The following is a 144,179-nucleotide window of genomic DNA, read 5'->3' on the forward strand; positions in this document are numbered from 1 at the left end:
AGCACTCAGATGATGGGGTGATCCTTAATTTACCGTAGCACGAATCTACCTGTTGTGTGACCTCTAAGGTATCTCTCAGAACTCAGAGCAAGTATGCAGAAGGTAGACAGATTTATCACCATGGGGTTTTTTTAGGGAAATGAATTTAAGATGTTGTAAAGAAGTTTAATTATGATAATGGACCACAGAACCTTAGGTGGTGAGGGAGAAAGTCAAAACATGAGAAGTAAGCTAAACCAGACATGAAATTATAGCTCCAAAATATAATGTAAATGCCATTTGTTGTGGGCTGAATTGTGTATCCCCCAAATTCATATACTGAAGTCTTAACTGCTGTCTTCCAAAACGTAACTGTTTTAGAAGGCAGGGGTCTTTAAAGAAGTAATTAAGTTAAATTCATTAGGGTGGGCCCCAACCCAGTATATCTGGTGTGCTTACCAGAAGAGGAAATGTGGACATAGACATTTACAGAGAAAAGACCATGTGAAAACATATGGAGAAGATGGCGTCTACAAGCCAAGGAGAGAGGCCTCAGAAGAAACCAAGCGTGGCACACACCTTGATCTTGGACTTCCAGTCTTCGAAATTATAAGAAAATAAAGTGCTGGGGCGTCTGTGAGGCTCAGTGGGTTAAAGCCTCTGCCTTCAGCTCAGGTCATGATCCCAGAGTCCTGGGATTGAGCCCCGCATCAGGCTCTCTGTTTGGCTGGGAGCCTGCTTCCCGCAACACCCCCGCCCCGCCTGCCTCTCTGCCTACTTGTGATCTCTGTCTGTCAAATAAATAAATAAAATGTTTAAAAAAGAAAAACAGAAAAGAAAGTGCTGTTTTTTAAGCTATCCAGTCTGGGATACTTTGCCATGGTATCCCTAGGAAACTAATACACTGTATATCTTAATATTATAGAAATAATGAAGTAGTTTCATAACTCATTAGCTTCCTTCCTTTCCCATGAACCCCAGAAAAATTCTAGAATTAAGAAAAATGCATGGATCTGAGAAATGAACAATCACACTACAACAAAAGGAGAAATTCCTTGGGAGTCTGAAGGTAGTTTTGAAATGGTGTGGGAGGCACAGGTGTTTATTTGGGGGGGGGGTCATACTGGGGTAGCGGGCAACAGGGAGCAGCCATGGAAGGCTCAGACGACACCAGCAGGAACATCCTAAACCTGCCCATGTCTTACATCAGGCTAGAAGCATTAGGGCACCTGGCAGGGAAATAGACTTGATGAAAATAAGACACGCAGTCCAGCTCACTTGAGACATTGACTTCTTCACCCTTCTCTTGCACCCCAAGTCCCAGAGTTGATGGATTATGAACTGGGGAGTTGGTCTCTCAAAGATATTTCTTCCCAACAGAGTAAAGGTAAAACTTTCAAAGAGTAGTTGCCCAGTGGAGTGGCAATAAATGAAAGTGATTAGCACTAATTTTGTGGTGATTAGAGCTCAGTGACTTTCTTCTTAAATTCACCTGGAGGGTCACACATGCCTCTTCCCCAATTTCACATTACCGGAAGTTCCCATGGGCACATGAGCTCACAAGCCCAAATAATTTGAAAAAGTTATTTTGGAGGAGCAAAGAGACCATAAAATGAAGATAAAAAACTGAATCATAATTATTAGAACAGATGAACCAAAATTTAAAATATGCATGATGAGTATACTTAAGGAGATAAAGGAAGATATTAGCAATATGAACAAGATATCATTTGAAAGTGGAAATATAAGTTATGAAAAAAGAGAAATTCTGAAGAGGGAGATAGTACAGTTCTGGCCTCGACAAGGTGGGGGTGCTGCCACAAAGACACTGGCAGGCATGACAGATGGCTTGGTATACAGGCTCCTGACTAAAATTTTCAAGGTTTTCTAAAAATCCACAAGCCACTAAAATTGTTCTTTTTGATTCTTCTACTGTTTTATTCAAGCTGCTGGCTAACCATATACCCCAAACATGTGTACCAATCACTCCTTCCAGAATGTCTCTGGCCTTGTCCCTCTCTCTAGTCTTTTAAGTTCAGTTTTTGTTGTTGTTTCTTAATAATAGTCTAATGACTGCCTTCCTCATATAACTAAATTCCTGAAGCAAATTAACTGAAGGTCCCCCCCGCCACATTAATCTTTGACTAAATAGAATAATAGGAGGGAAAAAACAAAAATAAGAAAAATAGCAGGGTGGATGCAGATGGAAAATAAGTTAGAGATTTGTAAAATCAGATTGAGGAGCTTGCTGAGAAGGCAGAGCACAAATATACACATGGAAAGTATAAAAAGAAAGATAACAGATATGGAGGCATGGTAGGTAGAAGCAGAATGCCAATATCCGGATATATTATGAGTCCCAGATAGGAGGGAGGAAATGGATAAGAAGATACATTTTCAGAAATAATGGAGGCTAGTTTTCCTAAATTAAGGAAAAATGAAAGTCTTCTGGTTGAAAGAAATCACAGAAAACAAAATAGACAAAAAAAAAAAAAGAAAGAAAGAAAGAAAATTCTTACCTAGATTCACTGTGGAGAATTTTTTTTTTTAAAGTGCTCCAGTGAGTGGTGGGTGGCAGAGGAGCAGAGGAAGCTGGAGAGAGACTCCTAAGTGGGCTCTACACCCCGCATGGAGGCCAATTGGCGGGGGTGGGGAGGCTGGATCTCAGGAACTAAGCCAAAATCAAGAGTTGGAAGCATAACTGAATGAGCCACCCAAGTGCCCTCATTGTGGAGAAATTTAAGAACATCAATGGCAGGGAGCACCTGGGTGACGCAGTGGGTTAAGCCTCTGCCTTCAGCTCAGGTCATGATCTCAGGGTCCTGGGATCGAGCCCCACATCGGGCTCTCTGCTCAGCAGGGAGCCTGCTTTCCCCTCTCTCTCTGCCTCCTGCTCTGCCAACTTGTGACTTCTCTGTCAAATAAATAAATAAAATCTTAAAAAAAAAAAGAACATCAATGACAAAAATAAAATATGTGTCATTTCCAGCGAAAGAACAGGTCGTTTAAAAAAGAGCAAGAATCATGTTGATATTCAAGGCAACATTAGATGTAAGAAGAAAATAAAGTAGTATACTTAAAATATTGAAGGAAAAGACCTTGGAACCTGCAGAAAATATTAAACTTAATAGAGAAGATTTATTTATATGCAATTCCCATGAGATCAGCACTAGTGCCATTACTGTTAACAAATTATCAAGTCTCTGGCCAATGCCATAAGAAAGAAAAAGATAAAAGCGGTCCAAGTGTAGGACAAGTAAAGAAAGCTAAAACATTTTTTGCAGAAATAGTCATCTAGGGGTGCCTGGGTGGCTCAGTGGGTTAAGTCTCTGCCTTTGGCTCAGGTCATGATTTCTGGGTCCTGGGATCGAGCCCCGCATCAGGCTCTCTGCTCAGTGGGGAGCCTGCTTCCCCCTCACTCTCTGCCTACTTGTGATCTCTTTCTCTCTCTTTCTGTCAAATGAATAAATAAAATCTTAAAAAAAAAAGAAATAGTCATCCAACATAGAAAAAAACAATAGAATTTTGAAAAATTATCAAAATTCATAATAAAGTTTAGGAATTATAAAAAATTAGTAGTATTTTTTCACCACAAATAGCCAACCTAAAGTAAAAAAAAATTACACCATTCATAATACCAACAAAAATCATAATGTATCCAGGAATTAATTTAACCAAGAAATAAAGACTTTTAAGGACAAAATAAAAACACTATAAAGACTTATAAAGTTACTTGAATAAATAGTTATCCTTTCGAATAGGATGACTTAATATGTCAGTTCTCCTCAAATTAATCTAGTGAATTCAATTTTAATAAAAAATTTTGCTGAATTTTTGAGGAGCAATAAACTTGTCCTAAGATGTATGTAAAACATCAAAAATCCATAAATAGCTAAGACAATCTTGAAAAAAAAGAGTAATTTCTTTTAGAAGATATTAAGACATAACAGACCCAAGCCATAAAAACAGCAGGGAAGGTATAAGAAAGCACAGGGAAAGGTATAAAAACAGATACCACCGATAGAACAGAGAAGGGTGCTCAAATACAAACCTAAACATAGAACAAAAAACACAACTTGTGGCACCAGGCAGCAAGGAACAAATGACTTAGAAACAATGAATTCTGCAAAGTTCATGTATTTAGTTCAGCCTAGGACAATTTACAAACTCCACTATCTAACAATATCTATACACAGATCTGTCACTGACAGTGGGTAATCCAGGAGCAGGTACTTTTTTTTTTTTTTTTTGGCTCGGCTTAATAAGAGAATAGCCAACTCTAAAACCTCTCTTTTAGCTTCTGCAATACCTCGAACATTCAGGGAGGCTTTCTTCCGTAGCTATCCAACTACAGCACATATCTTCTTAGGCTGAAAGCACTAGGATCACTGATGTTTCTACTTCAGTGTTATGTGGAAAGTAACACAAAGTCAACATTTAAAAACATCTGTGTCTCCTACATGCAGATATCATATAATCAAAGAAAAGTATGGGACACTGTAGTATTTCTTGAACATTCCAGGCACATACTCAGCTCAGGGCCTTTTTACTTGTTACTTGCTCTGCCTGAAATTCTCTTAGTCAATATCCTCACAGTTCACTCCTTCATTCCTCACCTCCTTCACATCATCAGGGAAACCTCCCATAACCACTCTATTTAAAATTGCAACCACTAAAAATAAATAAATAAATAAAATAAAATTGCAACCACCTCCTGCCCTCCACCCCAAGGACAACCTCTTATTCCCCTTACCTGCTTAATTTTTCTCCATAGTATAAACACTGTGCTCATTTCTTTTGTTCATTGTCTAAATCCAGTTCTTGAATGTAAACTCCAGTAGCACATATATATATATTTTATTTTGTTCAATGCTCACTCCTGGCACATACAATGTGCTTAATAAATTATTTGTTGAATAATTGAATGGTTATTGTATCTTATTCCCATACATACAGACAACTATACTAAGGTATAAGCACCTCATTTGCAATGTAGATAAATATTACTCCTTGATGGTGAAACTTCTTAACAGCTGACATACATATACCAAAAAGTTCAAGTGGAACAGTTTTAACTAGTGCTTATTAATGTTAATATAATGTGGATCCTGACTGTTTACTGGGTTTTCTCCTCCTTTGAGAGAAAAAGCATTTTCTAGGTGACAGAGAGATTAGTAAATTTCATCAATTTCTGCAGTTGTGTGTCAAAACTCAGTCATAATCTAAAGAGAAAATGAACAAATCTGGCAAAAGAGTATTGGTTTAGTTGTATCTTAGAAATCTTTATAATTTCTGAGTCTCTAACTTTAGCTTGTAAACACAAAGGTAGATCTGTAGTTATGAGGAAAAACATGCAGTCCACGAAGGAGGAAGCTGGTGATAGCAGAAATAAAACATTTGTAGTAGACTTCCAATAGTGTCCCTTTTTCTGTTAGGGAATTTTGTCTTCACCAAGGCCAAGTAACTTGAATTGATGCTGTACTTCAACTATTTCTATAAGAATGCTGAATAACAAACCACCCCAGTGGCTTACAAAAAGCATTTATTTTTCTTCCTCACAGGTCTGCAAGTCGGCTGAGAGGACTCTTATTTCAGGATGTGGCTTTCCTAGGCTTGTTGGAAAAAATCTTTGTTTCACCCTCCCGAATGTAGGATTCCAAGCTGACAGTTGGCTTTGTTTTTGCAATTTAAAGTTACCATTCATTACTTTTGGTTTTAGAGTTTCTAATGAGAAGTCTATAAAAATTCTTATTGTGCTATATACCTTTTTTTCTCTAGCTACTTCTAAGATTTTTCTTTTTATTACTGTTTTTACCAGTATGATTATGATGTGGCCTGCTGTAGTCTTTGTATTTATCAGCACCTGGCTCTGGGGGTGGGAGAGGGTCCAAAACAGATCAGGTTAGGCCACACACCACTGACAAAATCCAAAGGCAGAGAAACTAGACGTAGTAAAAGAAGGAAATTTATTTCAGTGAGGCCAACAGGAAATCTTCCCAGAGTCTTGATGCCAGTGGACTAGCATCTCAAAGATGTCTTCCAAATGCTGAAAATACTTCTAGGTTTATAAGGAAAATGTGGGACAAAGGTGGGAAGTGAAGGTCAAGTCAACACTGTCTTGAAGTCAATCATGGGTGGGGTCTTGCTGGCTCCAGGCAGTCCTGCTTGAGGGGGTACTTTAAGTTCCCACCAGAGAATACTTTGCCCTCAGGGTTTTCTGCCTGAGTTAGGAGGTAAGCTGGCAAGAAGTTACTTAGAAAGTTTGAGGACAAAAGGGAGGCAGTTGAAGTCCTCTTTCAAAAATTATTATTTTTTTTAATATTGTCCCATAGGTCACAGAGGCTCTGTTAATTTTTTTCCATTTTATTTTCTCTGTGTGTCATTTTGGATTGCTTCTCCTGCTAGGTCTTCATTACTTCTTCTTCTTCTTTTTTTTTTTTCACAGTGCTAAATGTGCTACCCACCCTCTCTAGAGATTTTTTAAAAATTTCAGACATTATCATTTTCATCTCCAGAAATTCTATTTGCTTTAAAAACAACAACAACAACAACAACAACAACAACAATTCTTTCTTCTCCCATCATTTCCCCCTTTAAATCTTTGAGCATATTGGGTACATTTATAATAGATGGTTAAAGTCTTTGTCAGTGCCACCATTTGTGTCATTTCTGGGTATGTTTCTATTGTCTGATTTATTTCGATTTATCTTCCTCCTTATTTGGGATGTCTATTAACTTTTAACTGGTGGATGCCTGATATTTTCAACGTAATGTTGTTGAGTCCTGAGTTTTGTTGTAGTCTCTCAGAATTAGCCTCTGCTCTGGTAGGCAGTCAGGTGAGTTACTGAGCAGTTTGATCCTTTGGGGGCTTGAAGGGTCTACAACAGCTTTTCCTCCAGACCCCAGAGTCTAAGGCTAGTTTACCTCACAACGAAGGCACGACACTTCTGGGGTCTCTACACACGTTTTCAACAGTTTCTTCACTCTGGCTGCGGGGCACTCAAACGAGTCCTAGTGCTGGGTGAGCTTTGAGAATTGCTGGGCTGACTGCTCCTCCTAACTGCGCTTTCTGGGCCTTGTGGAGTGGCACATGACCTACCCGCGAATTCTTATTCAGCTGAAGATTCCAGGGTATTCCTCGCTAGATTCTGAAGCTCTTTCTCCATGAGCTCTGCCTCATACACTCCAACCAGCTTGGCCTCCCCCAATTCCCTCAACTCCGGTCCTTGTCTTTTCAACTCAGTTAAGGCTTCTGTCTGTCTTCCTAGGGAAATCCAAGGTTTTTTCGGAGTTCCCCTTCCGGGCACCTAACTGGGAACTGCCTTTGGGCAGAAAGCCATATATTCATCTTGTTTGCTTTTCTCTCAGGTCCAGCAGTCCAGAACTTCCTATAGCCCAATGTCTGAGAACAGCTGTTTTAATATATTTTGCTCAAATATATGTTTTTTTTTTTTTTTTTTTTTTTTTACTAAGTCCAGTCCCATCTTCTTTTGCCAGGTGCGGACCTCTTAAACTCCTCACGGAAAAATGTAAAATTGTTGTAGAGATGTTTTTTTGCCACGGTTAAAGTTCACCTCTCTCCACAGCACGCCTCGTTTTTCTCCTTAGGAAATACGGCGATGAGATCGTGTACTCCGGCGGGATCTTCCAGTGACTAGTCTAGGCTCTTGCGAAATGGCCAAAGACACCCGCAGGCTCGCCTCGCCGCGCCGCGACACCAACACCCATACTGTCCCGCGCGCGCCTCCCTCACTTTCTTCCTCCCTCCCGCGTCGGCCGACGCGCGAGCGTTCCCCGCGCGCCTGCTCACTGCGCCTGCGCGGCGTGTGGACGCCACACGCTCCCGGAAGTGGGAGGTGTCCGCTCGAGTTTGTGTGGCCGCCGCCGCGGGAACGCGAGCCCGGTAATTTTTCAACGGAGAAAGGCGAGGCTTTCGGGCTTGGCCGAGTGAGAGTGAGTGAGCGAGTGTCGGGCTCCAGCCCCTCTCTTTTTACGTGACAGCCGGCATGGAGCATGAGCGGAGCAAACAGCCTAGCAGCGAGGCCGTGGCTCCCGCGCGGCTGGAGTCGCCCCGGTCGGAGTGTGGGGAGGAGCCGCAGCATCCGAATCCCGAGGTGAGTCCGCCCGCGCCCGGCAGTCGGTGTCCGGCCCTTCCATATGCCCGCGTCCCTGTCTTCGAGGGTGTCCCGCAGCAGCCTCAGCCTGCGTGCCCTTCCACCCCAGCCCCGGCAGCTTTCCCTGTCCCCACCTCCGGTACCATGGTTGTCACTGAGCCCCCTCTCGCCGGAATTACCCTCGGGATGTGAGAAAATAGTCAAGAAGAGAAGTGTGTGAACTGGGTTTTTTTTTTTTTTTTTTATAAGTTCTGCTGGGAATTCTGCTCTGATATTCTGTGCGCGCTGTCGCTGTGGTCATTCTCTCCAGCCCTTAGAGATAATTGATAGGTTATGTTTTTAAAAAGCGCACCCTGTGCTCTAGGTATGTCATTTCTTAAGACCTGAAGCCCTTGGCCTCCCAGACTTCACGGAAGGTGGTTGTCCCTGTTAGTTGGAGATTTTGCCCATTTGCTACAATTTCATATCGACCTATCGGGTGACTTATTTTCCATAATGATTTTGACAGATCATTGGTAGATCTTAGTTACAGAGCAAAATTGTGAAGACGGCCTTCAAACTTATTTATTCGTCCTATTGGACAGAGATAATAAATTATTGTTTGACCAGCGCTGCAGATTGTAAATAATACTAAAATTGGTTATTTCATTTCAGGAATGTATTTTGAGCACTTCCTAGAATGGGTACTTGCAGGAGGCGTCCTTGTTCTCGCTCTTGGATCTGGTCAAGGTCTTCATATAGCGGCTAGAATGATCTTAATAACATAAATCTGACTGGGTTTCTTCCCTTCCTAAGTTTTCAGTTTGCTGTCCTGCAAGACCTGGCTGCGGCCGCCAGTGCTGAATTCATCTCACACAGTTCTTCCCTTTTGCTCTCAGAGCTCTTGGCTTCATTGTTTGTTTGTTTGTTTTATGGTGGATGGTCTTTTTCATTAAGGATCTTTGTATTTTCCCATTGCCCTGCATGCTCTTCTTTGGGATCTTTGCATAGTTACTGCATTCTCTTTAAGATACTACTTTCAAAGAGACCTTCCAGGCCCCTTCTCTCTAAAGAAACACTTTTCCACCCACCTCCCTCTTCAATCTGAGATCTTCATCATGTAAGTTGCTTTAGAAATATTGACTGTACTTCATTATATTTGAAAGTCTTAAAACTTTGAGATAAAGCGACTTAAAACTTAGATCTATCTTCCAAATTGGTTTTAGTGACTCCTATTTGTTAAAAACCCATTGTTGGATACCATTAATAAATGGTGATACAGTTTTTTTTTCAATCTCAGAGCATTTTGTTGGAACTCAGCTAAGTACATTTTCATTATCCCTAATATCCATTGTTTTTGTAAACTAATAGTGGTTGCATTTTTTATATTTTTAAGCAAGTAGGTTCCAATTTAATCAGAACTCTTCTTTTGGAAGAATTTTAATCAAGTTAAATTATACTTCTAAGGTCTTTTTTTGTGTGTGTAGTTGCAGAAGTTTTTTTGTTTGTTTTGTGGGTAATGCATTTTTGGGCAATAAAATAATGAAAACATTCCCCAAATAACTATTTTAAAAATGTTCTTGCCACAGAGAAAAGTTTCTTTTTATCTTGTTATTAAAACATATTTTATTTCATGTTGAAATAACAAGTTGTGTTTGTTAAAAGGAATCTTCTGAATTTCAAACTATTAATCCCTTTCTCATCACAGAAAATGACAGCAATTTTGGAATACCTGCCTTTAAATGAAAATATGTCACTTGAAGTCGAAAAACATTTTTAAGTACTTAAGACAAGATAGTAAGCCTCTTTTTGGTATAAAAGATTTTTATAATCATTTTCCATAATGTAAATATCTTCTTATTTGGGATAATATAAATTATACAGCCATTTACTTGAATACAGGAAAATTGCAGAATGCCACAACACCGAAAGTGAATATTCCTCCCCATACTATGGAATCTGTCCACCCTTTCCTCATTGTATGTCCAGGACTTTATGTGAAGTATTTCAGGTGGACATAGACATTGGGGAGTATCAATCTATATATTATTTAGTATCAATCTATGTATTATCAATCTATGTATTACTTAGTATATCAATCCATGCATTATTTAGTATCAGTCTATTATTTAGTAAACTAATTATGCATTTTAGTAGCTTAATAATAGAGATGAGATTTTTAATATTTTCTTTCTGCTCCTTAGTGGATTGACTTCAGCACCTTTGGAAACCATTAGTGTAGAGCTTAAATTTGGGAGAAGGCACTGATCACTGAGAACTGGACCCCGATGCCCTGAGCTTCACTGAAAGAGCCAGAGTTGGTGAAAGAGCCAGAGTTGGATCTGGGAGAGGAAGCAGATCTTCTGTTATGGAAACCATGATTTATAGCAAATTTATAAGAGGTCTTAGTGTTCTTTGTAGGTAATTTTTGTAGCTACACTCTTAGATAAGAATTAAGCAGGCGAATCAGAGAGAGAGGACTTAGCCAAAGAGTAAATTTGCTTAAATTGACTGAGCCTTCTGTTTTGGTAGACAAACTGTTAACTCACTGTTGACCTAAATTTTAACCTGACTGAAGATGAAGTTTAAAATTTAATGTAAATTTAAAGACACAAGATAAATTATCTTGATTAGATTCTAGTGATAAAATAGCTAGGTATTATAAATTTAACATATTATCAAAAGCTAGTTATTTCCTCAGCTTTAGTCAAAGATCAGTGTAATAAAGCTTTTTAAAGAATTTGTCAACAAGGAACTTCAATATAGTTACTCTTATTTATGGACAATTCGGATATTGGGATTGCTGATATCTTCCTCTGACGAGATAGGAGTAATTCTTGAGTATCTAGCATAATACCAAGCATTGCATTTCTAGTAAATGTGTGTTATACTAAATTGAGAACTTTGAGTGGGAAGTAGTTCCTGACCATTAGGATTAGTGCTAAGTCAGGATCTTTGGCCTGACCATGGCTATCCCTTCTTAATCTGTCATTAAAGTTCATGTGGGGACAATGTGGTAAATTATAACTAAGTTAACAAATTTTAAAATACATTAATGGTAAGTTCCAAAGTCTTTTTGAAATTCTGAAACATACCTAATATTTGTGACATTGCATTTGGAAAATAATTAACTTATAAATGGAACTCTGTTACTTAACATATTAATAATTTGGTACTACCTGTGGAGTGATTATAGTTATGTTTTTTTATACAAAGATTTTGATTTAAGGAAAGAGGGAGGATTTATGATGCAGTAACTGTAGTTCTTCTGAATAATTGGTACAATGTGAGTTTTAGAAATTGTGTGTTTTGAAACTAAATATATTTCCTCCTTTGCTTTGGGTTCTAGGAAGTTTTGAGCTAGATTTCTATCTAGCCCATTTTGTTTTTATATTGGGCAATTTCTGTTAAGTTAGTGAAATGAAGTCAGGTTAAAAATTTCTGTGGGGGCACCTGTGTGGTTCAGTCTCTTCAGTGTCAGACTCTTGATTTTGGCTCAGGTCATGATCTTAGGGTTGTGGACTCAAGCCCTGCATCAAGCTCTGTGCTCAGTGGAGGACTTTGCTTGATATTCTCTCTCCCTCTGCCCCTACCCTTCTCACACATGCTCATTCATGCTCCCTCTCTCTCAAATAAAATCTTTTTAAAAAATTCTCAGGAAGTCACTGACTTACACATGCATAATGCTGTAAAAGGTCATTTAAAAATTTGTTTGTAAATTGTAGATTGTCATTTGTGAAAAGGTCTGTTCTATAGTCTATGATACGGTAATAAAATTTCCATTAATTGCACAGTGGGTATGGTGTTGGGAGCTGATATACATAATCTCATTTAATCCTTATAATAACCTTGTTTATTTTAAAACAGTTTTTAAAGATTTTATTTCTTTATTAGAGAGCTTACGGGGGGGAGGGGCAGAGGAAGAGGGACAAGCAGACTCCCTGCTGAGCAGGACACAGGGGAGCTGAAGTCAGATGCTTAGCCGACTGAGCTACCCAGGTACCCCTATAATAACCTTGTTTAAATGCTGTTTACCATTACCAAATGCCAAGTGTCACTTGGAATAGTATTATTATTATTATTCTTTATTTTATGGATAAGGAAACTGAAGATCAGAGGCTAATAAGTAACTATCCAAGGTCTTGCTGCTAGTAAATGGTCAGCTAGGGCTCTGTTTTGAAGTGCTCCCAATACCAGTGCTATTTTTACTTAGCTTCATTTCCTTTAAGATATCTCATGACTTAGAACAGCAGGGTAAATTGTATTGGAAACACGTCTTTCTTCTTTCTGTGTACTTTTCATTGCACATGTAGCATGAGTAGGCCTAAGGAGTTTGAATCTTTAAGTTGTTTGTATTAATTATGTGCTGTACCTTTTTTTTTTTTTTTTGGTAGAAAAAGCAACGATGTAGATTCGATGGCCAAGAAACAAAAGAGTCTATGTTCATTACCTCCAGTGCAAGTGATTTCAGTGACCCAGTTTACAAAGAGATTGCTATTACAAATGGATGCATTAATAGAATGAGTAAGGAAGAACTCAGAGCTAAACTTTCAGAATTCAAGCTTGAAACCAGGTAATTAAAAATAACTTTTTAAAAATTTAAAAGTAGTACATGTTCACTGTAGAAAATCTTGAGAACACTGAAAAACTAACAGTCATCTATAATCCTACCATAAAGAGATCATTATTAACAATTCAGATAACAGCTGTAATTTATATTCTTAAAGTATATTTATGTGCAACTCTGATTACTTCTGACAGTCTCTTAGGTGATAGACTAAGATTGCTGAGTTGAAGTCTGAATATTTTGACAATCTACCAATAATGTGTAGGAGTAGCTATCTTATTACTACATATATTTTAAATCTTTTTAGTTACTCATTTGATTGATGGTTAATTACATCTCATTAATGCGATTGGAGGTGTGTGTGTGTGTGTGTGTATTATGTTGTGTTATTTTTATAAAGAGGGTTTCTTTGAAACTAGGTAATTTAAAAAAATCACTTACCAGGAAATATTTTTTTCTGTTTTAGTTTCTGAAAGTATGCAGAATGATAGTATATCTATGTTTAACTGTATATTAAAAGAGAAAATAATGTAGCTTAGCAAATTCTGTGTGTGGGGGGGGGTTCAGTGAGATGTATACATACTCAGTTTTTTTTTTTTTTAAGATTTATTTATTTGACAGAGAGAGAGATATCACAAGTAGGCAGAAAGGCAGAGAGAGAGAGGGGGAAGCAGGCTCCCTGCTGACCAGAGAGCCCAATGTGGGGCTCGATCCCAGGACCCTGAGAACTGACCTGAGCTGAGGCAGAGACTTAACCCACTGAGCCACCCAGATGCCCCCTATACTCAGCTTTTAGTAATTTTTTGCAAATTGAATCACTTTATTTCAACTTGGGGCATGAGGTAAGAATGAACTTTGGAATCCAGAAAAGCATGCTTATTTTTGATGGACAATTCAGTTGTCAGGCATTGATAAAAAAAATTGACTGCATGCAGTAAATGTTATTTTTTATTGCATGCAATAAAAGTTCTTGTTTCTGGGTCCCCCTGTATCCTTTTTCTCTTTTAGGCAAGATTCCTCTTCTTTGCTTTGAAATAGAGCTTCACTACTTTTCAAAAGAGCACACATGTACTTTTTTCCCTTTTAGATTGTCTATATATAACTTGTGAAGAAAGATTTTACTTCATTTCCCCCGACTCTATGATGAAGATATAGTTTGTGAAAATTTTCTGAGCAAAATTTTTGTCATTTCCAGAAGTGAAGATCACTTGCTTACTTGTGACTTTGCATGGCAGTTAGAGATCTAATTATATGTTTGTACATTTATTCAACTAGCATTTGCTGATTTCTAAGCACTGCACTGGGCATTAAAGTTATAAAAGTAAAATGGATATGTACATTCCCCACTTTGGAAAGCAGACAGTCTTTGGGGAACACGCACAGACAATCACAGGACAGTGTGACCAGTGCTGTGTTGGAGGTCTGGCCGAGCACAGCATGCAAATAAAGAAGAGAGTCTGTCTTAGGAATTCAGGAGTGATGATTGAATTGATAGGCCATACAGAAAAGGAATGGAGGGTAGTTGAGGCAGAAGGAATTCAAAACTAATTTCTGTAGGTATGTTTTCTGCTAAATAATCTTGCTTTTTCATCAGCTGTTATATGACCAAAATTACAAAACAAGAAAGTGTATCACATATTAGACAGTGGCTCATGCAGTGTTTTGTCTGCAGTGTTCGATGTACCGTGGGGAGTGGGAGCATCTGAAGATGATACAGAAATGATAGGATGTAGGCAAATTGTGAAGGAACTGTATGCCGAAGTCTGTTTAACGTATAAGCACAAGGGAGCCACTCAGGGTATTATAGCAGGAAAGTGGCATTAGTGGATAGTTCTCAAAGTGGGGTAAAGAATGAAAAGGAGGGTTGTGGCATTAGAAGCATTTGAGAGAGTCTAGGGAAGGGAGCTCATGGGAGCCACACCAGAGACAATTCAGGAGAAGCAGATTCTGAATTCTTTTCTGAGTTAGAATTGGCAAAAGTGGTGATTATTTGGATGTGGATGGCAAAGGAGGTATTAAAGGCGACAAGTCTCTCCCTGGAGCACCTGGTTATTGTTCCTGTTGCCATTAGGTTTGCGGGCACCCCTTAAAGTAAGTGCAGCTTCTCCAAGAAAGAAAGAGAAATTAAGACGAAGGAATCCAGAGCTGCCCCATGACATAGAGGTCACTCACAGTACCTTAATATGAAGGGGCTTAAGGGATTTCCCTCCTAGATTTTGGTAATTTAGAAAATCTCAAGCAAATAAACATATTAAACCATTTTGCCTTAAAGCACTTGGTTGTCGGTGTTCTCATGAATAGGATTCCTTTTCATTGGTAGTTTAGAAAGGAAAATAAAAGCTTAAAATTTTTTTTAATAGTCACTAATCAGTGATGTGACCAAAATTCCCGAGTTGTTGCTATGCACTAATTGCAATTTAGATCTGCTTATTTTTACTGCCATTTTGTATATATGAGCTGTTAATATAAGGACGCTAACAAGTAACACTGAAACAAGTCAGCACCGGTCATGGCTTTTAATTTTTAGTACATATAGTTTGAAGAACATGACCGCAATTACCAACCATTGTTATCTATTTAGAGCAACCCTTTCTCCACCCACCAATTGTGAGACATATATTTTAAAAATACCTATAATTTCCTGAATTAAATTCTACTCATGGTACATGAAGAAACCTACTTCCAGTTAAGAACCTACAAGGTATGACAAAGTTCTTCTAGAAGTGGTTTATACTAGGTTATCTTCTAAATGAGTTTTCCTAGTTAAGTAGCTAATAGACATTCAACTTTACATACTAAGCTCATAGAGCTTTCATATTCATATGAATATCTTAGTTGTTTAACCTATAAAAGCCAAAAGAAAGGTATGAGACAACATAAATGTTCCATATACCTAAATGTTCTTATTCTGAAATATGTGTTTTGGCCCATAGAATAGTTCAACATTAATTTCAGTTTTTGCAATGTGTATATCATCTTGGTGTATAAGGCAATGCAGCTTTGTAGGTGGTGTATGCTAACAAGGCTTATGGTTTGAAATACTAGAATAGGAGAAAGCTCTTATGTACTACAAAAATGAAAAGTTACTTGGGAAGGAAAATACTGATGCTGTATTACTTTTGATTTTAATTCTTTGCTAATTTAGCCTTAAGTCTTGCTTTCTTTACATTTATTTTACCTAATGTTTGCTAAATTGTGCTGCGACTGCCAGTGTTCCACACAGTGCCAGCAGATAAGACTTCAGATTCGTGATTGTAAAATTCACCTGAGAGTTCATTTTCTTCTTCTTTCCTTAGAGGAGTAAAGGATGTGCTAAAGAAAAGGCTGAAAAACTATTACAAGAAGCAGAAGCTCATGTTGAAAGAGGGCAGTTGTGCTGACAGCTACTACGACTACATTTGTATCATTGATTTCGAAGCCACTTGTGAAGAGGGCAACCCACCTGAATTTATACATGAAATAATTGAATTTCCTGTGGTTTTACTGAATACCCATACCTTAGAAATAGTAAGTGAATTGTTGTATTTCAGTTTTATTCTTAGCAGCAACTCTCCTGGGGTTCTCAGTAGAGCAGGCATCCCATTTGCTATTTTAAAGCTAGAATGAGAATTCTAAAGTGGGCTGTTTGCTCTTGTATACTTTGTATCAGCTTGATTGATAGAAAAGCTGTAATGAAGTAATTTCAGAGGCTACTTCTCTCCTTTTCTAATAGCTAAAATTATAGTGGTTTTTTTTTCCCGTTTGCTTGGAACACATTCTTGGCTGGCCGTCAGAATCTCCTAGGGAGTGAGGGGAAATGCCTGGCCCTCATCCCAGAGGTTCTGATTTAGTTGTCCTGTGGTGGAACCCCTCATATCAGCATGTTTTTAAACTTCTTAGTTGACATGCAGTCTGGGTTGAGAACCGGTGCTATAGATGACTGTATGCTGTGATCTCTAAAAATGGCAAATTACGGAAATCACCTTTCAACTTAGAACTGGCCATCTTTCTAGTGAGAAGTCTAGGGTGCGATGACACTCCTAAACCTTGGCCTCAAGACCTATAATGTATGTGCTTTACGTACTTGCTGTCACTGCAGTGTTAGTTCAGGAAGTCAGCAGGAATTCCCCAGACACTGCTCTTTGCCGTGTAAAATCTGAGCAATGTTGTATTAGCATCCAGAAGTTACTTCTGTGCTGTTCCCCAGTTGGCACCAACACGTTGGGAGCAAGTATAAAAAGGCTTATGTATTAAAATGCATAGATCTTTTTCGTAGTGTTGTTCAGAGCCTCTTAGTTATAATCAGACTATTAATTTAATTTTCTTGTCCAAAGAAGATTAAAGTCAATAAATTAAAAGGAAAAATGACAGCTGTGAAGGTAATAATCTTGTATAACTCAACCAGATTTCACTTTCTCTTTCTTACTCAAGGACATTGCTCTTGCAATTCTTTTCTCTCATTTAGACAGTAATGATTTATTGCTTTCTACTGTATTGTTCCCATCACATACCTGTTACTTTTCACACCATGAAAAGCTTTCACTCTATGCTACTTCCCTGCCAGCTACCCTATTCATTTGTTCTTTGAAAAAGGTACCTACTGCTCTTTCCTCTCATTCTCTCTCAAATCCAGTCTTCAATCCCATCATTCCATTAAAATCACTCATTAGTGTCATCTTGGATCTCTACCTAAGTCCTGGTGTAAGAGACCACTCTTTCCTTGAAACATTTTTTGCAAGTGACTATCAGTACACCTCATTCTCTTGATTTGTCTCCAGTGTTACTCAGTTCAAAACCGAGGAATCATCCTTGACTTCTGTTTCTCTCCCATCATACGTCCAGACCAACAGCAACTCCCGTTTGCTCTGCCTTCAGAATACATACAGACCCCAGCCACTTAACTGCAGTGCTGTGACTGTAGTCTGAGCCCCCATAATTTCTTGTCTGGATTTACTGCATTCACCCTCAAACTGGTCTCGGTTTCCTTGCATGCCTCCTACAGCCAATTCTCAACATAGTGGCTAGAGTGATCCTAAAAAAGTCAAATCATTTCCTCTCTCTGCTTAAAACCTTTAGTGGCTTTCCATTTAACTCAGTAAAAGCCATTTCCCTTAACATGAGCTATCTTCTCCTTACCTCTGATCATGCCATATTGACCTGCTTGCTATTTCTCAGAAATGCCAGGCCTGTTCTATCCCCTCACCTTCCAGGGCTTTAGTTCTAATTCCTTTCCTCCAGAGGTCTTGCTGCTAGTTCCTCCCTCCCTCTCTTCTTTCCAGGCCTTTCTTAGTTCTCACCTTCTGCATAAAGGTGATGACCTATTTAATAGTGTAGCTGAACCCGCCCCCCCATTTTTCTGGTCCCATTTACCTGTTCTACTTTAATGTTTAATAACCCTTATCACCTGTTAATTTACTATGTAATTTACTTAAGTTATTGCTAAATATTTGGTCAACAAGTGCATAGTTCTTCTCTATATCATTCTGATAAAAGGGTTAAATACTGACTAAAGTTTTATTAATAGTGTGTTTAATATTACCTGCCTGTATTGGTAAGGGAAGTTGCAGCATCTTTTTGAAAGGTTTTCATTGAAAATCATAAAAATATTGATACTTAAAAAGATAAAGCTTCCATTTATCTATGAAATTCAATTAAGTAAAATTTTTCCTTCTGCAGCGTGTTTGGTAAATAAAGAGCATCTGACTTTTGAAGTTCAAACATTCTTTGTTCTTTAAATTTGCTCTTTTATAATCATAATCTTTATAAATCATTGGCTTCATACACTTGTGTGAAGAAAGAATTTATTATTGGGAAATAAAACATTTACTTCTCTTAATTTTTTAAATTTTATGTCACAAAAAATATGCTTTGACTTTTTCTCTGCATCTACCTGGTATTAATGATTGCTGCCTTTAGGCTTTGAAATTGTCATTAAGTTTTAACAAGTGACTTAGAATGTTCTAGTTTAGGGAGGCAGTATTAGGTTAGAGGAAAATTCGCACTTTGAGATCTGAGCTTGGTGATAATACTGGCCTACGAGTTCATAGAGTTGTCGTGGTTGTAAGATGGGAAGGCAAGCGTGAAGGCTTCTCGAAGAGGTTACAGTTGCTACAGAAATATAATATTATCATCCTTTAAACTACTCCATCTCATGTTTAATTTTCACTATTCAGTATTCAGTTTATTAGAATCAATATAAAAATAAGGAGTAGTCAAGAGAAAATGAGAGAGTAGTAATCTAGAGCTAATTTTCTATAACCAAAGATTGGCATGTCCTCAAAGAATTTATTATTATTTAAAAAGCTGTAACTTAAAGTTGAGGTTGCATTATTAAGCTTTACGATTTCAAATATTATGAGCAAAATTATCAACATTTTGCTCCTCAAGAAAATATTTAACCTTTGGTTTGAAGACTTGCTTTTAGACACTTGCCTTATCTTAAAATTTTTTTTGAGATATATTTATTTTAGATAGAGAGAGCACCCATGTGCACACACAAGTGGGGGAGGGGCAGGAGGAGAGGATCTCCAGCAGGCTCCATGCTCAGTGTAGAGCCTGATATGGGGCTCAGTCCCACGACCCATGCGACCATGACCTGAGCTGAAATGACAAGTCAGTTGCTTAACAACTGAGCCACCCAGGCACCCCATCTTAATTTTTTTTTATTTTTTGAAGATTTATTCATTTGAGAGAGAGAGAATGTGTGTGCGCATGTGAGTGGGGAGAGGGGCAGAGGGAGAGAATCTCTAGCAAACTCTTCACTGAGAACGGAGCCCCACTTGGGGCTGGATCTCATGACGCGTGAAATCACGAACTGAGGTGAAACCAAGAGTTGGATGCTTAACGACTGAGCCAGCCAGGTGCCACTCTTAAAATTTTTTTAAACTATGAAGTAATTAAAATTAAAGTGCTTTGGGACCAGAGAATTATCCTTAAAATGTTAAAATTCTAGAAAGGGCTATACCATGAGCACCTATGAAATTATAGTCTTCTGTAGCTTAATGTTTCATGTATTTTGTGTCCTGTTTCTGAAGTCATAGAAAATACTTTAACTTGTTCTCCTTGTTCTTCCTTTGTAGGAAGATACATTCCAGCAGTATGTGAGACCAGAGATTAACACACAACTTTCTGATTTCTGCATCAACCTAACTGGAATTACTCAGGTTCTAATTCTATGTTTCTTTTTCTAGAGTTTGAAAGAAGTTCTGAAATTAGGTTTTATTTCATAGTTTAAAAAATCATTATTATTGTAAACAAATTAATATGGTGCTTTCCTTACTTGGTAAAGATTTTTCAGATTATACTGTTAAAAAAGTAGAAAAGCAAATTTTATACCCGGTAAAATCTTTCTCAGCCTTTCCTCTTAAGGACTTGTAGTGATGAAACTAAAGGTTGTATTTATTTAGATCATTAGTAAACCAAGTGTTACCTTGATGGATTTGGAGAGGAAGTTTGGAAATGTATCTCTTTATAACCTGACTGGATACATAGTTTAATGTTTTTTTTTAAGTCTCTGACTTTTTATTGTATTCTAATTGGTCTTTGTTCATTAATTTGGTTCCTTTATTCATTTACTCATTCACTCAACAAGTATTTCAGTGCCTACTACAGTAGTTGCCCGGGTACTGGGGATACAGAGGTGGTCAAGTCAATCTCCTTGGCTCACTCAACAATTTATAATCAGGAGGACAGACACACTAAACCAGTGGTGACAATATGGTTAGGAAGACTGACAAGTCAGTGTTTTATCTGGGTATTATGGGTATCTGATGGCAGAGGAAATAGAGAGCTGGCTAGTGTCAGACTTCTCAAGTTAGTGAACTTGGGCTGAATCATGATAGGTCAGTGGGCAGGAAAGCATAGCGAGGCATTTCGGGTGTACACTACCGATCGCTCTGCTGTGTACGGGCTGGTAAGAAAGTGGTTGAAAATAAAATGGTAGGAAGAGGGAGGCCATACCATGAAGAGTCTATGTGTCTTATCCTGAAAGCCTTGGGGGATGTTTGGAGGATTTTAAGTATGGAAGTGATGGATCAAGTTAGGAAGATCAGTCTGGCAGAGGTGTGTCATCTGCTGCGGAAAGATCTGAGCTTTGAGATAGGGAGACCATGTTAGTGGGCCATGGCTTTTAGCAGGGAGATTTCCCTTTTTTCCACTCTGGAGAAATAGTAAGCCACTGGATTGAGATCTTAAAAAAAAGAAAGAAAGAAAGAAAAGAAACACCGGGGATGACCTCAGATCTTAATTTTGGGAGGATTATGTACTTCAGTTGAAAGTGTCCCTAATGCCTGGCTGGGAACAAGTTTTTATTATTTTAAAAATGAAATGTTAGGTGGACCTCAGCTAAGGAAATCATGTAGTGTTTAAAATATCATAGATAAGACTTTCTCTTCGTTTTCCTTTCAACTTTTCTGTTTGGGTATTTGCAGGACTACATGTAGCTACTCTTATTTTTATAAATTTTACTTTTATATCCTCAGGATCAGGTAGACAGAGCTGATACCTTCCCTCAGGTACTAAAAAAAGTAATTGACTGGATGAAATTGAAGGAATTAGGAACAAAGTATAAATATTGCATATTGACAGATGGGTGAGTATTTAGGAAAATTATCTTTTTTATCTACTTTTTTTTAAAAGATGAAAGATGTTCATAGCCATTTAACTTTTAGAATAACCACAAAAAAAATTTTCTGATAATTCTGGGGTCTCCCACAAGAGACCGTATTTTTCCTTTCACATTCTTATTTCCACTTCAGCTTTGTGTTGTTTTCTTTTTTCTACTTAAGCTTTGCATCCTAAGGATCAAAAAAAAGAGGAGGGAAAGAATGATAATAGTTTAATCCAGAACTAGAGTCCTAGGGAAAAGTAAATATTACTATGTAAAACTAAAATGACTTTACTAAAGTCAGTTTTTATCATGACACTTCCTTGCTCAAAGAAGTCCAAACTCTTCAGTCTGGCTTTCAGCGTTCTCTCAGCTAACCCACCCACCTGGGTAGCCTGATCCACCTGCCATTCTTGTCCACTCTGTGCATGCTGGCCATGAATCACGTGATGTATCCTTTCTCTGTGCACATACTTATGCTCTCCTCTCTACTGGAAGGCTCTCTTCCTTTCCTACTACTGTGTTATTATTCAAAGCCCTTCTTTTGTTTTACTCCACATACTACAACTCACACTAATCATCTTTTTTTTTTTTTTTTGATGTCTTATAGTCTGTATATCTGAGTCATTTGTGCTGCCAACTAAGTATTCTGATATCTAAACTTTATGTAAGACTTGTTTGCAGGGAGATTAAAAATCCTTTCAGAGTAAGAGCTTCTGCTATTTGATTGTCTTCCCTAACGCTTCCTATAGTCTGGACTCAGAACGTGTGCTCAGAAACATTCGTTCGATGGAAAGCTTAGAGGAAAGATCGGGAGGATTGAAACGAGGATTACAGGCACTGTGCCAGGGCAACTCCTATACCAGGATGCTATTAAGATTGGAGAAGGAAGTCCCGATCAGCTTCTCTTTCAAACTGGACAGATTTATACACTAAAACTGAGATGTCACTTAAATCTCTTATATCACTTGCAGTTTAGTGACCCTTACATAGGAAAAAAGCATTGAGTGTAGTCACATTATAATTGTGTTTAAAAATAGAAATCTGGGAACACTGTTGGAGGACCTCTTTGGAAATCTGTTGATTTTAAATGTGAATGAGCAATGTTCCTGGTCAGGTATATAGGTGTTTCTGTCATAACACAGTATGTGTGATTCTATAAATTATGTATGTGTGATTCCTCACATTCTGGGACATAGCTCATACCTTCAGAAATAATTCGGATAGCTCAGAGTTCAGAGAAGTTACCTCAGAGGATATTATAAATGCACAGAAGCAGTAGGATCCTGGGAACAAGCACTCGTTTTTAAATTTTTTAAAAAATATACCTGAAAGTACTCTCAGCACTGTAGCAGCTGAATTGAGAACTTTTTTCTTTCCTGCTAAGGTTATAATTTGTACGGCTGTTGTGTTACCTCCCTTCCCTAGGAAAAAACCATGTATGAACCAAAATGATTTCCATATTATACAATCAGTATTTTCCTACTTAACTATGTAAGTTGATTAGTGTTATAGAAACATAACGCTCTAACAGAGCAAATTGTATTCTCACCATTTAATACCAGCTGCTTTCGTCTTTCAAATATTTTGTTCATTTGTTTTTTGTTTTATTTTGTTTCAAAGCATACCCTCAAAAAACTTCCCAATACAATATATCTAGAATTAAAAGTAAGCTTAGCAGTGTTATTTTAGGATTGTGAAAAAATAATTAACAAGATAGAGGTCCCAAGTAATCAGAACCATGCAAGTGATCATGATTAGCATAGTAAGATTTGTTTATGAAAAAAAGTTTGATATACCTGACTTCTACTTTCCTTTGTTGTTTATTTTTGAATTAGTAATTTGGAAGTAGGTTAATTTTGTAAGCTTGTTGATGTGTGTGAATATCAGAGAGGTGACATGTAAATAAAAAACAATTAGAATGACTTAAAACAGTAGAACAGTAGAGCATTTATTTTATCATTTTTCTATCCCTGTTTTTGATTTTACAAGTTCGTGGGATATGAGTAAGTTCCTGAACATTCAGTGCCGGCTAAGCAGGCTCAAATATCCTCCTTTTGCTAAAAAGTGGATCAATATTCGAAAGTCATATGGAAACTTTTACAAGGTAAAATTTGTCTATATTATTGATTGTACTGCTCTTAATGATAAATTTATTACATTTTGCTTTTAAGTTGTGATTTACTAGGTGCTCTTCACAGGAAAAGGCCATATACTTTAGTTCTAAGTTTTTATAATCCAAACACCAGGATGATTATATGAATTTAGGAAGTTGAGCTATTTTTCTTTTAATCCGTTACCATTATTTGAATAGGTTAACTGTAAGTACATGATCTTTAAGAGAGGCTTGAAATTGTGGAGGTATTCAATATGTGAATTGTTTGTGGAACAAATGCTCCCCACTGAACTTTAATTTTATCAAAGTTAATATATAAGTGTAGTGTAAATTTTTAAAGTAGTACTACAAAGCTTATGAAAAATGGCCTTCATCCACTATGGCCTTCACCAGTACTGGTCCTTATTCTCCTTACCCTCCTGAGGCAAACACTTTGAACTTTTTGTAGCTATTTCTTCCAGTATTTACCTTCATACTTATGTTTATCCTATTTCTTGAATTTTCAGTTTAAGTTATATATGGAGTCCTACAATGGAAGATGATATTTAGCTCTGTATGAAAGCCATCATACCTGCATGTCCTCCCCTCTGCGTGTCTTCTTAATTAGTTACATTATCTTTATAAGCAAATCATTATCAGTGCTTACGTTCTTGTAGCAATGGAGAGTGTTCACCACTTCTCCCAAGATTTTTATAAGCACCTTCAGTTGTTTTCTTGTCCTGTTACTTTCCATTCAATCTGGAAATCATTCTCCGTATTCAAAACACTCAGTGGTCTGTTTCCTTTCTTTGTCCTTTCTTTCTTTTTCTTTTCTTTTTTCCTTCCTTCCTTCCTTTTTTCCTTTTCCTTTTTCCTTGGAGGCTACCTTCCTATAGCTTTTAATTCTGTTCTAATCTGAACTACTTGTTCTTCAGGCTTCTTCTAAAGTCATCCTAAGAGATTCTTTCCTTACTTCTCTGTCATGTTTTAGACTTTGTGTCATCTTCTTTTACACCCTCATCTTGGTGAAGCAAATCCTAAAGTAATTTCATGAGAAAAGGTACTGTCCCTTAAAAACATTTTTTGTAATTTTCCCATTTTTTTAAAGCTGAGAAATATACATTCAGAAAAGTGGAGTTTGATTGTTTTAAAGTGAAATCCCTTGTAAGTTCCACTCTCTTAATTCTTTTCCTTTCTCCCAGAGCCCTCCACCTCCGCCCCCCCCCCCATATAGTTCACACTTCCTGGAAATCATTTTCTTGTTTTTCCTTAAAGCTTTCATATTTATGTGTCTATCTTATACTATGTAGTTTAATTTTGCTTCTTTTTGAACATGGTATAATTAACATTGTATTGGCTATATTGTTCATTTTACTTTTTTTTCTCAAGATTATGTTTGAGATTTGTTGATGTTGTGTATGTAGCTATGCTTAGTTTATTTTATTGCTGTGGAGAATTTCATTGTGTGAATACATAGTAGTTTATTTATCTGTCCTGCTTTGGCCATTTTGGGGACTTTTAGGTACAGTATTGCTATAAACATTCCTGCACATGTCTTCTGGCTCCTTTGTGCACTCATTGCTCCAGGGTATAAACCTACTAGTAGAATTGCTTATTCATAGGATATGTGCATCATTGCCGTTAGGTAATGCAAAAATAGTTTTCTGATTTGTACTCTCCCCAGAAGAGTGGATGAACTTAAAATTGCTCCACATCTTTGCCAGCATCTGGTATTGCCAGACATTTTAAATGTTTATATATCTGGTGAATTAGACCCATCTCATTAAGGGTCTAATTTGCATTTGCCTAACTACTCATGACTTGGAGCCTGAGCTTGTTTTCTTATGGTTCTTAGTCATTCGAATTTATTTTGTGAAGTCCCTGTTTAAGTCTTCCCATTTTAAAAAATTGGGTGGCCTGTCCTTTTGTAATTGTAGATTATAATTTGTGATTGTTTATAGATATTTATCTTGGATAATAGTCTTTTGATTATATTTGGTAAATTTTTTTTCCCTTTTTGTGAATTTATCTTTTCACTTATTTTGTGATCTTTTTTAAAAAAAATCTGTTATGGATAATTACAAATATATGCAAAAGTTGACAGGTGTAATAAGCCCTCATGACCCAGTTTTAACAAGCCAGTTTTAATAGGTATAAGCTCATGGCCAGCCTTGTTTCATCTGCTCTCTACCCACTTTTCCCTTTCCTTACTCTTTTGAAGCCAATCTCAAATGTTACTTCCTTTTTTTTTTTTTAAGATTTTATTTATGTGACAGACAGAGATCACAAGTGGGCAGAGAGGCAGGCGGAAAGAGAGGGGAAAGCAGGCTCCCCACCTAGCAGAGAGTCTGTCCGACTCAGGGCTTGATCATGACCTGAGCCGAAGGCAGAGGCCAACCCACTGAGCCACCCAGGCGCCCCTCAAATGTTATTTCCTTTGATCTGTAAACATTTCATTATGTAGCTCCAAAAAACAAGGAACCGTTTTTAAAAACATAACCATCACTTAGAAAATAATCAACCATAATTCCTTAATATCATCAAGTGGTTATAGCTGCTTTCTTTTTAAATTTAATTTAATTAGTTAATTTTAAAAATTGACGTGTAGTTGACATTTATTAGTTTCAGGCGTACAACATAGTGATTGGACAATTCTGTTACATTATGCCATGCTCACCACAATGTGTTACCGTTTGCTAGCATATATTGTTACAGTTATTATTGACTGTATTGCTGTACTTTTTATTCCCCTGCCTTTTTTTATAACTGGGATTTATACCTCTTAATTCCCTTCACCTCTTTTTTTTTCCTTTTACCTTTTGTGATTTGAATCCGGATCCAAATAAGGTCCACACATTTAAAGTTGGTTGACATGTCTCTTTTAAGTTTTTTAATCTCTAAATTTGTTTTCCACCTCCTTTTTTTCTCTAGCAATTTAATACTATTATTTTTTTAAGAAATGGAGCCATTTTGGGATGCCTGGGTGGCTGGGTCGGTTAGGTGTCTGCCTTTGGTTCAGGTTCTGATCCCAAGGTCCTGTGATCAAGTCCCACAAAGGTGGGGAGGGGGGTCATTGCTCAGCAGGGAGCATGCTTCTTTTTCTGCCTGCCACTCCCCCTGCATGTGTGCTCTCTTTCTCTCTCTGTCTGACAAATAAATAAAATCTTTAAAAGAAAGAAAGAAAGAAATGGAGCCATTTTTTCATTTTCCCAGTCTGGATTTTGCTAATTGTATCCTGTGATATTAATTCAGATGCCTCTACTTTCTTTCTTTCTTTTTTTTAAGATTTTATTTATTTATTTGACAGAGACACAACAAGAGTGGGAACACAAGCAGGGGAGTGGGAGAGGGAGAGGCAGGCTTCCCGCCAAGCAGGAAGCCCAATGTGGGGCTCAGTCCCAGGACCCTGAGATCATGACTTGAGCCAAAGGCAGATGCTTTAAGACTAAGCCATGCAGGTGCCCCAAATCCTCTGTGTTTCATGTAAATTGTAGGGGTTCAGTCATCTTTAGGTTTGCTTTTTTTTTTTTTTTTTTTTACTATACCTCCCAGACAACAATGCATTCTTACATTAGGGTGTCTTTCTCAAACCTTTAACTCTATTTATTTTAAGGATAATTACTAATAATTAATAAAGCCATAAAATAATTTTTAAGTCTGCATAAAAACATCCACAGCTCACAATACATCACAATACATGGAGTGTTCAGAAAGTTGTAGATATATAGTAAGACAATAACATTGTCAAGTGCTCTTTTGAATATAGTATTTTTTTTTGGTGGATCTATTTATGTTGACCAATTTATTAGGCTGCTCTTTTCTTTTTTCTTTTTTAAAGATTATATTTATTTATTTGCCTGAGAGAGAGAGAGAGAGTGAGCAAGAGTGCACAAGCAAAGGGAGTGGCAGGCAGAGGGAGAAGCAGGGTCTCTCTGCTCAGAAGGGATAGGATGCTCTTTCTATATGGTTTTCCTGTATTCATGATGGTTATCAACTTTAATGCCAGTTAGTGGAAGTTGAGGAAATTAACCTTTTTCTTTTTAAAATGTTGCCTTCTTTTGTTTTGTTTTGTTTTCCTGATTTAAGTAGGCCTAAAAGTCTTAACACAATTTTTTTCTGTATAGGATGCTACCAGTGTATAGTCTTCAGTATGTACAAAGTATTCTTTCTCCTTTTTAAAACTATAGAAATGACTTTTTACCCACTCTTTCTTGGGAGTGGAGATAGATCATTAAATTTGAAATTATCTCTATCCTTTTCATAAGTTTAAGAAACTTACAGGGCAAGCATAATACTTTTCTCTTTAATAGCTGGCCTAAACTTACAGTGGGTTTGATTTTTCTGTAAGTAAGCTGAAACAATATGAATAAAAATACAGGTTACAGATGCAATTTTATACCAGATTTTAGGAAATAAACTTACTTATCTATGGCATGATCATACTCAAATGTAGGTTAGGCATTTACAAAATTATACAAACATGTTTATTTCTTTAGTAGTTCTGTATATGCATTAAAATGTCATTTTTGAAGTATAAGTAAAGAATGAAATATGCTTTGGGAAGGTGAAAGCTATGTTTGTTTTTGTTATTTGTTTTTGTCTTTTTATTTTCCTGTATAAATACTCAGTTCTGGGTTGGATTTGAGGTAAGGTCTCAATGGATTTCGTTTTCCACTGAAAACAGACAACTTCTGCCTGTGCTCTTCATCTTGTTAAATAAGAGGCTTATTTACACATACAAAAGGTTGAAAGCTATGGAAAAATGTTCATTGCTTTTCTGTGAGTGACTAGACCCTCTTCTTTTGCAGAAATTGCAGCTATTCTAAAGGCAGATGAGTAAATCTCATCTCTACAGTATGATCAGACTCTACATTACAAAGCTCATTTCAGAGTCAGGTTCTGTGGCCGAGCAGATTTTGAGAAAGTTTATTTATTATTATTTTTTTTAACCTAGCTGTACTCTGTGTTCAATGGGAAGAAAAATACTAATTTTCTACAGTTTTTCCAGATGGCTTTCAGTAGGTCTTGAGACTTGCAAATAACTTTCTCACTGCCAGGCCCAAGCAAAAGTGTGAACATTTCAGATGATGATTATTATTATTATTATTATTATTATTTTTTTGCAATGTGATTTTTCCAAAGACTTAATTTTCTTCAAAATCCAAGAATCTTGTCACTGGAAGTTAAATGTTTTCTACAGGGTCTTCTAGAGATTTCTTCAATTGGTTTATGTAATGAAAATGTCTAGGCTAGTTTTTGTAGCCCTTCTTCAAACCACTCAGCAAATTTTGGCCTACTGTTTTCCTACCATTCACTTTTCAAGTCAGGCATCTTGCCGGGAACTTTTCCTTGCCAGGCCAGAGGAAGTGTGAAGCTTATGTGTTCTTTATCCAGGTTTTCACACAGCTATTAAATTTTAGACATGATTGAGTGAATTGGTCTTTGTTTAACAGAGTTAATCACTTTGCTGGCACTGTCCAGGACTTTTCATGTTAACTCTGATTCATTTTGTGGTAAAATATGCATAACAAATTTACCATTTAACCATTAAGTACACAGTTCAGTGTCAAAAAGGACGTTCATACTGTCATGGAACCATCACCGCCATTCGTTTCCAGGGCTTTTTCATCTTCCAAACCTTTTAAAAAGTGACTCTCTGTTCCCCCTTCCTTTGGCCCCTGGTAACCACCATTCTGCTTTCTGTCTCTGAATTGTACCATTCTAGGTATCTCATGTAACTGGAATCATACAGTATATTGTCCTTTTGTTTCTGGCATATTTCACTTAGCATAGTGTCTTCAAGATTCAGACATGTAGCATGTGTCAGAATTTCCTTCCTTTGTAAAGCTAAATAATAATTCCATTGTTTGAGAAGCTCCTTCCTTTTGAAGGTGGAATAATATTTCATTAGATTTATATCCCATTTTGTTTATCCCTTCATCTTCTGTAGACACGTGGGTTCTTCCACCTTTCGGCTGTTGTAAATAATGTTCCAGTGAATGTGGGTGTGCAAATAACTGAGTCCCTGCTTTCAGTTCTTTGGGTACATACCCAGAAGTGGAATTGGATCATATGGTAGTTCTGTGTTTAATTTTTTGAGGAACTTCCATGTCACAGCTGCAGCACCATTTTACATTCTCACCAGCAATGCACAAGGGTTCCAGTTTCTCTGCATCCTTGCCAACACTTAGTTTCCATTTTCTTGCCCTTTTTTTTTTAAAAAAAAAAAATAATAGCCATTTAATGGGTTTGGAGTGGTATCTCATTGTGGTATAAATTTATACTTCCAGAATGATGAGTAATGTTGAGCAGCTTTTTGTGAACTTATTGGCTAGTTGTACATATCTGGAGATATGTCTGTTCAAGTCCTTTGACCAGTTTGAAATCAAGTAGTTTTTTTGTTTTTTTTTTTAAACTATTATCGTTGAGTTTTAGGAATCCTTTTTTTTAAAGATTTTATTTGAGAGAGCAAGCATGAGCACTGGCAGTGTAGAGGGAGAGGGAGAAAAAGACTGCCCACCAAGCACTGAACCTAAGGCCAGGACTCAATCCCAGGACCCTTGGCGTCATGACCTGAGCTGAAGGCAGATGCTTAACCAACTGAGCTATTCAGGCACCCAGGAATTCTTTATATATTCTGGATATTAATCCTTTTTCAGATCTATGACTTCCAAATATTTTCTTCCATTCTGTTGGCTGCTTTTCTCTGTTGATAGTGTGCCCTTTGGGACGCCTGGGTGGCTCAGTTGGTTGGGCGGCTGCCTTCGGCTCAGGTCATGATCCCAGCATCCTGGGATCGAATCCCATATCGGGCTCCTTGCTCCACAGGGAGCCTGCTTCTCCGTCTGACTCTGCCTTCCACTCTGTCTGCCTGTGCTCACTCTCGCTCGCTCTCTCTGACAAATAAATAAAATCTTAAAAAAAAAAAATGATAGTGTGCCCTTTGAGATACAAAAGTTTTAAATTTTCATGAATTCCAGTTTATCTGGTTTTTCTTTTGTTGCCTCTGCTTTTGGTGTTATATCCAAGAAACCATTGCCAAATCCAGTGTCATGAAACTTCTCCTGTAGGTTTTCTTCTAAGACTTTTATAGTTTGGACTTAGGTTTAGGTTTTGATCCATTTTGAGTTAATGTTTTATTTTTGAATTTGTAGATTATGTTAGATTGATAGCTGAACAATATTAAATCTTTCTATTTATGAACACAGATGTCTTCCCATTTATTTATACTGTCTTTAATTTCTTTCAGCAACATTTTTTAGTTTTTGATGTACAAGTCTTTCACATCTTTGGTTAAATTTTTTTTTTTGGGGGGGGGTTACTGAAATGGAATTGTTTTCTTAATTTCCTTTTTGGATTCTACATTGTTAGTTTATAGAAATGCACCTGATTTTTCTGTGTTGATTTTGTATCCTGTGACTTTGCTGTCTTTGCTTATTAGTTCTGACAATTTTTTGGTGGAATCTTCAGGACTTTCTGCATATGAGATCATGATAGCTGCCAACAAAGATCACTTTACTTCTTCCTTTCCGATTCAGATCTTTTATTTTTTTTTCATGCCTACTTGTTCTGGTTAGAATTTCTGATATTATTTTGAATGGAAGTGGTAAAAGTGAGCATCCCTATTTTGTTCCTGATCCTAGAGGAAAAGCTTTCAGCCTTCTTCCCATTGAATATGATGTTCACTCTAAATTTTTTTATATATGGACTTTATTATTTTGAGGTAGTTTTTTTCTATTCCTTGTTTGTTGAGTATCTTATCATGAAAAAATGTTTAATCTTGTCAAATGGCTTTCTGCCTCATTTGAGGTGATCATGTGTTTCTTCCTTCATTCTGTTAATATGGTTTGTTACATTGATTATTCTTTGTATGTCGAACCATCCTTACTTTCCAAGAATAGATCGCACTTGGTTGTGGTGTATAATTCATCTAATATGCTGCTGAATTTGGTTTGCTAGTATTGTTGAGGATTTTTATGCCAATATTTTTAAGGGATAATGGTCTCAAGTTTTCTTGTAGTGTCTTTGACCTCGATATCAGGATAATGCCAAGCTTATCAAATGATTTAGGAAATGTTTCTTCGTCTTCAGTTTTTTGCAAGAGTTTGAGAAGGATTAGTGTTAAGACTTATTTAAATGTTTTTGTAGAATTCACCATCGAAGCCATCAAGTTCTGGGCTTCTATTTGTTGGGAGGTTTTTGATTACCAGTTCAGTCCTCTTTACTTACTGTAGGTCTGTTCAGGTTTTGTTTTCTTCAGCATTCAGTCTTGGTAGGTTGTGTGTGTCTAGGAATAGTCCAATTGACCTAAGTTGTCCAACATGTTGGAAAAGTACATTTTTCTAGGTGATACTTAATGAAAGGACCAGAATGTATTATGGTATTACAGTTTAGGATAATTATTAATTTTTATCATGGTGCTTTTATGTCATTTGCTTTGTGATTCTCCCAATAACCCAGTGAATAGAGAGTATAACTGTTAGTCTTATTTTACAGATGAAGAAACCAAGACCCTAAGGTGTATAGGTGACATATAGCTATACAAACTACAGAATGTAAAACTTAACATGTACAGTTGGTAGAATAGTGGTTCTCGAAAGTGGAGGGGCATATTGGAATTTGGGGAGTGAGGTTTTTACATTTACCAAATTGGAGCCGGTGTTTAAATAGGTTGAAGAACACCACATGATAATTTCTTTCATGCTGGATCTTCATTATCTTTAGTCATAGAAAGGCTGGAGTTTGTTTTTTGGTGTATCTGTCTAAGGAATCTGTCAATACATTATACACCATATGTGTATATGTATTATGTATATGTATATGTATTATACACTGTAATACATTATAGTAAAATACCATGGAAAAGAATGTTTGGATTAAAATGATAGAGCTTTGGGGTGCTTGGGTGGCTCACTTGGCTGAGTGTCTGACTCTTGATCTTGGTTCAGGTCTTGATCTCAGGGTTGTGAGTTCAAGCACCGTGTTAGGCTCCACACTGGGCGGGGAACCTACTTTAAAAAAAAAATGGTAGAGCTTCAACTTAGATGTCCAGAACAGTACATTTCCTTTCATAAATGTGATTTGTCAAATTACAGAACTGCAAACCCTTTAGATGTCTTGAGGATTCTACCGATTTATATGTATTTTCATTTATAACTTGAGAATTTTTTTAAAGTTCTGAAGGTTTAAATTATTTATTTGCTTCATTTGTCCAAGAGTACTTGCCCTTTGCCTAACTTTAGCTGTTACCATTAATTTTTATTTTCTTATTTTTCACAATGGCTTACAGAAAACTAAAGAATTATTTACTAAGTTGTTTATTTTCCAGGTTCCTAGAAGCCAAACCAAATTGACAATAATGCTTGAAAAGCTAGGAATGGATTATGATGGGCGGCCTCACAGTGGTCTTGACGACTCTAAGAACATTGCCCGAATAGCAGTTCGAATGCTTCAAGATGGATGTGAACTCCGAATTAATGAGAAAATGCACGCAGGACAGCTAATGAGTGTGTCTTCTTCGTTACCAATAGAGGGCACTCCAGCTCCACAAATGCCGCATTCTAGAAAATAACAGCATTTTTGCCCTTTGCCCACAGATCATTCACTCTAACTGGAGTTGCTACAAAGAGGTAGCAGGTGAATACTCATTGAATTAGTCCTGTGGTGCAATATTTAAGCACCTTAAACATTTACAATCTTACTACAGTTATATATAAATGTGTGTGAACAGATTCTGTGGGGAGGGCATATTGAATTTTTTGTCACCAGCACTTTTGATATGAGCAGTATTTGTTACACAGTAACAGTTCCTGCTTAGAATTGACTTTTTAAATTTAAGGTGTCCAAGACGTGTTCCTTTTGGTTTTAAAATGCAAAGGCTTACTGGCGCTCTCCTTGAATGTAATATCTTACTGATGTTAAGATATATAATGTATTTCTACATTAACATCATTAGATCAAGTCATTTCTTACAGTGCAGGAAAGATTGGAAAGCCTTATCTAGGCTTTGGGTTTTAAGACTATCACAGTCCTTTTGACTTTTGAATTCTGTATGTAAAGTTCAGCTGTGCATGGTGAATTTCATAAAGTACTTGGTACACATATCTGCCTACATTTCTTTTCAATTTGTAGTTGGAAGACTTGTGGTAGATTATAGGGTCTTGTTAAGAAGTCAGTTACTGATGAGGTTAATGGAAAGTCAGAAGAAAATACCATTTAAAGGAATATAAGGGCTGTAGCTCAGACTTTATCATACATAAACATATCACTGGGCTTCTTTGGACTTTATTTTTTGATTCCCCTCCCTCTTGTGACATACATCTACCCTAATTCTTAAATCTAAGAGACCATGCTTTGATATAGACTAAGAATAGGGTCGCCACTTAATTTTGCATTTGTATTCAACATTATGAGTAAGGTTAATAAAGTCAAATAATGCTTTTAAACACCTAATGTTTTTATTAAAGGTTGATTTTACATAGTGAGTGACCACTAAATCTTGATAGTTAATTCTTAACTAATTTTAAAAACATAAATGGGTTTATGGAGTTGAAAAAGCAAAACTCTTACCTAGATGCTAAAAATATTTTCTGAATTGAATTTCCCCCTATAGCTTTCATGAACAATTTGCCTCTTCTCTTTTCCTTTCTATTAGTAGTTGTGATGCTACTTTATTTTAATGATTTACATATTAACTAAATGACTTTTATAGAGGCTTCCAACCTTGGTGCATAGGAAAAAAGGAGGCATTTTTCTTGGTCTGGGAATTCTCTCCCCAGTGCTGTAAAAAGAATGAATTTTGCTTTTGAGTGGTAGTTGTAGAATAAGAATAAAGACTAACAAGTGGATAACAGAAGGCACAAGGGATGTGATGCCCTTACACAAACTGATATGGATTATAGTAAAACAAGGAAATCTAGATGTTTTATATTTATGCAGTAAACTTTGGGGGTGAAATGGATGTATGCTGAGATTTTTGTGAATCCTAAATAGTACCATAAAATATACTGTAAAGTATTGCTGTTAAGTTTCAAAGAATTTCCTTCAAATCCTTACTGAGTTGCTGGGCTCAGGCAGAGCTGTAGAGAACAGCAAATCACTGTTGAGATGTGGATGCCAGGAAGTCCACTAGCACTCTTTTTAGGCGATTTTTTTCCACGTAGCCACCTTAACCTTAGAAATCAAATTCATGCCCCAGCAAAACCATTAATTATCTGTTGCCAGCTTCTGTAGTTGCTACTTAACAGCTGAAATTGCAGTTGAGAAATCTGAAAATGGCAAGGAAATATTGCTTCTCGTGTAACAACACATAATCAGACTTAAATCAGACTTCTAATTTCTGCACCAATTTGTCCTTTTTATGAAATAACCCAAGTACCAACACCCAAGTACCCAAGTCCTCCTGTATTTCTTTTTAAGATCTTCAGCCTTACAAGCTGTCAACGTCCTTTTGGCTGTCAGGTATTTCACTTGGTGATGTTTTACTGTTCTCATTTTTTAAAAAACTACCGAGGAATAATTGACAAATGTAAGTGTACATATTTAAATTATTTAAAGTGTAAATGTGATGATTTGAAGTATATTGTGGAATGATTATCAAGATCACACCACTTCATATAGTCAACTTTTTTTTTTTTTTGGTGGTGAGAATGCTTAAGGTCTACTCTAGGCAACTTTCAAGTTTATAATACCCTGTTATTAACCAGTCAACACGGCTGTACATTACATCTGCAGAACTTATTCTTCTTATTACTGAAAATTTGTACGCTTTGCAACCACCTGTTTTTGTCCATCAACCTTAGTTCACTTAGCTCTCCAGGTTCATTCACACTTGCAAATGGTAGTATTCCTTTTTCTTGGTGGCTGAGTAATAATCCATTGTATATGTACTATTTGTTTTAAGACATTTTTTGAGTTCTCTTGATTTCTTTTGTGATCCATTGGTTCCTCAGAAGTGTTTTGTTTAATTTCCATATATTTGTGAGCTTTTCCAGCTTTCCTCCTGTCACTGATTTGTAGTTTTATACCATTGTGGTCAGAAAAATAATTGATATAATTTCAGTCTTCTTTAATTTTTTGAGACTTATTTCATGAGCTTATATATGATCTCTCCTGGAGAGTGTTCCATGTGTGCTTGAGAAGAACATGTATTGTGATGCTGTTGGTTGAAATATACTGTATATGTCTGTTAGGTTCGTTTGGTCTAAAGTATCACTCAAATCTGTTATTTCCTTGTTAATTTTCTATCTGGATGATCTGTCCATTGTTAAATGTGGAGTACTGAAATCCTCTACCATTATTGCATTGCTGTCTATTTTTGTCTTCAGATCTGTTAATCATCGTTTAATATATTTAGGTGCTCAATACTGGGTACATAAATGATTGTTATAGCCTCTTGATGAATTGGCCTTCATTATTATATAATCATCTTTTTTACCTCTTGTTTACAGCTTTTGAGTTAAAGTATATTTTGTCCAGTGTAAATATAGCTATTCTGTTCTGTTTTGTTTTCCATTTGCATAGAATATCTTTTTCTATCCCTTTACTTTTAGCTTATGAGTGCCCTGAAAGCTTAAGTAAGTCTCTTAATGGCAGCATATAGTTAGGTCTTGTTTTTATATCCAGTTAGCCACTCTTTCTTTTAATTGAAAAATTTAAACCATTTACCTTTAGTGTAATTATTGATAGATATGGACTCAGTATCTCCATTTTGTTAATTGCTTTCTGATTGTTTTGTAGTTCCTTTTTTCCTTTCTTCCTTTCTGTCTTTGTGCGTTGATGGTTGTTTATAGTGGTGTGCTTTCTTTTTATCATTTGTGTGTCTATTATAAGCTTTTGCTTTGTGATTACCATGAGGCTTTCATAATATACCTCACAGTTACAACAACAGTCTTGTATAAGCAAGCAGCAACTGAACTCAAAAGTTAAACATTTCTTAGCATTTCTTCTAAGGCAGATCTAGTGGTAACACATGCCCCCAGTTTTTGTTAGTCTGGGAAAGTCTGTATCTCTCCTTCATTTCTAAAGTATTCTTGGTTGACAGGTGACAGTTTTTTCTTTGAGTACTTAGAATATATCATCCAACATTCTCCTGGCCTGTAAGGTTTTTGCTAAAAAGTATACTGGTATCAGACTTTTTTCTTTTGCTGCTTTCAAAATTCTCTTTTTATTTGATTTTTGAGATTTTTTTTTTTTTTTAATAGTGTGTCTCAGTAAAAATTTCTTTGGGTTGTATCTCTTTGGGGATCTTTGAGTTTCATGTACCTGGGTGCATGGGTGACCATATCTCCTCAGATTTGGGAGACTTTCAGCATCATTTCTTTAAATCAATATTCTATCTCTTTCTCTTTCCTTCTGGGACTCCCATAAAGCAAGTATTGTTTCAGTTGATATCCCATAGTTCAAGTAAGCATTTTTTACTCCTTTTTTTTAAATGTGTTTATATGAATGATAGTTTTTTAAGGTTTTATTTATGTGAGAGTTGGGGGTGGAACAGAGGGAGAAAGAGAATCTCAAGCAGAGTCCCCACTGAGCGTGGAGCCCAACGCAAGGCTTGATCCTAGGATCCTGGCATCACGACCTGAGCCAAGAATAGTAGGCTGCTTAACTGCCTGAGCCACCCGGGTGCCCCTATAAATGCTATTTTTTAAAAGTGGGGGCACCATTTAAACCTGGTGAGGAAGGCATTAACAGTGGTACTTGCTGAGTTGTGAAGCTAAATTAGTGGCTGAACCAAAGACATTCTACTGTTTGGTAGGAATCAAATCCAGGTCCCCTTTTCCAAGTTTTAGGGCCTATAAGAACAAAAAAGTTCCAGTCCTTCAGTCCTGTGGGCCCAGAGCAGGGGCATCCAGGGGTTGCTGGGTGTGGGTTGCAAAGAGAAGGGCAACCTGCACACTCTTGAGATTGAGGGTGCTCCCGCTTCTCCAAAGTCCTTGGTGCCCAGCTCTAGCAAAGGAGGTGGGGGCGGGACAATGAGACCCAAATAGGAGAATCCCCAGTGCAGCAGCTTCTGCACCTTGTCCCTACCTAGCACGGTATGCACACCAGTCTGCACACCAAAGGGTTCTGCACTCCCACCACATTCTGCTCTGTAGCCCAGACCAGCAGGCCCTTGTCCTGAGCTCAGGGACCTGGAAGGGAGGACATCTGGCCCAAGGTGGTCTGAGGAGGGCAGAGCACTCTGCTCTGGGGTACCCACCTGGGTGCAGGGTCGCTGAGACGGCTGGTCTCCGGTGGGCAGTGCCGGCTCCACTGCAGGAGGAAGTGTAGGTTGCCTAAGCCATGAACTCCAAACATCTTTTCTCTCCCCAGCAGCGCTGGTCCTTGCTGACCTTCCACCCTGTGGGTGAGCCTGCCGTCCAGCCCATAGGCTCTTTCACTCTCTGCTGGGCTGAGTCTGTGCTGTCCTCTCTCCACTCTTTTTCTGCTAATGTTTTTATTCTCTGGATAATATCAAGAGACCTGTCTTCCAGTTTTCATTTTTTTCCTTCTATCTTACTGAGCCTACTGTCGAAGTTCTCTATTGCATTTTTAATTTTATTCATTGTGTAGTAGTCTCCCCTTTGTCCAGAGGGTGTATTCTAAGAGCTCCAGTGAATACCTGAAACCACAGATAGTACTGAACCCTATATATACTGTTTTTTTCTTATGCACACTTACTATGATGAAGTTTAATTTCTAAGTTAGGCACAGTAAGAGATTAGCAACAGTCATTCATAATGAAGTAGAAGGAGTATAACAGAGCACTCTAATAAGTTGTATGAATGTGGTCTCTCTCAAAATACTGTACTCATACTGCTTCTTATGATGATGTGAGGTGATACAATGCCTAAATGATATGAAGCGAGATGAATGACGTAAGCACTGTGACATAGTCATAGCCACTGTTGGCTTTCTGACAGTAGGTCAGAAGGAGGATCATCTGATTTGGGTGATCCTGAATCATTGAGCCATGACAGTGTCAGTGGTTGGATGTCAGGAGCAGACGATGTCCATGGTTGGGGATCCTCCATAGTTCAAGGTTTTTTCTTCTGAGATCTTTTGGAAGAGCATTATAATCAGAAATGGTTGTCTTTGTAACTCATCAGAGTATTGCTCAGAGGTAGTAATCCTTCGGTGATCCTATGGGTGACTTGAATGCTGCATTCCATCTGAGGATTGTATTCCATAATTCTATCCTTTAATGTTTGTGCAGTTCGATATATGTCAGCAAATTTTGGGAATGTCTACATTGCTGGTTCTGCTTCAGTTTCTTCTTCATCTTCCTCTTCTATACATGATTCCAGAAGTTCTTCTAATTCCTCATTTGTTAACCCCCCTTGATGGCCTTCAACATATTCTTCCACTTCATCAGGAGTATTGGCAGTTCCTCTCTCTGTGTGAATGATTCTCTTAACTTCTTCATCAACCCCTGGGAAGCCTTTAAAATGTCCACGACTTCACTTGCTATGTTCTAGGAGGCATATACAGGTTCTGGTTTTAATTCATCCACTGCAGCTTTGATGAATGTTACTACATCAGTAGTAGTGCATGATTTCCAGCCCTGCATCGTGTTCAGATTAGGGTCTGCACCAACTGATGATTGAATGCGATCAAATATGAGGCAGGTGTGTGCAGCTTTCACAAAGCAAATGACGCCCTGGCCATGGGGCCTGAAGCTGTGAGATACTTGGAGGTTACAATTCAACTTCAACATTTTCATTTTCATAGCAAACAGATTCAGGATGGCTGGGTACTGGCACTGTTATTAATAGCACTTTAAATTCCAGCCTTTCCTTTTCCAAGTATTTTTTCTCTTTCAGGATGAAGCACTAGTGGAACCATTCCAGAAAAAAGATGGCTGTTACCCATGCTTTCTGATTATGTTGCCAGAACATGGGCAGATAATTTTTGTTTTTGTTTTTGAGAGTGCATGTGTTCTTTGCTCTGTACCCTCGGCCTGGGTGTATCATATGCCTTGTATAAGTGTACTTGGTGGGTACAGAGTTAACCTGCCCTCCTAAGTTTTATGCCCTGGTACCCCTCTTGCACTTTTAAGAAGGTACGTTCTTTTGGGCATCTTCTTCCAGAAGAGCCCGATTTCACTGCAGTTGAAGACTTTCTTTGGGTGGCTCCTTTTTCTTGTTTTGGTGGGGGGTAGAGGGCAAAGGAGAGAGAGGATCTTAAGCAGGTGCCACGTCCAGTGTGGAGCCTGATGTGGGCCCAATCTCATGATCCTGAGATCATGACCTGAGCCAAAATCAAGAGGTGGATGCTTCACTGACTGAGCCACCCATGAGCCCCAACTATCCTTTCTCTTTAATCAACTACTTCAACTCTGCCAAAAATGTAGCAGCTGCCTCTTCAATGGTAGTCTCAGCGTTTCTAGTAATTTTTATATTTTTTAGTCCAAACCTATTCTTGAATCCGTAATAACCATCTGTTACTTGCAGTAAAAGGCTTGGTGTCACTTGTTTTAAGAGATCACGGATCATTGGAGGGGCCAGGCTCCCGCTGTTCTTTCTACAGAGGTCCTGGGGGGGGGGCAGTGGTGGTGAGGGCTCCTGGGATCCTCAGAGGCAGAGGCTGCTGGGGTCCTCCAGGTCTCCTGAAGCCTTCTACAGGCTTAGTGCTTTCTGGTGCAATATGCCTCCGTCAGCCAAAACCTGCTTTCTGTTCGTGTCCTCCACCCATGAACTTGATGCCTTTTCCATCTTAACTGAGGACTTGTCACACACCGTGGCTGCAACATCTGCAGTTTCAGGTGCAACAGCAAAACTAACACAAATTTCTTGTTCCTTCTTCGCTACTGTACGGATGGAAGATTCACTCGTACCGTAGATCTTAGCAACTTCAGCATATTCTTTTTTCTCAAGTTGAAAACTTTCCCCTTTTCACTTAGGGAAGCACTTTACGGCTTTTCTTTGGCTTCTCTGAATTGCTACTGTCACTAGTTTTGCCCTTTGGGACCTTAATAAGGAAAATAAGCACTACTCAGTGACTAATGGGCAGGTAAGGTGTACCATGTGGCTACGCTGGACAGAGGGATGATTCACACCCCAGACAGGACAGAGCAGGACAGCTCACGATTACATCACACTGTTCAGAACAGGGCACAGTTTAAAACTTGGGAATTTTTTATTTCTGGAATTTTCCATTTCATATTTTTGGACTTTAGGTAACCGCAGATAATTGAAACTGTGGGAGCAAAACCATGGATAATGGGGGACTACTGTATTCTTCAGCTCCAGAATTTGTTTGGTTCTTCTTTATGATTCCCATCTCTTTGTCAAACTGTTGTTCATATGTTGCTTTCGTGAGTACATTGAGTTACCTACTTGTGTTCTCTTGAATCTTGCTGAGCTTCCTTAAAATGATTATTTTGAATTCTTTTTTAGGTAACTCACAGATCTGTATTTTGGGGGGCTCAGGAACAGGAAAGTTTTCGTGTTCCTTTGGTGGTGTCATGTTTTCATGTTTTTTCATGTTTCTGATAGCTTTGCATCGAGGTCTATACATTTTGAGGGAGCATTAACCTCTTCTAGCCTTTGTTTTTTTTTTTGGCCAGTTTTGGTGGGAAAGACTTTTACCTGAAGGTCCTATGAGCACCTGGCTGGCTGGGATGCAGTATCTTTGGTTCCTGGGGAAACACAGTGGCTTACCCTCCATGCAGCCCTGTTAGCTGAAGTTAGTGTTTGTATGGACTTGAGGAGGTCTTCTGTGGCCAAGACTGCAGAAGGTCCCGTGGGTGGCGAGGGTTGTTGGGATCCTCATAGGCAAAGTCTACTGGGGTCTTTCAGTTCTCCTTTTTTGCCTGTGGGAGAAGTTTCTAGCTGAGGGGCTACCTCCTGGCACTTGGCCTGGCATACTGGCCCTCAGAGCAGTAGTGAGGTGGGGTCCCGGGGTCACATGTGTGTGGAACCACCACAGGTGTCTGATGTGTAGATACGGGCTGCTGCATGAAACCAGACTGAATCTCTGTGGCTCCTCTCAGTGACTCAGGTGGGGTGATCGTGGGGAGATAGAGCAGCACAGGCCCGGGGACGACAGGGTGCAGAGGTGGTTTGGGCCCAAGGGATAGCGTGCAGCCACAGCACAGTCTGGGGATGAGCTCTGAGTCCTCCCTCTGGTCCTGGGGAGCAGTCTCAGAAGAGCAGCAGCACAGTCCTGTGGAGGCCCACCAAAGCCACGTGTCAGGACCTGGGGGGAAGGTTGCAGATGAGTGGGAGCTCGGTGGCAACAATAATGTTAGAGCCGTGAGTTGGGACCTGCGGGGCCGGGTCTCAGTAGTGGCAACCTTCCCCCCGGGGATGGCAGCGAGAAGAGTGCCGTGGGACTTTGAGGGAAGGGCTCAGAGCAGCAACAGGTGTCCCAGTAATGGTGGGACAAAGTTGTGACCCTCGAGATGGGCTTTGCTCTGGTCCTATATGTGGCGGGTCACTGTGGCATCCCGATCTCTGAGAATGGGGCGTAGCTGCAGCTGGGGCATCTGGGGACAGGTCTCACTGCAGCCACCACACCAGCCCCGAGGAGGAGATGCAGCCGCTGGAATCCGCATTGGTCAAGACTGTGGGGTCCTCAGTAGCCAAGGCTGCAAGTGTCCACAGCAGTGAGGCTCACTGGGGTTCCCCTCTCCTTCATGTGGGGTGAAGTCTCCGGAATCCCTCCCGGCACCCCGCCATTCTGGAGAGGGAGAGGAGCTGCAGCTGAATGCGTCCGGTGCCTCTCCAGGCGGCTTCCCTTGGTGTTTCAGCTCTGCGGGGGTTTTGCTGCTGTTTGGCGGTCCAGAGTTTTCCCTGTTTCAGGGAAATAGAGCTTCCCTATTTTTGTCATTTTGTAGTTGTTTATCATTTTTGTTGTTTTTTGTGGAGTTGATGAGCCTGGGGCTGCTTCTGGCCCTCCCGGCTTGCAGATACCACCGCTTCCTAACCAGTTGTAATTGCTGTCTGGGCAGTCTCCGCCCTCCTCTCCGGTGTGATACTCCTCCGACCAAACGGACTTTGTGTTTGGATTTTGCTGAGACTAATCCTGCCTGTGCTGATGAGATGATCTTAAACACCAGGAGTACTGCTCTCCACTGTTTGCGTTTTGTTGTGTTCTGTTGTCTTTGAGGTATTCAGTTTTGCTAATTCTTGCAAGGAAAATGTTGAAGAGGTGCGTGCCATTTCGTATTCCCCCAAATCAGCAATATTAGTAGTATTTTATTCTTGTCATTTTATTATTAATAACATTGTTTTAATATATACTGTCATAATATTAATATTTATTAATAATTATTATTTACAAACAACCCTGTGTTTTTTCCTTAATTGTTAGCTATGTTAATTTCTTCACTTTCTGATCTCCACTTGTTAGGACATATTGCCGTACTGGTTTCTGCTATATTATTTCAGATTCACAGTCTTTAGAACCGAGATATATGCCAGAACAACTGTATTTTGTGTTTTATTTGTTTCATGTTCTTTTGGATAAAACACTTCAAACTTATGCTCGAAAAAGTGTTTTTCTGAAGTGTCATTTTTGCCTAACGATAGTCCTGTTTAATCTGCCTCCTGGGGACAAGTTGTACCTGGACTGAAATGAAAAACCATAGGAGCCACTAATGCATTACCTATTAAGAGGCAGATGTATCATTGAAGACTAGGTTAAGCTGTCATTTTTTTATAAAGATAGGACCAGTTGACTTGCCTTTTTTAGCACATCATCATGACTGTTACCCTTAAAGTGGTCATGCAAAACAGTAACTTGGGGGAGAAGGAAAGGGTGGGTGTTGAAATTATTGAGAGGAAGCAGTAGAGACAAACTGCTGTTTGGTGTGGGCCGCAGGAGGGTCACTGAAGAAACTGCTTGCTGGGAGCGCTGATAGGCTGTGTTGTAGTTTGAAGGCAGACTTCCGGTTTGTAAGCTGCTGTGGAGAAGTACAAACTCCTTGAGGGCAGGGACTGGGACGTCTCCATTTTTTTGATTCCAACACAGTGGGATCCCACAACTCTTCTGCATATAGTTGAGTCCAGTGCTAGTCAGTGAATGGCAGCATTCGTTTTGTTTTTTTCTTCTATTATACTTAGAAGTCCCCTCTTTCTTCTGCATCACAAACCTGTATCTCAAAACTCCTCGCCCTCACAAAGCTTCCAAAGCCCATAAACTTCTGAGCCTAGAGCAGGGGTTGGCAAGCTACCATCCATGGGCCAAATTCAGCCTGCTGCCTGTTTCTGTATGGCCTATGAACTGAGTACGGTTTTTACATTTTTAAATAGTTGGGGGAAAAAATCAATATTACTTTGTAATGTGAAAATAATATGAAATTTCAGTTTCTGGAAAGCCTCACTGGAACACAGCTACCATGCTCATTTGTGTCCATATTCTCTCGGGCGATTTTCGTGTTGGCACTAGCAGAATTGTTAAATCGCTGGAATAAAGGCCATCTGGCCAGGAAGGCTGAAAATATTACTGCCCGGACCTTTGAAGAAAAAGTTTGCCAACTCTGCCCCCCTGTTCTATAGAAATGTGTACATTCCATCAGTCCATAAGAAATCAGCTGTGGTAACATGATAAGCCAGAGCTGGATGGTCAGGCACAGTGAGAATTGCACCTATCAGTGACCACTGTAAGATTAAGATTAAGATTAAGCACCTTAATCCATTGTTGATAAGAATCCTGTAGGGTAGTCTCGATCATCTCCATTCTACAGATGGAAAAGTTGAGGTTTAGAGAGCTTACGTTGTTGGCCAAGACCAAGTAGCAGGAATTTCACACTTAGGCATTCCAACTACCCCTCTGTCTTCTGTGCCTCCTCCCCTTAGAGACCTCAGCTCATTTGAGATTCTAAGAACAGAAAGGTTATCCTAGATAGTATGAATGTCCCCTTGCTGCAGTTTAAACTAGACGTTTTCAATATTTCCTGATAAATATTACATGTCAGAAAATAATATGATGTTCCTTTTGAATGGCATGTATGAAATACTGTTAACTTCAAAGGTAACAAGCTTCCAAGGCTTGTTGGGGATGGGAGTCAGTGGGGGGAATTAAAGGTTTTATTTTAAAAATTTTTCAATGTGTTCTCAAGGTGAGGGCTGTAATGAGGCTGGCGAGGGGCTGAGAGGTAGAGGTAATTGCTTTTATGGCTCCTGTATTAGTACTTGAGTAAAAGGCTGATGATTCTGAGACTTAAGTTGAATCTGCTTCCGAACTTCTAAGTGAGTGTTATCAGGGGAAATTTGTCTGGATTTCTTTAGGTGACTATGGAAGAATCATTGTGGAGTCACATAGTATGATCAACAACAAATTTAGAATGAGTCCTTTTTTCTCCTATTGAACAAGATAACAAAATAGGGGAAAAGATATGCTTCTCTCTGTAGCCAGTGACGGCAGAAGAATTGGGGATTGGACCCTCTCCTCCGTGTCTCCATTCCTGCTTGCTGACCCTGCTCCTTCGAACACAAACCTTTTCTTTAGGATTTATTGTTGTCAGTGGGTCCATGATTCTCCCAGTCATGTAGGCTTGAAGCCTTGGAATTCCTTGTTTCCCCTCCCTACTTAGCATTATGTCCTTTGAATATTTTCCTGTCACTGTATCCTTACCCCAGTCTGCTTTCATCCTAGCTACCCAGATTATTGCTAAAATTTAACAAACCCTTCTCTCTTGCTTTCTCTTCCTATGTACTACTGTCATTAAAAAAGCTTCCTAAAATGTTGCAGATTGATCTCAGAAACCTTCCTGTGTCTCCTAGGGTAAAATGCAGATCCCCACTGGCATTTAGGCCCCTCCACAGTGTGGTTTCCAGCTATCTTTAAGCAGCCATCTGCTCTGGGCTAATCACTATTCTACTCACCATCATACCTGCAACACGTACACCAGCCTGCTTCAGTCCCCAGCAAATGAGCCCATCAATCTTGTGCTCTTGCTTCTGGTTTTTTTTAAGACCTACCTTGATTCCAGCCTTCTCCTTCCCCCAACTACCCAGACCTTTGGCAATAAGTTCCTCTATTCGTTCACTCATTGCACAGATTCATATTTATCTCCATGTTTTTTTCCATTCCTCCAACAAGGTTATAAATTATTCAAGTGCAGGTTCTTACATATTGTAGCCCCAGAACTTAACACATAGGGATGCTCAGTTAAAAATAATGAATGGTGGTAAACTGCATTCCGTAAGATCAGTAACTTTTGCTGAAATTGCAAATGGTGGAGAGCTTAAGTGTTGACTGTTCTCTGAGAAAGGAGTTGCTGTGTAGACGCAGAGTTAGAGACATGAGCTGTTCCCTTCCCTGTTACTAGGCACCAGAAATACATGTTCAGAGACCGACTCAGTAGCAGTAATGGTTAAGCCCTGTCTATACTTGGCTTTCCCTCTAGGTGCCAGGAAAAGCAAACGAATGTTAAGCTGTCCTTCCTAGTTCAGACCATGCACTGCTGATTAAAAAAACGTGCTCCAACTATCTTTGGCTTTGAAAAGGTCATTGCTTACTTTTCCTTTGTCTGGAGCAGTGATTTTTCAAACTTTTATGCACAAGTACTCCCTAATACTTTTTTAAAAGCTAATTTTAAAAGGAAACTATTAACAGTGTATATTTAAATCTGTCCCTAAGTTTAAATATTGGCAAAGGAATATAATTTCCAGTATAGTATAAATATTGACATTTTAAAACAAATGTTCATTACTCTTTCAGAAATGCCCAGTGGAGTGGAGACATAGAAATTCAGTACCATCAACCACAATAGTAAATACACAAAGGAAAATACAGAAATATTTAAAATTTTAAATCTTTCTTTTTTCTTGAACATGTGTCTTCACTGCAATTTCCTCACAAGATTTTATTATAATGCAACACAACAAAACCCTACCGTAATACCTAGATGGGACCCCCAAAAAACGGAATTGTGAAAGTGTGAGATCATATTATTGCAATAATAATGGGTGTGGGGGGAAGTGTATGTTTTAATCTGTACTGTCACACAGGACAAAAGTAAAAGTAATGAGACATGTACAAACTGCCCCAACACTAAGCGAAGTCCCAACTGATCACAAGGCAATCACTTTCTAACCACCAGCACCAGCACAACATGCCTTCCCCAAGGCAGCTTAGAATGTTTGGAAATAGGAGGCTGGTTTGAGGAACAGGGGTCAATTCCATTAGATCAGATTTTCATATTCCTGCAGTTGGTTGGTTGCCTTAGAATTTTACTATATATTCTTATGCTTGAAAGTCATATCAATCACACTGTCACACATCTTTGCAACAAAAATAGGTATATATGCTTAAATTTTTATTTTCTTATGATTTTGAAGCTGTGCTAAGTTTCTTCTGTATTGAGTTTAGTTTATGTAATTGATCAAAATATAAATACATTTAAAATTTGATACTTATTTAATGTAAAGTTTATGGAAGTCTTCTTTTAATGAGATTATTTTCCTGATTAGGTTGTTTATCCTTGGATAAATGGCGTTGCTAGAATGAAAGAGGGGTCACCATTAATTCTATTTCCGTCTTTCATTTCTATGTCAATGCTGAGAACAGCCCCTAAATAGATGTTCCAGAAATAAATTTCCGGAAGTAGCTTTATTAAAAAAAGTGTCACTCAGTTTTTAAAATTCCATGCCGAAAATCACCTTGTGGTTTTATTTACTTATTTATTTTAAAGATTTTGTTTATTTATTTGACAGAGATCACAAGTTGGCAGAGAGGCAGGCAGAGAGAAAGAGGGGGAAGCAGGCTCACCGCTGAGCAGAGCACCCAATGTGGGGCTCGATCCCAGGACCCTGGGATCATGATCTGAGCCGAAGGCAGAGGCTTTAACCCACTGAGCCACCCAGACACCCCACACTGTGTTTTTTTTTTTTTTTTTAAGATTTTATTTATTTATTTGACAGACAGAGATCGTAAGTAGGCAGAGAGGCAGGCAGAGAGAGAAAGGAGGAAGCAGGCTCCCTGCTGAGCAGAGAGCCCGATGCGGGGCTCGATCCCAGGACCCTGGTGGGATCATGACCCGAGCCGGAGGCAACGGCTTAACCACTGAGCCACCCAGGCGCCCCCCACACTGTGGTTTTAATCATCCTTCAGAACTAACCACATGATTAGTTTATTGTTCATTTTTTGTTGAAAACAGAAAATTGCTAGCTGCCTAGCATTTAAAAGAGTTTGTTATTCTCAAATTTGGGGATATAAACCCAGAAGGCTTTACCAAGACTATCAAATGACTGTTAGCTGTAATTTTTATTCTTTAAGTTAGAAATATTTAATTCAGTATGTTTAACCTAGTTGGGAAATCCAGGCTGTTACTTTCAAAACAGCTTTCAGATATATTCTTTTGATAGAATTAGTGCTTTAAATATATTTTCATTTCATATATTATTATGTTTCATTAAATAATATATGGTTCATTAAATATATAGTTCATGAAGACCTTGGGACTGCAGATTTAATCAGTTTATGGTGAATGTCCACTACATATAAAAAGTCAGAGATCTACCATTTCATCATTAAATCAAACAATCAAATCAGACTTCCTTTCTGTATGGAAAAGTCTGACTTGAAAACTCAAATGTTGTGTTAATGAATTTTGAAGACTGTTATAAAAATTATCAAGAACATCACTGAACACTTACTGTAAAAGTAGTCAAGGCTTAAAATTATATAGATTTAACATAATTTTTTAATAAATAAGATAAATATACTATTTCTCATTATTTAACTTGTAGCAATCAGTTATCTGTAAGCTAAAATTAAAAGTTATAAAAGCAAATAGGGTGATAAGATGTTCTTTCAATAAACTGTATATTGAACGAAGGTAGGTATTTGGTTTTAGGAATCAAAATACAACATTAAACTCATTAGATAGGATCCGACTTCTGTGAAATGTTAATAGTCTGCTAAAAACTAACTGGTGTGGCAGTTAGGACCTATTTTGTGTTATGGGTAGTAGGAAATCATCATCTCATGAGATTAAATAAATTGAGGTTTGACTATATTTGGAGTAAACATTTCATGATATGATCAGGAGAAGTTTTCTTTGCAGTCTTTTATTCAGTGCATCGTGAAAATTCTAGTCATCCTGAAAAATATTTCAAGTTACAATTAAAACGATAAGCATCACCGAACTATTCTTGTTTTGACTTCTCAAAGGTACTTTACTTTCCAGTCAGTGATTGTTCTAAAGAAGAGTATTTTAAATAGCAAGAAAGTTTACTTGTGTGAAAATCTGTAGCATTTGGTGTTTCTTACAGGTACTTCCTGCTTTATTGGTGGGGCTTCCTAGAACAATCTGTTTCTTCCTTGGCAAGAATCTGAAGATAGAAAGTGGCCAGTTTGTTAAATAAAAATCCTCCTTACTTTCACTGTACCCAGCTTTTCACCACATATCCAAATTTTGAACACATTCTAATTACCCAAATGCCCTGTCTCTAAATCTCCAACTGAAATATAGAATAGGAAAAGTCAGGAAGCCCCAAGGACCGTCACTGTGTATGCCTTAGACGTTAATGTGTCGGGCGGTACAGCTTGGTGTAGGTGGGGAAGGTGAGCGGTGTGCCTCTAAATGGAAGAAATATAGTGAATATAGTATTTTGCTGTTTTTCAGACTGCTCAGTTTGAGGGAAGGGTATGTATGAGAGGAGAGAATGTGGAAGAAGATTCCTTTAAATTACCCTCGCTCAAGGACCCCTTGAGAAGTTTTAGGGTACCCCTCTTCAGGTTAAACATAGCCCGTATGAAGGCCTCTGGTCTAGAGTGTTGAAAAGTTCTACCCTTATATCTATGTGTTTATAAAATATTTCCATCAGTGATACTGTGGGGGTCTTTTGAGTCAACATTTGATAAAAGTTCTTATTTAGGACTTCTTAGTGAGCCCTGAGAAAACTGGGTTAATCTTTTGTTAGGGGGTGTAAAACAAACTAGCCTGCTTCTTGCCTCATTAATGTCATAAAGCTTATCTATCAACCAGCCAACACCAAGCCTTTTGAGTTCCCTTTATCAGATAATGTCAAGAACACCTGGGTTAGCGTTCTTCCCACCTCAGTCTAGTGCTTATTCAGTCCTGAACTGTGTTGAAACTGCACACACACTAGGTAGAATGTTATGAAACAGTTTTCAGTGCAGACAGCTGAAACCCGATCACTTTCTCTGTTGAGTGTTTGAGCGATTACACTGTGCTTCTGCTCGCTTGCTTAAAATGTATAAGGGGCCCCTCAGGGAACAATGACCATGACTTGTTCATTCTGTGTATAGAGCGAGAAAAATGTGGGAACTACAAACAGCCACTTAATGATGATTCAAGAAATTCAGGAAAGACAGGTAAAATGTAATAAATTAAACATTAAGTCTAACATTTGTGCTAAATCCTGCATTCCTTGTACAGGCAACTTCCTTGTGTTCTGTCAGGGTTTGGGGAGACATGATGGGAGGGGAGCTTTTTGAAAATTAGGTGTAGTAAAGTTCCAACTTGCAATTTAAAACATTCATGTAAGCGATTTTTTGCTCAAATTATAAAAGCAGCACAATAAGAATCTTAAACACTGTCTCAGATACCGTAGTTCTTTCTTCTTGAGAAAGGTTATGAATGCATTCAAACACTGCCCTCTACTACAACATTTTTTATGGCCTTGCTGGGTAAAGTCATTTATTGCAAGGCTCTATTTGACTGTCAGGTTTGGGGAGAAAATTTACTACTATTGCTCAAGGCAGAAGGGAAGAGAATAAGAGAAGCATTAGGAATTTCTCAAGGCTAAGAGGAATCTCTATGCAAAGAAGAGGAAAAACTTGGGGACCGTACAAGCAGAATGCCTCGGCCAGTGTCTATTTCCCTAAGCTTGTGTCCTTGGTCCTCACCTTGCTTTACTGCCTCCTGGAGACGCACAAGATTTTATCACCTCCCCGCAAAAAGTTCCTAAAATCTATTGCCCTAACCCCTCCTTTGAGTTCCAGAAGTTCTTTACCAGCTTGCTGGGTATTTCATGAGTGTCACCAGCATCTTAAATCTAATACGTTAAGATATAAAATGTGGTTATCCCCCATCTCTAGCCTCCAGCCTGTGCTCCTGTCACCTGCTCATCACTCACATTCCAAATCGGTGGCAAAGCTGCCGGTTCCCTGTTCTTCCTGCTTGTGGGGATGTTCCCCTTGTCCACACTGCAGTGTGCTCTGGCTTTCTGCTCTGGGAGGAAGCCTAGATCTGATTACCCTTTGCATCTGGAATGAAAAGTTTGCTAATGAAGCTGGAGGAAAATGTTATGCTTTTAGGAGGTGGCACCAGAGCCTACTTGAAGCAGCCCTGCCCTCTGTTGCTCCCAAGTATACAGGGTCGTGTATCTGCCTCATGCATCTGTCATCTCTACAAGGCTCTGGACTAGTTTGCCGTAGCCCCTGGAGAGAAAAGGCTTGGCCACGGACTCCTTGCCACCTGTTTCATCTCATTTGCTGGAATAGATGGGCTTTGTCTCTACTCTTTTTTTAAGTTTTTGTTTAAAGGCACCTGGGTGCCTTAGAGGCACCTGGGAGGCTCAGTCGGTGGACTGTTAGACTCTTGATTTTGGCTCAGGTCATGATCTCAAGGAGGTAGGCGCTGGTTGTGGAATTGGGGCTCCATGCTCAGTGGGGAGTCTACTTGAGATCCTCTTCCTTTCCCTTTCCCTTTCCCTCCACCCCCGCCCTCCACAGCATGCACACTCTAATATAAAATCTTTTTTTTTTTTTAATTCCAGTTAGTTAACATGCAGTGTAGTATTTGTTTCAGGTGTGCTTCATGTCCAGTGCATCTCTTGCTTGAGCGTGGAGGTGGTACATAATTCTGATTAAACTTTCTACTTCCTCAGGTATAATTAGCACAAATGCTTTCTGATAGCCCCGAGAACTCTTGTGTCTTCTTCTTGATCCCTCCTTTAAGGCAAATGATGCTTGTGTTCTTGTGTGGGCTGTCTGCTGAGTGGATGGTATGTTTGGGGGAACTGTGTATGCAGTGCTCCCCTCTAACGGCCGCATTTCAGGCTTGGCTTGTGTGACTCTCATGAGTGAGTTATGATGAATATTTTGAGAGTTGTGGCTGGCCCCGTCACACTGTCCTCATTCAGCACTCCCACAGACCTCATGCAGACCCTGCCATGTAGGGTCCACACCTGAAAACCAAGAAGAGCTCCGTGGAAGGAGGGCTTCCTTAGAGTTCCATTGTTTTGTGGACAGCAGTGGAGAAATCTCCTCAGCCATGTTCCGCAGAAGAGGTGCAAGGAAGCAGAGTCTCAACGTTTATTGGAAACTTTTAGAGAAATACTTCTAAAAAATTATTCTGTACTTGATAATTGATAGGTTAGCCACTTTATATTTAAGTTCAGATCAGTGATATATCATCCATAATTGTGTATATTCAGCCACCAAATACTTACTAAATATTTCATTCTAATTCAGAAAATAAGGCATAAACGTGGAAAGATAACTGACTATGTCAAATAAGTAACTAGCTAGCCAAGTGGCTAACTGTGCAATAAGTTTCAAAGGACAGCCTGGTGTTTAAGAGCAGAAGGTTTGGGGTCAGATCTGGGTGTTTTAAAAAAATTTTTTTATTTTTTATAAACATATAATATATTTTTATCCCAAGGGGTACAGGTGTGTGAATTGCCAAGTTTACACACTTCACAGCACTCACCATAGCACATACCCTCCCCAATGTCCATAACTCCACCCCCCTCTCCCAACCCCCCAACCCCCAGCAACCCTCAGTTTGTTTTGTGAGATTAAGAGTCACTTATGGTTTGTCTCCCTCTCAATCCCATCTTGTTTCATTTATTCTCTTCTGACCCCCCAAACCCTCCATGTTGCATCTCCACTTTCTTATATCAGGGAAATCATATGATAGTTGTCTTTCTCCAATTGACTTATTTCGCTAAGCATGATACCCTCTAGTTCCATCCATGTCATTGCAAATGGCAAGATTTCATTTCTTTTGATGACTGCATAGTATTCCATTGTGTATATACACCACATCTTCTTGACCCATTCATCTGTTGATGGACATCTAGGTCCTTTCCATAGTTTGGCTATTGTGGACATTGCTGCTATAAAAATTTGGGTGCATGTGCCCCTTCGGATCACTATGTTTGTATCTTTAGAGTAAATACCCAGTAGTGCAATTGCTGGGTCATAGGGTAGTTCTATTTTCAACATTTTGAGGAACCCCCATGCTGTTTTCCAGAGTGGTTGCACCAGCTTGCAATCCCACCAACAGTGTAGGAGGGTTCCCCTTTCTCCACATCTTCCCCAGCATCTGTCATTTCCTGACTTGTTAATTTTAGCCATTCTGACTGGGGTGAGGTGATATCTCATTGTGGTTTTGATTTGTATTTCCCTGATGCCAAGTGATGTGGAGCACTTTTTCATGTGTCTGTTGGCCATCTGGATGTCTTCTTTGCAGAAATGTCTGTTCATGTCTTCTACCCATTTCTTGATTGGATTATTTGTTCTTTGGGTGTTGAGTTTGCTAAGTTCTTTATAGATTTTGGACACTAGCCCTTTATCTGATATGTCGTTTGCAAATATCTTCTCCCATTCTGTCAGTTGTCTTTTGGTTTTGTTAACTGCTTCCTTTGCTGTGCAAAAGATTTTGATCTTGATGAAATCCGAATAATTCATCTTTGCCTTTGCTTCCCTTGCCTTTGGCAATGTTCCTAGGAAGACGTTGCTGCAGCTGAGGTCGAAGAGGTTGCTGCCTGTGTTCTCCTCAGGGATTTTGATGGATTCCTTTCTCACATTGAGGTCCTTCATCCATTTTGAGTCTATTTTCATGTGTGGTGTAAGGAAATGGGGCAGTTTCATTCTTCTGCATGTAGCTGTCCAATTTTCCCAACACCATTTATTGAAGAGGCTGTCTTTTTTCCATTAGACATTCTTTCCTGCTTTATTGAAGATGAGTTGACCATAGAGTTGAGGGTCTATTTCTGGGCTCTCTATTCTGTTCCATTGATCTATGTGTCTGTTTTTGTGCCAGTACCATGCTGTCTTGATGATGACAGCTTTGTAGTAGAGCTTGAAGTCCGGAATTGTGATGCCACCAACTTTGGCTTTCTTTTTCAATATTCCTTTGGCTATTCGAGGTCTTTTCTGATTCCATACAAATTTTAGAATTATTTTTTCCATTTCTTTGAAAAAAATGGATGGTATTTTGATAGGAATTGCATTAAATGTGTAGATTGCTTTAGGTAGCATAGACATTTTCACAATATTTGTTTTTCCAATCCAGGAGCATGGAACATTTTTCCATTTCTTTGTGTCTTCCTCAATTTCTCTCATGAGTACTTTATAGTTTTCTGAGCATGGATTCTTAGACTCTTTGGTTAGGTTTATTCCTAGGTATCTTATAGTTTTAGGTGCAATTGTACATGGGATTGACTCCTTAATTTCTCTTTCTTCTCTCTTGTTGTTGGTGTAGAGAAATGCAACTGATTTCTGTGCATTGATTTTATATCCTGACACTTTACTGAATTCCTGTACAAGTTCTAGCAGTTTTGGAGTGGAGTCATTTGGGTTTTCCACATATAGTATCATATCATCTATGAAGAGTGATAGTTTGACTTATTTGCCGATTTGGATGCCTTTAATTTCCTTTTGTTGTCTGATTGCTGAGTCTAGGACTTCTAGTACTATGTTGAATACCAGTGGTGGTAATGGACATCCCTGCCATGTTCCTGACCTTAGCAGAAAAGCTCTCAGTTTTTCTCCATTGAGAATAACATTTGCGGTGGGTTTTTCATAGATGGCTTTGATAATATTGAGGTATGTGCCCTCTATCCCTACACTTTGAAGAGTTTTGATCAAGAAGGGATGCTGCACTTTGTCAAATGCTTTTTCAGCATCTATTGAGAGTATCATATGGTTCTTGTTCTTTCTTTTATTAATGTGTTGTATCCCATTGATTGATTTGCGGATGTTGAAGCAACCTTGCAGCCCTGGAATAAATCCCCCTTGGTCGTGGTGAATAATCCTTTTAATGTACTGTTGAATCCTATTGGCTAGTATTTTGATGAGAATTTTCGTATCTGTGTTCATCAAGGATATTGGTCTGTAGTTCTCTTTTTTGATGGGATCCTTGTCTGGTTTTGGGATCAAGGTGATGCTGGCCTCATAAAATGAGTTTGGAAGTTTTCCTTCCATTTCTGTTTTTTTGGAACAGCTTCAGGAGAATAGGAATTAGTTCTTCTTTAAATGTTTGGTAGAATTCCCCCAGGAAGCCATCTGGCCCTGGGCTTTTGTTTGTTTGGAGATTTTTGATGACTGTTTCAATCTCCTTACTGGTTATGGGTCTGTTCAGGTTTTCTATTTCTTCCTGGTTCAGTTTTGGTAGTTTATATGTCTCTAGGAATGCATCAGTTTCTTCCAGATTGTCAGATTTGTTTGCATAGGGTTGCTCGTAGTATGTTCTTTCCAGATTGTCAAATTTGTTTGCCTAGAGTTGCTTGTAGTATATTCTTATAATTGTTTGCATTTCTTTGGTGTTAGTTGTGATCTCTCCTCTTTCATTCATGATTTTATTTATTTGGGTCCTTTCTCTTTTCTTTTTGATAAGTCTGGCTAGGGATTTATCAATCTTATTAATTCTTTCAAAGAACCAGCTCCTAGTTTCATTGATTTGCTCTATTGTTTTCTTGGTTTCTATTTCATTGATTTCTGCTCTGATCTTTATGATTTCTCTTCTCCTGCTGGGTTTAGGGTTTCTTCCTTGTTATTTCTCCAGCTCCTTAAGGTGTAGGGTTAGGTTGTGTACTTGAGACCTTTCTTGTTTCTTGAGAAAGGCTTGTACTGCTGTATATTTTCCTCTAAGGACTGCCTTTGCTGTGTCCCACAGATTTTGAACCATTGTGTTTTCATTATCATTTGTTTCCATGAATTTTTTAAATTCTTCTTTAATTTCCTGGTTGACTCATTCATTCTTTAAGAGGATGCTGTTTAGTCTCCATGTATTTGGGTTCTTTCCAAATTTCCTATTGTGGTTGAGTTCTAGCTTCAGAGCATTGTGGTCTGAAAATATGCAGGGAAGGATCCCAATCTTTTGATACTGGTTGAGACCTGATTTAGGACCGAGGATGTGATCTATTCTGGAGAAAGTTCCATGTGCACTAGAGAAGAATGTGTATTCTGTTGCTTTGGGATGAAATGTTCTGAATATATCTGTGATGTCCATCTGGTCCAATGTATCATTTAAGACCTTTATTTCCTTGTTGATCTTTTGCTTGGATAATCTGTCTGTTTCAGTGAGGGGAGTGTTAAAGTCCCCTACTATTATTGTATTATTGTTGATGTGTTTCTTTGATTTTGTTATTAATTCGTTTATATAGTTGGCTGCTCCCATGTTAGGGGCACAGATATTTAAAATTGTTAGATCTTCTTGCTGTACAGATCCTTTGAGTATGATATAGTGTCCTTCCTCATCTCTTATTATAGTCTGTGGCTTAAAATCTAATTGATCTGATATAAGGATTGCCACCCCTGCTTTCTTCTGATGTCCATTAGCATGGTAAATTGTTTTCCACCCCCTCAATTTAAATCTGGAGGTGTCTTCAGGTCTAAAATGAGTTTCTTGTAAGCAACATATAGATGGGTTTTGTTTTTTTATCCATTCTGATACCCTGTGTCTTTTGATTGGGGCATTTAGCCCATTAACATTCAGGGTAACTACTGAGAGATATGAATTTAGTGCCATTGTATTGCCTGTGAGGTGACTGTTACTGTATATTGTCTCTGTTCCTTTCTGATCTACTACTTTTAGGCTCTCTCTTTGCTTAGAGGACCCCTTTCAATATTTCCAAATATTTGGTGTTTGCAAATTCTTTCAGTTTTTGTTTGTCCTGAATGCTTTTTATCTCTCCTTCTATTTTCAGTGATAGCCTAGCTGGATATAGTATTCTTGGCTGCATGTTTTTCTCATTTAGTGCTCTGAATATATCATGCCAGCTCTTTCTGGCCTGCCAGGTCTCTGTGGGTAAGTCTGCTGCCAATCTAATATTTTTACCATTGTATATTACAGACTTCTTTTCCTGGGCTGCTTTCAGGATTTTCTCTTTGTCACTAAGACTTGTAAATTTTGCTATTAGGTGATGGGGTATGGACCTATTCTTGTTGATTTTGAGGGGGGTTCTCTGCACCTCCTGGATTTTGACGCTTGTTCCCTTTGCCATGTTAGGGAAATTCTCTCCAGTAATCCCCTCCAATATACCTTCTGCTCCCCTCTCTCTTTCTTCTTCTTCTGGAATCCCAATTATTCTAATGTTGTTTCGTTTTATGGTGTCACTTATCTCTTGAATTCTCCCCTCATGGTCCAGTAGCTATTTGTCCCTCTTTTGCTCAGCGTCCTTATTCTCTGTCATTTGGTCTTCTATATCACTAATTCTTTCTTCTACCTCATTTATCCTAGCAGTGAGAGGCTCCATTTTTTATTGCACCTCATTAATAGCTTTTTTTATTTCAACTTGGTTAGATTTTAGCTCTTTTATTTCTCCAGAAAGGGCTTTTATATCTCCCGAGAGGGTTTCTCTAATATCTTCCATACCTTTTTCAAGCCTGGCTAGAACCTTGAGAATCATTATTCTAAACTCTAGATCTGACATATTACCAATGTCTGTATTGATTAGGTCCCTAGCCTTCGGTACTGCCTCTTGTTCTTTTTTTTGTGTGGTGAATTTTTCCACCTTGTCATTTTGTCCAGATAAGAGTATATGAAGGAGCAAGTAAAATACGAAAAGGATGGCAAAGACCCCAGGAAAATACACTTTAACCAAATCAGAAGAGGTCCCAAATCATGGCGGGGAGAAAGGGGATAAAAAGACATTCAGGGAAAAAAAAGAAACAAAAAAAGAAAACGAATAAAGAAAAAAATATAAAAAGGAAAAATATATATATATTAGATAAACTAGTTTAAAAAACGTTAAAAAAGAAAAGGGTAAAAGTTAAAAAAAATTTAACAGAAGAAGAAAAAATTTGAAAAAAAATTAAATTAAATGCAAGACTAAAGAATCATGGGGAGAAAGCCATGAGTTCCGTGCTTTGCTTTCTCCTCCTCTGGAATTCCGCTGCTCTCCTTGGTATTGAAACTGCACTCCTTGGTAGGTGAACTTGATCCTGGCTGGATTTCTTGTTGATCTTCTGGGGGAGGGGTCTGTTGTAGTGAACAGAGTGTCTTTGCCCCAGGAGGAAATGCACCACCCTTATCAGGAGCTGGGCTGAGTTATCAGCTCGGGTTTGCTTTCAGGAGCTTTTGTTCCCTGAGCGCTTTCCGTAGAGTTCCGGAGGACAGGAATGAAAATGGCGGCCTCCCAGTCTCTGGCCTGGAGGAGCTGAAAGCTCGGGGCCCCACTCCTTAGTGCACCCTCAGAGAATAGCGCCCAATTACTCCCGTCTCCCTGGCCTCTGGCCACGCTCCGAACTCACCAAGCCTGCAACCTGTTCAAGGTAACCCCGAGCTGAGAGCTCACTCCTCAGCTCTGTCTCTGTAGCCAGCTTCCCCGTTCTAATACCTGCAAGCTCTGCGACACTCAGACACCCCGGATCCTTCTGTGACCCTGCGGGACCTGAGGCCAAGCTGACCCCGCGTGGGCTTCACCCCGGTTTAGCCTCTGGAGCGATGTCCCTCAGCGGAACAGACTTTTAAAAGTCCTGATTTTGTGCGCGGTTGCTCCGCTGCTTGCCGGGAGCCGGCCCCTCCCCCCAGGGTCTATCTTCCCGTCGCTTTGGATTCACTTCTCCGCCGGTCCTACCTTTCAGAAAGTGGTTGATTTTCTGTTTCTAGAATTGCTGTTCTTCTTCTCTTCGATTTCCCGTTGGATTTGTAGGTGTTTGAAATTTTTAGATAAGCTATCTAGCTGATCTGCTACCTGATGTAGTCTCAGCCTGCTACTTCTCCACCATCTTGCCTCCCTCCCAGATCTGGGTTTTGATCTTGCTTCTGACACTGGTGGTATGGCTGAGGCAGATTACTTCATCTTTCTACTCCCAGTTTTCCCATAAAGCTTTCTTTGTAGGCTGGTTGTAGGAGTTAAATGAGCTATCTGAATCTGAATCTGAATCATGTCTGGTGAATTATGGCTGATTTAGCTCGAGTATCATAGAGTAAAACTCAAATAAAACATCTTTGGAATTCATGATGGTACTTAAGGGTGTCTTAAGCATGGCCTACTGGATGCAGGGCCACAGGTTTAGGGCTTCCTAATTTTCTGACTAAGGGATGAGTGATTCCAGAACCTGGAATGGCATTGAGATTGGCGGCTCTGACTGTTGAAATAAGAGACGTGTGAGGGACAGAAGGGAAGCCAGGGGCCAGATCAGCAGACACATGGCTACATCCGTTCAGTACAGGCTGGTTTACACCAACCCCCAGAGAAATAGATTTAGTAGTGGATGTAATTACCCGTGATTTAAAAGTAAATTTATCCATGAAGTGGAGGTGATGGAGAAGTTACCCGTCTATAGTCCATGCTATGATCTTGATACATAGAGGATCTTAGAGGAGCAGAATCCAAGATAAAGAGACTATGAGCCGAGAAGACTTCCTCTAAGTGGAAAAATAAGTGAAATCTTACAGAACAAAGCAATAGACATTAAAAAAGAGAAGAGGTAACAGTTCATCAAGTGGCAGAAACAGCATGTTGTAAGAAACAAAGACATGGGGACCAAAAACCAACTTGATTCCCTAGGATGGTGTTTGTTCCCAACGGAGTTCTATTTTTCTCCCCTAGCATAAAGTCCTAGGTTTTAAACCTGGTTTGGACTCTCACACTGACCATGGTAGCTGCATCACAGGCTTGGCTATCGCTGACCCAGATTATCCCTGGTCAGAAGGGTTCTTGAAATTTTGTCTCAAAGTCCTGACCACAAAGCTTTTAAAAATGGTGATACCAGATCCATCCCTGAGCTGTCTTCTCAGATTTCCACTAGACTGGTTCTGCAGCAAGTGCTTGTAGGGTAGGGAGTTCCCCATCCCACTCACGTATATTCGCACCGAAATGAATTGCTCTCCCTAGCCTCCAACAAACAGCAGCTATCTTAAAAGGCAGTCTTTCATTAGACCTTTGTAGAAAGATTAATAGATACCAGAGAGTTCTGTCCCAGTGGCTCTCAATCTAATTTATCATCAGAATTGCTTGAGGAATTTTTAATGCAGAGTCCCAGGCGCTACACCTACAGGTTCTACAGTGAACGGGTTCACAGTGGAGCCTGAGTCTGTAGAAAAGAAAAAAAAAGTCTCCCACCGGGAACCCTAGTCATTGGCCAGATCTGGGAACATTGGTTGAGAAGACAGCCCCTGTCCTTTGACCAGAGTTGATAGAATCTGACCAGTCACCCTTCCTGAGAATCGGTACTGCAAGCCACGAGTCACTGGGCACATTTTGCATGGAAGTGATGAGCGCCGTGCTCAGGGACAGCAGCATTTCTGCTTGTACGCAGAGGTGGTAAAAACCAGTCTGAGAGAGACAGGAGCTGCAAACACCCAGAGCTTCGGAGAGGAGACGGAGCAGAAGTGTGCTGGCAGCTTTCCATTCCCCCTGGCTCCCTGAAGCCTGGCACTCCCTGTCTTTGCTTCTATGAGGTGTTCCTTTATGCTGGAATAAATTCCCCTCTCGGGCTAAAGTAAACTCAAGTTGGTTTCTGTTACTTGCAGCTGAAGAGCCCAACTACCACCAGTCTGACAAAAATCACTTCTCGAATAGGAGAACAATCAAAGCGCCCACTTCAAACACACCATGGTATGAAATCTCAACTTTCTTCCTGAATGTGTCTGGAAATGGGCTCAGGAGAGGAAAAAACAAAACCCTCTTACTATAGAGTAGCTTATCCAGTGATTACCTTGGTACAAGGCGTACTCCTTTATGAGAAAAAGAAAAAGACACTGCATTGATTAGAAGAAATGAAAGGCAGCGGCGGAAGGCACATGAACAAGCAGGGCCCAGAGGGGCCTCCCTAAGGGAAAAGGAAATTTGGGGGCCCAGATGATCGCTGAGGCTGAGCCAACCTCAGTTACGCCGACCCCAGTCTGTACCTTCTGCCTCCTCCTCTCCAAATCAGCCGGCGGCTGGCAGAGGTCTCTGAACCCGGCCGGTCTCTGAAACCAACGCAGTTGGGTTCAAACAATCAACACTGCCTAAGAAACAAAGAGAGCGGCGCGCCTGGGTGGCTCAGTGGGTTAAGCCTCTGCCTTCGGCTCAAGTCATGATCTCAGGGTTCTGGGATGGAGCCCCGCATTGGGCTCTCTGCTCCGCAGGGAGACTGCTTCCCCCTCTCTCTGCCTGCCTCTCTGCCTACTAGTGATCTCTCTGTCAAATAAATAATGCATAAAAACCTTAAAACGCACGCACACACAAATAGAGCATGGCTGTTCTCAAACGGGAAAACAGGCCCCTACTCTTTCCCAGAGAGAGTCGGCCTTGCCAAACCCAAGTTCCATGAGAGTGTCCCTGCGCCGGGCGCTTAGCTGCTCCTCTCCTCTCCAACAGGAATCACGTTCAGCCCTCCTGGCCATCACCACACACCTAAAAACTAAACAGAGATGTTCACCCAGCCAGGGGACTGGGAATATCGCTCACTTGTCAACCTGAGGCTGGGAAAGTCCCTTGGGCCAAGCGGCCCTGCGCTTCCAGGGCCTGCAGCCTGAGAGCAGCCCCAGAACCCAGCCGGCGGATGCCTGCCACTGAAAATGAGATCAGAAATGGGCCAGCACCATTCTGAGGCAAAAAAAAAAAAAAAAAAAAAAAAAAAAAATCCACCCCAACGGAGAAAAAATGGGTTCAAAGTGTTGTGACACGCCATGCTGGTGGTCTTCAAGTTACGTCCCAGAATGAGCAGTTCACAACACACTGGAAGAAGAGAGTGGGGTCTGAGTCTCCTTCCGCCCCGGTCTCCCCACAGAGCAGTTCTGCCTTTGTCTGTGTACTCCCTGGGCTTCCCGCCCTGTCTGCAGGCCGGCTGTGGAGCTAATAGTACTGAGAGCTCATCCCCAGCGTGTGGGCGCATGAGGGCACGTAGCCACATGCCCAGCAGACACTGCTGGCTGTTTCAGATGCCGCAGCTCGATTCCGTCCAACAAGTCCGAGGGGTAGATTCTGTTACTGTCTCCGGAGCATAGTTGAGGAAACAAAAAGGGTCTTGTCCAAGGTCAAAGAGCTACGCCATGGGAAAGCCAGGATTTGCATCTAGCTTCCTCAGACTTCGGAGCCTTGACTGAAACTGCCCCTGGGATAGACCTCGGGGAAAAAACCATCAGAGGGAGGAAAATAGAAAAAGTGAGCCTTTGGCCAGAGCGGTCATTCTCAACCTTGCCGGCACATTAGAATCTCCCAGGAAGCTCTAAAGATGGCGAATGCCGGGCTCTCGCCCCTGGAGATACTGATTTAATGCATCTGGGGAGCAGCCTGGACATAGGGATCTGTTTTTAAAGATTGAGAGCCACTGCCTTAAAGAAACAGTGATAGGAATCCAATAATTAAAATTACATGTCAACACTGATTTGAGAGTATCAGAGATAGGAATTTCCCTCAGGGCAGATGATGGTATAAAAATTTCCCTCAGCTGATGGTATAAAAAGTGTCCTTTAAGAAGTAGAAAGAAACACTGTAAAACTCTAGCTCTGGAGCAAGGCAGAGAGAAGACTTGTTTTCTCTTTCTCCTGTACAGCCCACTATGAACTTGAGTGCACTCCGTGCTCCCTTACTTGATGGGGCTGACACAGAGGGTAGCGACCACATAGAGGAGACTAGGAAAGATGGAGAAACCGTAAACTGGAGATCAGGGCCCACCATCTGTGATTCCACTTTTATGTTCTCAGTCCAGGATCAGGACAAGCTGAGGTGGGTGAGGCCTTGAGCACAAAATTTAAGGGGACTCAGAACAAAACCAAAAAACTCATCCGTTATCAAGATAAGGAATGTCTTAGTGGCATATTTTTTAAAACAAAAATCAGTGCAGAAAATATCCATGGTGAACAAAAGGTCAAGAATTTCAATACAGACAGGATCCAACAGGACTGCGATGGGGCCGGGGAGGGGGGGTGGGGTGGGGGTTGGGGGGTGGGGTGGGGGTGAGGAATGAGGGTTGGAGGAAGTGGTGCAAGTAAGTTTAGGGTTGGATCTCCTATCTTTATTTAAAATGGAATTTTGGGCATTGATCTTGAGTGTTAAAGTTTTTGTATGAAAGCATTATTTTTCTTAATTTTTTTTTTGCCCTACCATGAGTCCCAGTAAACATTCCTGCAAGGGGAGTAAACCCTCTTTTTGGCTTATTCAGATGCTTCTGAATTGAGGGAGGAGAATATCACAAAAGTATCAGGACACTAGTCTCTCAGAGGCCTGATGGGATTTCCTGCACCAGGAAGACCTCCCCAGAGAAAGAGCCCCATTGTTCAGAGCCAGCAGGTAAGGAGTGAGGGGAGAGTGGAGAACCACCGGGGAGGCTCAGGTCAGCCCCTGTGCTAAGGGCAGGCCTGGTGTTCCTGTCTGTTGACTCCCTTGGCTGGGAGAACACAACGGCCCATCACACAGGATTCTAACAGTCCCCTTGGTCAGTTAATCTGTTTAACCTTCAGATCCCTTATCTGTGAAATAGAGCTAATAATACATCCCTCGCAGGGATATTTTGGGGATAGATGAGGTAATATCTATAAAGAATTTTGCATGCTGCCTGGTACATTCTCAGTGCTAAAACAGGGCATTTGTTAGAAGATGATGACTCCATTTTCTAAGTCTGTTCTCGGAGCTCTAGTTCTTATCTCAGTTCACTTTTGGAACATTCCACTGCTCACGGATAACTCATCAGAGGGTAGGCCAAATCAGTCAGGTTTGTGGCTTGTTAATAAATCTGGGCAGTTATCACTAACATGGGTCAGGATTAGAGAAGGCCTGAAGAGGCCTAGATTCTAGTCTTCCATGTAGGACTTGCTAAGTGTGTGGACTTAGGCCTACCCCTTGGCATCTCAGGGCCTTTCTTCCTTCTTTACTAAATGAGGATTATGATCGTATCTTTCTTATTGTTCTCCTCTTGTACGATCAAAGAGGAGAAATGATGATTGTGCAAAATCCTCATTAGGGCAATGATGATGATAGTGCAAAAGTGATTCAGTCGCACACACAGGTGGAAATAAGCTTTAAGGTATCATTCTTGAAGTGAGTTCATTTCTCCGGCCTGGTTGACATGGTTCTGATACTGAGCCTCACTAAGCCTCGGAAATAGATTCTTTATCCAGGACTCTAAAATGACAGCAGGAAGGATTGAAAGGAACAGGATTTGGACTCTGGAGTGAACTGCATATTATCTGCTAAAGTTTTACTTCAAACAGAGAGATAAGACCTTAGCTCTGGTACTCTTTTCCTTTCTGACAGGGAACTGGGAGTAATTTTAAGAAGCGTGACTCGGGGAAATGTCTCCCTCCTGTCCTGCCTAGAACTACTTCTGTTGTCCCAAGTTTGTGTATTTTGATCTCAAATGTCCCACGTAGTTATACATCCTCCCTGGGCACATGTTCGAATGATCACTTCTTTTTCTCAACGGTCCTTCATGAATTCATGAGAAGCTTTTGTCATTTTAACTGGAATTATTTACAGTTCAAACTGTCAGTGCAGTTGTTTTTTGAGTCATGGTTATGGAGTGAGTGTAATAATGGAGAGCATGTGCCCTGATACCACGCTATGCATGCCACTAAGTAAGTCGGCGGGGGGGGCACCACCTCCCTGATCTCATAGGATCGTAGTGAGAAATAAAAGAACTAATGCTTATGAAGTAGTTAAATAGTGCCTAGCGCATAGTAAACACTTAATAAATGTTCGCCATTATCGTTTTGACCTCACTTTGCATACGCTGCTACACCGATCTGTGACATTATGAAACTTAAAGCTTGTCCTTGGGGTGGGTGCCTATGATTCCAAATACTGTCCCTATTACACTTCCTTCAAGATTGTTGTCTCTCTCTTTCTTCGCTTTCTTCCTCTCTTTGCAATGGCAATGGGAAGGACTATAGAGACTGGCTATTCCAGGAAGTCTTTCCCTCTTGGTACCGAATATACATCATCTCTCGTCCTCCCTCCTAACCCACCCACTGGTTGCAGCCTCTGGCAAGTCAGTCATTTGGCAGTCCTACATCCATGATGAATCATCTGCAATAGCACTCAATAAGTTATGAAGAATACAGGGAAATTACAAATCAAAACCACAATGAGATACTCCACCAGTGAGAATGGCTAAAATTAACAAGACCGGAAACAACAAATGTTAGCGAGGACGTGGAGAAAGGGGAACCCTCTTACACTGTTGGTAGGAAGGAAACCCTCTTACACTGTAGAAAAAAGAATGGAGTTTTCTCAAGAAATTAAAAATAGAGCTACCCTATGACCCAGCAATTGCACTACTTGGTATTTACCCCAAAGATACAGATGTAGTAGAAAGAAGGGGCACCTGCACCCCAGTGTTCATAGCAGCAATGGCCACAATGGCCATTGGAAGGAGCTGAGATGTCCTTCAACATCTTTATCAACATCTTTATTCAACAAATGGATAAAGTTGTGGTTCATATATTACTTAGCCATCAGAAAGGATGAACACCGGGGCGCCTGGGTGGCTCAGTGGGTTAAGCCGCTGCCTTCGGCTCAGGTCATGATCTCAGGGTCCTGGGATCGAGTCCTGCATTGGACTCTCTGCTCGGCAGGGAGCCTGCTTTCTCCTCTCTCTTTCTCTGCCTGCCTCTCTGCCTACTTGTAATCTCTCTCTGTCAAATAAATAAATAAAATCTTAAAAAAAAAAAAAAAAGAAAGGATGAACACCTACCACTTACATCAATAAGGATGGAACTAGAGGGGATTACATTAAGTGAAATAAGTCAATCAGAGAAAGACAGTTACCATATGGTTTCACTCATATATGGAATATAAGAAATAGCACAGAAAAGCATAGGAGAAGGGAGGGAAAACTGAATGAGAAGAAATCAGAGAAGGAGACAAACCATGAGAGACCCTTTTCTCTGGGAAATAAACTGAGAGTTGCACAAGGGGAGAGGGGTGGTGGGGTGGGGTAACTGGGTGATGGGCATAAAGTAGGGCACATGATGTGGTGAACACTGGGAGCTATACGCAACTACTAAATCAATGAACACTGCATCAAAAACTAATGATGTGGGCACCTGGGTGGCTTAGTTGGTTAAGTGACTGCCTTTGGCTCAGGTCATGATCCTGGAATCCTGGGATCGACTCCCACATCGGGCTCCCAGCTCCGTGGAGAGTCGGCTTCTCCCTCTGACCTTTTCCACTCTCATGCTCTCTCTCACTCTGTTGATCTCAAATAAATAAATAAAATCTTGGAAAAAATAAACTAAACTAATGATACACTATATGTTGGCTAATTGAATTTAAATAAATAAATTATGAAGAACTAAGTTGTAATAAAATAGTTGATCTTTGGTATCATTATTACTTAGATATTTATGCAATTTTCGAAGCTAAATCATTTTTGTAAAAACTAAGGGGTTCGTACTCCTGTCTAAAATTAATTCTACATTGTATTTGGTAAGTAGAGAAATGGAGGGTGCTGTAAAGTTCTGGCAAATCAGAGCATGGACATTTTGGGCTAGCTGAGAACAGGATGACCAAGTTAGTAGCGTGATGTAATTGATGGGGAAAAGAGATGTATCCAGCAGGTATTCTTTGAGCACCTGCTATGTGCTGGCTTGTTTGGAGAAGCAGACAAGAATAGGTCAGAGACCTTGTCCCTGGATTTTACATCTGAATAGTCGGACATGCTGTAGGAATGATGTGGCTGATTTTTTTTTTTTAAGATTTTATTTGTTTATTTGACAGACAGAGATCACAAGTAGGCAGAGAGGCAGGCAGAGAGAGAGGGAGAGGAAGGGAAGCAGGCTCCCTGCTGAGCAGAGAGCCCCTGGCTGGATCCCAGGACCCTGAGATCATGACCTGAGCCAAAGGCAGAGGCTTTAACCCACTGAGCCACCCAGGCGCCCCCATCTGGCTGATTCTTAAGTGCAGTGTTGCAGCCATGGAGTTCCTGCTGTCTCAGGCTTTCCTTAGATTTATAAAATGAGAAAATAGATGATAGGATCCTTATTATCTTACTTTCTGCTGTTTCCTGTGTAGGAATGAGTAAAACTCTACCACGATTTGTACCAATACATAGTTGAAGATCAGAATTATTAATTGAATCCGAATTTTAAAATAAAAATCTAACAAAAAAAGAATGTATGATATGAAATCAGAGCTGATAAACACTCCTGTGCTAGTATTTTAAAATAACATTTTTATTTTAAAAGGAATGTGTGTTAATGTACAAACTTGAGAAATATAAAAAATGTTAAAGAAATTTTTAAAAATCCCTTATTATTCCATTACCTAAAGATCGTTAACCTGCAATTTCTGTTCTGAGTTGGGAATAACTGTGCAAGTGTATACCATTTAAGAAACAACAATGCATTTTTATCGGATGATCTCCTGTGATCTTAGCAGTTCTGAGGTGGGCAGTTTAAATTCTAAATGGAAACTCAGCCTTGAAAGGCTGACATTTGGTCAAGTTCAGAGAATTGGTGAATGCAAGAACCAGTTTGTGCTGGAGCCTTAAAGTTCAAACTCAATATTCTTTCCAGACGCAGCAGAGTAGATATTGTATGATTCTTTTATAGGAAGTTCTAGAAGAGACAAAACTAACCCATGGGAATAGAAGTCAGATCGGTGGTTGCCTGGATGGTGGGGGCAGGGAGGTGTTGGGGAATGAAGAGAGAGGGACACGAGACATTTCTGGAGGAGTGGGAATGTTCTGTACTTTGATCTACAGATGTATGCATTTGTCAAAACTCATCAAATTATACTTTTAAGATCATACTTATCCCTGTATGCCTAGTCTACTTCTACTTTAAAAATCACTTTTCTATTTTAAGTGTAAGGATATATAGTATGGAACATGGGCAATACTATAATTTCTTCATAAGGCAAAAATATCATCACGTTATTTCATATAAACTATTTTTTTTAAAGATTTTATTTATTTATTTGACAGAGAGAAAGATCACAAGTAGGCGGAGAGTCAGGCAGAGAGAGAGAGAGAGAGAAGCAGGCTCCCGGTGAGCAAAGAGCTCGATGCGGGGCTCGATCCCAGGACCCTGAGATCATGACCTGAGCTGAAGGCAGCGGCTTAATCCACTGAGCCACCCAGGTGCCCTTCATATAAACTATTTTATTTTTAATTTTTTTCATGTAAACTATTTTAATTATCAAAGTGGTCATCTTCCTTTTCCTGGCATATTAGGCTCCTGTGGCCACTGTAACAAATCACCACACACTTAGTGGCTTGAGACAACCTAAATGTATTGCCTCCCAGTTCTAGAAGTCAGAGGTCAAAAATAGGTCTCGCTGAGCTAAACTCAAGGTGTTGGCAGGGCCGAGTCCCTTCTAGAGGTTCACGTGAGAATCTGTCTCTTTGTTTCAGAAAGATGGCTCAAAAAGGGATTTCCAAATGACTCCTAAACATACAGAGAGGTGCTCAGCCACATTAACAATCAAGGGAAATAATGGAAATTTTTAAAATGCCGATCAATAGGAAAATAGATAAATAAATTGTGGTCTAGTCGCATGATGGCAGGCTATACAGATATGAAAATGATTTAACTACCAATAGAAACAATGACATGGGTTGTAGATCTACTCAGATGTGCTAGTGAATGAAATTAGCCAGTCGCAGAAGACCACAGAGTGTGTGATTCTGTTCAGGTAAGGTGAAAATAATAAGTGCAGCCCTAAAGCACAGTACTAAGGAATACACCGGGGTTAGATAAGGGAATATAAAGAGAACTGAAGCAGCCAGAACAAGGAAGAAGAAGGAGGAGGAGAACAGCAGGTGGGTGGCGAGGGGGTGCGCGGTGTTTGGGAGGAAGATGGAAGGGCTTTTGGGACACTGGCAGTTCCTGTGAATTGAGCTGGGTGGTGCTCAATATGGGTATTTATTTTGAGATAATCATTATGCTGTATGCTTCTGTTTTGTACACTCCTTTGTATGTATGCTCTACCTCACAATGAAAAGGTAAAACAGCAACAACAACAACAACAACAACCCCACCATCAAGATGGTTCAAGAGGAAAAGGGAAAGCAGAATTCATTAGGACGCATCCAAGAACCCAGGATGATATTGGAACAATGAAGCATAAAAATTAACTTATGGTTCCCAGGGGCCCCTGTGCAAAATGGCAAACATGTTGTACTATATAACTCCTATTGCCTGATAAAAATAAGCACACGTTTGCCTGGAGAGACAAATATTTCTCTGACTCTGAACCATGGGCAGAATGTTAAGTTCATTACATAAAGTGAGAACAATGTATTCAGTTGCAGGTTTTCTGAAGACCATGAAATGTTCCTTAAAAGGACATTACTTAACTGAATGCTTGATAAAAGCTAAGAGCATGACATGGAATCATAGCTCAGTCAAGGCATTTCTGAGGAAATCTAAGTTGACACAGTCCTGTGACTTTCTAGGGCAAGGACATAGCAGTGCTGTAGGAATTCTAGAAGAATTCCAGCTGTTTCCTGAATGCAACCTTCTGTACTCTTTGACTATGTACCCTCACAGAGAAGGGTCAGTGTCCCAGGCTGACACTGTAGAAGCTTTCCTCAGACCCTTATTCCAGGCCTGGCTTTCTCGCTTGGCTCTTGGCTTCCTCTTCCTTGACCTTGACCTCTACCTGGCCTTGACCACAGCTTTCTCCTGCTGAGCACGCCTGGCTGGCTTATCAGGTTAGGGTGGGGCTAGTAAGGATTTCTCAGCCGGACTGGCTCTGCACAGTTGACTAAATGCAGTGGATACACCGTCTCCTTAAACCTCTCCCTCTTCTCCAGACACCCAGGTCTCATCCCCCGACTCTGCAACACAGCAGAACGGTCCAAAGCCTGGGCTTTGGGCTCAGACACTACCGCTGTGAATTCTGAGCAATCACTTAATGGACATGTCCTGTGTCTCATTTCTTCCTTTGTAAAATGGTGATAACTTTACTATTCACCTCATGTGTAGGTTAAACCCTGTGCAGTGGACAGACTGTATGACGGTGTGGTTGAAAGCAAAAACTCAGGAACCAGACCGCTTGGCTTCCTAGTCATGTGGCCTTGGGACCCCTTTCTTAGCTCTTATGCGGCAGGTGGCTCACCTATAAGATGGGAAAAATACAGCATCGGGGGAAGGGTTGTTGTGAGGATTAAGTGGTTAATATGTATAATGTATCCAAAACAGGGCACATACTGAATGCTTTATAAATGTTTGCTAAATAAAGGGTTAGATGCCTGGCATATGGCAAATTTGAATAAATGTCACAAATTTTAATTATTTCTGCTTGTGTGACCCCCCTCTCCTTCCATCTTCCCAACTATAACAATTGATTAAAGAGTAAGAATCTGAGTGTGATGGGGCGCCTGGGGGCTCAGTCGTTAAGCATCTGCTCAGGTCACAATCCCGGGGTCCTGGGATCGAACCCCATATCAGGCTCCCTGCTTGGCAGGAGGCCTGCTTCTCCCTCTCTCACTTCCCCTGCTTGTGTTCCCTCTCTCACTGTGTCTCTGTCAAATGAATGAAAAAAAAAAAAAAATATGAGTGTGAATCTAAGTGGGAACCTTGGGTCTTGCCTTGCCCCCTTCCCCTCCCCTCCCTTCCTCCCCCTTCCCCAGCCCTCCCCTCCCCCTCCTTTCCCTTCCCCTCCTGTTCCTTTCCTTCCCTTTCTTCCTACCTACTTTTCCTTGTTAAAGATTGATTGATTGACTTTAGAGAGAGAAAGACAGTGAACCTGAGCAGGGGGTAGAGAGACTCTCAAGCCGACTCTGCACTAAGCTCAGAGCCTAGAACCCCACACAAGGCTGGATCCCACAACCCCAAGGTCATGACCTGAGCCAAAATCAAGAATCAGAGGCTTAACCAACTGAGCCACCCAGGCACCCGAGCCTTGGATATTTCTTACTGAAGTCTTTTTTTTTTTAAGATTTTATTTATTTATTTGACAGAGAGAGATTACAAGTAGGCAGAGAGGCAGGCAGAGAGAGAGGAGGAAGCAGGCTCCCCACTGAGCAGAGAGCCCGATACGGGACTCGATCCCAGGACCCTGAGATCACGACCTGAGCCGAAGGCAGCGGCTTAACCCACTGAGCCACCCAGGCGCCCCTCTTACTGAAGTCTTAAGAGGGGAAGACCCTTTCCCCCCTCTGGTTGCAAAGCTGTTACTAGTGTCAGAGAAGAAGCAAAGCAATAGGAGAGAAGAAAGCTGACATAGAAAAGTAAGAAATATTTGAGGAGGGGAGCAGAGACAGAGAGAGACAGTGAAAGACAAAGAGACAGAGACCTGATGGTGTTGGAGTCATGGTTCTCACGTCTGGAGTCCCAGAAATTTTTTGATTTTTGTCTTTTCCATTCATGATCGAACAAAGAGTTCTTTTTCTTCTGTGAGCTACCCCTCCCCCACCTTTTTAAAAAATAAATCTCGTCTAAGCAAATTTGAGTCAGGTTTCTGTCTCTTGCCACCAAAAGAATCTAGAACACCATTAGTTTGGGAAAAGTGACGTTCTATTCTTAAATATATGCGTGATCGGTGAGTAAGCAACACCAAGTGGCATTGAAGGCCCAGTGGGCCACCTGGTGTAATTACGCTTCCGTTGTCATGTTCACAAATGTAGCTGATCCCGTCTGTGACACATTCTGCCCAAACATTTCAGAGTGGATCCAATTATCTTCCTGAGTAAAAACAATGCCATGGGATTAGATGTATCCGAGGTAATACGAATGGATGTGGTAAGGCCATTTTGTAGTGTGCTCACAATAGCCCGCGACTGAAATATCTGTGTGGCTGACTCCCATTAGCCGTTCCGAAGGCCAAATGATGCCCATCAATATGTACCATTATATGCCCAGTTAGTCCTGATTCTGATTTACTTTTTTAATAAGATTCACCTTTACTCTTCTACAAATACATGTGTTTATCTCTTTCACTCTTCCTTTCTTATCTATTTGGTTGTATTTATTTTTTATGTATTTGGAGTGAGTTCACCCCGGGGGCCCTAATTCATAATGTGTCTTGGCAACAATGGAGGGGCTGGTCTTTGGGTGCCTACATAGTTAGGGTACCCGGAGCTGCAAGGGCAGATTGTGAATAAGAATTTGGAATTATAGGGTTTCTAGACATTGAAACTACAATCCTCAGGTGCAGGAGAATGGAAAATCCCATCAGTCTTTGAGGGGGTTGGATTCGAGGGATGGGGTCAGACAGCCTGGGACCCAGACCAGCTCTGTCCATATTTCACCTGCCTCTTTCCCATATTTTTTCCCTAATTGACTGGGGCGGGCGAGGTTATGTAGTATCACATTAGGACTTTTCCACTTTGTTAAAGTATTAATGATTCTTTAAAAATGGAATGGAGTTGATGAGCCATGTGTAGTTTACTTAATCATTTTCTTATTGGGGGTCATTTAGGTTGCCTCCAAATTTTGCTTTTGTAAATACAGCTCTAATAAAATCTTTGCTCATAAAGTTTTTTCCACATTTAGGATAAAATTATGCAAATTAATTCCTGAATATTTTAAGGCTTTTGACACATTTGCCAAATAATTTTCCAGAGGGGCTCTATTTTCTAAAGGGCAATGTCTAAAAGTACATTTTTCTCTGCTCCTTTGCCAGCACTGAGTATTATAATTTTAAAAACTTTGGCTAATATGATAGTTGAAAAATGATCTTACTGCTTTAATATATATTTCTTCGATCATTCTGGAAGTTAAACACTCTTGCCTCATGTGCTTATTAACCACTTATTTCTTCTTTTCATATACTTTTCTCAGCTCTGATCTTCTCCTCATAACTTCTAATTGCAGAATGAGGTCAATGAATGCAGGATTCATTGGGACTGGCAAACACTTCAGCAGCCGCATGGAAGAGCCAGCAAACATCTCAGAAATCCCAAAACTTTTTGGGTTCACACTTAGAAATCACGCTTGTCAGGGTGCCTGGGTGGCTCAAGTTGGTCAAGCAACTGACTCCTGATTTTGGCTCAGGTCATGATCTCAGGATTGTGGGATCGAGCCCCAAGTTGGGCTCCCAGCTCCACAGGGAGTCTGCTTCTCCCTCTCCCTCTGTCTCTCCCCCTGCTTGTGCTCTCTCTCTCATATGAATAAATAAAATCTTAAAAAAAAAAAAAAAAGGATTACTTAGGTCACTCTATGCACAATAGACCCTTAATAAATATTTCTGAGTTTCTAGAGTTAAAAATGAGGAAGAAATTTGCTCAGGGAGAGAGCTGCAGGCATTAAGGCCTTGAGAACTAATTCCTGCCATGAGAACTCAGAAGGGGCAGTGGTTTTGTCCATTCTAATGAGACGGCAAATAAAAGTGACAAGAAGATTGTGGTATTCAGCCAATCATTTACCATCTTCTTGTAGTCCTGCTTAATGTTAGTTACTTGGATTAAAATGGGTATTTACTATCTTGGCAACCAACTGTGGTTCTCTTAAAAAAAATTGGTTTTATTTATTTATTTGTTTATAATAACTTATTTATTTGACAGAGAGAGAGAGAGAGCACAAGCAGGGGGAGCAGCAGGCAGAGGGAGAGGAAGAAGGTGACTCCCCATTGAGCAGAGAGCCTGATGCAGGGCTCCATCCCAGGACGCTAGGATCATGACCCGAGCCCAACACAGACGCTTAATGACTGTGCTACCCAGGCACCCCCAACTGTGGTTCTTGTACAGGATTTATGCCTGATGTTTTGTAAACACACCAGTGCTTATGATGATTTGATTTAGTGTTCACATTGTGTTTGGACTGTTAGGCAGATCGAAAGTGGGTGACTCGTTAGTTAAGAATGAGGGATCTATAATGTGAGTCATCATTTTTAAATGACATATATTGCATATTTTATTCTCTTCAAATTTAGAAGGAAAGAGAAAAAGGGGTCTTGCAGACCCCTCTGCTGAGACTAAACTGTGGTGGTTCTGGAGGCTGGCATGGGAGCAGCGGGATGAATATCCTGGGAGAGCTTCTAGTTTACATGGGTTCGGAAATGACACTGCCTCCCCACGCTGGTGTCCTCAGTGATCTGAGCCAAGCTACGGAATGAGCAGAACAGAAAGCTGACATGGAGGCTGAGGCAAGCACCGCAGGTTACGGTCCCTCTAGTGGCCTGGCGGTGTGGCGGGTGGCAATGTGTGCTGATGAACTGGGAGAAGGTCCAAGGCTCGCCCACTGCTACATAAATGAGGGCAAGTCATTTGACACGTTCAAGTATCAAGACTACTTATTTATAAAAAGGAAATAACTCAGGGGCGCCTGGGTGGCTCAGTCGGTTAAGCCTCTGCCTTCAGCTCTGGTCATGATCCCAGGGTCTTGGGATAGCCCCGTGTTGGGCTCCTTGCTCAGAGGAGAGGAATCTGCTTCTTCCTCTCTCTCTGCCTCTCCACCTGCTCATGCTCTGTCTCTCTCTCTCATGCTGTCCCTTTCTCATATATAAATAAATAAAATCTGAAGAAAAAAAAAAAGGAGAAATATCTCATATAATTCATATTGCCTGAGCTATTTCTTAAAGTAACCGTGAGGCTCAAAAGTGAAAGTGACATGGGACACCCGGGTAGCTCAGGCAGTTAAATGTTGGCTCTGGGTTTTGGCTCTAGTCGTGATCTCAAGGTCACACAACCGAGCCCTGCATTGGGCTCTGCACCCAGAATCTGTTTGGGATTCTTTCCCCCTCTCTCTGCCTTGATCCTGTGCTCACCCATGCACTAGCTCTCTCTCTCCCTCTCTGTAAAATAAATAAAATCTTTTTTTTTTTAAGTGAAAGTGATATGACATAAAATTGCTTTGTAAACTCTAAAGCACTGTACAAACATAGGTTTCTGTTATCGACCTAGTTCTAAGGTACATTGTTCATACAGTGGTTCCCCCTTATCTGTGGTTTTGCTTCTGCCATTTTATTTCCCTTCAGTCAACAGCAGTCGAGGAGCTGGTAATCCTCCTTCTGACAGATCAGATCATCAGGAGGTCAGCAGTAGCCTAACACTATGTCACAATGCCTGTGTCATTCACCTGACTTCATCTTATTATGTTGGCATTTTATCATCTTAATTACACAAAGAGAAAAAGAGCAAGTACAGTATAAGATCATATTTGGAGAAACATATTCATATAACTCTTATTATAATGTATTGTTATATATTGTTCTATTATTAATTACTATTGTTAAGTCTCCTAATTTACAAATTCAGCTTGATCATAGATACATATGTATATATAGGAAAAAGCATAGTATATATACAGTTTGATACTATCCGTGGCTTCAGGTGTCCATCGGTGGTCTTGGAATGTAAGTACCTGTAGACTATAGTATAAACTATACATTATACCCAAAGAGCATAGATAAATTCTTTCATCATCCTAAAAGCTGAATTAAGTTTTCTAGATATAAATAGTTTATTATTTTATGATCATAATTTTTCCTTTCTATGGCCTGTTCATTCTACAAAGATCACAATGGGATTTAACCTTTAACCTCTGCACGTGTGTGTGTGTGTGTGTGTGTGTGTGTGTGTGTGTGTTTGATGTTAATAGTAGGAAGAGGGAAAAAGGAAGAAATATGGACAAGGCCTTACAGTAGTTGGATGAGTCTAATTTCTTCATTTTAAATTGAGGCTGGAATCCATGATGTTATGTGGTTGATACCCAAGAATGCATAATTTATTAGAGCAGAATCAATAACGGATGCCAGGTTGACCTCATTTTACTTCTATCAAGTATCATATAATTTTTCTATACATTTTAGCACAGAGGGTCATACCACCCCTATATTATATAACATTCCTCCACCAACATTCTCCTTCCCCAAGCAAAAAGTATCCACAATCTCACTGAAAGCTTAATGGCTAAAAAAAAATCTAAAGGAAGCAGAGGATTTATATTTTCAGAGCCAAAGCTAAGCCAGAATTGCTTTTCTCCTTACTATTAATTTACCTCTTTTTGAAATTCAATACCACCTCCCCCCCCCGATATCTTTGAAATCTTATCATAAGTGATTCACCTGATAACTGTCTCACTTTTGAAGAAATGTTTCTGGGACTCTACCTAATGAATTTCATTATATCTCACATGCTGTCCTGCTCTTCCAGAAGGCCAGGAAAGGTGGGTTTAGTTTTGGGCTTTGTTTCTTTTTAAGTTAGGGCTCTTTTATTAAGGGTGAGTGGGAGGCTGGATATTATAAGGGCATTGATCTCTCTGCCACAGGGGTCTTTCTCAAACATCATTAGAAGCAACCTTCTCCGTCCCCCGTCCTATCCATGGTGCAATTTCCTTCTTAGAATTTATCATGTCTGAATTTATCTTCTGTGTTCACCTGTGTGATTATTCATTGTTTTTCTCTCCATGAGAATAGGAGCTTCCCAAGGGCAGGGAGCTTGTCTGTGTTTTTCAACAATGTACCTTAAACACTTAGCATTTGGTAGGCACTCAGCTGTTACTAAATGAATGAAAGAATTGTGGGGTCAGTGTGTTGAACAAGGTTTTGGATCCATATTATCAAATATTCTCCTCCAAATGTCGAAATTTATCATCTCATTAGCAACGTCTCTGAGGATACTTTCCCTTACATCCTCTATGAACCTAGCATTATAACTTAATAAAAAGTTCTGTTAATATAGTAGGCACAAACTTTTAAAAAGGATTCTTATTTTAATGTACATTTCTTTGTTGAAGTGCATTTTTGAGAAGTTTTGTTCAGACTCGCTAAGATTTTTTCTTTTGATTGTGATAGCATAAAGGGATAAACTTCAGGGGTCAAGAAATTCAGTTCATCTTCATGGAGAATGCTGGGGAAATCAAGGTTACTCTACCAGCCTCTCTTAGTTACGAAGATGAAACATGTAAAGCAGCAGGGTGCCTGGGTGGCTCAGGGGGCTAAGCCTCTGTCTTCAGCTCAGGTCATGATCTCAGGGTCCTGGGATGGAGCTCTGCATCTGGCTTTCTGCTCAGCAGGGAGCCTGCTTCCCTGCCCCCCCCCCCCCGCCTGCCTGCCTCTCTTGCCTACTTGTGTCTCTCTGTCTCTCTGTCAAACAAATAAATAAAATATTTTAAAAAATGTAAAACAGAACTTTGAGAAGGATAAGCAAGTCATTCAATCATAATGATTTGTTATCCTCAGGATGGGAGTGCAGAGAACAATATGGTTTTACTTAAATAACACATTTAATAAAACACAGAAAAGATACTTTGTTATATTTGGTGGGACATTGGTGGTGTTCAGAACTCCCAGAGCTCCCAGTATGGACAGAAAGGAAGAAATTGATTGGCCCTTATCCCAACCACTTCCTCACCCCCGAGCATTCATAATGAATTCCCACTAGAACTCATTGCTTATAAAGACCAAGTAACCCACTTAACCAATGCATTCTGTGCCCTTGCAAATGCACACAGAAAGAAAACCCCTGGAATCTGAAGGGCTCTGGCTCCAGACACATGTGTGTAGGTCAAAGTTAACTTTTTAAACTGTGGTTCCATGAGCTATGTTTCCATCTTGGGGCTGACTTCATTTTAAGTCTCTCTCTTCCTTGCCATTAGGGCAGACCTTGTGTGAAGGGCCGAGTAGGGATGCTTTGGTGGTGGTGGTCAGGGTGTGGGGAGAGAACCGTTCAAGGGCATTGCAGTAGGCTCTGCTACCCTGCAGCTCTCCAGAGACGGCAGGGCGACTGGGCTCAATCCCCTCTCTCTGCTCAGTTCTTCTGCGTGTTTTGGTCTGTTGATTTTCCAGTGTCCGTAACCCAAAGCAACATATCTTTCTTGGCATGTTTGGAAAGGGAGCTGTTGCTAAGATTATTGGACTCACAAGGGAAAGTTCTGGTGTTTACACAGTTTAATACAGGGCATTATTCTAAGCTGAAGATGGCATGGTTATAGACATCAGCAAGGTCAGTTTTTCCTAACCATTTTAATAAAGCCAATGAGAACCGGTAAACTTGACACAGTTGTTTCTTAAAGGAGCTTTGGTGTTCGGTAAATACTTTTCCTTTCCTAGGGTTTATATTCTAGCTCTTACATTTGGAAGTAGCATGCACACTCATCATGAAATGTCTAAGCTTCCTCTTTGGAATTCAATATAATTAAAACCAGCAAGTATTTGTTAAGTTTGTAATAATGCCAGCCCAATATGGGGGAGCTTGGGAGGGGGGACACCCAAAGAGTATAATTCCTGTAGATGGTGTCCTAATTATGCAAAGGAATAAAAACCCATTTCCGGTTCTCAGTTCCCAATTGATTCACCTGAAAAATGCTTTCTCCAGGTAGGACAGGATAACGGGCCCCTTTGATTGGTCCCCATTCCGCAGGGAAATGTTCCCCTATGATTCATTCTATGGCTAATACCGTCCTTTCAGGTGTACAGACCATATAACACATTTATCACACCCACCGGTTGTGAGCTGCAACAGGGCAAGGTAATTCAACTTTGAAAAGGTGGTATCTGGAGAATGAGAGTCACACAGTTCCCGTAAGAGAAGTGAAATACAGAATATAATGATTTTGAGCTTCCCTGTGGTTCTTTACTCGGCCTTTGAGTAACACCTTTCCTTATCAGGGTCATTGATACCCAGTCTTTACCTCCTAGCTCTGTGAGATTGCGGTGTTAAGGCTTATTCTCACACCACATTGACCCTTCTCTGTCATTTCATGTAGGCTTAAAGCACACGCGCGCGCGCACGTACACACACACACACCATATTTCCCGCGATGTAATTCACAGACCACACTGTTCATTCACTCATTTACAGTGTGTAATCATCGATGTGAGCAGCCATCCCCACACTTTCATCACCTCAAGAAAAAACCCAATATCCTTTGGCTGACACCTCTCTGTCCCCCAATCCCTTCCATCCCTACACCCCTAATCGATTTTCGCCTTCTTGTTTAATCTCGGGGCCCTCAGGAGTCAGCGCTGGGTCTATTTTCCAGCTGTTCTTCTCCAGACCTGGATATGTATGTGCTCTTGCCAGGGCGCTCGCTAAGGGAACAGAGCCATCTGCCAACAGAAGTTAGCACAGAGTGTTCTCAGGTGAACTGAAAATTTTGACCCAGCATTTGGAGAACCTCCTCAGCCTTAATCTTTTTGTGGAGATCAGACTTCAACGGGTTCCTCTTTTGGCCTCTTCTGAAGTACAAGGCTGTTCTGTTGTCTAGCTCTTGACTATACCTTAACTCTGTGGTTTCCTTTCCTCCACCTTCACCTTCTACTCCGCTGTCTTTGGGATTTTCGTTCCCGCCTTCATCTGGGAACAAACGAATAATCCTTCTTCCGGCTTTTGCTGTCAGTCACTCCCCATATTTGCTGTCTTCTCAGCCATAAACTTTATCTCAGCTTTGTCCTTGGTTTGGGAAGAACCGTGATTCAACATTATTTATCTTTGCTGAAGGCTGTATCTTAACCACCTTAAAGTAACATTAATCTGTCAAATCATCCCAAAGATGCAAGGCACTATATATTATCCAAAGTGACAGTTCTTTTCTATCGAAGGGCATTGTCCACTCTCTTATTGAAATATCTCCTGTTATGGTCCTGAATATTTCCAAAGAGGGTAAGCAGGAGAGAAGGTGTGTGTGCGTCTATTTAGGCAGGAGGGACCCCGCCAGTACTGTGGACATGAGAGAAAACAGAGGATGGTAGAAATCAGCGAAACTAGCCATTTCCAAAGTAACAAGTGAAGAATTTTGATAATTTTCTTTTGCTTTTCTAGTTCAACTTTCATTTTAAAAATTATAAGGTTTTAATCATTCCATATTCAATTTTTGCTTTGAAAAATGTCACTGAATAATTATATTCTTCTTGTGTGAAAAATTTGTGGTGTTAGAAAACCTCTCATTTCTTCAATAGGCTTAAACATACTTCAGCAGTTCTCCCTCTGATCCGATTAGGACCAGACAGACTGGAATGAAACCATATCTAGTGCAGCAAAACTTTTATTTTAGGGTCTTTCGCTTGTTAATAATTCACTTCATGAAAGATTCAATTCCTATAATATCTAATCAAATTTCCTGGTTCAGCCAACACTGTACTCTATTTTTATAGTGCCCTCATACACATGAACACTTCCTGTAATATCCCCCCCCCACCTTTTTTTTTTTTTAATTCTTGAATCTTTAATTAAATGGGGGGGGGTGTAGTCATTTTGGCTTGTTTTAGTTCTTCTAAGGAAAAAAAAAATCAGCATTTCCTTGTGTTCTTAATTTTCAGAGCCATAAGAGCAAACTTGTCTCCTCTGGCATCATGGGAGGTAACACAAAATAGTGGCAGGGGTGCTATGCCTTTACCTACATTCCTGGGGTCCTGGCTGAGTGCACAGGTTTCCCATGGAAGCCCATTTTTCCTTTCCTGGGTCTCAGCAGAGCCAAAGGCCCTATAAGGGAAAGATTCCCTGCTCGGTGATGAAATGCCAGCACATGACATTCTTTCTAATGAGTCACAGTCAATAAAAATTGTTTTCCAAATGAATCCGACTATGCCTCCATAGAGGCATACCCAAAAGAGAAATTTTTATCAAATCCAAGCATCGTGTTTCATCAGCTAAGCTCAGATAGACCTTTCACTTGGTAAGCAAAGTGAAATGTGTTTCCACACAGAGTGAAAATCCAATCTGTCCTTATTTTTCCTTAGATACACATGTTATGTCATATGAGGGAAGGAGGGAGACATATATTGGAAAGTGTTTTCAGGGTTTGGGGACAGAGGAGAAGCAACTGAGGAGTTCTGTGCACGATAATAATGAAAAATCTGAAGGTGTTTGGAACTCCTGAGAGCTTGAATATAAACATAAGGGGATGGGGCTTGTTTATACAGCATAGTTGAACATGGTCTTAACTTGGAATGAGACTGATCCTATTATTAGGAGAAGTGGGAATTAGAGTGGGTTAAGTGAACCCACAGATGATCTCCAAGGTGTGTGCATCTCAGCCGAGGACATGTTAACCCTTTGGGTTCTGGAAAATGGAAGAGAAGTAGCAACAATGTAATGGGTTCCCAAAGGTTAACGATCCTGAAAAAGAAAGAAGAAAATTTTAAGGGGCAAATGCAAGCAAGTCATGTGACCCACAGGTCAGGGTATCACAGAGGGGTATAAATTTCGAGGTTGGTATCTGTAAAATTCCCTACAGGGGAAAAGATACAACATGTAAGTTTCAGCTATAAATCAGACCAAACCCATGTCAGTGACACCACAGACAAGGGAGAACCCATTCAGACCTTGAACTCGACCTTCTCTCAAGCACCCCCCTATGAAGTTACCCAGTAAGGAAAAGAGGCAGGGACAGGGACTTAAATTCTTATCCATCCATCAAGACTGTTTAAATTATCCACGTGTCTCTGGGAAGGCCTTGTGCTTCTCTTCCTGAATATGGGAGAGACAAAATTATAACCAAAGAAGAGTAGAATGAAACCTGTTAGATGAGAAATGGCTGAAAAACCCAGGCATGCTTCACAACCAGAAGAGAAACCCGGCTGAGGACTGGCTGCCAGGAACGTGAGGAGGAAGAGGGAAAGTGTGTCCTCTAATGCTCCAGAAGGCACTGCTGAGACCAATGCAGAGTTGCCCAGCAGTTTGAAGGGGGCTCCCCGGGGATAATGGTGATGGAGAATATTGGAATTTATTGTAAGGCCATATCAGTGGGGTGTAGGGAAATGCATATGGAACCAGGGTGGGAAGAGTAGGGAAAGCTATTAAGGAAAATTCCTTTTTTTTTTTCTTTAAGATTTTATTTATTTATTTGACAGAGAAAGAGATCACAAGTAGGCAGAGAGGCAGGCAGAGAGAGAGAGGGGGAAGCAGGCTCCCCGCCAAGCAGAGAGCCCGATGCGGGGCTCAATCCCAGGACCTTGAGATCATGACCTGAGCCAAAGGCAGATGCTTAACCCACTGAGCCACCCCGGCGCCCCTGTTAAGGAAAACTCTTAACAGGTCTCCCTGCCTCCATTGTCTCCCCCTCCCTATTCACCCCTGTAAGCAGACCAGTGTTTGTAATTACCTTCATAGCACGTTGAGTCGTTGATCAGAACATTTAATTGGCTCTCCATTCCCTACTGAATTGAGCTCAAACTCCTTTTTCTGCTATTCCAAGCTTTCTGTAACTTGGCGTTAAACTCCTTTACCAGGTGTATCATTAATCATCTTTATTACCTATGTGCCATTCACCTCTGAATACCTTCCCTGCTCAATCCCTGCCTGTTGAAAACTCGGCCTTTTTCTAGAAGCGTTCCGCATCCAACCTTTCCTCATGCCAACTGAATGTGCCCCTTCTTCCTCTGTGTTCCCATAATACTCTGGCGGTCTTTCTGACTCTGACCACAGGCTGCCTTGTTTTCTAATATTCTATATTTGTATAGCACTTTGCAGCTTGCAAAGTATTTTCACAAACACATTTATTATCTACCTGGGAGGTTTTTATTCCTATTTTGTAAACAGCTCAGGCTTTGAGAGCTATAACTTGTCCAAAGTCACAGAGCTAATATTTGGTAAGCTGAAATTCAAATGCAGGTTTTCTGACCCTAAATTCAGGAGCTGTTTTCCCCCTAGGATTGTGGTGAGGTTTTGTTAAAGAAAAATTCAATATGAGAATAATTTTAAAATTCCAAAGTGCTCTGCACATGAAAGAAGGGTTTTTTCCATCAGAGTGCAATGTTCAGCCAGAGACAGGTCATTTTCATCATTGTGTATAAATGCACATTCTCAGGCTCACCCCAGACCTGCTGAATCGAACTCCCACAGTCTTTGTTCAGACAAGCCCTCTAACTATTCTGATGTGTACTCAAGTCTCAGAACTACAGCTGTAAGGAGATTATCCCTTTTTTTTTTTTTTTTTTTTTTTTTTTTTTTTTTTGTGGGGCTCTCGTCCTCCACAGGCCACAGGCACATTATCAGATCATTAACAAGTACACAAACCTCAATCCTCAGAGGAGATGATGGCTTACAGTGCTGAGTGAGCAAAAATTTTATGGAGGCTAAAAAAAATTTAAAGACTAAGCTGGCAAGATTATGAGCTCTAAAGGGAGTTGTCTTACCTGGAAGGCAGGTGTCAAAGGGAGCTTTAAGTGGAGTGGGTGTAAGAAGACAGGACTTTGAAAGGGAAGATTTTCATGAGTATCTGAGAAACTCACAGGGAGGGGGGAAACAATTAATTGGGGAAATAAATGACATTTAAAAAAATTCGTTTTAAAACTCGTGGAAAACCGACTTTTGGTGAGAGGGCGGAACAATCCAGAAGGATCACCAAGTTTGGAGAGGAGGCAGTGAGGTACTGAAGGGCAAGGTTAACCCCTTCGTCTGGAGAATGGACTTGAACATTTGAGTTCCTGTGACCATTTTGTTTTGGAAACACTAATGTGAGTTCAGCTATGGATTATTTTAATTTTTCCTAAGCAATGCATCGTTCTAAGGAGGAAAACAACAACTGTAAAAGATTCTGGTTTCTTTAAGCTGTTTGCATAATGCAAAATGTTGATTGTTACTCTCATTTGTAATGCATACAGAATTAGCTTGCCAAAAAGAGGAACTTGCCGAAGTTCAAGTGACCACATAACCCAGTAACCTGGCGCCCTACAAGTCTTCAGGAGCCTTCTGGTGTGATCTTTCATTTAATGTTCTGACAGAATGGCGTGGGTCACCCCCCATATACATATATTGTGGGAACCTGCCCTCATCTCTCTGTAGGTTTCCATGCATTCATGTTCTCGTTCTCGTAGTCAACACAACGCAGTAACCTTTGGAAAGCTCCTAGGGGTGGTGAGCCGGTGGCCAGCGGGACCAACCATGTGATTAGAGCTCTGGAACTTCCTGTAACCACCTCCTGTCCTCCGTGGTGGGGAAAGGGACTAGAAACTGAGTTCAATCACTGATGGCCGGTGACTTAATCAATCATGCCTACATCATGAAGCCTCCACGAAACCCCAAGGGGAGGGTTTAAACAGCTTTTAGGTTGGTGAACTTGTGGCGGTCTGAGGAGGATGACGTCCCTTCAGAGGATGAGGAAACTCTGAGCCCTTTCTCATAAATCTGGTCTGATGCAAATTCCATCTGGCCGTTTCGTTCTGTTATACCCTCTTATAATAAACCAGCAGTCTGGTAAGCAGACTTTTCTTGAGTTCCCTGAGTTACTCTAACCAATTAACTGAAGCTAAGCTAGGGTGGGGGGTGGTGATGGTTTTGTGGGAACCTCTGAGGTACAGCACAGGTGACAACCCAGACTTGTGATTGACATCTGCATTGCGTAATGGGGTTGAAGTTCTGTGGGGCAGAGTCCTTAAGCCATGGGATCTAATGCTATCTCCAGGTGGATGGAGTCAGAATTGGGTTAAATGTAGGACATCCAGCTGCTGTCACAGAACTGCTTTGTGTGGGGAAAATGACCCCACATCTGGTGCCCCAAGTATAGGCGTGTTGCAGTGGAGTGCTGGGAATAAAGGAGACACACAGGAGTGTGTCTCTCCTTTATACAGGCGTTTAGGGAGGCTATTTGCTAATTTAGGGAGACAGCAGCACAGCCCAGAACAGGCTACTGCTTCAAATTGACTGCTGTACTCAAGCATTTTCCATATAATGTCTGGAATTTCCTTCAAAATAACTTACAGGGGAGGGAATGAGTGGGTAGGGGCGTTCTAGATGAGATAAGGTTGGCTGTGAGTTCAATTGTTGAAGTGGGTATGACACGTGGAACTTTGTTAAAGTCCTTTTACTTTTTTAAAAAGAATTTATTTATTTAATTGAGAGAGAGAGAATGAGAGAGAGAGGGAGAGAGAGAGTGCATGAGAGAGGGAAGGTCAGAGGGAGAAGCAGACCCCCCTGCTGAGCAGGGAGCCCGATACGAAACTTAATCCCGGGACTCCAGGATCATGACCTAAGCTGAAGGCAGTCGCCCAACCAACTAAGCCACCCAGGCACCTGTCTGTTAACTTCTGTATATGCTTGAAACGATCCATAATAAATACGTTTTTTGAAAGTCACTGTCCTAGAATCCCTCAGCTGTCCCTGGCAAGCACAGTTTCTCTCTGGCCATCCTTCTCTGTCTACTGATGTGTTTGCGTGGATCTCCCAAACCCTCTGTTACCCATTTCTTCACCTCATTCTGTCTTTCTATCATCCACTAAAACCCTGCCTTTCCCACCTTCGCAAAACACTCAGTTATCGTCATCATCATCATCATCATCATCGTAATATCATCCTGTTCTATACAAAGCAAGCAATTTACTTCTTCCTTGTTGAGGCTGCTCATAAGCCCAAATTGGAAGTTTGGAAGTACCTACTGTTTTATAACTCATACTGTTGTGGTTTTTTTTTTTGTTTTTGTTTTTGTTTTTTTTAATGGACAAAAGCAGTTCTAACCTCATGAAGAATTCTGCTTTCCTCCCGGTCCAGCTGCAGTCACTGCAAATACAAATCACTGTATTTCCTCATTAGAACTATAAAATTCATTTAACCTCAAAGCATACGGCACAAATGGTAGATATGTCCTATGACTCCAGGGATGGGTATTTAGTCTAGAGAAACTTCCATTAGGGGAGGTCCAAGCTCATAGACTCGACCTTTGATTTGTCAGTGGTTTAGGGCCAGGAAAATAGAAATCCCCAGAATCTCAGGAAATTGTTGTTTTCTACCAGAAAATTTCTGTAAGAGTACAAAATTTTGAATTTCTCTTCCTTTAAACCCTCTTACCCCTTTTACCAGAACTTCTGGCAAGTAGCGTGTTGACTCATGATATTTTATCACTTCCTTCCTCTGGCTCACTTCCAGGGGAGATGCTAATGAGTTGTCAAATAACCAAGGCAGGACAAGACAAAAGTTCCTTCCCTGTTGCAAAAACCTGATTATCTGGGTGTTAACAATCTGGAATCAGCAATGACAAACTGAGACAGAGTGAGTTTGGATGATGAACTATCTTCTGCCTTCTAGCATGAAATCACTCTTTCTTTGTTTCCTTTGGAGTCTAGATTCTATGAGACCTATCTGGCTATACAAAGGATGTTACAGCAGGACTGGCCAGCACGTCTGGGCTTCTTAATCTCAGCTATGTTGGAAGGATATTGCAAGAAACTTGGTGGCGGGGGTTGGGTCTAGCTTCCTCCTCTTAGAGAGGAGGCATTTGCTTGGGAACATTTAGGCACATGGCTTCTTTCCTTACCACTTCCCTTCAAGGGTCAAGCTGACAATTCAGCTTCAACCTATCTAGGATTGGAAAGAGTGCCTTTGTAGGAACATAAAGAAAGTTCATGGTGAAATACGCAGAGAGTCATAAAAACAGAAGTCCAGTCTGGTTAGTTCAGGGAGAGGTTAAGGTGTGTAGCACAGGTTGGAAAAGAGTGGGGAGGATAGACTCTCCTAAATTTTACAGGTCACAGAAGATAGAGTTGCCAGATAAAATATGGGATACCCACTTAAATTTGGAATTTCAGATAAGCAACAAATACATCTTTAAAATATGGGATACCCACTTAAATTTGGAATTTCAGATAAGCAACAAATACATGTTTAGTAGAGGCATATTCAAATATTACACAGGACACACATATATGAAAAACTGTATTTGCTGTTTATCTGAAATTCAGATTTAACTGGGTCTTGTGTTTTCATTTGCTGGTGACCCTGTATAGTAGCCCAGTCATTCTGACTTTTTTGGTTGCATTGAATGTAAATGTAACAAGTGGTCACGGTGTATTTGTCTCCGTGAAGCAAACAAGCAAACACAATGACTGGGGTAATAATGCTTTACCTTGACCTACTTTCAGTGAAAAAGGCACTTACTGTTTTCCTTTGGGAATGTTGCTAAAACAATGATTGCGCAGTGAAAATAACTCCCATCCGAAGGTTTTATTACAAGGTATATGCTTCTTGAGCATATACCAGGTATTTATACATATAGAAGGTATATTTATACCTATACAAGGTATTTATTACAAGTTATATGCTTCTTGAGCATGCCATTGAGACTTTAGACATCACTCCATAAGCCCATTCTTTTTCTGCTTTTCATGCCTTTTAAAATTTTACCTTTCTATTACCAAATATTTCAAACATACACTACAATGGAAAGAACAGAACAATGAACCTCCATGTATCTGTCATCCAGGTCAATAATCATCAACTCACGATCAATACTGCCTCATCTATACTACTCCTTCTGTCCATTGCAACCCCATTATTTTAAAACAAATCCCAGAGGGCTGGAGCTTTATTGCCTTATAACTTTCCATTCCTCCATGGTACTTTTTCTTTCTTGGTAATGGGATTGTGGCTTGGTAACGGGGGTAGTGGCTACCCCCCAAATCTTCTGAATGCTGCTCCATGTTTTTATAGTTTCCTTGTTGTTAGCTTTCCCAGTACGAAATCCCCAAATCTGTGTTTCCCAGACTCCCTTGCCTATAGGGCCCAAACAGGGGACTTGAGTTTTGAAAATCAGACTCACCTGGCACAAGACTTTGGCTGGGACTTTAGTTATGAAAAGAATAAGCAGGGGTGGTGGGTACATGCTCTCTCTGCAGTGTTGTTCTGGGAGCTGTTCCTGGAAGCTGACCCAAGAACACATTATTCCAACTTTTCCAGTGAGCCCACGATTACCATAGTATACACTAATACATCCTTCATGCACTAACTAGAGAGGATTCCATTGACTTGAACTTGGTAGCTTGACCTCTACAAAAGCTAATCACACATATCTTCCAAAAAGGCAAGAGAGGAGAGGTACATACAAGCATTGAGGTCACTCAAAAGAAAATTGTGATGATTTGTGTGAGTTTAATAATTCATTGAGCACTTCAATCTTAAGGGACTGTCCCAGAGCAAAAGTTCTCAAAGCATGGCCTTCAACCAGCAGCATCGACATCGCTTAGAGACTCATAAATTCCAATTCTTGGGCCCATTCCCAAGACCTAGTGAATCAGAAAGCTTGATGGTGGGGGGGGGAGTAGAGCAATCTACGGTAAATGATTTAAATCTGGGGTCAGCAATGACAACTTGAGGACCAAATCCTGCCCACTGCCCGTTTTTATAAGTCAAGTTTTATTAGAACACATCCATATTATTTATGTATTGTCTCTGCTTTTGTGCTCCAACGGCAAGGTTGAGTGGTAAGGACAGAGACCATGTGGCCCATAAAGCCTAAAATATTTACAACCGGGTCCTTAAAAAAAAAAATAGCTGACCTCTGATTTAGATTCATGCTAAACTATGAGTCAATTAAAGTCAGAGGATGAGTCAATAAGAGTTGGACAGGATTGCTTGACACTAATTCATAACGAAGTATAGCTGTTGGGAATGGTTTGCATAAAAGAGCAGTCCTCTGGGGCACCTGGGTGGCTCAGTAGGTTAAATGTCTGCCTTCAGCTCAGGTCATGATCCGAGGGTCCTGGGTTGGAGCCCCGCATCGGGCTCCCTGCTCAGCGGGGAGCCTGCTTCTCCCTCCCCTTCCCACCCCGCTTCTGCTCTCTCTCTCAAATGAATAAATATAAATGTTTTTTTTTTTTTTAAAGAAAGGCAATTTTCTACCATTTAATGGAAGTCTGTGGAATACAGAATAGCCAGTGACTTCTGACTTCTATCAATGGCAATCTTTGCCTTTGAGGACTTAAATTTAACAGAATATTATTTGATCAAAATTCTTTTTTTAAAACAGATTTTAGAAGTCCAATGCGCTATCCATTGCGCCACAAGAAAGCATGAGCGAGGTGGAGGGGCAGAGGGAGAAGGAGAGGGTGAAGCAGGCTCCCCGCTGAGCAGAGAGCAGGATGCCGGGCTCCTGGGGATCATGACCTAAGTCAAAGGCAGACGCTTAACTAACTGAGCCACCCAGGTTCCAACTGATCAAAATTCTTAAAAAAAAAAAAAAAGTGTGTGTATACAATAATCTCTCACACAGCCAGGAGCAATCACAAGAAAAGCAGATCAAAGCCTAACTACTCCTAGTGTTAGGGAAATAACTCCAGTCCTCTTCCAAATCCGAATTAGTTTAGCTGTGGTGTTGGCTATTTTTCCCAAATGCTGAAAACTAGGGATAGCTTGCAAATTAGTTCAGAGGGTACAGAGGGTGCAAAGCGTGGCTGGGGGAGGTTATTTGAGCTTAGTGGAGGGCAGTAGAACTCTTCCAAGCGAATAGAGGTGACTGTTACTTGGTCATGCTTTGTTCCACTCTGCTCCGATCCTTCCACTTGTAGAAGAGGAATCCACACAGTGAGGGCCCCACCCGCTAAGTCCCTCACTCCGTTAGCCCCAGGGTAAATGCTCAGGGGCCTGTTCATGGGGTCCCACTGTTCCTGGGCAAGCATTTGCCTTCCCTGGTTGTCAGTTTTATCACCCAAGAAACGATGGACTGGAACTGGATGATCTCTAGGATTCGTTCTAGTTTGAAAATGCAAGAATTGTTTTTGTAAATGGCCTTACACGTCTTCTTGTGCTGATTGTAGTCTCTAAGACGCTTCAAACTTAGGCTCTTCTACGAAGAAGGAAATAGTCATTCTTGTTCCCTGCTAGTGTGATAACTTCCCCGGGAGTCATGTTTATAATACACATCAGAAGACTTCTAAACGAAGCAATCTCTTTGAGCCAGCGATGCCACTTTGAAGAATTCACTCTAAGAAAATAAGATCAGATGTGTTCAATGACATAGCAACAAGCATATTGTTTTTTGCCGTTTATAACAATGAAAAACTGAACACAGTCTAAACGTCCTACCTAACCCATTTATTGAATAATCTGCGGCAGGTGCATATTGTGGAATATTACATGGACATGTAAAATGATGTTGTTCAGATGTCCTCATTAATATGGATAAATATATCACTGAGTGAACAAGAGGTTCAGAGCATCGTTTTTTGTTATTCTGTTTTTCAGGAGTGGGTTTCCTATTATTTATACCTGTCTGTATACCTACGTTATAATCTACAAGGATACACATAAAAATTCTCAAAATAGTTACTGCTGAGTGGTGGGTTTATGCATAATTTTTTGGCCTTATCTTTAAGGCCTTTCTTGCTTTATCTTTATTTTTAATTTTTCTGCAGCAACGATGTATTACTTCTGCATCTGGGTTAATGCACCCACGTGTACACACTCATACGCACACACATCTCGGTTCAGAGAAGTAACATAAAATTTCAGTGCATGCATTTAGACACTGCACCCAGTTGCCATAATGGCCACCCCATGTAGCTAGATGGGCGGTGGGCCCACGAGGGGATAGGTTGCTCTACTTTTGGGGACAGGGACAGAGGCATGATACCTGGGGACCCTTGGTTCCTCCCTCATTTCCCGGCTAGGATGACAAACCACCCCGGTATGCCGGGGACTGAGGAATCACGCAGCATGTGAGATTTCCAGTGCTACACTGGGAAAGTCCCAGGGATGCTGGAACAGGTTGGTCACCCTGTTCCGGCAGGCTTGGGAAGAATCGTTAGTACTGACGCAGGTAGGGAAAGGGATGTTTCTGACTCACTCCCTGATGTGTGATGTCTTGAGGAAATCTTTATGAAACTTGCTGACCCCTGGCTCTCCTGGCCAGGAGGGGCTGTGAGCTCAGCAGGGTGGGCTCAGGGCTCACAAGAGACTTTGGGACCTTGAGGAAAGCCGAGCTCACTTCAGACACACCTTCTCGTCTCTGCGTTTATCCTGGTGCAAGCCTTTGGTCTGTGCCTTGAGCCTCTGTAAATAAAATGAAATGAAGTGTGATCTGAAAATACGGCACAAGAGCTCTTCAATGACTTCATTTCTCACGTCGATTATTATTAAACATTGAACTAATTAATGTTGCTGAATTTGTTGCAACTCACTGACCCGATTGTGCCCCTCCCGCTCAAGCTCCCGGCATCCTTTTTATAAAAGGGAAAGAGGAGAGAGATCAGGACGGGGGACCCGCAAACCACAGCTGGTGTGGAAAGGATATCTGACCTGTGATGGGAGTGGAAGTCTGTGTCAGCCACGGGGTTCTCGGCTTCAAATATTTCTGCCTGTGGTGGGGAGGAGGGGGCCAATGGCCCTTCACCGAATGGAAGTCCTGGCCTCACCTTACTGCCCGTCACCCTCTCTCTGAAAGTAGCACCCCTCCTTTTCTCCCGGCTGAGTCAGGAGATGTTCTCACAGACAGCTTCAGGGGACCCGCCTCCTTGCTCCTGTGGCCGCATTCCCTGGGGATCTCCGCGTGCTAGAGCGCTCCACTGGGGACCTGTGACCGTGGCTTTTCCACAGGCAGCCCGAGCCCCTGTCCCGGCCAGGCCTTCCCTCTGCCTCCCACACTGAAGTGCTAGCCCGTGGGGTCAGGCGCATAGAGGAGGGAGCCAGACTTACGCCTGAACTGCCGCTCAGCCACTTTCTAGCTGTGTGACATGACGCAAGTTATTTGCCATTACCGAGCGGCGGTGTCCTCCAGTGTATACCGGGAGTGGATGTAGTTCCGCCATCGCTCTCATCTCTCTGCTTCTCTGCTAAGCTTCTCCCACTGGTGCTCCTTTACTGCCTGCAGTACCCAGGGAAGGAGAGGGAAGTTGACCCAGGGGCTTTCCAGATTGTTCTCATCTTCTGGCACGCAGGGTCCTCAAGCCTGGAGCCTGGACCCACTGGGGAACGAGAGGTTCGTCTGATAAGGTCTGAGGCAGGGGTTTGGAACGTCTGTTCCATGCGCCACTGGGGCTTCTCGGGTCCCCCAGGTGTCAGAGGATTCAGGATGCGAGAGCGCTCCCGCTGTCCCGTGGGGAGGAGACAGCCGAGTCCCATGGACTCTGGTGGGGACTCTTGGCTCTCCTCTGGAGCTCTGGGAAGACACGCTTTTTTCTTCTCCTAGTTACCTCCCCCCTCTTTCCCGAGAGCCCACATCTAATGCCTTCTTGTTCTCAACACCCCCTCTTCGCTAGCAGCCCCAAATGACAAGGTGTGGGTAGCCAGCCATCCCTCGGATTTTTGTTGTTTGTGTTACACCGTCAGGAAGAAGCGGGCGGTTGGGTAGGACAGTCCACTTCACTTTTCGCTGAAGAATTAAGAGGCGTGGTGAGAGGGGTTCGGGGGTGTTTCGCTGGCGGGAATGCAAGTGCGATCCGGGGCAGGGTGACGTGAACGTGAGCCATGAGAGAGGTTCCCGGACATTACCCATGAGAATGTCTCCTGACGCGGCTGACAGAAGGGAGGGAGTGCTGCTTTCAAACTGGAGGGTGACTGGCAGCAAGATGAGATCAGAGTTTGCAGCTGGCATCCGTCCCACCGTCCATCACATTCCCGTGGAGGTGTGTGTACCCACAGACGCCTGCACACACTGACAAGTGAGTCATGACAACCCCCCTGAGTCAGCAAACCTAACCCAAGGCTGGGCCCGGGATGCTCGCCTGACCCAGTGGTCTACAAACCCAATTGCTTCATCCCCCTTGTCAGATTTGGGAGAACAGGTGGGTGTGGGGGGAGTGGGAGGAGAGGTGAGGAGAGCCCCTGGGTGTTTTGTTGGTAGGAGAGCCCCCTGGGGCCATATTTTGGAAATAATTTGCACAGATATCTAAGAGCCTTGAGAAGTTCTCATTCACTGGTCCAGTAATTCTAGTTCTAGCAATCCAGACAAAAGAAATCATCAGTGATGACGATGAGTGTGTATGCCAAGGGGACTCACCCTAGCATTTATGATTTTATTTATTTCTTTGACAGATCACAAGTAGGCAGAGAGGCAGGCAGAGAGAGGACAAAGCAGGCTCCTCGCTGAGCAGAGAGCCTGATGCGGGTCTCGATCCCACGATCCTGAGATCATGACCTGAGCCGAAGGCAGAAGCTTTAACCCACTGAGCCACCCAGGTGCCCCCTTTTCTGTTTTTTAAAAAATAATGTGTAATATTGCTTTCTAACACTCAGCATTTAGGGGCCTAAAGACTGCATTCAAGTTCAGAATTCAGCAAAGACCGCAAGTGATCTTTAGGTAATAAATGTTCATATTTATGGACACACGTTCCCCTATTCTCGTATGCGAGCTTGCGATACGACTGCAGGCCGATATGCTTTTGTTCTAGAATACCCAGAACACGAGTTTTATCCTTCCACTGACCCTGCTCCATCATCCTTAAATGAACACATATAAAAGAGTTAGAGTTCTTGCTATTATTTGGGGATCTTATGCTTAAATTTAAAAAAGTTCCTCTTACTTTACGTTCGAGTGCCAAATGCTCAAGTTTGAACTTTGCCTTTCTATAAATGAAACCATCAGGGAAAACAAATTTGACACTGGCTCTTAGGTCAAGGTCTAATGTTATGAGATATTTTCAAAAGAATCCCAAGGGAAAATAAGTGTCTGGCTTGCACAGGACAGCACTTAGGAACAAACTCTCCAGTTCCCAAAAATGTTGAATGTGTGTTGGAGAGTCCAGTGCAGATCTCCGGATTTTACACTGGTATTTCAGAAGCCATACACAAGTTTTAAAGAGACAGACTCTCTTTTTAATTTTTTTTTTTAATTTTTTTTTTGGAGAAAGAGTGGGTGCAGAGGAAGAGGAAGAGAATCTTAAGCAGATGCCACATTGAGCGTGGAGCCTGACACAGGACTTGGTCCCATGACTCCAAGATAATGACCTGAGCCAAGAGGCCAAGAGTCTGACACCCAACCTACAGAGCTACCCAGGCACCTCTAGACAGACATCTTTTTTTTTTTTTGTGGGTAGCAAAGCAAGCTTTATTGAGTGATGGTGAAGTGACAGTACAAAGCTCCCAAGGATGGAGGGCACCCAAAGGGATTGCCACCAGAGTTTCTACGTCTAAGGGTTTTTATGGGTTTGTTGGCAGGCTGTTTTAATCTGATTGGCCCTCCCTATGCCTGTTGTCCAATTAGGTTTTTGTCACTCACCTATCATATGGGATAGGGTGGAAAGCTCCTTCTAGGATGGTATAAAATCCTTTTCAGGGTGGTTTCCTTTTCAGGAGGGGGCCCTCTTGCCCCTGCCTGCCTGTCTTCCAATTTTCCTTCATTCCCCTCTGAAGGGGTAACCCTAACTGCTGTTAGGGAAAAAGGTGATGACCAGTCGTGCTACTGCTTGCTTGTCAGGGACGTTGGAGGGGGCGGGAGTCAGGATACCTCTCCTCCCCATCTCTCAAGGGGTCCCCTATAGATTGAGAGAGACATTCTTAAAGACTCCTAAAAAGACCTGGTAGAAAAATATTGTTTCTGATGTTGGAAGGAGCTTTCTGCACTTTGGCTGCAGTGTGCGTCTGTGTATTGATTATGAGATTCCTGCGATGCTATGAAAACCCTTATAGGAACAGAGTTGGAAGGGTATGGCTCTCATTCCGTTCAGAATGGTCCTGTTGACACCACTGCACTCAGGACTAGTGGTCAGGTTCACTGAGTCCGGGCTGGAACAAGAAAATATTTTTATCCAGAAACTAGTTCATTGGTCAAGTAGGTGATGCTGTTAGTAATTACTTGAATTAAGATTTGCTCTTGCCATAGGTAAACAGGTCTGGGACTTCAGTGAAGATGGCACCAAATGAGCAATTTTTCTTTCAGTCTCCCCTGTTTATAACTTACGAGGATAACTACAGCAATTCCGAGCTAGGGCTGTGGGTGGTGGTCTGCCCCCGGATTTAGGTTTTTACTTCCTTGTTCATATTTTGAATTCTTGAGACCTGGTGATTTATATAGTTGTTGATGTATCTTGTTTTAGTTTGCTAGAGGCTAGAAGTCCAAATTCAAGGTTTTGGCAAGGTTGGTCCCCTCTGAGGGCTGTGATGGGGGGACCTGTTCCATGGCTGCTTCCTAGCTTCTGGGGCCTTGCTGGTAGTCTTTTTTGGCTTGGAGATGCCTTCACCCAATGTCTGCTTTCAAGCCGTGCTTCCTCTGTGAGTGTGCCTGTCTCCAAATTCCTTCTTTTTATGAGGACACCGGTCATCTCAGGTTAGGTCTCACTCGATTCCAGTATGACCTCATCTTGAGTAATTACATCTGCAACAGCCCTATTTCCAAATAGAGTCCCAAATGAGGCACTGGGGGTTAGGAGTTCAACATATGGATTCAGCCCACAAGTATATAAACAGACAATGTGCATACGGGTGTGTATGCATAATATTTTTGGAGGGGAGTTAATTGAAGGCCAATCTGGTTTGCTCTGGACGTGGATTACATGGTGGAATCTTACAGGAATTCTCTAGAATTATTATGACAGATGAGTGGACGTCGCTAATTAACAGCAGTTAGGCATCACCTATATTGTGACATTGCCTCTGAATTTGATGGTACAGTGACGTTTCACGTACCAGTTATTTTTTGGCAAGAATAATAGCTACCTATGCATGCAACTAGCTTGTGGGGCGGTTGGAAAGCATGGGGTGTGGTTTATGATTTCACAAAATCTCTTCCCTTTCTCAAGGCTAATAGCATAAGGTTCTAACCCTTTCTCAAGGTTATTAGCATAATTTACTTCTTCATTCTGGTTTAGAAACTTACTTATTCCATACTAGTTCAGTTTCAATTTGGGCAGATGTGCAGTCATCAGAGCAGACACTGGTGACCTGGGTCAGATACATGGTAGGGTTGGATGCCCAAGAACTTGAGAAGTTCTACAGCCTTGTGGGGACTAGATTGACGCTGTTTTAGGGGTACTGCAGGCTTGCCTCGTCTCAGCAATGAGCCCGGCGCACAGTGCTGCAAATGCGTAACAGTGGAAACTCCCTGACATTACACCATTAGTTCTGAAGATCCAGAATCTTCTCTGTTCTTTGAAGTCATTTGCAGAGAAACCAAGGGGCACTGAGGAGTTAGGATAACTTTCCTAGAACCGGCCCTTCAGAGAACAGGTCTAGGTTAATCTGGGTCAGGAAAATACCACATCTGTCCAAGAGAGCAAAGCACACGTTTAAGGAAACAGAACACAAATCCCTGAAAGTTCTAGAGAGCTTTATCTACCAGAGGACCCTTGCTCAGTGTAGGGTACAGATACGAAGACATCGAGGGACTCCAAAGTGAAAAGCCACACCCTCCATGTTAATAATGTTTGTAAAACAGGGGCACTTGGGTGGCTCGGTGGGTTGAGCCTCTGCCTTCGGCTCGGGTCATGGGATCGAGCCCCACGTTGGGCTCTCTGCTCAGTGGGGAGCCTGCCTTTCCCTCTCCCTCTGCCTGCTACTCTCCTTGCTTGCCTTCTCTCTCTGTGTGTCAAATAAATAAATAAATAAAATCTTCTTTTTAAAAAAAAAAATGTTTGTAAAACAGCTTAAGACTTTAAAATAATTATTTTTTTTTCAAAGAGAGAGAGGAGCATTAAGGGAGGACACTAATGTGTTTCAAATATTTTTTAATCATTCAAATGCAGAAAATGACCCTTTTTAAAAATTATCGCGCCCCCCATGTCTGTCCATCAGCCAGCTTCAACAGTTATAAATAATTGTTCTAAATTAATTGTTTAATAATGACAATGACAAGAGTAATGATCAGTAATTGAGAGTTTTGCTGGGAGATACTACAAATGGCAGACAGAACATTAAGGAAAGTAGAAAAATTAGCTGTGTTATTTCTTGACGAACTCGAATTCTTAAAATAATAGCCTATGACATTATAGACATTGAGGATCATTGTAGTGACATTACAGACATTGAGGATCATTGTAGAGTCTCACAATAAATCCCGACAGCCAGCAAATCATCTCACACCTATTCTCAACGCTAACTTGAACAACATCCCAGAGGCCTCCCTCCAAGAGTTAAGGATTGACGTTTTACCTAGCATCCCCTCTCTCTGCGGCCCCCGTAAGCACTGAGTCTCCAACTTTTCAATCTGTGAACCTCTTTGATGAGGCAAAAACCCCTCCAACCATCTGCCCAACCTGTTTGCTCTTGCTCTGAACACAAGGGAGAACTTGCCTTTGCTCATTCTTTCCGTCGAGTCTTTTTGATGAATGTTCAGTTTCCAGCAACCCAACTGCTCAGAACAAAGACCACATCTCCTTTTCTCTTTTCTCTTGGTGCTGGTTGGGGAACATAAATGTGTTTCTCATTATTTGCTCTGTTTTACAATGTGAGTTTCTGCTGGGGTTTACTGCTTCTGGGATTACCTAGCTATTTCATCTCCTACAAGACTGGCCCTTCCCTAATGTTTCACAACGGCTGTCTCTATGAAGAAGACAGGAACCCCTGAAGTGCTTTGCTAGATGTAAAGATTCCACCAAATACTAAGATTCAGGAGACTTTCCTATTCTTAAAAAAAACAAAAAACAAAAAAACCTCGTAATCTCTTTGTGGCTGCGGTGTGTGTGTATTGTGAGAGTGGTTGTGTATTGTGAAAGTGGTTGTGTATTGGGGTTTGGGGGTACACCTGGAGTAGGGTGGTGGGTGGTAGGAAGACCCAATGCTAATCCCCAGGTTAAAAGCCATTATAGCACTGTGGAAAAAAGAACAGGCTTTGAGGCCAGAGGGTCTGACTTGAATCCTGCTTCCTTTTTACTGGCTGTTGGAAAGGCAAGTGACTTTGAGAAAGTGAATGCACCTTGCTGATCCTTAGTTTATCATCTGCAGAGAGGAGGTTAATATAACCTGCTCTTTGGGTCATCAAGATTGAAGGAGATGCTGAATGAAAGCATCTGACACGTTATAGGTGCTCAATAATTGGTACCCCCCCTTATCTCTCTGCGTCATGGCAAGGAGTCAGCATTAAAAATTCGTGGCCTGGACCCGACCCGTGGTACAAATGTCTATAGTTGTTAATGTTTGCTTGGTGTTTAAGGAACACCTATGGGGGCAGGGAGAAAACATTGATTCACCAGCTCGGTGACCCTGAGCAAGTCACTTAGCCTTAGTGACCTCTTTAAAGAAACACCTATCGGGGCCCCTGTCTCCTAGCCCCAGGGCACTGGGTCATGTGTGATACGGAAATCATATAATCTCCACTTTCATCCTGGGGTTGACCTGGGGATCAAATGAGATAACGCGTGTGTAAGTGCTTGGTAAACTTCGAGTGCTATCTAAATGGAGCGCTGGGGACCAAAGCAGATAGGACATTTACTGTCCCATTCGTGAGGCTCAAATACAATTCTCCATTCCTGGGCATTCAGCAGAGAGCAAACACTTTGTGTTTGGCTTTAGCATTGAATGAAAAGTAAACAGTAGCTTTTCAGCTGCTTTGCTTCCTCTCTTCTCTGTTCCAAACAAAGACAGGCCCTTTAAGTGCTTCCTGCTGAGTTTAGAAAGAGAGTTGGGTTGCAAACCAACCCCAGTACCCAGGCCCTTAGAAGGTGGGGAAAAATCAGGCATTAGAACGAGGATGTCTAAAGACACCTGCATGTGGTTCTTAACTAAGCAGTTGGCCTAGTCACCAGCCCCAAACCAGAGCCAAGGTCCCCAAGGCAATTGTCTTTTTCTTGCCTGCCTGGGATTAGTCCCAGGAGAAGTGCTTGGATGGTGTCACTGCCAGATTGTGCGAAGGGTCCCGGTCCCGGTGAGGATGAGGGTAGGCGGGGAGGGGCAGCAGTGTAGGGCTGGCCAGGACCCATGCTCGGGCAGCTCGGTTTTGGTGGCACCTGCGGCCATGCTGGAGAGGAGTGCTCAGTGCCTCCAGGATTCTGTGATCCTGGTCTCGGAAATGCTGCTCACGTCCCTCCCACTGTCCTCCACCCACCTTCCCTGCTAGCATTCTTGCCTTCCGTCTCAGAGGACCATCTTGCCGCTCCTAAATGCTGCCTTGGCTGCGGGAATTAAGGCTCTGGAGACAAGCCTACTTTTCCCACCTACGTCCCTAACAAACTCTAGGCTCCATCACATCTTGGCCTGTGTTGTCACTGTGGCTCCCTTGGGAGGCCCTCTCCTTTTCACTCTTCCTGTTTATATCAGGATGCTTTGTGGCTTATCTCCCCCCTGAAGCCTTCTGTGACCATTCAATTTTCTGCTCTTTTTCCCCCATCCTCTGGTGTACTCTAGTATACTTTGTATCCTGTTTTCCATAGGGCTCTTTGACCTGTAACAATTTTCTGTTCCTTATTCATTAACAATTTGCCTTTGTGCCAGGCACTGTGTTAGGTACGGAGGATCCTACGAGATTTAGAAAGTAAATAAGGGAGTTTAGTTTAGTAAGAAGGGTGAAGGTGGGTAGGGAGCTTTCAAAAAAAGAAAGAAAAAATAAAAATAAATAAGCAATTCATAATACATCGCAGAGTGTGCATTTTTTTTCTGAAAGCCACTGTAGAGGGTTTTAAAACATTTTAAATCCAGCTTTATGGAGGTATAATTGACATACGATAAACTGTACCTATTTAAAATATACAACTTGATGGGTTTTGATACGCACAGATCCATAGAGCCATTGTCACAATATAGTATCATGTTCATCAGCCCTCAAAGTGTGTTGTCCCCCACTTCCCCTACATCTTGCCCAAAGCAACAACTGCACAAGAACACTACCGATTGGTGTGAAATTTTCAGGATTTTATAGAAATAATCACGCAATACGTACTTTTTGGTGCATGGTTTCTCTCCCTCAACATGTTTATTTTTCAGGTTCATCCATGTTGCAACATGTGTCAACAACACACGCTGAGTAGTGCTCCACGGTATTCCACGGCGTTCTGTGATATTCCATGGTCTGATATACTGGGCTGTTTATCCTGTTGACAGACCTTTGTGTTGCTTCTGCTTTTTAACTACCATAAATCATGCTGCTATGAGCCTCTGCGTGCAGCTACTTATGTGGACGTATGTGTTCATTTCTTTTGGGTAGACAGGGAGTGGAACTTCTCAGTCATGTGGTAAATTTATGTTTAATTTTCTAAGGAACTGCCAGGTCTCTTTGGCCACAGGCCATCATTCTGCTCATGGAAGCTCACTGGAGAATAACGTAGACACAGACGAAGATGGCGGAGAAGAGAAAAATAATGGCTGACCTAAATCATACGTTTTCCACGTGCCAGGCATTGCACTATTTTCAGTGCATTATTTCTTAATCCCTCCAATGCATCCTATGAGCTCGGTACTATGATTTTTTTCTTATTTATAGATGAGGCAGTTGAGACTTTGAAATTAAATAACTTGCCCAAGTTCTCTTACCTACTCGCAAAGAAGTCAGAACTCAAACCTTGGCTTTTCTGACCTTCAAGTGTGTACTAATAACCACTTAGTAATAACCACTTAGGGTTAAAACTGAGATGGTAGATGTTGAAGTCAGGACATCTGTCTTCTGCTTGGCTTTTTCCTCAGGTTGTGGGAGCAGCACGATATTCTAGGCCTAAGAGGAGGTTCTGTTTAGATGATATGTTGGTTTCATTTTTTTTTTTTTGAAAATTTATTTATTTTTTTAGTAATCTCTACACCCAAAGTGGGGCTTGAACTCATGACCCCGAAATCAAGAGTGTTACATTCTTCTGACTGAGCCAACCAGGTGCCCCTCTGTTGGTTTCATTTGAATTGTTAGCCTAAAAATCAGCAAAATATGATAGGCAAGATTTAAAAATCATTTTTATATATTTCTCTAGAACTCTGCAGAAATCATTTATAATTGTCTAATCCAAATATATGACTATATTTAAGTTCTTTTTGACTAGGCTTAGATCATAGCTCTTTAGAGGGCTTCCTCCATCAAAACACAACCAATGGACATGACTGTATAATATTTGGAGGTAGAATGATAGAGCAGAAAGATATGCACACTCTGCAATATATTATGAATTGCTTATTTCTTTTTCTTTCTTTTTTTGAAAAGTTTGGGAGTGAAAGAGACTGGAATATTTGTTTTGATGTTTCACAGGGGAAAAGCTATTTAAACTTTATTTTCCTTATCTGGGGATTTGGAGATAGTAATGTCTATATAAAGGGTTTTTAGGACAAAAAAGATTATAAGTCAAAGACTTAGGTTCTTGGTATGGGTTCCTAGTTCCTTTTTCTCCTTCTCCTCTTCCTCCCCCCACCTCCTCCTTCTTCTCTCTCTCTCTCTCTTTTTAAAGACTCATACCTTTTTATCCTGGCTTAAAATATAAAGCCTTACTTGAGGTTGAGGTTGCTGATCCCTACCAAACTGTATGTAGAATTTTGCATATTTGTACATATGTATTTTAGCGGGGAATGTCCCCAGCTTTCCTCAGATTTCAAAGAAACCCACAGCTCCAAACCAACTCAGAACCACTGCGAGGCTGGTTTTCATCCATCCATCCATTCCTTCATTCATTCAACACTATTTAATGAATACCCACGACAGACGTCAAGCATTTTGCACAGGGCAACTCTGTCCCTCGCTGCCTTGGAGGGGTTAACAAGTTTAGAGTCGTGAATAAAAACTGCAGTATTTTGTGAATTTGTGTGTTACCACACTAATTACGTGCATCAGAGAAAGAAGCTTGGTCCGTGAATCAAAAAGCAGAAGAATCCTTGGGGGTGGATGAAAAGGATGCCCTGTAAGCAGGGAAAAGGCTCGGGCATCAAGGACATCACACACCCTGACTTTCACCTGTTACTTGCAGCCCGTTGCTCCATTGCTACGGAGAAGGTGCGGGTAGTGCTGGACCTGGAAGTGTCCGCAGTCCGGGGTCGGGGGCGGGGACTGCTGGGCTGGGAGGTGAGGCCTTCAGAGCTCTGCCCACTGGAGGAGGCTCCTTTCCTAACCCACTTGGAGGGGCATTGTGGGCTGCCAGCCCTGGGTGGGGAGAGGGGGCGGTGGGAACTGCTCTAAGGTGTAAAGTTTTCCTTCCTTTAACTCCTCAGCTTTAAAGTAGGTCATCTTTAGTGGGGGAGAAGGAGAGAAGAGTGTGTTTTTGCTCAACTGATCTCTTCAAGGACGTAGTAAAGATAACAGATCGCTCTGTCAACAGCGTTGGGAAAACAAAGGTGTCTTTCAGCCTTGGCTCCCAGGCAGTCAGCAAGGCGAGCTGGGACAAATCCTAAAGCTGGAGGGCCATTTGGGTATGATGCGGCTCAATTGCTGGTGTTTATGGATTAAGAAACTAAACATGGAGAAATTATGTGACTTCTCCAAGGTTTCATGGCCTTTCCTTAAGCACAGGCTGCGTCCATAGGTATAGCAGCCGGACAGTGGATGATGGTTCATGAAGGCGCGTTCTGCACGGTTCATTCGAATCCCCGTGGGCCCTGCAGGATGGGAGAAGCCGGTGGGCAGGCAGCCCCACTTCTGCGCACCTCACCCACGGCACTAGCACCACCTGCTCCAAACCGAAGCCTGTGCATAGTGATTCGTTCGAGGCTTGCACTTTGCCCTTTGATTTTTACTGGCCCTGCCTTTGTGTTTGTTCTTGAGCTCTGCTGGTGCAGATTGCAGGAGCTGGCTTGTTTACCCATAGCGCAGGCCTAAATATAACCGCCACCAGCACCGGAGGTGTCCGGATGCATCAGCCCCTTTCCAGTGCAAGCGTAAACCCCACTCCCGGCCGCAAGCGCAGGGCAGCCACCAAGGCTACTATCATGGGCATTCATTTTGAAATGGAAACTATCACCCCAAATCTGGGTGGCGGGTTTCAGGAAGAAGTCTTCATCTCTCGTGTGCAAAGAGCCCCGGGCTCCAGATCCTAGGTGGGAAGGCCAGGAAGGAGCGTACCTAGGGCCCTGCTTTTCCACCTACCAGCAGCGCAGACTCCATCCCCATCCTGTGTGTCCCTTGAAGGCAGTTAGAAAGGGTCACATCTTGCCCTCCTTTAGAACCTTTGAAGGTATCCCTGGAAGAGCCCAGCTGGTGGTTTTACGGAATGCCACAGACCTGAAAGATCTCCGATTCTCAGGAAATTGCTGCCTTAGCCGGCAGAGCGCAAGGACAAACCTGCAACCCCACCCCCTCCAGGAAGTTCTTTCTACCTCTCCGATCAACAGGGCCCCTTCCCGACTCAAGTCACTATTGTGCTAATCAAATGTTGTCTGTACAGTTCATATGTTATTTTGTGGTTTTAATCTTGTCCAAATGAGAGAGAAAACTCGCTTGGAATCCGAGTCTGTGTCTTCTGCTTCCTTTTTCCCATCCACTCTGCTCAGTCTTGACAAATAGGAGTGGGAGCTGGCCAGTTTGCCACTTTCTGGAGAACAGGGACGAAGTTCAAGCTAGCCCTTCTCTCGCCCCTTCTCTGAATGTGTGGAGCTCCGTTACACGCCTGGTGAATGATAGACAAGAAAGGGCAGCCGAGGGGGACAGCAGGACCTCTTAAATCTACTTAGTGAGAGAGGAAAGAGGATACTTACTCAGCCCTCTGAATCCACCCAGGAACTGTGAGAGAACAGAACTTGAAACCACATGGTTGGCTTACTGCAAAGTGAGCCCTGAATCAGGATCCTTTCAAATACCTCCAAGGTCCCTAGGCTCGGAGAGTCACTCTTTGGAAAGAGTACAGTCTGTGTTGACATCATTGCCCAGACCAGTTCCTCTTTGCCTTCTTCTAGCCATTATTGAGATTTGCATTTATGTATGAAGCTTTGGATCAGAAAGACCAGCATGCACCCCCTGTACTCATGGAGTACAGAAGGGAAGCCTTACCCACAGCTTTGGGAGAGCAATTCTACTGTCTAGAAGAAGTCATTCTGGCAAGAGTTCAGGGAGCAGGGAAAAAAAGGACGGATTACTTTGTTTCGTTCTGAGCTTGTTTCAAGCCCAGGAAGGTCGTGGGTGGAGAACGTAGGATTGTAGGTACTGCAGAGGCGTGCGAACAACAACAATTGTGGTTCCATCAGAAAAGGCGAGAAGACAGGTGGTGGGGCCGCCCGTGGCGGGGGGCAGCTCTGCGTGCTTTTCTCAGGATGACTTCTCATTGTCTTTTCATGCTGTAGATGTACAGCCAGCGAGTTTTCTGCGTGGCTCGCCAGCTCCTAAGCCTGTTCTCCAGAATGCCTTCTCCGTTTTTTGTGTTAACTGCAGGCGAGGAAGGGAGATGGTTCTTGCTCTTTACCCTTGGTTCTGTGTTTACTGGCTCACCCTCATGCTGTTAGGACTTGACCGAGAACACAGTGTCAGCCACCGTTCATTAGAAGGACAGTTCTGGGGACGCCTGGGTGGCTCAGTGGGTTAAGCAGCTGCCTTTGGCTCAGATCATGATCCCGGCGTCCTGGGATCGAGTCCCGCGTTGGGCTCCTTGCTCAGCAGGGAGCCTGCTTCTCCCTCTGCCTCTGCCTGCCATTCTGTCTGCCTGTGCTCGCTCTCTCCCCGCCCTCTCTGATAAATAAATAAAATCTTAAAAAAAAAAAAAAAAGAAGGACAATTTTGGTCGGTGTGTCTCTAGAACCGGCTGCAAGGTGGTTGGTGGGGGGCAGGGTGGGTGCTGATGGTGGGAACTAGAGCATCTCTTGGCTTTGACTTCTCTGCAGCAGCTAGTGGACCTGAGGGGGCCGAAAGTGGGTGCCTTTACTGTACAGCTGAGAACACAGAAGAGGATGGAGCTTGCTGACAAGGATTGGGGCCGGCTGTGACCTCAGGATGGGACCTTCTGATTTTCGGTGATTCATTGTTAGAACCGGAGTTTCAGGGTTTCAGTGGCCTGGGGTCTACATGGGTACGTGGGAGGAAACTGGAATTACTAGGTTATTAAGTGGTATTGAGTATATATGTGTCCTGAGTGTGAAAACTTTACCCAGCCACACAGAGCCGGGTCTCTCTTCTGCCTCAGTTGGCCATGACATCACGCTGGACGTACAACTCCCTTGAAAAGAGGCAGTAATGTCTACAAACAATAAACTGAGATTGAAAATATGCTCAGCTTGTGTTTTAAGCCAGATTGAAAGATCAGTTCATTTTGCTCCCCAGCAAAAGGGTTTTGTCACTGCACAGCCTCCGTAGAACGAGAGCTGTGCATGGCCCAGGACCCAGAGGACGTTCAGAAACGTTAGTTACTCCTCTACCTCAGACCACCAGTTCCCCCAGAAAAGGACTTCTCAACTCCACACACTTTGAGGCCTTTCTGCACCACCTGGTTCCCTGTCTCCTGTTCAGTAAATACACGAGTGCCAGTTACGTGCCCGGCCAGGGAATACAGCAGGTCAAGTTCCTGCCCTCATGCACTTCAGATTCTAGTAGGAGAGAAAGTCAAGGAACAATGGAAAGAAAGTGTATAATGTCAGGTAATGGAAAGTACTGTGAAAATAAAAAACCAAAACCAAAAACAGAGCAGGGGCACCTGGGTGGCTCAGTGGGTTAAAGCCTCTGCCTTTGGCTCAGGTCATGATTCCAGGGTCCTGGGATCGAGCCCCATGTCGGGCTCTCTGCTTGGCGGGGAGCCTGCTTCCTTCTCTCTCTCTCTCTCTCTCTCTCTGCCTGCCTCTCTGCCTACTTGTGATCCCTGTATGTCAAATAAATAAATAAAATCTTAAACAAAACAAAACAGAGCAGGGGAAGGGGAGAGAGTATTTGCTTTTATGTCTTTATTGGGTGCATTTCAACAACTTCGTTGGCGAAAAATGTCCTCTGATTCCCCTTCCTCTGGTCTTGCCCACCTACTGTTTTCCTCTCCTTGATTCAGATCTGGGGGCTGTTTGCACCTTCTTCCATTTAGGTTTAATTTCCTTCTTAAAGTCCATCCTTTTCCTTAAGGGTCTGTGAACAGTATATTCTCTTTGCCTGAATGTAGCTTGTTTCATCTCTACTTGCGATCAGTACGTTAACCTTGTCTGGATCGCAGATTAAAATAGTTTTTCCCCACAGAATTTGGAAATATTATTTTATTGTCTTCTAGTGCCTCTTGCGTCTGTTGGGAAGCTTTTGTTGGGCTGTCCTTTGTATAATACGGCTTTTTCTCTCATTGGTGTTTTTCTCTCCTGTCTCCTTCAGTTCCCTTTTTTCCTCCCCCACTCCTCCTCCTCCTATTCCTCTCTCTCTCTCTGTTTTTCCTCTCTTTCTTACTTTCTCCTGGGGCTGCTCTTAAGTTGTTTGTTTTAAGAGTATGTTACGCAGCTTTGCCGTGGTTGTGTTGATATACATTTATTTCTCTCTCTTCTGTCTGGGACTAATGTCTCCCTATCTTCAAATATGAATTCTCATTTTCTCAAAACTTAAACCCGACTAAATGTTGGTCCTTCTTTTCCATCTTCTATTGCTCATGATGCCTCTTACTATTTCCTATCTCTTTTTCTCTCTGGCTTCATAATGGGTAACTTGTGCATGGGTATTTCACAATTACAAATTACAAGGATCTATTTTACAATTCACGCTATTCTCTCTTCAGTTTTGCTAGTCTGCAGTTAAACTGTACATTGCATTTTACTTTAAAAAAATTTTTTTAAATTTTATTTATTTGAGAGAGAGAGCACATGTGCATGCACAGTGCGCGGGACAGAGAGAGACAGAGAGGGACCGGCCGACTCCATGCTGGGTCAGGAGCCCCAGTCAGGACTCCGGCTTGATCTCAAGACCCTGAAATCATGACCTGAGCTGAAATCAAGAGTATGATGTTTAACCAACTGAGTCACCCAGGCACCCCTATATGTGCCTTTTATTTTTTTTTTATAAAGATTTTATTTATTTATTTGACAGACAGAGATCACAAGCAGGCAGATAGGCAAGCAGAGAGAGAGAGAGGAGGAAGCAGGCTCGCTGCTGAGCAGAGAGCCCGATGCGGGACTCGATACCAGGACCCTGGGATCATGACCTGAGCCGAAGGCAGAGGCTTAACCCTCTGAGCCACCCAGGCGCCCCTATATGTGCCTTTTAATCTTGTAATGACATTTGTCCATTTTGAGAAAAAAAAATTTTCAAATCATTTTTTTTTCATAATGCCTTGTCTTTGGGGCTATGTATTTAATCATTCTTTATATTCCTTTTATATTCTATTTTAGATTCCCATTCTATTGAATAAAGTCTGTTCTTTTTTTTTTTTTTAAGTCTGTTCTTGATTTTGTTTTGCCTTCTCATTCTTGCAAAGAGTAGGTTGTTTCCTCATGTACTTTCTGATTATTTATTTGTGCTTCATAGAGCGTGTGTGTGTGTGAAAAGCTCTTGTGGCCCAGGTTTTGAGGCAACTTCTAATGGTTGCCTCTGTTTCTGCCAAGAACTCTGGGTTCTGGGTAAAAGCCTGGCTGAGGACTAGGCTTTTACATTAATCCCTGAACTTAGTGTGTTCTAGACCACTTGGGTAAATTTGAATCCTTCATCCATGCTAGATATTGGCTAGAATTCCTATTTTTTTCAGGGGAGACTATATTTCCCTACCCAGACTCCAGCCTGAAACGGAACAACTTCCTCATGATACCTTCGGTCAAATGGGTAGATTTTTCTAGGCTGTCATTTACTGGAGGAGGCCACTCTATTAGCATTCTAACTTAATGCAGGGATTTCAGTTCTCAGCTTCATATCTCTGTCAGGCCTTGTTGAGGTTGAATACACAAGCTAACTATTTACTATAAAACCCAGCTCTGCCAAGATCCAACATCAGCAGCATCTTGAAGGTTGCTAGAAACGAGGAATTTCAGTCCGCCTCAGACCTATAGAATCAGGACTTTCAATTTAATGAGATCCCAGGTGATTCACGTTAGAGATTTAGAAGCAATGATGATCACCATGTTATAGAATGTTTATTTCTCCCACCTGTCCCTTGGAGAAGACACAATATCAGCGAAGGATGGATTCTGGATTTTGTTCTTGTTTTTGTTTTTAAAATTTTTTAAAACCTCTGCATTTTGGGGGAAATGAGTATTTCACTTTCTTTCTTGGGAGCTCATTTGTGCACTTAAAAACAACTTTCTTTAGACTCTTCTAGGTCGGCCATATCACCAAAGCCTACTTTAAGTGGTTAGCTTCCTACCCTAGTCTGTGGTTGGGTGCTTTGTGTATATAGACACTCAGTAACTATTTGTAGCTTGTGTGTTTCAGTGATGGATTAGAAATGTTCTTTTGAAAGTTGCATAATCAACAACACAAGAAACAACAGGTTTGAGGGAGGATGTGGAGAAAAAGGAACGCTCGTGCACTGTTGGTGGGAATGCACACTGGTGCAGCCACACTCGAAAACAGTTTGGAGGTTCCTCAAAAAGTTAAAAATATTTTTACCTTATGCTCCAGCAATTGCATTACTCAAATCCAGCTTGATCCAGATTGTTTCCATGGAGCTTAACCCTGCACCCCACTCATGGCATTTCACTGGCCTGGACTTTAGGGGTACCTGAAAGGGTAGAGGAAAGCAGTTCCTGACTTTGAGGGAAGTTATTGTCAAGTGGTAATGAGACACCCATATGCAAGAGAGTGAAAAGAAAAATCCAAGATGTTCGATAAGCAAATGCCTCCGAGAGGTAGACACTGTACAAAAATGGTGAGGGACCATCAAGGAAAGAGGAAGGAACTTCATAGAAAAGGGCAGGGTGACATTATTCCCTCATTTCCTGAGATCGCTACTCAGTCCTTATTCCCTGCCTGCTTCTGCTCGGGGGTAAATGGTTCTCTCTTGTTTCAAAGAGAAGGAAAGAGCCCCTCTGCCATCTCCTGCCTGGGAAATCTATCACACCAACCACGGAGACCTTGGCTTTTTGCACCATTTTAGGGGCTCTGCTTGGCACAATAAACATATCTTCCCTGCATGAAGTGAAGAGGGATTTCTGCTTTCTTCCCACCTCCTGTAGGGTACATCTGGCCCACAGTCCCTGATCATTGTTTGCATAGCTTTAATCCAAACGTGTACATTGTTTTTTAAATGGTGAAAGACTGAGCCAACAATAACCTTAGGTCTCCATCCGCTCCATTCATCTGAAGGGCAGGATTGCTACACGAAGAGCCAAGCTCTTTGTTTCCTGGGAAGCTGGATCATTGCCTTTGAAATTTTGCTCACAGCACACCCATCCCAGGAATCCCTTACCAAATCCTACCCATTTTAAATGCCCACCTACCTGAGTGACTTTGTATCTGCACTGATTATTTGAAACTTCGGTTCATTTTCTATTGTGAAGGATTGTTTTTGTCTTTCTGATTTATCGCCCCAAACATCCTTTAAGCTCTTTGAAGGCAGAGAGCTTATAGCATGCAGCACAATGGCAGGCAGAGGGCAAGTTCTCAAAGATTTCGAGAAAGTCTATTGATTTCAAATGGATATGACTATTAGTTATAAATATATACAATTATTCATATGCTCCACTGAAGCTTTTCCAAATGATGCCCAGGTTGTGTTGGAAATTATACCAAAGAGTGGCTAAGAACACATTGCTGTCTTGTTCATAAGGTTATACAAAATGACCCAGGTTTTGTCCTGTGTGGGGAGGTGGAATGCCTCACTAGTGCTTCCCTGAGTATAGTTCCCTGAGTATCGTGCCTCCCTGCACCTCCACCTGCCACCAGAACCTCCTACCACTATTATCTTCTCTGGTAGGATAATAAAATGTCACATGTATTGTCCTCATTATATATATATATATATGTATATATATATATATATATATATATATGTATATATATGTATTTATATATATATGTATATGGAATATATATGTGTTATATATACTTTCAATTATATATATTATCATTATAGATCATATATATGTATATAATATATGTGTTTATATATGTTTTTGGAATATATATGTGTTACATATACTTCCGATTATATACACACAATCAATTGTTATGTCTTCCTAATAAATCAATACTTTAATCATTATGAAGTCAACCTCATCTGATGTTACTGCTACTCAGTCTTACTATGCTTACTGTTTGCATGGTGTGTCTGTTCCCATTCTTTTCTTTACTTTTGCTTTCTATCTATCTATCTATCTATCTATCTATCTATACCTTCCTGTCTGTCTGTCTGTCTATCTATCTATCTATCTATCTATCATCTTTTAAAGTAAGCTCTACACCCTGTGTGGGACTTGAACTCATGACCGTGAGATCAAGAGTCACATGCTGTACTGACTGAGCCAGACACTGCCTCATGTCTTGAGATATTCTGTGCATCTCTTGAAGACACTATCTATTTAGGTCTTGCTCTTTCATCTAGTAACAGAATCTCTGCCTTTTAATTGGAATGTTTAGTTTATTAATATTTAGTGCAATTATTATTTTGGTTAGATTTAAGTCTATTGTTTTTCTATTTGTTTTCAGTTGGTCTCATCTACTTCTTGTTCCTCTGTTCCTTCTTCATTCTTGTGAGTTAATTGAACTATTTATTTATTTATTTAAATTTTCTTTAAAGATTGTATTGATTTATTTGAGAGAGAGAGAGAGTACAAGCAGGGTGAGGAGCAAAGGGACAAGCAGACTCCTTACTGAGCACAGTGTGCAATGGGGCTTCATCCTAGGACCCTGAGATTACAACCTGAGCCAAGGTTGGATGCTTAACCGACTGAGCCACCCAGCCATCCCTGAGTTATCTGAATATTTCAGAAGTTTATTTTAATTTGTCTATTGGCTTTTTAGTAATGCCTCTTTGAATTAGCTTTCAGTGGTTATTCTAAGGATTAAAACGCCTATCTTTAACTTTCATGGTCTACTTTTATACCACTTCACGTAAAATATAAAAACTTTATAATTGGTGGGGTCCTTTTTCCTAATCTGTTCTTTATGATACAGTTGTCATGCATCTATACACATTATTCATATCCATATATACTCATCTATGAATTTATATACATATACATATCATTTATGAAATTCAGTGGGAAGATATTTTATGTTTACCATTTTTCATGTTCTTCATATCTCTTTGTAAATCCTAGTTGTTATAGCTTTTTCATTATCCTGAAGAACTTACACTATAGTAGTTCAGATCTGCAGGTGAAGAATTATCTTAGTTTTTGTTTGTCTGGAAATGTCTTTCTTTCACCAAATGCATTTTCCCCCATTCATTCTTGAAATATTTTTTTACCAGATATAGAATCCTGAATTGGCAGTTGTTTTTCTTTTACATTTATGAAAGATATTATTCTACTGTCTTCTGTCCTCCATTGTTTCTAGAAAGGAGTCAGTGAAAATTGACAATGATGCTTCATAAGATGCTGTTCTGCTAGCTGCTTGAAAGACTGTCTTTGTTTTTTAGTACTTGGACTACAGTGTGCCTGGTTGTGATTTTCTTTGTATAGATCATATTTGGGAATTTGTTGATTTTTTTGGAAATTTTTAAATTATTGTCTTTCACTGAACCTTTAAGCATTATTTCTTCAAACATTTATTTGCTGTCCCATTTGCATTCTTCTTTCCTTCTGGGACTCTAATGACTCATATTAGACCTTTTGATATTATGCCACAAGTCACTGAAGTTCTGTTCATTTTTTTTTTCAAAATTTTCCTCTTTTAAAAAAACTGGATAATTTCTACTGATCTATTTTCAAGTTCACGGACTCAATATTCGCTTTTGAGTAATATGCCAACTACATCCAAAGAAATTTTTAGCTAGATATTGGGTATTTTAGTTCTAAGATTTCTTAGTTATGTTTTAGTTTCTTTTTTTCTGCTAAGATCTCCTCTTTGTTCATTATTATGAGTATTTTGTTTTATGCCTTTGATCATAGTTACAATAGATGCTTTCAAACATATTTCTGCTCATTCTAACATCTATGTCTTCTCAGGTTTGTTCTTCATTGATTACTTTTTTTTTTTTAGAAAGTGTCACATTTTTTGATTCTTTATATATCATGTAATTTTAGGTTATATGGCAGCTATTATCATAATGCATTACAGGGAGTCTGGATTCTCATATATTCTTCCAAAGAGATAGATTTTTGTGTTTTTTGTTTTTTGTTTTCTGTTCTTGTGTTGTTGTTGTTGTTGTTCCCAAGCAAGTAACTTGGCTGGCCTTAAACTCCAAAATCTGTATACCTTGAGTGATCAGAGGCTGAAATCTGTGCTCAGTTCTTTTAGCCATGGGTTCTTTGCAGTTTTTCCCACATTTGCAGAATTCAAGGGTCAGTCAGAGATATGGGGAAAATTTCAATGCAGAATTTTGGGTCTTCTCTTTCTAGATGCCTTCTTTCTGGAACTATCCTTCTCCTCTTCATTATCCAGCTACAGAGGGTGCATCACACTATTAAAACTGTCTGCTTCCATCCAAGCTGCAGGGATCCTGTGGGTCAGGAGCAGGAGCTTGAGAAAAAAGTCTTGAAATGGGCAGAAACTCCCCAAGTGCCTTTTCCCTCTTCAAAGTATTGGCTTTTCTACTTTCTACCTGCTCCTGGCCATTCTCTGGTGCCTTCTGGTCATTGTCTTTGATATTTTACACAGAGTTTATGGCTGTTACCTGCAGGAGGATTGGTCTCAGAGGAGCTAATCTATTGCCAGCTGCAGAAAAAACTGCTTTATTTTGAAGCAAGTGGAGTGAGTGCTAAGGCTTAGCTGGAGGGATGTGCGTGCCTGTGTTGATGAGAGAAATACACCCAGTCTGGGATCCCTGTCCCAGCTCTGCTAAGGTGCTCATAAAGTACCCCATCTTAGGAAACTGGTCTCCAGGGCACAGAAGAGAGTTTTCTTGGAAATGGACATCCTTCAAGGTGACTTTGAGTGGAGCTGATTGGTCATGGCCAACTAATATGAAGAAGCCAAAGTATTGATAATAGCTTATGTATTTGTTGCAAGGCACCATGCTAAGTGTTCCATAGGCAGATCTCATTTAGTCTTCCCCAGAACCTTTAAATTAGGCATGATTATAATCCTCATTCTGCAAAAGAATTAGGGAGACCTAAACAGATCAAGTGATTTTTCTCTCAGTCACACAGCAGAAGGCATGTGGAGGAAAGACTAAATTCTGGATCTGCCTGACTTTAAGGGCTCTTTTCTTATAAGCATGGTGATAGGTCTTACCTCTCTTTCCCTGCAGACAAAACATGGTAATGTAATTCATTGTCATATAAATACATAAATATTTACCTTCCTGTTGCCCTTGTCTCCTGCTTCAGTAGGGAGAATATCTAGGTCCAATGGCCTCGGCAGTGCCAGGAACCCCAAAGGGAGGGAATCTCCCTAGTTGTAGAAGACATGCTTTCTTTCTTTCTTTTTTTTTTTAATTTTTAAAAAATTTTTAAATCTTTTTATAAACATAAATTTTTTTTTAGCCCCAGGGGTACAGGTCTGTGAATCACCAGGTTTACACACTTCACAGCACTCACCATAGCACATACCCTCCCCAATGTTCATACCCACCCCACCCTCTCCCTACACCCCGACCCCCGACCCCCCTCAGTTTGTTTTGTGACATTGAGAAGACAAGCTTTCATCTGAAAGTCAAGGATTCCGGCTGTAGACCTCATTGTTGCTAACATCCTAGTGTGATGCTGGGCAAGTTACTGTGCTTTTCTTTCCTTCCCCATCAGTGAGTCGGGATACACTCTGAGATCTTTTCCAAAGCCTTTAACAGCATAATTCTAAGGTTTATTTTTGGTGGCTGGAGCTAGAAAGACCTTGCCCAAATCTTGCATGTGAACCATGAATTTAACAGTGTCCAGAGTAAGTGTCATCAATATATTTACTCCACAGATATCTTCCTAAAACTAGACGCAAATAAGAAAACCAGGATCTTAACATGGTGCTCTTCAGTCTCTGACTCCAGATAAAGCCTCCCTTCCTAACCAGTGCCATTGGCCACCCATCATTACTTAGGGGTGCCTTGATCTGGCTAGGCCACTTTTTGTTTCTAGGGCTCTAATTCCTACAGAGGGACCAAGTTCGAAGATACAGTAGTCCTCTATCTTGGTAGCCTATGCCCCGGGGTTGCATGGTTAAACTTTCCCACCTACAGAAAGAATCTACCTGCTTAACCTGTTCAGGGTGGGAAGAAAGGATTGTTTATATTCTAATTCCCTTGTAGGACTCCGTTTCCATGCCTGCCTTTCAGTCACTCTGCTCAACCTTAGACTCACAGCATGGTGGGTTGGATGTGGGACCTGTTCTCTGAGGAATTCATCAGTCTACAAGTTTTTATGATCAGATAAATTGAAGAATCAAAGTCCTGACTAAAATGCCTTCTTGACACCAAAATCTTGTCAGTTTTTGGAATCTCCAAGGTCTGCCTCTTCCCTCCCTCAACCTACCTGGTTCTTTTTTTCATATATACGTATATTTTTTTTTTTGAAGATTTTATTTATTTATTTAAGAGGCAGAAAGTGTGTGTGAGAGAGAATGAGAGCATGATGAGGGGCGAAGGGGGAGGCAGTCTCCCCACTGAGTAGGGAGCCCAACATGAGACTAGATCCTAGGACTCTGGGATCATGACCTGAGCCAAAGGCAGATGCTTAACTGACAGAGCCACTCAGGCAGCTTCCCCACCCCACCCTATTTTCTTTTTTTAAGATTTTATTTATTTATTTGACACACAGAGAAAGAGAGATCACAAGTAGGCAGAGAGGCAGGCAGAGGGGGAGGGGGAAGCAGGCTCCCCGCTGAGCAGAGAGCCCAATGGGAGGCTTGATCCCAGGACACTGAGATCATGACCTGAGCTGAAGGCAGAGGCTTAACCCACTGAGCCACCCACGTGTACCCCCCCCCCCCCCAATTTTTAATAATCATGCCGGAAAAAGCATTCTGTTGGGGGTAAAAAAAAAAGTGGAGTGGCAAGAGGTCTATGGCACGGACTCACAGTGTTGGAGCTGTTTTTTTGAGAACGGCAGCTTGGGACACAGCCAGGAGAGGCCTCCACATTCTTCATCCCCAGAAATGGCTCTAGTAGGAGGTTAGGAGGATGAACCGTACTGTCCTTTTGACTCACTGTGTAACTTTGGGAAATGAATTGAGCCTTTCTGTGGTCTATGTGAATGACAGACGCCAAGGTGTTGCCTCTCATAACTTTGTCTCAGCGAAGATCCTTGAAATATTAGGAGAGACTTGGAAAAAGAAAGTGATCTTACAAAGGTGATATTTCTGGTCACTGCTAAAACACAGTTTTTTTGTTTGTTTTTTTCTTTAAAGATTTTTTATTTATTTGTCAGAGAGAGAGAGAGAGAGGGAGAGAGAGCGAACACAGGCAGAGGCAGAGGGAGAAGCAGACTCCCTGCCAAGCAAGGAGCCCGATGTGGGACTCGATCCCAGGAAGCTGGGATCATGACCTGAGCCGAAGGCAGCTGCTTAACCAACTGAGCCACCCAGGCATCCCTAAAACACAGTTTTTAAATGGAGCTTTCTGACTTGTCAAACATGTCCTCAATGTACTCGGAGACTGAACTCTCCAGTTCATTCTGGGGATCTCAACATCAGATGTTGACATTTTATCGTCTGCATGCCAAAGATGGCAAAGGGCAGACTTTCACGCTTGGGGGGGGGGGGCAGATGTCACCACTTTTGCCCACAACTTCTGTTTGCCTTCTCCCTCTTCACATTTCTGTTGCTTCTAAGAGCTGGTCCACATTTGCTCACTTAGAACTGGTCGGGGGTAGAGTCAGGAAAGAACAAGGAAGACCCTCATCTTGGCAAAACTTTTGAAAAGTTTCCATTTCCCTATCTAAAAGGTGACAATATTCATGCTTTAGAGCAAAGATTTAAATTTCCCAGGACTGCAACAGTAATCACCGATGCTGTTAAATTCTCACAGCAAGAGTTTCCCAGAATGGCAACAGGTAGCTAGATGTCATTTAAGCGCTCTGGGTCCTTGTTTTCTCCTCTGTAAGGTGAGGCAGTAGGAGTCACAGGGAGGCCCAAGGTTTTGTCTTTTGTTTACAGTCTGTGTCTGTCATTTTACTATTATCGTGTCCCATGATCATTACCAAAGCTGGCATTGCCTAAAACTATTCATTTTATTACTTTTTTTTTCTTAACAAAATAATCTCCAAGCTCCTCTCCTACTACCTCTCATACTATACAAAGTCCTAAGATTAGTTAAAGCCCATGACCTTTATCTTGTTCTAACTCAGCAAGAGACAGAAGGATTTTACCATCTTAAGGACATATTTCAGGTCTGATCATTGACTTGAGTTTTCTTTGGCACATACAGTATTTTGGGAGAGTTTTAATTCAGAGTTAACACTATTTTCTCTTTGCTAAAGACCCACCCAAATATTCTAGCCCTAACTTCTCAGCAAAGTTCTATTCTTACCTTTATAGTTACTGAGGATAGGTTTTCACTTGGAAAGAACATCTCACCTTAAGGCAAACAACAGGTATTTTTTGAGCAACTATTATATATCTAACATTATAAGCAATCTACAAGAAGCAGTAGACATCAACCTTGCTCTCAAGGACCAGACATTGAAAGTAGGGAGAAAAAAACCAAAGTACATTCAGTTGGGAATCACTTGTTGAGGGCCTGTTTGCATGGGACACCATAAAGCCTGAGGGGTAGAAACCCATCATCCAGAAACTGTCCTTTTATATGTGTTGTATTGGAATAATTATTAATATCAATCCTTCTGACCTTTAAGAGTGTCCTAGTTTGGTTGATAACTTGTAAGGTTGCCTTAATGATGGGGAATGGCAGGGCCGTGGGACCCTCACCCATGGGAATCAAGTCAATAGAGAAAATTACCATAGCAACTAAGAACCGTGATGATCAGTGCTTTGCTAACACGGGATGAGACATCATCACACCCGGAGTATTTTTAGTTCAGATCAGGCAAATCCTTCCGTTTGCTAAGATACTTGTTTTAGCTATGTTGTCTTGTTGGCTAAATCTCATACAAAGGGTTATTTCCTCCAGGTTAAAATTCTGACCAGCATCTGTGTCTCAGGTAGAATTAACCCACTGCTGACACATGTCAGGTCTCTCATTTATGGGAAAGAGATCAAGAAGGAGTCTTAAAGAATGGACAAGTTAACTCTAACAGCTCGTGCAGCTCACATCCAGAAAAGGGACCTGGGGTCTCACTGGCTTCACTCAACCACTATGCCTGAATGTCTCTACAAGCCAAGGACTGGGCCTTGAATCGACAGGGCAGAAAGAATTTAATGAGCAATGCCCAGAGGTAGGAAAGAGCGTGGGTTCTGCGGGGACCGCCAAGCAACTTGGCATTGGTAGACGGTGAGTCAGCGGGTGGCAGTGGATCTGGCTAATGGAGGCTCTGGAGAGAGGCAGCAGCCAGATGATGGAGAACCAACATCAAGCAGGGTCGTGTTTTTTAAGTTTCGAAATGAAATGGGACTTCAGATAGAGCTCTATCCCTAGGGCCCCGCCTTCCCTGGCTGCTGTGTGTCCAGCCACCTGATCTCTTGATCTCTGAAAACCCTGTCTGCCCTCTCCGGGGCTCTGTTTCACATGCATGCTGCATGGACATGCTGTAGCCCTTGGCAGGGCTGATGAAATACTTTCTACAGATCAGGACAAACAATGCTAGCTAGGAGGGAACACCCAGCCCTGGGCAGGTGTCCCCATGTTTGCTGTCACCTCCAGATGTTACAGATGCACTAGCACGACAAAGATAAGTGATTTACTGGGTCAAGGTAGCGGTAGTGTTTACGTTCTTCCCAAGGGTACAGCAGTGGCTCACAATGCTGGGCTGGCACTGATGTTCTCGCTGGTTCCTCTGATCATTCCTCCCATCGGTGGACTTGGATGGCCCCCAAGGCCATGTGACCAGCCTTGTGTGTTACCCCCAAGCTCCAGGTCCTGAAGTCCCTGCCCCTCTGAACGGCAGTGGACAGATCAGGTGATCTTATCTACACTGGCAACGTAAGTTCTTGGCAACAGAAGTAGAACAGTATGGGTTGGTGCATAAATACAAATAAGTTAAAAAAAAAAAAGGCTCATACCTGTTTTGGAATGAGCAAGTAGAAACCATCGAAAAAGCAAAATGTAAAACTAGCTTAAAGAATGGTGAGAGGGACACACCAACAAGGATTTTGTTCAAGTAAGACAATTATTAAGAAGCAGATGACAGAAGGAGAGCCTGGCTGGCTCTGTCGGTTAAGCATCTGGCTCTTGATTTTGGTTCCGGTCATGATCTTGGGGTCATGAGATCAAGCCCCGTGTTGAGCCCTGAGTCCACAGTCAGCGGGAAGTCTGCTTGAGATGCTCCCTCTCCCTCTGCCCTTCCCCATGGTCGCATGCTCTCTCTCTCTCAAGTAAATAAATCTTTTTAAAAAAGGAAATAGATGGCCAATAACTTTTATTTTTTATTATTTTTAAGAGCTTTAATTAATTAATTAATTTGAGATATAGAAAGAGAGAACACAAGCAAGGGGAGGGGCAGAGAGAGAGGGAGAAGCAGGCTCCCCACTGAGCAGGGAGCCTTACCTGGGACTCGATCCCAGGACCCTGGGATTGTAACCTGAGCCGAAGATAGATGTTTAACTGACTGAACCACCCAGGCGCCCCTCAGCCAAGAACATTTTTTTTGAAGATTTTATTTATTTATTTGACAAACAGAGATCACAAGTAGGCAGAGAGGCAGGCAGAGAGGGAGAGAGAGAAGGAAGCAGGCTCCCTGCCAAGCAGAGAGCCTGACGTGGTACTCGATCTCAGGACCCTGAGATCATGACCTAAGCTGAAGGCGGAGGCTTTAACCCACTGAGCCACCCAGGCGCCCCCAGACAAGAACTTTTAAAATCAAGGGCAGATGCCTGGTTTTCAGTTCACTAGACACAAACTCTAAGCATGGTATCTTCAAGCAACCTCTCTTTTAGGAACAAGGTAAGTTTTCTTCAAGTTGGGTGAAATATTTTCCTTTTACTAATTCACTTAAATGAGCTTCTTTGATTGGTATTTTTTCTTCTCCGTGACAAGGGTCTAACCAGTGCTCATTTGGTGAAGAATCCCTAAGGAACTAAGGGAGTGTGGAGAGGTGTTCCCCTCCTCTGATGATTATGGGGCTGCCAAGAGATGGAAACCAGCACAAACCCATGAGGTTTCCGGGCTGATCCTCGGGGCCCATGCTGGCTCAGGCCAGTGCTGATCACTTCGTCCAAAACGCCTTGAGAAATAAGCTCAGAACTAGACCTGTGAGATCTTATGATTATGATTATTTTTACCTCTGACGCTCACAGGAGACAACCCCAATATCACAGCCTCCTTTATGAAGTTTCAGTCCGTGTGTCCCTCTCATATATACCAGGGCTGCTCTAAGTGTTGTCCCTGGCAGTGGGGAGCTCGGTGGAGAATGTTAATCAATGTCCTGCTCCCTTGAAGGAGCTAGTCAGGCTTGCACAGACCCACTGGTGGAATCGCTGTGTGCGTGGGAAGGTGGCGGACACACAACACGACTCAAGGTCCTCCTCCTGATGGAGAATGGGAGCTTTGCAGACCCACATCTGTCTAGAGACTGACATACACGCTACTGTCACTCATGTCATCTCTCCATTTATAGTCGTTAAGCTGGCTTCATTTAAAAACAGTGACTTTCCTGTCTTGTTAACAAGACAGGAAACAACATGTGTTGGAGGGGATGTGGAGAAAGGGGAACCCTCTTCCACTGTTGGTGGGAATGCAAGTTGGTGCAGCCTCTTTGGAGAACAGTGTGGAGATTCCTCAAGAAATGAAAAATAGAGCTTCTCTATGACCCTGCAATTGCACTCCTGGGTATTTACCCCAAAGATACAGATGTGGTAAAAAGAAGGGCCATCTGTACCCCAATGTTTATAGCAGCAATCGCCACGGTCGCCAAATTATGGGAAGAACCAAGATGCCCTTCAATGGGCGAATGGATAAGGAAGATGTGGTCCATATATGCTACGGAGTTTTATGCCTCCACCAAAAGTGGGGGATGAATACCCCACTTTTGTATCAACATGGATGGGACTGGAAGAGATTATGCTGAGTGAAATAAGTCAAGCAGAGAGAGTCAATTATCATATGGTTTCACTTATTTGTGGAGCACAACAAATAGCATGGAGGACATGGGGAGTTGGAGAGGAGAAGGGAGCTGAGGGAAATTGGAAGGGGAGATGAACCATGAGAGACTATGGACTCTGAAAAACAATCTGAGGGTTTTGAAGGGGCGGGGAGTCGGAGGTTGGGGGAACCAGGTGGTGGGTATTAAAGAGGGCACGGATTGCATGGAGCACTGGGTGTGGTGCAAAAAACAATGAATACTGTTACGCTGAAAAACATAAATTAATTAAAAAAAATTTTTTTAAATAAGGAAAAAAAAAAAACAATGACTTTGGGCGCCTGGGTGGCTCAGTGGGTTAAAACCTCTGCCTTCGGCTCTGGTCATGGTCTCGGGGTCCTGGGATCGAGCCCGCATCAGGGGAGCCCGCTTCCTCCTCTCTTTCTTCTCTGCCTGCCTCTCTGCCTACTTGTGATCTCTGTCTGTCAAATAAATAAATAAAATCTAAAAAAAACCCCATAAAACAAAAAACAATGACTTTGGAACCCACTTCAAACCTGCAGGAAACTTGCAGGAATGGAGCGAAGAACTCTGTACATTTCCCCCAAGCCCCCTTTCATCCCTGATGTGCTTGCTAGCGGAGTCCAAGCCTGGATCACGTGATCTAGTCTCTCTAGTCCTGGAATGAGTTTCAGGTCATTGATCTTTATGACCCTTAAGGTGGGTTTGCCCCATGCTTCCTTTTGGCTGGCCCCACGTTATGCGCTTTGAGCAGGAATGTCACATATGGGATATTGTATTCTTACTGCTCCCTATCAGGTGGCTCCTGCTGTCACCTTGTCCCATTAACTTTGTGTCCCAGTGGTCACTTTGATCACTTGATTAAGATAATGTCTACCCCGTGTCTCCACTGTCAAGTTACTTTTTTCTTTTATAATTAATAAGTACCATGTAAATATCCATTACTCATTCAACTTTCACCTACTTGCATTAGAATCCATTGAGGTTCCTTGCCTGAATTTATTATCACTATGATGTTTGCCAAATGGGACAATTTCTAGTTGTATCATTCCTTACACATTTATTGGTTGGCATTGTATTGCAAGGAGGAACTTTCTCATCTCCCATTCTTAAGTTCATTCATTTGCTTATAAACAAACGAGCTATTCATCAGTGGGTTATAATGCACTATTATCGTTAATTATTTTGATGTTCAAATTGACCTAGACTTTGACACCCAGAAACCCCGTGAACCTGGCTTCTGTGTCCTTTTGACTCGTGCCCATCATTCTCGGGCACTGGCTCTACAGTAAGCCACTCTTGGCTTACTTCGTACTTCCCTTGGTCCAGCTCTGGGTCAGTGAGTTCTCTAAGAGACCTTGATTCCTTTTCATGGACAGTGATACTGAGAAGCCAAGATCTGGGGGCTAAGTGTGCCCTAAGTGTGCCACCTAAGTGGTCCTGGAGGGTTGTTTCTCACAGGCCCTCTCAGTGGGCAGAGCTCAGAAATGCGTGTACTTTCATACATACACACATCCCTACCCACATATGTGTGTGGGTACACATACCTTTACATCTGTTCTTTCTGTTGCTCTGCTCCCGCTGTCCTTAGTACGTTTCCGTAACCATTCCCCCAGCTCAGTGAGGCTGCCTGCCTGCCATCCTCTGATACTGTCCTTGTAAATGTTGTCATTAGTACCTGTCACCACTGCCCCTGCGACCTCATTCCAATACCACCCTGGCCCCGGCCCTGTTATCCCCTGCTTGCTCCTGCCCAGTGACTGCTGGAAGTAGGTTAGAAAGAAGAGGAAGTCAGATTTGTGTTTCTTAATTAGAAGAAAAAGTATCAAAGGCTAAATTGCAATCATCTGCAATAGGTTCTTCTTTGTTCGCTGCTGCACCACAAACCGGTGTGGTACCATATGGTACCACGATGATAGGGCTACTGACACCAAGAGGTCTTCTGGGTCTCTAAGTCTACTGCAGGACTCTAATTATCGCCAGGAGGGTGGGGGGTGCCGGTGCCTTGGGCAGTGCATTTTGGCCTTGGCTAGAGTGGCAGGAATCGAGCTGTCAGCACGAATTCTAATGTTGCTAAGTCAGCAGAATGCTTTTCAACCGGTCTAGACATGCCTCATGCCTCATGAAAGAAGAACAAAAAGAAACAGTTGATTTTTCAGTGGTTCTCACCAAGAGGTTAGACTATTCATCCTCAAGGCGGTATTGACTTCTGTTGAGAGGAGCACCGGAAAAATAAATGCGTTCCTATAGTCAGGATGACGGTTACCTAATGATGAACTCGCATTTCCCGTCACTTGGGCAATAAGGATCTGTGAGCCCTTCCAAGTTGATTGTAAGCCCTTTGAGGGCAAGGGGCGGAATGGTACACTTAGGCAATTGCCCACAGTGACTTGCAATTAGGGGCTGATTAGAAGTTGATGGCTCAAGGGTTTTTTTTTTGTTGTTTGTTTTTCGTTGTTTGTGTTTTTTTTCCCCCCTCCAGTTAGGCCATTCACCATAACACTGAGTTAGGACTCATGTTTATTTTTCTGTAGTCTACTGGCCACCTCCATCATTTACATTTTAGATAGGACTGAAATTTATAAACTACTGAACTGGTTAAGCCAGAATCAGAGGCAGAAATAAAGCCCTTTTATATTTCCTCTCCCCTCCATCCCTGCCTCTGATACATATATGGGCTGATAGAACTGATGCAAGAATGACCTGATCTAGGCGGGCAAATGGCCCTGCTGTGGATTGTGCTACTTCAAGTTCAGAGCCGAGGAGCAGGACATCCGGGCTCTGGTCAGCAGTCACAGCCCTACTAGGAAGCCGGCTTTGGCAAGAAACTCCGATCAACTTTCAGCAACTCTCCTAATGTCTCCGGCTTCCTTGCGTGTGCCTGTCAAATTGGAGGTTGGACGTCATGCTCTCCAACCGTCTGTGGTTCTTGAGTTTTTGTACTCGGTCCTTATGAAATACTATGATTCACAGCCACATCCTGAACCACAGCACAAAGATGGCAAAGCGACAAGAAAAACAGAGAGTGAAAGTATAGTGTATGATAACACTAGAAAGACCTCTCTCTGGATACTAAGCTCTGAACTTTGCTTTCTCAGTGTGTGTGTGTGGGGGGGGGGGGTACATGTGCGTACACCCGTGCAATTACAAGAATGGCACAAAGCCACTTCAAATTGCCACTGTAGATGATTCTAAAATTCGTATGAGAGGACAGTCCTTAGAATTGTTAAAGCAGTTGAGAAAAAGAGGAATAAAGAATAAAGTGGGAAGAATCACTCTCCTGATGTTAACTCTCTTGCCATAAAGCTGCTGTAATCAAGGCTGTGTGCTGACGGTAGAGGGAAAGACACCCCGTGCGGCAGAATAGAGAACCCACACAAGCACGCCCGGCTGCTTCCTGGCAAAGGCACGAAGCATGTCCATGGAAAAAGGACAGCCTTTCCACCGCATGGTGCCGCAGCAGGTAGATTTCTGTAAGCAAAAGGAATGAGCCTGCACCTGAGCCTCTCACTTAAACAAAAGTGAAATCAAATCATATACTTAAATTGAAAATGCGGGAACGTCTGGGTGGCTCAGTGGCTTCAGCATCTGCCTTTGGTTCAGGTCATGGTCCCAGGGTCCTGGGATAGAGCCCGAGTCAGCATCCCTGCTTAGCAGGGAATCTGCTTCTCCCCCTGCCTCTGCCTCTCCCCCTGCTTGTGCTCTGTCTCTGTCTCTCTCTCTCTAATAAATAAATAAATAAATAAATAAAATCTTTAAAAACTAAATTTAAAATGCAAAACTATAAAACTTTTAGAGGAGAACATAGGGGACACTCTGGGATCCTGAGCTAGGCAAAAAATCCGTAGACTTGACATAAAAGGATCCCATAAAGGGAAAAATGGCAAACTGATAAAAAGTAAAATTTTTTGCTCTGAGAACGTCCATGTGAAGAGGGGAAAAGGTATCGATTAAGAGAAAATATGTTCAAACTACACATCTGACGAAGGGCTGGCATCCAGAATATGTAAAGAATTCTCAAAACTCAACAGTTAAAAGACACACAAAAAAAATCTCCAGACATTCCAATTAGAAAATAGGTGAAAGATATGAATGGCTATTTCACCGCCAAAGGTAGAGACCTGGAAACTAAGCCATCTGTGAAAGGATGTCCACCTTAATCATCCATTAAGGCAAGCAGATTAAAAGCACAAGGAGAGGGGGCACCTGGGTGGCTCAGTGGGTTAAGCCTCTGCCTTCAGCTCGGGTTCTGATCTCAGGGTCCTGGGATCGAGCCCCGCATTGGGCTCTCTGCTCAGAGGGGAGCCTGCTTCCCCCTCTATCTCTGCCTACTTGTGATCTCTCTCTCTCTGTCAAATAAATAAATAAAATCTTTTAAAAAAGATTTTAAAAAAAGCACAAGGAGAGAGCACTACGCATCTCTCAAAATGGCTACAATAAAAAATTGTGACCCTCCCCCAACCAAAAGCTGGTGAGGATGTGAAGACATTGCGTCCATGACTGGTGGTGTGCTAAAATGGGACAGCCACTCTGGAAAACAGTTCAACAGTTTGTTTCTTTCTTTCTTTGAGATTTTATTTATTTATTTGACAGAGACAGATCACAAGTAGGCAGGGAGAGAGAGAGAGGAGGAAGCAGGCTCCCTTCCGAAGCCACCCAGGCGCCCCAGTTCAGCAGTTTCTTATGAAACCAAACATGGCTCTAGCCTATGACCCTGCAAATATCACTCCTGGGCATTTACGGCAGATAAAGGAAAACTTAAGTTCATGTAAAAACCTGTACGTGGACGTTCATAACGGTTTTATTTGTAATCGGCCTAAACTAGAAGCAACTCAAGTGCTCTTCAAGATAGTCATTGTTAACTGCAATGTCTGTCCGTGGAAGGTGCACAGCAATAAAAAGGAACACACGGATACATGACACGACTTGGATGGCTCTGCTGGGAAGGATGCTGAGTGGAAAAAGCCAGTCCCCAAAGGTTACATACCGTCTGATTCCATTTATACAACATTCTCGAAAGTACAAAATTATACATGAGGGACACCAGATTCGTGGTTACCAGGGGTCAAGGCCCCCGGGTTGGGATGGTGTGGGGGAGGGGAGGGGAGGACAGGCAGGGTGACTATAAAAGGACACCGTGGGAGGCGTTTGCGATGTTTGGACCACATACATCAATGTCAGCACCCTGATCGTGACCTTGTGTTATACTTTCCCCAGATGTTACCGTTGGGAGAATCCTGGTAAACAGTACCCCAGTTCTCATTATTTCTTAAAATTGCATGCAAATCTATAATTATCTCAAAATCACAACTTCAATTTTTTAAAATATTTTTTAAAATGTTATATTTGACAGAGAGAGAGCACGCAAACAAGCACAAGCAGGGGGGAGAAGTAGGGAGAGGGAGAGGGAGAAGCAGTCTCCCCACTGAGCAGACAGCCTGACGTAGGGCTCGATCCCAGGACTCTGGGATCACGACCTGAGCCAAAGGCAGACGCCTAACTGACTAAGCCACCCAGGCGCCCCACAAGTTTATTATATTTTTTTTTTTTTAAAGGAAACGAGTGCTGTCTGGGCTTGGTTCTGTTCTTTCTTCCTCTCTCCTTCCTTCCTTTCAATTTATTTACTTATTTTAGAGAGAGAGCACGAGCAGGAGGGGCAGGGGGAGAGGAAGTGAGAATCCACAAGCAGACTCCGTGCTGAGCGCGGAGCTGGTGCGGGGAGTGAGGGGCTGTTCTCTTGACCCTGAGATTGCAACCTGAGTTGAAACCACTGGGCCACCCCGGTGCTCCCAGGCTTAGTTTGATGCCAGTAAATGGAGTGAAAGCATGTGCGGTTCAGGAGAAGAAAAGGCTAACATGGTCACCGGAGAGATTGTATAGAGCTTGGCAATGATGGTCTTTTTCTTTCCATAGTCCCAGAAGCACTTGGCCCTAACTACAATGTTGCCCACAGAAGTACTCAGTAGTTTTGTTTTGTGTATTATTGTTAGTATGGAATGGAAGTCGCCTTGTCAGGAAGTTCAGTTTTTGTATGTAAATGTGAGACACTTAGGAACGATCATAGGGAACTCCAACGCAAGTCCTTTTGCGTAACATGGGGTTAAATTGTGTTTCGCTCCCATAGAAGTTTTGTTTGCCAGATTGCTTTTGTTTTATTTTACAGGATATCCTTGAACTACATTCACTAGCATCGGAAGCAGGAGACTTGTAACTTCTGCACTCTAAGGAAAAGCTTCTCACCCCCATTTCTGGGTCCCGTCCCCCCCACCCCTCCCCCTTAGGAAGTGCCTCAGGGGTCGGGGAGGGGGAAATGGGTGTGGTCCCCTGCTTCCTGCAATTTCTACCTTAGCCAGCACCTTTTCAATTTATTACAAATTGGGTTCACATCAGATTTCGTTTAGGAACAGATTCCAGCATTTTGTAAAAATTTGGAAACCACCACCGTTTGAGGCGGCTGAACCTCAGAGCTGAGGTTGTGCTCGGAGACCCACAACTCCTTCGCACTCCCTTGTCTGGGGAGATAGCAGGGATGCCCAGCCGAGCAGAGCAGGAGCGAGAGATGCTGGAGAGGAGGAGGAGAATGAAGGCCTGTGTCACTCCGTTCTGCTCTCGCTGCGGCGGGCTGTGGTTCTCACTCGGTGCTGCCCTTAGTCCTGGCTGGAACACAGAACACCCGGCCTGAAGGCCTGGGTCAGAAACTCGCCATTTTGAGAGTAGAACAATGGACTAGTGTAAAATGGACCAGATTTTTGGAAAGAAAATAATTTTTCTTCGGTTTTTCTTTTCATTGTGTGTGTGTAGTAATAAGGATTTCAGGCCGTGAGGTGATCGAGCAGCCGGTGGCAAAGCTTCTGGAGACTGGAAAACTGGGATGAACAGGTGCTTGATTGCGTGAGCGAATGTGCAAATCTGGGTGCCTAGAGGATTTACAAAAATATTTGGGGGATGTGTCAGAGTTCGTTTCAGTAGAAAATTGATTGATGGCAAATGGTTAATAATAAAATAATTTTTGGTCAAATGATATGGTAATAAGATCTGTGAAATGTCACCTAGCTCGTTCCACGTTCAGGTGGGACCGGGGTGTCTCTACCAAAGGACAATTAACTAGGTGGCCCTGGGGGCAGGCCCAGTGCGGGTAGTGAGGCATTTCTCTTTCTTACCAGCTGTCACAGGGCATGTCATGGTGTGTGGTGTCCCTGCGTGAGCTCTGCTGGTGGAGTCCTCCTTGGGTATACTGGAGCTTCGTAAAAACCTTTCCAAGTCCCCACAGCATGAACAGTAGGATTTCCTTGGCATTGCAGACCTTCCTTGGGTTCTAGCTGAGGGTGAAGGCCAGGAGAAGGTGATCCATCTAAAAGGAAGAGCGTGTGTGTCTGCAGGACAGAGAGGGCCCGCAGGAGGGGAGGCCCTGGGTGCTTCGGAGAGGAATTCCCACCTCTTCGATTTCCTGTGCTTCTGAGGGCCTCTTGAACTTGCTGCGTCAGAGAAAGATGAGCTGAGACCGTGTAGTTGGCCAAGTTCCCAGGAGCCCTTCAGGGTTACTTTGTGGGGAGTGAGGCCTGCAATACAGCTAAATTCTGCCTCTGTCCCTGTAAACAGTTTCTCAGGGAGCTCTGCCATGCCCTGTTGGGAAGGGACGGGGTGCACGGGGATGAGGCCGTAGGACTTATGTCCAAACCATGAATAACCCCTTTCCTCTTTGAATTGACTGGAGTTTCCAGAGGGCGCTTGGCCATGTGCACTACAATTAGGAAACAGAAAACCTAACCAACATAAACACATTGAAACCACAGACGAAATCATGCTCTGTTATAACCCATCCAAAAAAAAAAAAAAAAAAACCAACCAAGCCAAAAAACAAAAAACCAACAGCCCACCATCCAGCCAGAACTGATTCCAGTCCCAAACCAGCCTGGGCTCTCTGGGTCCCTCCAAGGACTAAGAGGATCCCTCCGGCCCTGGGACAGGGGAGCATGGCAGGGATTGCTCCCCAGGGTTTCCTTGGGCTGCTCGTAGCTCACACGTGGAGTGCTTTGTGGTAATTCAGGGCACCTCTGCTCCTTCTCGAAAGCATTCCTATTTGGGTCATCGACCATAGGGTCTCTCAATGAGCCAACTGATGAGTTGTCTCTGGGACTCCGCTGAGGGTCTGAGAGTCCACTCTGACGTCTCACTCCTCCTAGACAGCTTTTCAACCAGGGTCAGCACCCTGCGGCCAGCAGTTCAAGTCTAGCCCTTGGCCTGATTTTGTATTTTTGCACAACCCACACCTATGAACAGTTTTTAAATGTTTAAAGGGGTTTTTTTTGTTTGTTGGTTTTTTTTTTTTTGAAAGAATATGTGACAGAGGCTGCAGGGGGCCCCTCAAGGCCCCAAATAGTTAGTTTCTGGCTCTTTACAGACAAAGGTTGCCAACCCCTGACTGAATCAGCCCATCCTGCATTTTGGGGTGGAGGCCCGGGATCCCAGATCATAATTACTATTTTTGACCCCAGAGGAAAATGAACGTTATGCCTCCTCATCCTCCCTGTGCCAAATTCAAGTCCAGCGGAGGGCCCAAGTGTAGGGAGGGACGTCCATGTGTGTGAGATGAATGATGCCAAGTAAACCTGTCACCTACAGGAGAATCCCATGTGAACAAGAACCTCTGTTGAGATTCCCTGTCTGTCTCCTCACTGAGGGCTCTTCACGGAGAAGGGAGAGGGAGGGGGGGTTAGAGCCTTCCTGAGCCATGACAGAGAGCTTCCCTTATGGTGGAAGATGATGTCGAGGCTACAAGTTCTGCCTGTGGGCTAGAATGCCTCTGTAGCCACAGGGCCTTTCCATGGTTTCCTGCCACCCATCACATTGAGTTGGGCCCTTGCATACCCAAAATATGTACCGTTTGGATTTATGCTTCCACGTGGCCTCTGGGCCTCACACGTGCTGAGGAAGCCTTTGGGAGGGATGTGCCATTCGTGTTGGGACGCCCCGGTGGCTCCCTCCGCTAAGCGTTTGCCTCTGCTCAAGTCGTGATTCCAGGGTCCTGGGATCGAGCCTTACGTCGGGTTCTCTCCTCCGTGGGGAGCCTGCTTCTCCCTCTACCTGCTGGTCCCCCTTGCTTGTGTTCATTCACTCTCTGTCAAATAAATAAAATCTTAAAAAAAAAAAAAAATAGAGCCAAGCGTGTTCACTCCTCCCCCGGGGGACTGCATCTCTCTGGAAGGAGGGACTTACTCTTTAGAATTGACCATTTCAGTGTCCGTTCTGTTAGAGTGACTCCAGTGTGTTGGGGGGTGAGAGTTCTTGGAAAAAGAATAAAGGACCCATGTGGTCCTCCCGGCTTTGTCACGGATTGGCTCTGTGACTTTAGGACACACAGAGGGCCTTCGTCTCTTCCCCCCTTGAACGCGAGCTGCTATCTCTCCGGCTTGCACACTGATTTTATGACGTCCACGCTGTTGTCTGGAATGCTATTCATTCCTGTGATTCTTGCAAAGAATGGAAGTGGTGTACGTGATATTTCTTACAAGTTTATATTTAGAAGCATTTTTTAAAATGAACATGTTGGCTGACTCTTAAGTACTTGGGGCACCACTAGATCCCCTGGTTGTCTTATCCTGGCTGAAGAACACTCGGAGCCCCTCTGATCGAGCACTGGACAAGGTACAACAGTATTGAGGCCAGGACCCAGCCTTCCTGACTCCTGATACCGAGAGGCAGCAGGACGCACTGCTTTTCCTGGCTGTCAGAGGATTCATCTAACACATGACTATCTCTTGGAGGGGTTGAGGAGGAAAAAGCACCTGGCAGGCTTTGCACGCCATAGATAAGCCGTAAACGTTCAACTGAATAATTCAGAGCTGGATATTTGCTAATCTGGAGACAATGCCCTAGCAAAGTGTTTTGTGCTGTTTTTTTTTTTTTTCCCTCCAGACACCTCTGAGATGTCTCGCAAGTTAGAATCATGTAATGATTATGAAAATCATACTGAATCTCAACTAGACATTCATCAAAACCACTGTTGATTTTTCCCCCTTCCCATTTTTGGTAAGGCAAACTGTGGGCGGTGTTGGACAGTCTTGAGAAAGGCAGGTATGTGTGTAGCTCCCTTTTTGAATTTACTCACTAGGTGCTGAGTCTGATATGTTCTACCTTCCCACTGGCCTTCGTGGTGTGGCGCACACTGCATTACAGGAAGCATCTGGAAGCAATTTGCCCCACCCTCCATCCCATTGAAGTCTGAAATAAAAGATGTCTGGAAATCTTACTTAGGATGAGTGTCTGACACCCAAAGGAGCAGAGGTCCCACGGGGAGCTCGTTGGCTTTGCTGGTTCCAGTTTGTCTGAACAAGCAGTTATGAGCTATCATGGCTGGTCACAGTTCTCCCACTTTTAGAAACAGTCAGCCCTAAAAATATGCTTCACGAGCAAGTGAGAGGGAGGGAGACAAGTCCTCAGATCAATAAAAATGGGTTCAGAACATGCTGGCCCTGTGCTTCTCTAGCTCTCCTTTACTAGCTGTGACCGGCCTTCACCACTGTGACAGCGAAACGGCCATTACCACCCTCCCTGTGTGTCTCAGCTTTCGAACTCAGCCCGATTGAGACCTAGCCCTCTGAAAAACCTACATTCTATATGTGGAAACACAATGCCTGAAAAGAATTCTGCCCAGGGACCTGGCTGCCTCAGTCGGTGGAGCTTGCGACTCTTGATCTTGGGGTCGTGAGTTCGAGCCCCATGTTGGGCCTAGAGATTACTTAAAATAAAAAAAATAAAAAAATAAAGAAAATCATACAAAAAATTATCACAAGCCTCTGACTCCCAGAATCACATCAGTTTTTAAAATAGAACGGTTTCAGTTTTGTGTTTTCTACCTTTATTACATTTTTGCGTTTGAGATACAAACGAACCACTCTCTTACACCACACACAAGACATCCATTCTGGTGATTTTAAAGTGCATTTCCCCTTTATCTTTGTTTACAAAAATATTTTTTTCAAAACATGTGGACATTTCTTGACAAGGCACTTTTCAGGCATCGGGTGAAGACGAGCCTTCGGTTCTCCATTCACGCTGAAGTCAAAGTGACACATCATCCTCACAGGTCCGACAGGCTCTAGAACTGATCACGAAACTGCCGAAACATTCACAGCTTTCCAACCATACCAAGGAGAAGCCATCTGAAACCACAGACTCCCTGCCCAGTCCCATGTGTCCACTTTGGGAAGTGCGGAGAAGATGCCAGAGTGTCTTCGAGGCCCTGGGAAAGATCCCATTTTGACTCTTCATCCCCAGTTTCCGAGATCGGGACCCCCCCCAAGAGCAGAGAGCCACAGGGCCTGCTCTAGCAAACCACACCCAGTGGAGGAATTTTCGATGAGCAAACAAAATGAAAGACAATCAAGGTTTTCGTTCACTGTCCACTGAGAGGGAAGACCTGGAAAACGAGCACTTCTAAAAAATGAACAGACACTTTTTTTGGTTTATAAACATACCCATAACCCATTGAACATCCACGTGACTACAAGTAATGCTTGTTTTTAAAAAGGCAAATTATATGCAAAGATCAAAACCACAAAACATTCTTTTAGCCGTTCGAAATTTACATCTTTAAAAAACACTGAAAGAGTCCTGTTTTGCCACCATTAAAATGAAACCTTAGAGAAAAAAAAAATAAATTCTATCTTGACTCTGAAACTGTTTTAATTTCTGGAGAACTACAGAACTCCCATTATTTCTCACCACTTCCCCTATCATCAAAATACTTAAATAAAAAGAAACCCATTCGAATGCTTCTTATCTTCCAAGAAACACTGAAAGCTTATTTATTATGTATTTCTCAAATAGTCCCGCTTATTTATTGCACCTGATTTGTGAATGCTCCCCAGGGCGTTTGGGGGAAATAAATACAAGAGAAATGGAGCTGCTTCCCCATTTCTGGACAAGGGCACCCTCGGTGGGAGGCCCGCCCTTTGGGGGGCAACTTGGAAAGGGCACTGGGGCTATTGGACATTAGTCACCATCACTGAATCCAGCTGTGTGAGGGGCACCCCCCCCAAGTCAGGCTGCAGTTGACGTCTGTCTGCAACTAAGAAACCCGTCACTGTCTGAAGGGTGTAGACCTATTTACGGATGACGAGCTCCGAAATGAGGAGGGTTCTGCAGAGCCTGGGACCCTCTGTTGATAACCTGCGGCACAACTGGACCCAAGGAAGAGAGACTGGTGAATAAAAGATAATATTCTTCAGATGCCCCTGCCTCCCTGAACCACGAGGCTGACAGGGAAGTCTCACAACCACATTCTCTAGTCAGAGAAGGGTCTTTGGGGGCAGGTGAGGACTTGCCTGGTAGGGCAGGCATCCCAGGTGCACTGGTGCGGCTTGGCAACCAGTGCTCCTAGCAAAAAAGCTGGGGTGAGCTGAAGAGTGAAGAATGACGGAGGAGGCGACTTAGGGCCATTGTAAGAGCTACTTATTGCTGAATCACCGTATTTCAGATTTTGACCCCGGAATGTCTTAAGACCACCATTACTGAAAACCGAATCGGAACAGGAGTCTCTTGAGGCATTTTTCTTTTGAATACAGAATCATCTTGTGACTTTTAGACTGGTAGCATGTACATGACAGGGCACCCTGTAACTTTCTTGACTTGGAGGAAGAGGGCCTGGACTTCTAAAAACAAAATAAATTCACGACCTGTATAAAATGGCTTGCTTCCATTTGGTTTTAATTTGCACTATCGATCGTTCTGATCGCCAGATTTGCTAACACTGAAAGTACCGTTCGCGTACTTGATGTCGGCGTGTCTAGATAAAACACCAATCTGCCCAATTTCAGCACGAGATAAAAAGGCCATTTTCCCCATTCATTATGTCATCCCCGAGTCCTACCCATGTGGGAGAGGCATAAAAAATAAAGCACTAGATCGCAGATGAGTAACAGCCAGTTTTAGGAACAAGAATTACATCAGACATCACTTAAAAACATTTAAAAAGTCAAAACATTTCGAAGTTCAAAAAAAGGGGGGGAAAAAAAAGAAAAAACCAACCTCAAAACTAGAAGCCAAGACACTCCATCCCTGCCTGATACTAATTGACCAAGCCGCACCCGCCCGTGACCGCAGCGAGGCTCCTCTGCACCTGCTCCGCCATGCTCCGGCACACGCAGGGTCTAATAGTAGGGACCTAGTTTTTCGTATCCTAAGCCAGGAGGCCTTTTCTAATTAATCTGGAATATGCAAGCAAAAGACGACTTTCTGCCTGCAGAGTCAGGTGACTGCGCCTCCAAATCCAGGCCGCTGTGCCTCCCTCTGCTTGCCTCCTTTAGGAAAATCCCACTTTACTAAGATCAGGCAAATGGAAAATGAGACATTTAATTAAGCTCCAAAGACAAAACACAAAAGAAACAAAAACAAAAACAAAAAACCCAACCTTCTCCAAATACATATGTAAAAATATTTTTTTAAACACACCCAAGTACAAACCAATCTCACCCCAGAAAAATCATAGCGTTGCGGGATCCATCCGTCCGTGAATGTCCCAGGAGTCTCACGACAGTATGAACCAATGGGCTTTTAATTCATGGTCCAATATGGGTAAGAATAATTAATCTCTGATATTTCAGAGTTGCCACACATTGAAAATAAAATATTGAGAACTTGGTGAGGGCTTTCTCCTCTATCCCTTTTATACAGACTCACACACCATAAATAAGAACACCCAAATCAAAGTCCCTGGGTGCTTGCAAAGAGTCCTGGGTCGTGCAGATCACAGTCAAAACCAAACCAAACAACGTGTCCTGAACACAGCATGGAGGGCTCTCGAGGAAAGGACAGTCTAAAATCCCTCCGTGAAGAATGAGGTGCTTGCAAACTAGCCGGGCAAGTTCCAACAAATCTTGTCATTGGGCTGTCTGGTGAGGCAGGGTAGGAGTGAGTACTTCGAAAGCTACTTCGAAAGTTCCCCCGAAAGCCGAGAGGAAGAGCTACAGGTGTCTCCCTCTGTCCTGCCTATCAGAAAAGCCTGCAGTCTGGAGCCCAGCATGGGGGTTAGTTTCTTTTGACAACTGGTATGTTGTTCTCTGCCGGAGCACACATACGTGGCGTCAGAAAGAGGAAGCACCTGTTTCCGTCACAGGCTAATTTACCTTGATTATCTTTTCCTGAACATCAGATGAACTGTGAAGGAAACAAAATGCAAAAAAAAAAAATAATAATAATAAAAAAGCACAGCGCTGCAGTGTGAAGCTAAGCACGTGTAGACAAGGAACGCCAGCAACAGGCAGGAGGGGCTCGGCTGGGGTGTGGGGGGCGCCCAGAGACCGATGACAAGGGTCCCGGGGCAGCGGGCTGGGATGGAGTGACTTCCAAGTGACCGTTCACATCCCAGGGGGCAGGGGCGGTTTCCCCAGGAAGCTGGGGTGCACCCCTGGTGGCCTCACTCTGAAGCCACCATCCCCTAGTGTCACCAGCAGTACCCACGGGCCTGGTCCCTGCCCAGGCCCAGGCCAGCCCTGCCACCCTGCTCCAACTCTTGTGGCCACCCTGGATGCCGAGCCGACGAGCACCCCACCGGTACTCCGAGTATGAAACCAGTCCTGGCACCTAAACCTGGCTGGCTGAGCTGGCGTAATTAGAAAAGTGAACAGGATCCTCTCTTTTCAGAGACTGTGCCTAATGGCAGTTCTGCGTTTCTCCTGGCTTCTGTCTCCACCCGCCCGTGACCGCAGCGAGGCTCCTCTGCACCTGCTCTGCCATGCTCCGGCACACGCAGGGTCTAATAGTAGGGACCTAGTTTTTCGTATCCTAAATAACTCGGCCACTCCGGAAACAGACCGTAGGAACACCGAGGGCTCCCAAAGTGGTCAAAGGATATTCCAAAATCGGGTCCGTTTTGTGGCTCGGTGGCACCCTGCGTGGCTTTCAGCTCGGCTCGGATGATCCTATAGTTTTTCCCTTTGTTGCTGTCCCAGTACGTCTGTCCACTGCACTCAAAGCACACGGCAAACTCCATCCTCTCATAAGACTGAATTTTCTCAGGCAAGCTGATCTCAAAGGAGAAGGTGTCCCTGTCCGAGCCGGCATAAGTGTCCTTCACATACAGACAGGGAAAGTCTGTGAAGCTTTTCCAGGTGTCGAATGTCATTCTTATTTTTACCGTCTTCTCAAACGCCAGGTTCTGCACCTTCACTGTGCCTGCGATGGCTTTGTCCTTCAGGACACAGTTTTCAAGGCATACGTGGTCGGTCTGAAGCCGGTTTCTGAAGTCTAAGTAATCAGCGGAAGGCTGGGTGAAATCCAGAACAAAGCTCTCGCTCTCTGCTGTCGTCAAGCTCACAATGTTGTCTAGGAGCTCGGTGATGTTAAAGGGAATATCTAACGGGTCATCGAATTCTGAGAACACTTTGACCATTGTCAGGGCCAGCCCTTGGTTGTCTGCGAAGGACACCCGCTTTTTCACCTTCTTCTCCTGGACCGTGGGGGCCACCATCCCGCCGGCTTCATTCCTGCTGCTTAGCTGAATGCACGGCCTCAGTGGCTCGCTGGACTTCGGTGAGGTCTTGAAGGTGAACCTCTCTCGGCGCAGGGAAGGGGCCATGCAGCTGTATCTGTACTCTATGTCCACAGCCATCATGCGGTTAGATGAATAGGCTAGAACCCTGGCCAGAGGGGAAGAGAAAGAAATGGCAAGGAGATCAGACAGACGTTCAAGGCATCATTGCAACGGGCTGGCAAACCACGTCTGCCTTCCGCCTCTGCCCACACAGCTGCAGTTGGGCATTAACTCAAGTGTGGGCCAGCACGACCTTGGTTTCAGGGGAGATTAAGAGTGTCAAGTGTGTGTGTGGGGGGGTTAAAATACAAAAAATAGTAGGAAGCCGCTGGTTTTAAAACTAAATTCACAGGTATTTCTATTAGGATTTCTTGGAGCCCTAAGGAGGCTAGAGTGCCTTGGGGAATTACAAAAGGATGCGCTTTTTCCCCCTTTTTTAAAGATTTTATTTATTTGAGATAGAGAGCAAGCATACAAGCAGGGAGGGGGCAGAGAGCAGCAGACTCCCACTGGGCAGGGAACCCAATGTGGGACTCAATCCGTGGACCCTGAGATCCTGACCTGAGCCAAAGGCAGACGCTTAATAGATGGAAACACCCAGGGGCCCCAAAAGAAATGCACTCATCTCACAGATACTGATTGGTATTTATTATATGCCAAGTCTTATGCTAGACAGTGGAATTCAACTGTGAAGACAGACATAATGTACACTAGATTTTTATATGCCAGTATAACTTTCTTTTTAAAAATGCCAATAATTTAGTTTTTTTTTTAACCTTTCATATAGGTGGATATTTGTTTTTTCTATAGTGAAGATAACCTCTATAAGAATAAAAGACAAAGAGAATCCTGTTAAAGATCAGGTTAAATCTGACTTCATAAAAACAAGATTTTTCTGTAAGTGAAAAAAAAAAGATTAAAGACAAACTGTGGAAACATTTTACAAAAAGTATGGCAGGAAAGAGTTAATATCTTTGTATACGAAGAGTTCTTACAAAACAATAACAAAGTCAAATAGCCACATAGAAAAATGAGCAAAGAGCATGAATGGAAAATTCATGAAAAAATCTTAAAATTGTCCTAGAAATACACAAAACATCCAACTTTATAATTAGAGAATTTAGATTAGGAAACAATGCCTGTTTTTACCTACTGAGTTAGTATAGATTTTTAAAAATAATATGAAGGGGCACCTGGGTGGCTCTGTCAGTTAAGTGACTGCCTTTGGCTCAGGTCATGATCTCAGGGTCCTGTGATTAAGTCCCAGTTGGGCTCCCTGCTTGGCAGAAGTCTGCTTCTCCGTGTCCCTCTGACCCTCCTCCCTCATTGTGCTCTCTCTTAAACAAATAAATAAAATCATAAAAAAAAACTTAAAAAATAATATGAATACATGGATTAGTCTAAATCAGCACCTTTCTAAATATTCATATCATTTTTGGTTCTAATATCACATACAGGTATTAAACTTAAGGAATTAATGCATGGGGTTTAATGTACTAAAATGTCCAATGCAGCAATAGAGGGAGGAAAAGGTGAGAAAACCTAAGAACCAGTAATAAGTATCTGGTTAAATTAGGTATACAACATCCAGCCATAAAATTTTGTATCGTTACTAAAACCAGTATTTGGAAAAAAAGGTTTAAGTGGCATGGAAAAAAGTTATAATATATTGTTAATGTAAAAAATAGAGAAGATAAAATTGTACATAGAGACTAGACTTGTAGGGAAAAGTATTAGGTATATGTACAGAAAAAAGACTAGAGATATACTTAAAACTGTTACAAAATCCAGGTGGCGGGCGCCTGGGTAGCTCAGTGGGTTAAGCCTCTGCCTTGGGCTCAGGTCATGATGTTAGGGATCAGGCTGATCCTGGGATCTAGCTCTCTGCCCCCCCCCTCCTTCTCTCTGCCTGCCTCTCTGCCTACTTGTGATCTCTGGCAAATAAAAATCTTAAAAAAAAAAAAAAAATCCAGGTAAAGGCATTTCAGGAAATTTGTTTTCCTGTGTTCTGTTTCTTGTATTTTTTAAAATAACATCACTTCTATAATCAGGGAGAAAAAAAAAGTATCTAATAAAATGCCTCAAATATTTAAGACTTGCCAAAAACCTCTCCCATCCAACACTATAGCCTCACTAAAGCCAAGCCACTTTTCTCATCTAATTACCATAGCCAATTTATATTCTGATTTGATAGTTACAGTGGGCTACCTGGAGAAGTCAGGGACGAAACCAGTATTAAACTCTAGTCTGCGAACCACAGAACACAGGATCTAGATTAGATCCCAAGCCTCTCCCCCCTCACTATGGCAAAGGGTAGGTATGTGGTGTTTTTTGGGGGGTGCCTGCTGGCAGGCCCTCCTCCTGCCCACTGGTGGGGGGCTTCAGGGTAATGGTAGTAGTGAAGGAGAATCAAAAGGCAAAATGCTGCTTGTCTTCTGCCAGGAGCTGAGACCACTAGTTCAGTCCAATAAACATCTCATTTTCAACTTCTGATTTTGATTAACCAAATACATAAAGAACAATAAGAACAAAGACACATTGGATTTGATCCCATTTTCCAAAAGAAATATAATCATTCCCTAGGATGCAGGGAACCACTTGGTGATGACTGACTGGAAAAACACACATTCAGAGACACAAAACAGTAATTTATAGCCATAGTGTTCTTATCTAAAGGATAATGTCTGAAGGACATTTGTCTTACTGTTTCCCCTTTAACAAAATCAATGAGTGAAAATTTTAGGAGCAAATTTGCTTTCTATTATCTGTTCTTGTAGCCAGGCAATTGTTCTGCAAAGGAAAAGTTCTCACTGAAATGGGCAACATAGCTTTACACAGGGTCAGTGGGTTGGCTAACGGGTTCAATGTGAGAAAAAAAAAACCACCCCATAGTTACAAAGTACTTGAGTTTTACATTCCCCCACTGCAAAACTTCGTTAGAATGCACTGGAATTATACTTTCAGTCTAATGTTAACACAGGTAGTTGTTTTAATTCTTTTAAAATTAAATGTGGATTAAAAATACCCCCAAAGCGGGCAAAGCCTTGCATCTCAGCCCCTCCCCCTCTGCTTACCCTTGACAATGTGGGCGTGAACTGCAGGCGGCTGGGTTCCTCCTCTGACCCTGCAGCCCTTCCTCCTTGCCTGAGTCAGCACAAGGTCAACCATAAGTTCTCCAACCTCTTCTCTATCCCTTCAAGCCTGCAAACCAACCTCAATACGTGATTTCCCGCACCTCATCCGTGCTTCTCCACACAACGTTCAAACAGCTCATTAGAAAAAGGTTGGGAAACTCTCAAGATACTTTGGAAAGAGAATTCTAAAACAAGCTGATCAGTGAAAGAATCTGCTCACTTGTAGTTAACTATAGCCACTCTGGGCTTTTAATCTTATGGATGAAAAAGACGGTAGCTGAAGACCTTAGCAAAGTTTCACTCTTTGGACCCAGTGTGTGTCCTTCTGGACCTGAGATCCCTTTTATGACCAAACTGTCAGAACCAGCAGAGCTGGGGGTCAGAAGGTGAGGTTCTGGTCAGTACCAGCTAACTCAACAACTCCACTGGCACTCCCTAGAGCCTCATTGGTTTTGCAACAATTCTTCCACGAAAGGCAAAAAGTTCACTACTTGGTGCTGAAGGGTTACCAAGAGGGCTTCAGCCTCAGGGGCCCTGCTAAGCAACCACTGCCCGGAATCCCTTTGCTATTTAAGTGACACCGTAACTGGAGGTGAGGACATGAATCCCAGTGGTCTCAATCAGGGTACGATCCGACTGTTGGCCACTTGCCTATCCTCACGGGTAGATTCCAGCTTTGATGAACCAGATCCTTCTACGATAATCAGGGTACCCAAATGCTGATTTGATGTGGGCCTTCCTGGCCCTCTGCTCAGGAATTTCCCAGGGGGCTGGGACAGGGATCATCATCCCCCAGAAGCACTCCTAGCAATGGAGATGGACAAGGTAAGTCTCCAAAGTCTCTGAAAGGAAGGCACCTAGACAGGTGTTTTATCCAAAAAATGACATAAAAATGATCAGTGCCAACACGGTGCGCATAGGCTGCACCTCGGGCCTCCCTCTCCTGACATGTTCTCCTAGCTGCTCAGCCGTTTCCCAGGCCGAGAAATATGAGTCACCAAGGTTGGCCAGGGGAAAGGCCAGAAGGAGAAGACACGGACCCATATTTGAACCAGCACAGTATGACGCAGGATTCAATAGCGGTTCGCTGCACGACAAGGTCCTGAGAGTATGAGTGTTATTCAGAGTCTCAAAAACTTGACTTCCACATAGATGCCTCGGAGATCATTTTTGCCCCTGGGCGAATGGGGCAGGCCTAACGGTGGATTTCAGTTTTCCTGGTCAGAAGGCGGCAAACCCTAGCACTCCGTGAAAAGTGAAGCGAACAGGGATAGTTTTGCGTAATACTTTCCCTGTTCCACTAGAGACAAACAACGCACCTTCTCAAGACAGCTTGTCAGGTTATGGTGTGTTTCTGGAGAAACAGAGAATCAGCACAGTTTCAGGCAGTGGAGCTATTGGCTTTGGGCTGTGCCTTTTATAGGAAGTAAATCTTTTTTTGGTATCGAGCCCAAGACATTCCTCCCCTCCATTCTCATACTCTCATAAGAAAAGACAGAAAAATTAGATGCACCAAGAACCCACCAGGAACACCAGAACGACACGAGGTAATAAGCATTCACCCAGATGACCAGGTTATACTTTTTATTTTTTCTCCCCGGGTTATATTTTTTAACAGACCTGTCCATCCACACTTTGGCACTGCTTTACTCCCTCCCAAAAGATTTGGCTGACGCAGTATAAATAAAGTTGACATTTTTTTCTTTTTTTTTTCTCTTTTTTTTTAGAAAGAGAGAGGGATCACAAGTAGACAGAGCAGCAGGCAGAGAGAGAAGGAAAGCAGGCTCAACGCCAAGCAGAGAGCCCGATGTGGGGCTCGATCTCAGGACCTGGGTATCATGACCCGTGGGGAAGGCAGAGGCTTAACCCACTGAGCCACCCAGGCACCCCAAAGTTGACGTTTTCCTCTGTCCTGTGACCACTGGGGCCTTTATTCACAGTCTTAAAATTCACTTGCGCTCTTCTGTTCTGTCACCATCTAAAGCATCTGAGATACACACACGTGCGCACACACACTGCTTATTACAGTACCTACCACGGAACAATGCCCAACACGTAACACAGAGCAGTAGCCTAGGAAGGCCTCCCCCTAGCTGTGCCACTTGGAGCAAGTCACTGACTGAACCTTTCTGGGCTTAGGCCTTCTCCTCGGAAGTCCCTTCTAGCTCCGACGCGGGGTTGCCAATAATGCCCACTAACTTCTTTTCTTCCCTCTCACTTCTCCTTAAATACCTCTACTTTACTTTTGTGGGGCGTCCACTGGCTGTCTTCACTTTAGTCTTGGCTGCTGGACAGTCCCACCATATGAACCATTTCCTCTTCTCCCCACCCCTGCTCAAAGCCCTAACTTCTCTTCTCCCAGACCCTGAGGCTCCCAGGGAGGCCTGGCCACACAGACCACAGGCTCCACCACCTTCTGGCAACTCTCCAAGTCTTCAAGTCAAGTCTGTCCTAAGTTTTCTCCCCTTCTGCAGTAAACAATACCCCCCTGGTATTGTTGGTATAAACAATCCCCTCCAACTCTTCTGGTATGTCGTTCCAGGACCTATACCCTCTCTTTGGCTAGCAAGTCCCCTCCACACCCACTTTTCTGGTTTAGAAAGAGTGGCACGAACAGGGCACGGGGTGGGGTGGGGGGCAGGAGGCCGGCCCGGGCTTCCAGATTTGGAAGATCGCACAGGTCAATGCGACCCTGCCCCCCTCGGTCCAACCAGCCTGCACCCCGCCCCCCTACGCCGTGAGCTCCGTGAGCCCGCTGCGCCTTGTCCCGCACCCACCTTTTGGGCCGTGGGGAAGCCCCCTCTCCAGTTGGCTCGCTGCATCGGAGAGCCTGGAGGGAGGTGGCAGGGGAAGCTCCTGCCACCGACTACGTGAGCGTCGTGTGTCCGGGAGACCCGGCTGGCGCTCCGTTCCGGGAGACGCGGCCCGCAGGGGGAGGAGGACAAGGAGGAGGAGCCCAAGTTATCACACCAGGGCGGGGCGGCAGGGCAACCCCAGTCGAAGCCGCGCCGCGCGAGCGTCCCCGCGCGGCAGCTTCGCCCCCGCCGGCCCCGGACAGCCCCTGCCTGGGGACCGGAGACCGCGAACAGAGGCTGGCTCTGTACCCCGTCGCCCTCAGCGACCTGAGAGACTCCCAAGTGTATTTCCTTGCGTATTACGGGGAACCCAAGACCCGGGGAAAGTGGAGGCTACTTTTCCTTGTACTCCAGGCCCCACCGCCCAACTTCGGGGACACCCTCGGGGACTGTCGGGTCCCAGGCGGGAAGTGCCTTGTCTCAGGTTCGAACTCGGTACCATTGTCTCAGCCCCAGCCACCGCCAACTACCCCTGGCGGCCAGACCCGCACGAAAGCGGAACACGTGGGTCCAGCCAGGCTCCATCCCACCTCTGGTCCCTGGGTTGCTCTTCCCACCTGGAAGCAACCGCCTCCCACCTGGAAGCAACGTCCTCCTCAGCCCCGTCTAGAGTGGCCCACCCCCGGAGTGCAACTGCAAGTTGGGCGGTGAACGTGCAAGTGACAGGGGTCAAAGAAGGTCTCCACTGCGCGCCCCTCGCCGCCGTTTCTCGGCCCCGCGCTGGGACTCGAGGGCTTGGGGAGGGACGTACCTGGTGCAGCTCATAAGCCCCGATGCCCAGAGGCGCCAGCCCGCGGCAGCATCCGCGCGGGAGTAGCAGGGGCAGCGGCGGCGACCGCAGGAGCAGGGGCCGGGACTCAGGTCCGCGCCCTTGGCGGGCAGACGCATCCGTCCGTGCGCGAGAGCAGCTCGCTCGCCTCCTCCCCGTGGCGGGTCACCCAGACTCAGGATCCCAGCTTCCGCGCTGCTCCCTTTAACTTTCCAGCACCTCTCCCCACTTGGGAAGCCATCCCGGAACCCCTTCCACGTGAACGCCCCCCGCGGCCAATGGGCGCGCTCGGGACGCGAGCCGTCGACCAATGGCCACGGAGCCGCGGTCTTGGAGAGCATCGCTTCGCCACGTGATTGGCTGCGCGCCGGGAGTGATAGGGCTGCGGTCCAGGGGCTGGGGAGGAGGCAGCGGGGTCACTGTTTCATCAGACGCGTGGGGCCGGGCGCCAAGGGGCAGAGGCACTTTCCTATAGAAGAGCGTCCCGTTACAGCAAGAAGGCTGGCACGCGGGCAGCTTGCCGAATGCCCTCTTCCCAAGCAAAGTCCTGGCCGGGCAAAGCCTTCCCACAGGCGCAGTAGTAGTTGCGGTTGCATCCGCGCTGTCCAGCCGTCCACCGTCGTCGTGCGCTTTAGCCAGGGGCTTCACGCATGACCGTTAATTTCCCCATCATTTGCCAATCCCAGAGAGGCCGCTGGAGAGTGCCAAGTGCAGTTTGCCTCCGTGTTAGGTGGAGGCTCTCTGGGATGCGTAGCTCCAGCTCTAATGATAGTGTCGAAAATAAGGAATCACTGATGCTGGCTTTGTGCTGGTCGGGGTTCCAGGTGTTACTGTGAAAGCCTTACAGTAACCTGGTCTTATAAAGTTGTTACGGGGAAGGGGGGTGGAGCGCGGCTGGGTGACTCAGTCGGTTAGCCTGTGCCTTTGGCTCAGACCATGACCCTAGGGTCCTGGGATGGAGGCCCCTCCCCCATGGGGTCTCTCCCTCAGCTCCCCCCCCCCTTGTCCTCTCTCACTCTCTCTCAAATAAATAAATAAGTAAAACCTTAAAAAAAAAAAAAGCTGTTACTGGGGCCATCACACAAAGTACCACATATTTAGGTATATAGGTAGGTATATTTAAGAGGAAATTACCTGACTTGAATCTGCCACAACTACCTGTACCTGCAGGGCCCCTACGATCTCTGTGATACACCTTGAGGTCTGCAGAGAATGATAAACCCAAAAAAGACCAGCTTCTCCCTCTCAGATGAGATCAGTTTAAATACATATTCACATGATCATATTAATCCCCTTGGTGCTCGTCTCTGAGCTAGTCACTTTAGGGATGAGCATCCTAGTTTTCTAGTTTTTTTTTTTTTTAAGGTTTTATTTATTTGTTTGACACAGAGAGAGAGAGATCACAAGTAGGGAGAAAGGCAGGCAGAGAGAGTGGGAAGCAGGCTCCCTGCTGAGCAGAGAGCTCAATATGGGCTCCATCCCAGGACCCTGAGATCATGACCTGAGCAGAAGGCAGAGGCTTAACCCACTGAGCCATCCAGGTGCCCTTAGTTTTCTAGATTTAATGAATTTTGAAAATCAACAGAGGGTTGCCAGCTTGTTAAAGTGCCAAGATGTTAAAATTACCATCTTCTTTTACCAACATTTTATGTTTTAAAAAATATTCTTTAGCAAATATAAAAACAAAGTAATGAACATAATTCAGAGTAAAGGCCATTCCTTCACATTGGATATATTTAGCTTTAGGACAATTCATTATGTTGAACATGGCATTTGGGACTTTCTGCTTTTCAGGGATATGAAAGCAAATTCTAATTTTACTAGAAATGTAAAACTAAAACACTGATAGGTTGCCTTGATCCAATACAGGCCTTCAGCTCACGACACCGTCTCCCTGTCTGAGGGGGCAATTATTAGTCCTCTTCCTTCTCTTTTGATGGGAATATCTGATAGGGACCACCTCTGAAATCAGCTATTGGTAGGCGGTTGGCAAATAAGGTTTCTATTCAGTACTCCATTTGCCAACTCTAAACCCCTTTTATTAGCTGATGAGTAGGTTGGTTTTTGAAGCCAAGTGTTGGCTACATTTCTCAAGCATGGTGAGCATGCTACAGGAGTGGGCAAAGACGAAGAGCCAACTGGTGTTGCAAAATGAATTCAGGCAAAGGGTGATCTGAACCAAACCGGGAAGGAGTTGGGGCAAGTAAATACAACCTTATAGCATTAAGGTTTGGAAGCATCTTCCTTACATAGATCTAGGAAACCATGGGTAATCATTTCGCCCTGTGGTTTAGAGACTATTTCAGAGCAGGGGAGTGGTGCTAAACTTAGTTGTGGCTCACCACAGACTTGGTAGGCAGGACTGTGGCGTCTGTGAGTTTGAAGCAAGCACAGTCTCCTTAGCAATCAGAGTAGAGCTGGGATGTGAGGTCTGGAGGACTGATCCAGCTCAACTCGGCAGGTCCAGCCAAGGCCCTGGAACCTGAGATCTGGACTGGCCCTTCGTTCTATATGATCTTGCTTTACCCTCATTTTTAGCAGAAAAAAAGTAAAAACTTAGTGTCAACCTTTCAGTCAACGCATACCAAGTCCCTTTTGTAATATCTGGCATTGAATTTAAGTCTTAATTTCATCTAGTAAGCCAACCCCCCCCGCCCCACACACAAATAAACCAAAAACCCAGCAGAAGCTAAGCAAAGCTAATTATCGTTTTCCCATAAACTTTGCTTTTGGTGGCTATAAATGGCTGTTTGGTGGCCATCTTCCTTGCCCTTGGGCTCATCTGTGACTTCCTCAATCCTCTCTTATACATTTATTTATTCATTTAACAACACATTGTTGAGTAACTACTGTAAACTGGGGCCCTGAAACCAGAAAATCAGTGAAATATAATCTTACTTTCAAGAAGCTCTTAGGTTAATAAGTAACGACATAGGATAAATGTGTAGAAGGTAATCCTCTGTAATTTGGGAGCCATGCGCATGTGTGGTCGCGGAGGTGGGGAGGAAAATGAAGGTCATTTCATGTCTGAGGCTT

General features: G+C 42.3%; 2 protein-coding genes and 1 long non-coding RNA gene across 6 annotated transcripts; 2 read left to right on the top strand and 1 right to left on the bottom strand.

Annotated features, from left to right (window-relative positions):
• The first annotated feature begins 7,813 nt into the window (after positions 1-7,813).
• On the top strand, positions 7,814-118,774 carry ERI1 (exoribonuclease 1). 3 transcript variants are annotated; one of them, XM_082715536.1, is made up of 7 exons: positions 7,814-8,093; positions 12,467-12,645; positions 15,936-16,146; positions 19,698-19,781; positions 21,099-21,208; positions 23,216-23,330; positions 32,647-35,716. In XM_082715536.1, exons 1-7 carry the CDS (start codon positions 7,986-7,988, stop codon positions 32,887-32,889), a joined length of 1,050 nt encoding a protein of 349 aa, XP_082571662.1. In that variant the 5' UTR covers positions 7,814-7,985; the 3' UTR covers positions 32,890-35,716. The 3 variants fall into 3 exon arrangements, with proteins under 3 accessions (XP_082571662.1, XP_082571664.1, XP_082571663.1); XM_082715538.1 differs by lacking the exon at positions 32,647-35,716 and adding an exon at positions 117,791-118,774 and having other exon boundaries at positions 7,829-8,093; XM_082715537.1 differs by lacking the exon at positions 32,647-35,716 and adding an exon at positions 72,145-72,470 and having other exon boundaries at positions 7,829-8,093.
• A 9,810-nt stretch (positions 118,775-128,584) lies between these two features.
• Positions 128,585-132,523, top strand: LOC309855496. Its single transcript, XR_014306835.1, has 2 exons — positions 128,585-131,947; positions 132,043-132,523. It is a non-coding gene; the product is annotated as an uncharacterized lncRNA (long non-coding RNA).
• PPP1R3B (protein phosphatase 1 regulatory subunit 3B) lies at positions 132,191-141,370 on the bottom strand. Of its 2 annotated transcripts, none has more exons than XM_082715856.1 (2): positions 141,126-141,370; positions 132,191-134,491 (listed from the first exon to the last, which is right to left on the bottom strand). In XM_082715856.1, exons 1-2 carry the CDS (start codon positions 141,260-141,262, stop codon positions 133,609-133,611), a joined length of 1,020 nt encoding a protein of 339 aa, XP_082571982.1. In that variant the 5' UTR covers positions 141,263-141,370; the 3' UTR covers positions 132,191-133,608. The 2 variants fall into 2 exon arrangements, with proteins under 2 accessions (XP_082571982.1, XP_082571983.1); XM_082715857.1 differs by lacking the exon at positions 141,126-141,370 and adding an exon at positions 140,297-140,900.
• Positions 141,371-144,179: the final 2,809 nt, after the last annotated feature.

The sequence above is a fragment of the Mustela nivalis genome (genome assembly GCF_964662115.1).
Source record: "Mustela nivalis genome assembly, chromosome: 20".
NCBI lineage: Eukaryota > Metazoa > Chordata > Mammalia > Carnivora > Mustelidae > Mustela > Mustela nivalis.

Excerpts from the sequence above, each read along its gene's own strand:
- PPP1R3B (XM_082715856.1), bottom strand. The coding sequence starts at position 141,262 with ATGCGTCTGCCCGCCAAGGGCGCGGACCTGAGTCCCGGCCCCTGCTCC. Across the intron at positions 134,492-141,125 it reads GGGCTTATGAGCTGCACCAG|GGTTCTAGCCTATTCATCTA; the intron begins GTACGTCCCTCC and ends CCCTCTGGCCAG.
- ERI1 (XM_082715536.1), top strand. The coding sequence starts at position 7,986 with ATGGAGCATGAGCGGAGCAAACAGCCTAGCAGCGAGGCCGTGGCTCCC. Across the intron at positions 16,147-19,697 it reads ATACCCATACCTTAGAAATA|GAAGATACATTCCAGCAGTA; the intron begins GTAAGTGAATTG and ends CTTCCTTTGTAG. Across the intron at positions 23,331-32,646 it reads CATATGGAAACTTTTACAAG|GTTCCTAGAAGCCAAACCAA; the intron begins GTAAAATTTGTC and ends TTTATTTTCCAG.